At 42.3% G+C, this 144,179-nt stretch overlaps 2 protein-coding genes across 6 annotated transcripts in view; one reads left to right on the top strand and one right to left on the bottom strand.

Annotated features, from left to right (window-relative positions):
• The window catches only part of E2F3 (E2F transcription factor 3), a 42,833-nt gene extending 32,422 nt beyond the window's left edge, over window positions 1-10,411 (bottom strand). For 2 of the 5 annotated variants that reach the window (XM_042808995.1, XM_042808996.1), the window contains exon 1: window positions 10,094-10,411. In XM_042808995.1, coding sequence (XP_042664929.1) covers window positions 10,094-10,411 — 318 coding nt within the window. Of the gene's footprint in view, window positions 1-3,978; window positions 4,031-9,464; window positions 9,524-10,093 lie in introns of those variants that run through there. The other 3 variants (XM_042808997.1, XM_042808998.1, XM_042808999.1) reach the window with 2 other exon arrangements.
• A 26,897-nt stretch (window positions 10,412-37,308) lies between these two features.
• Window positions 37,309-95,845, top strand: MBOAT1 (membrane bound O-acyltransferase domain containing 1). The gene is made up of 13 exons (XM_042808731.1): window positions 37,309-37,449; window positions 59,237-59,382; window positions 59,909-59,986; window positions 63,500-63,595; window positions 73,096-73,151; window positions 76,278-76,332; window positions 78,989-79,172; window positions 80,280-80,472; window positions 85,545-85,648; window positions 88,582-88,646; window positions 91,186-91,318; window positions 92,502-92,653; window positions 94,131-95,845. Exons 1-13 carry the CDS (start codon window positions 37,360-37,362, stop codon window positions 94,261-94,263), a joined length of 1,485 nt encoding a protein of 494 aa, XP_042664665.1. The 5' UTR covers window positions 37,309-37,359; the 3' UTR covers window positions 94,264-95,845.
• The last annotated feature ends 48,334 nt before the right edge of the window (window positions 95,846-144,179 follow it).

Here is a 144,179-nt window from a genome sequence, read left to right as displayed (position 1 = left end):
GCAGGAATAAAAGGGTAGTGAGGATGCCGAAGAGCAATGGTCTGCCATTTTTCTTTTATAAGTAACGAATAAAACTTAAAAAGCAAGACAAACATGACTAGAATCTGAAATAAGAAAGAAAGTGGAAGCAATTTTACACCAAGCATGAACCCATGTCATACCAAAAGCCACTTGATTTTTTTCTATGATCTCCGTTCCTTTATGCAGTCTTTGAGGTGTCAATTTTCGAGAGAACAATTCTCAGCTCAGCACGACAGAGCAGTAATACTGATGGGCATGTAGAACATTAGCTGTTATAAATAAACTGCTAATTTGAAGTGGGAAAAAATCATCAAGGCAGAGTTTATGATTAAGAACCAGAGGAAGAAAATGAGCAACTTGCTTCTGCTTCCAGGATACTGCTTTTTTTACAAAAGGAACTTTTTCTGACCCTCAGCTCCTGAGGAAAAAAACAAACCGAATACCAGCACCAGCAAAGTACCCACCAGTCAAACAAAGCAGCAGCAAAAATGCTATTATAATTTTAAAGCCTTCCCTGCCCCCACTGCCAGTAGTAAGTTTCCTACTGGCTGAAGAGGTCTGTGCTTCAGGAGAGTACTACATTGGAGCTGTGAAGTTTCAGCTTCCTCTTCTCTGACTTGCAGTTTTACCTAACTTGTAAGAGACACTGACACTGCAGGCACCATGCATTCAAACTAATAATGAGCTGCAGAGCCATTATACTGCAGTGTGTATCGGGGTTACTTGCTGCTGCTTGATAAATGCCTTACTATGAAAAGTAAAACTTTATTCTGCAGAACTGACACCCAGCATTATTTGTGCCCATGATAGGCCTGATCTCCACTCTCCTTCTGCCTGAGCCAGGCTCCTTCCCACCCTCTTCTCCAGCTTGCTACTACAGATAACACCCTGCTGCTGTGGGGCTGCCATCGCTGCTATTATTTCCATATCACACAGGCATTGCTGCTCTTCACCAGAATGGCACTTACTAAGCAATATTATAAGAATTTCTGCAAATATCTATGCTGCCCATAAGTGAGGATAATGGCCTCATTGCAATAGTCTTGATAAAAGCAGCATGTTCCAACAAGACAGCTTTCAGATATCGCTAAACAAAAGCCTACTGTGAGAGCCGTAACCAACATCAATTCCCACTATGTGATGACATTAGACAAAGTGTGAACTAGCTTACTGTATGGGGACAAAAAACTGACTGTCAATGTGTGGGACCAACGCTGCCTAAAACACTACACTGGCAAGTCAAAATACAACAAGCATATATGCATGGTAATTGCCGTTTAATTCCAGAGTTAGCAGTAGACGCAAACAAGTAGCGAAGGCAATATTAGGTTACCAGCATCACTCAAGACATTGTAATTCCCTATCTTTCTACTTCTGGTGCATTTGGTTAGGAAAAATGGCCTAAAACCAGCAGACATTAAAAGTAGAATGACGTAAATCCCAGGTTACATTACAGAAGAATGCAGCAAAAGCTGAAGGCTTGCTCTTTAAAACCTTATTTTCCACTACAGAGTAGACAACCTCGTACACAGGAATCACCATTCCACACAGGGCACAAGAAAAGACCCTTTCTGCCCAGACATCATTTTGCATTTTCACATTCATGTATTTACACTGTGGTAGTGCCTGAAAAGCCAAGCCTACCACAAAATGTGATGCATCAATACAAACACCAGGCCGAGAGGTTATTATTATTAATATTATTTATACTTTCAGACCTGAAATTCTCCTGATGGCACCACTCAAATGAAAGCCTAGATAAGAGGGATATAGACAAGCCTGTATGCCAGTTTTTTGCTGAACTTGCAAGGCAAACTTGAAAGCTTTAAATTTCACATGGAGAGCAGTACATTTGCCCTACTGAGATGTATTTCACTCTAAGTGACATCCGCAGTTTAAGATGTGTAAAAATCACAAAATCATACAGTGTGGATTCAGTGATGTGCAGAAAAAGTAATATCTGTTACTGAGCTCCAATTTCAGTAAGATTATGTAACTAAGCAGTAGCAAGTTACATTTGGTAAGAACTAATAGAGTGCATCAATAAACTTGACATGTTATAATTCAACTTTGCACTGCACGGTGATGGCCATCATTGAGTTCTAAACCAGAGACTTTTTATTGTCACCTTAATTGACAAGGAAGGAAGTTTGCCAGTGAGTTTCTTTCCAGCCCCTTTCTAGCAGCACATTACACAACATGCAAGAACCTTTGAACCAACTGCTCCACAGCAACCAAAAAAACTCCAGCAGTACAGCACTGTAAAAAAGGAGAAAGTTTTTCAAGAAGTTTATTAATGAAAAGTACTTTAGGAATCTACTCATACATTAACCAACACACACACCAAAAATGAGGAGCAGCAGTGTTGAAGCTCCAGTAGCCAAGGCTGAGCAGACACCTCCTGTTACCATGTTTCCTAGTGCAATTGATTTTTACCAAAAATAGTTGTTCACATAGTTTCTACGAGTTTTCACAGATCTTTCCAAAACAACTAACGGCTCGCAATCTGTACATGATGTGACTACAAAATTCCAATGTTAAAGATATAAAAGGGAAAGCCAAAATAATAGCAGACTCTGCTTTCCATATTGGCTTGTTCATATAAAGCTCAAGGTACCAAGGGCCCAAAGTCTGCAGTGATCTTCCACCATCTTCCTAAAAATCACATTCCAGGCCTCTGTGCCCTAAGCAGGGCATCTGAACATGAGATTCTACAACAGAGGACATTTCCATGCTTGGATGCAGCCACATACAAGTAGGATGATGAAATCTTGAAAGCAAACTAAAGTGGCCAAATGAAGACCCCTACTTAAAATCTCCTACTTAAACAGAGTGAAGAAGCCAGCATTGGTTTTACTTCTAGAGGTGAGTTCTTGACACCTTCATAGAATAAACAAAAGCCACACTTGCCCACCTAACAGTGAAGGGAAAAAAAAAAAGCAAAAAAAAAGGTGCCTGATTGATTCTAAAAAGGCTGTCTTCAGTGTTGCATGTCTCTACCCAGCTCAGTCCTAAGCAAAAACCTTCAGCCCACCATGTGTCAAAGCCACAGGGCACAAACGTGCAGCACTGACACTGGGTTAGCAGTCCCACTGTAATAAGGACAACAACTGCTCATATTCCTAAGCAGGACAGGATACACAAAACATGCTATTAAGCAAGTTCTTTTGCAACACAATTCAGATTTATATACAAAAGTATAAAAAGAAGGCTGAGTGACGTAGTACACTCCTACCACATGGCACAGGCCATTTTCAGTATGTGCTTCAACACCTAGTCAAAGTCTATCCTCTCTCTTTACAGGAATGCAAACAGAAATATTTATCACAGCTCAGTGATGAGCCCAGAAGACATTAAGAACTCCATGCAAGCCATGAGATCCAGCAACTAATAGCAGCATCCAAATAGAAAGCATAGTACTTCAGCAGGCATCCATGCCAGGTATAGCACTTCCAAATGCGGTTTTGGACCAACTTACTTGAGGAAAACAGAAGTAAAATAGTGCTCTTTTAAAGATGTGATAAAATGGGCAGCTTTGCCAAGTCTGCCATCAAACAGAAGACAGAACTGAAATTAAAACAGAGTCCAAACAGTGCTTCAGCAGTACCTCACGCACTGGTACAGCCCAGTGCTGGAAGTACTGATGGTTCCCTCCTCTCACACCCCATAGCCCCTGAGACAGGAAAGGGGAGAGGGGTTATTCTCCCCATGGAGCAAACCCAGTTCTGCAGTTGAAAAATAATGCAGGAAGTGATTAACTCTGCCAGCCAAAACAAAGCCTGAAGTTAAACTTACTCATTCGTAAGTATGATAGTTGCCACCGCATATACACACTCAGTGCTGCCAGTTGTAAATGAGATTATTTGCAGAGACTGTAAAATCCAAAGACTTAGTTACAGAAAGAGAAGCTTTCCACACACTGAAGCCTCACTCCAGACAGGGCTGGATCTAACTTACCATCATCGCCACAAGAAGCCTGCTCAAACTGAAGTCATGGTCCACGATCCAGCCTTAGTGAGCAGTTTCTCAGAAATCCCTGGTCAAGGATTTAAGCCTGAGCTGCTCTCCTACCTCTCTTCACTGGCACTGAGACGGATGGACAGAAGAAAGCTGGCACTGCTCCTCCTCTGCAGGGCTCCCTGGCAGTTTGTGATAGTAAGCTCATCCACAAAGCCCACACATTTAGCCTACTACTCAGTTTTGCCAGTGCTCAGACTGCTGGATGACAGCCTTCCAGCATCTTCAACAGTAACTCAATGTGGGCAACCAGGCCAGCACAGTAAATTAACCCTACCACCAAAGCTACACCCATCAGCCCAGTGCACGTCTCCAGAAGTGAAATCAGAAGGTGTCATATCCAAAATCTGCTGCTACCAGAAAAAGCTCACATCTTCATTTCATACCCAATTCCTCTCTTTGTGCTCTGGATAGGAAAGTTGAATTCTTCTCCCACACACACATCAAGCCCCACAGGATTGGGGCTCCAAAGAGAAAAGGTGCTACTCAATTTTCTTTTTTCCCCCCCCATCCACCACACAGTGGTTGGTCTTTCAAATGAGCCAATTACTGTAACAACCAACCCCCTCTACTCCACACCTGCTGTGACTCCTCTAGGGAGAGGGTAAGGTAAGGCTCTGTGAGACAGCCTGACTCTGAAGGGGTCTCCAACTCCTGCTAAGCCTGCCAAGTTGCCCACCATGTCTTTGAAACTTCTGCCAAAGCCACCAGTCCTCAAGTACAAACTCATAACTAATAGACAGATTTGTTGATAGTCATGCAATTCTTTCATAAAAGGGCACCTCTATTTTTGCACATATGGCTTTCATTTCAGGAGAAATTACAATCTAGAACGCTTAGGGAGAATGTAACTACAGACAGAAACACTATAACTGTAGACAGCAACACCAAAGTACCAACGATGAGATGAAGGGAAATAAAATATCTTTAACTGTTCCATCAGTTGAAGCGGCCTCCTCAGAAAAATAAAGTGGCTCTAATGTGACCCATATCCGATCTCTGCCAAGCAGGTTGATGGCACAAGGAAGAGACCAGCCATTATGAGAACAGAAAATACCGATTTCTGAAAATTAAGGACCACTGAACTGATTTAACACCTTAACACCACCAAAAGGGAAAGCTCAGCTTCTTTCCTTCATCTCATTCAATCCATCTTGGGTCACACGTTCCTAATATCTACCTTAGGGCAGACTTAATGTCCATCAGAGCCAGCTATTTTACCCCAGTAAAACGGCAAAGCACCAACCCAAAGGAGCAACTGGATGCTCCCAAGAACAGAGAAGAGGAAAGGGCACTGCCAGGCCAGTGATAGAGCAAGGAAAGGCCACAGGGATGACAAGGAGGGAAAAGCAAGACTGCTTCTTCTGGAAAAACTAAAGCATTTAGAGAGGCTCAGCTGCTCATGGAACCTGCTAGAAGTCCTTATTACTGTGGGGAAATAAACCTACCGTACTTCAGTAGCTCTGGTGCAGACCAAGCCACACCGACACAGCCGAACCCTTCTAGAGGGTGAATCCACCATCAACAAGCACAACAAGCTACCAGCTATTCCTGTACAGTTTTGGTTGGATGTCTGCTTTCCTCTAGATGCTCGCAGGCACACCTAGGGCAACTAGGATTTATTCCTCTTTGAACACTCCTCACACAGCTGTGCCAAAGGACCATGTGGTACCTCCTTGGGCTCAGAGGCAGTTTGTCCCCGGAGAAGATTTATGGGAGTTTGTTTGATTTAAATGCATTTTATTCCAAAAGCAAAGGCCCCAAACTAGCATTCATTAATAGAAACTATCAACCAAAGTAATATGAGAATAGGTCTGAATACGAAAATGCCTACCCCTTCTTGACAGACAAAGCTTCTTATTCCCACAAAATAAAGACCAGCTACTAATTAATTAACTGCCCACTTCCTTTATGCCACGTCCAAGTTTTTCTCCCATGCCTCAAATCATTCTTCAGCATTTATGTCCTATTAAGCCCACTCCTATAACCAACATGTAGAAGATTAGGTATTACCCCCCTCATTCTCCCATTCCAGCTGTGACTTGCTGAGAAGGAGGCAGGAAGAGGTGCTTTCTAAACCACCAGAAAGGGAGAGAGGTGCTAAGTATTCAGTTTGGAAATGTAAATCCTCCCGCCCCCTTCTGAAGTATGCCGAACCAGCCTCTCCAGAGCTCATGTCATCTAAAGGCCACAGAAGTTCTCTAAAGATATTCTTGTTAAGAGGATTTAGCCCCTTTTAAAAAGGACTTAACATGTGGGTGGTGTCTCAATTTAAACATTTTCTCATGGCTAAGAAAATGGGCCTCTTCTTAAAGGCTTATCTTTATAACCCAAAGACAGTAAGAAATTCTCCACTATTTGAATTAGAAACATTTTGAGCAGCTTTCATTTAGGGTAGCTCCATTTTTAAACACCGTGATTTGCAAATGGTAGTGACTTTCTCACATCAAGAGATGAACCAACACCAGCAACAGCGTGGTGGGGACACCTCATCAAACATGAATTTCTCTCACACAGGCCACATTCTCATGAGGAGCTGCCATCAAAATCATAGAATGACAGAATGGTTTGTGTTGAAATGGACCTTAAAGACCATCTAGTTCCAAACCCCTTATTGTGGGCAGGGCTGCCACCCTTAGCTCAGGCTGCCCAAGGCCCCATCCAACCTGGCCTTGAACACCTCCAGAGATGGGGTATCCACAACCTCTCTGGGCAATCTGTACTCCACCACACTCTGAGCAAAAAAAATGTTTTTCTTACATTTAAAAACAGTATGGTGCCAATAATCCTGCTGCTCTCCCTCTACCCTAGTGCCCTCTTCTCAGCCACCTCCTTCCCTTGATGGTCCCTGACACTTACCACACCTTCCTCCCTTAGCTGGTTCAACCTGCTTGCCCAGCAGAAAACTTATTTATGTATTTTGGTTAGGGCTAGTTTTCCAGTGAGCTGGCAAGTCATGCTGCCCCAGGAAGCCTGAGGAGCCTTTGGGTTGGCAGAAGGGAGGGAAATGGAGCTGCTGGGCTCAGAGATCCTTGTGAGTCCTTTCTATGATTCTAGGCATACATGACCCTTGCCCATCACTGCAGCACAGACCTGTTGGATGGACTCACCCTGCCTCCACAGGCAGCAGCTTAGGCTTGCTCCAGAACCCAAGGAATGCAACTGACACCTTCGCAAGGCCTAGTTCTTCTTACTGCCTATGCTGGAGGCTCAGTTATGCCCAGTTACACCTTCTATTAGCTCTGCAGGAATCATGAAAAAGTCCCTGATGCTGAATGGGCCAGGTAGCCTGGGTCACAGCCTCAGCTCCCCTGGTACAAAGTCTGGTGAGCTCCTGGTCCCAAGAGCTGTCACAACAGGCAGCGACACAGCAAGGACCAGGAAGGGGACAGCACTGAGATGCCTTGCTTGGGAGATGGAGGATGACAGCCATCTCTATGAGGCTGAAGCTGCCTGTTATGGTTTAGGCTACCTTTCAAGGCTCTTCCAGCATGGTTATGCTTACAATCATAGATAAAGTAACCAACAAACTCCCAGAAGGAGAAACAGCTTACTTTGGCAAAATAAACTTTTTATTTTGCTAGTATAAACACCTCTGTGCAGCCTAAACTGTATCCTGCCATATTGGCTCCTTTTCACTTACACCATAGTTTATATTTGGAAGTGTTGGGTAGGTTTCTAGTCCAGTTACATCTGCAAAGCCAGAGCATTTTCATAACCCTAACCAGCACAGGTGTGCTGGACAAATTTTAGACTTATCCCTACAGTCTTTTGCATAGCAGGGCCTTAATTTCTGCTGAGGATCTCCATGCAGTACTTGTAGTTCAGTTAAATCAAGTGCTATATTTATACCAGCGCTGCTCATCTGAGTTTGCTGCCTCAACCACCCAGCAGCTTCTCACTCTTCTCAGTATATGACATCCCAAAACAGCTCAGCCAAGAACAACCAGGAAAACACCCTCGACTCCCAGTCCCAGAAAATCATCTGTGAAATTTGGTGAAAATGAGATGGGAGTCAAAGAACTGCTAAAAGGCTGCGTTGTCTCCCTGCCAGGAAGATGAAAGAGCTTTGGCCATTCTTTGCAGAGCAGAAGAATGCAGAGCACTGCGACGCTTCAGGACGACTTCCCCAAAGACAGGCATGTGGCAAAGCGGCACAGCTCCAAGAGTGGCACTCACAGGAGCACAGCTGTTGAGATGCAGAAGGATGCACAGCTTCCTGGCATGAGCTGCGGGCTGCTTATCGCCCTGGGAGGGTGCCAAGCTGAGGCTGGAGATACCACCAGCCAGACCACCCCTTTCCTCCTCCATCCCACTTCTCCCCCAAAGCAAACACAGGGGTCTGAGGAGATATACCTCACTTGCTCAGAGCTGGTGGGAACTTCTTGAGGACAGAGTCCAGAATCACCACCTTGTTTCCAAACCTTTATGTGAGGAATCAACCTGCCTAGGTACCACAACAGAGTTATCCCCACTGAAGAGGTGAAACTTATGCCAAAAACATACACTGAACTCACGCTCAAGGATCTCATAGCACTCGCTGAAGTGAAATTGCAAAAGTCCCCTACAACCTCAGCATCATTCCCAAAATGCCTGCACGTCTATTCTCCCAGAATCACTCTACTGCACTTGCTGCCCTTAGCACCACCATCTAGGAACCCAGCCATCACCCAGGAAAGACAAATATTTGCAAAACAGCTCGAAGAAGACTGCTTGACACCGGTCAGACTCCAGACAAACTGCGCACCAAAGGATCGCTCATCCTCTACAGTGGGGATGCTCCTCGTTAGCTTCAGGTGGGATGCGGTGAGCCTCAACCCCACCGCCATCCAACAACTGCACAAAGCTGCCTCGAAGGAAGCCCGAGAGCGCGGGACACCGCCGACTTCTCAACGAGCATCTGGGGACGAGGGCGGCAGCCGCGCCCCGCGATGCCCAGGCCGGCGCGGGGCAGAGGCGCTGACAGGTGAGCGCTGCCGCCACGCTCCGAGACCCGCCGCTCAACGCCGCCGCGCAGCGCGTTCGGTGACCTCGCCCGGCCCTAGCGGGCACCGGCCCGCATGGCAGCCGGCGGCCGGGCCGCGTGCGGCAGGTATCGCGGGCTCGGGCCGGCCAGGTGAGGCGAGCGCGGCCCCCGCCCGCCCCCGTGACAGCCCGGCCCGAACGGGGGAGTCCGATGCGCACCGCGAGAAGGGGGACCCCGGAGCTTCCCGCGCCCCCCCCGCTCCGCAACTTCGCGGAGCCCGGGAGGGCCGAGCGCGCACCCGAAAACGGCGAGGACAAAGGAAACCCCGCCGGGGGGAGCGAAGGGGACGGGGGAGGAGGGGGCGGCGGGGGGGGACGTCCGGGGGGGGGGCGCGGGGGGGGGGGGGGGGGGCCCCGGGGGGGGGCGGAGGCGCGCCGCCGCCGCCCCGCGAGTCACTGACCTGCTGAAGGGGCATTTCCGAGGGCGGCGGAGAAGACGGCGGGCCGGGGCCGGGGGTGGCCGGCCGGCTCTCGGGCTGTCCCAGGCCGGCGGCAGGAGGAGGAAGCGGCGTCCCCCTCCCCCGCTCGGATCGGCCCCCCCGCCCGCCCGGCTCCCAGTCACAGCCGCGGCCTCCGCGCACGTGTGCGAGACGTCACCGGCGGCTCCGGGGGTGAAGCGGAGACACCGGCGGGGCACGGCGCGGCCCGGCCCCCCGCCCCCCAGCCTGCCCGGCCCCGCGGGGAGGGGGCGCGGGCCCGGCCGAACGGAGCCCTCTCGGCGCTGGATTCGGGCTCTGTGCGCCGGGACGTGGCTGGGAGGGATTTTTTTTTTTTTTTTTTCTCCCTGATTTTCTCTTATCTCTATTTTCTTTTTTCTTTTTTTTTTTCTCCTCCTTTCAATCAGACCCGGCAGCAGCGCGACGGCCCGGAGCGGGGGGCGGGAAGGAGTCGGGAAAGTTTATTACAACAAAGCGCCTTCTCTGCCTTCCTCGCCCCCCGCCCCGGGCCCGGCCGGCGGCAGGAAGAGGGCCCGCCCGGCGCTGCTCCCCGCCGTCCCCTTCACCCTCCCGCGGGGACGGGGGAACGTTACCGGGGGGCGGCCTCCGCCTCCGCCGAGAGCGGGCTGCAGCAGCGCCGTCCTGCCGGCGGGTCCGTGAGGGGTGCAGTACAGCGAGCTGCCGGCGGGCGGGACGCCGTCCGCCGCCGGGGCAAAGGCACCGGGAGTCTGGGAAGCGGCGGCGGCGGCGGAGACAACACAGGGCGCCGCCGTCGCCGCGCCGGTGCTGCGGATCTGGATGAAGGTGCCGGCGGCAAAGCGGGCCGAGAAGGCGGCGGAGGCCGCTCTGGAGTCCGTGGACGGTGCGGGCGGCTGCGCTGCAGGGGCCGGCGGCTGGAGTCCCCTTCTCATCCTTTCCTCCGGGTCTGTCCCCGCGGCCGCGTCGCCTCCTCCCCCCGTCCCTCCCCCCCCCCCCCCCCCCCCCCCCCCCGGCCTTCCCGGCTCTTTTCCTGCTCGATGCCGGGGCCCCGCACAAAATACCGGGGGCGGCGGGTGCCGGGGGGGCCCCGGCTGCAGGATGCGGGGTGCCGGGGGGGGACGGAGGCGGCGGGGCGGGCAGATGCGGCGGATGGAGCGGGGCCGCTCCCGCTGTGTGGGGCCGGCTGGAAAATGGCTCCAGGAAGCGGCGGCTGCTGACAATGAATGAAGGGAAAGGAGACGGGTTACGCGCCAAGGGCCTCCCGCGAAACTCGGATTTCCCGCCCTCTTTTCAAACTAAATTTGCATGACTCCGCCCCCGGGGCGCGCCCCGCCCGCTCCGCCCCCCCATTGGCCACCGCGGCCTTCCCCGCCGTCCAACCGGACGCCTCCTGCCGTCCCTTCTCCCTTCCCACTGGCCCGCCGCCGCCCGGCGCGGCCGCGATTTGCATACCGCGCGCGGATTGGCTGCGGGGGCGAGTCTGGGGATTCCCCCTCCGAGGAGCCGGGATCCCGGTTCGCCGGCTCCTGACACTGACAGCTGCGGCAGCGCCCGCTGCAACGTGCTCTCTGGAGGGGCGGGGCCTAGGGAAGCCCCGCCCCCTCCGCGTCCCGCCCCGCTCCCTCCGGCAATGCCGGGCACGACGCGCCGGGCGCCGAGACGGGGAACCGGTGCTGGACTCAGCGGTGCGCTGGAAGCTCGCGCGCCTGCTGCTGAGCCGCACCAGCGGCATCGGGCCGAGGTTCCCGCGTGGCTGAGCCGGGGTCCCGGGCGGTATGCAGGAGCCCGCCTCGCTGCTCGCTATTGTTTGCTCAGAAATTCGCCGGCTTCTGGAGATGAGGTTTCTAGGGGAAGCTGTTAAATGCTTGCTGTCGGCAGGTCTTCAAGCTCTGGGAGGCGCGGAAGTATTGGAAGTTATTCCCTTCCTTTCTGCTCTGTGTTAACTCCAAGAAGTACAAGGGCTGTTGCCCCTTCCTGGCAGTCTTAGCTTACTCGCAGCTCCTTGGCTTCAGTGCTTCCTTAGCTTGCTAAATGCCCTCGCGCTGCCCTGCCCTGTTCTGCCCTGCATCTGCAGCACCCCCCAGCTGCACCCCACTGTGCCAGGTTTCATTCCCCTCTCTGCTACCCCACCACCAGTGCTCCTAACAGATGTGCTGCCGATCTGGGATGACTGCAGAACTGGGCAGAACGAGATCCTTTCCCTTAATCCCCCGTTTCCATCACTAGCAATTACATGAGCAAGGTGCTCCTGCCTATGGGTCCTGCTCTGACCCCTGCTCCAACGGTGTGATGCTGCCGCATGTAGGAAAAAGGCATGTCTCAGGAGGAGGAAAGGCTGTTTGCGAGGGTGGACAGTGATAGGACAACAGGAATGGTTTTAAACTGAGACAGGGGAGGTTTAGGTTAGATATTAGGAGGAGGTTTTTCACACAGAGGGTGGTGAGGCGCTGGAACAGGTTGCCCAAGGAGGCTGTGGATGCCCCATCCCTGCAGGCATTCAAGGCCAGGCTGGATGTGGCTCTGGGCAGCCTGGGCTGCTGGTTGGTGACCTGCACATAGCAGGGGGATGAGCACTGTGGTCCTTTTCAACCCAGGCCATTCTGTGATTCCATGATTCTATTATACGATTCATTCTGGGCAAGTTTAATGTCAAAGGAGGAAATTCTGCTCCATTTGGCTCTGGAGAGGCCTTGATTGAGCTGCTGCAAACGATTTCTGGCACTGCACATTAGGAAAGATGAATTCTGGAGAAAATCCAGAGCAAAAGAAGAATAATAAAACGTGTTCAGAAAAATCTGCTTTATCTCAGAAGGTAATAGACTTCTTTTAGTGACACTACTTGTAGTCTAGCTATCAGGGGACTAATAGATGTCAAAGTGAGGAGGCTACCCAGGAGTATTGGAGGTTTTCAGGTAGATAAGGAAGATTTCTTCTGGGGATAATACAAGTGTGATCTGTTCATCCAAGACTTTCTATGTCTGAAAGTCTTTCCAGGTCTTCACTGTGGTCATTCTAGCCCTGGCAGAAGCAGGCCTTGGCTGAAAAAATTCATGTCATTCTGCGGCACTGTAGCATTGCCTAAAATCTTAGATAAATCAGCAGTTCTGCAGTTGTGGAATGCCCTACAGGAGCCAGCCAGCAATGCCTAGCGTCATGCCCTTGCACAGTGAGTAGATGTGCTCAACATGCCTTGGCAGTGGCAGGCACAACGGCAGGTGTGTCCCTAAGCCTCGACAGAAGGGAGAGAAACACAAATCTCCCCATACTGCAGAATTCTTCCATTCCAGTCACACTGTTCAACTTCCTCCCCTTCATTCATTTACTCCAAAGCTATTAGACCCAAACCTATGAAATCATCAAAGTCCTTTGGAGCAGCAAGACAAAGCAGAAAAATGCCACTTCCTTCATGCTCTCTCCCCAGTTAGGTATACCATTTCCAGGATGAGAGGGTTACTTCTCACCCTTGGCACTCTACACCTGCAGTCCCTTTCGTAGTCTTGTTTTCCTCAGCACAGGTAGCACAAACTTCAACCACAAACCCCTCTTCAGTTTTCTTTCAGGTTGTCTTCCATGGTTTTCATCTGTCGTGCTGTCTGTCGTCATCAGGCAGAGGAACTGCATGCCAGGACCTGCTGAATGGGGGCACATCCAAGGATCAAAGCTGGGCAGATGTTGAGTCAGGACAGCAGGGAAGTGAGGATGGAAAAGTCCACATGTAGGAAAATATGCATGCATTTGCTTATAGCTAAAAGAAGAGATTATTTTCCATGTGCAGAAATGTAACGTTACGTTGCTTTTGCTTATCCTAGAGGAAAGAGAATGGCAGTATCAGGAAAGAACAGAAACCATGGGCAGCTGTGGGAGGACTAATGAGGACTCTTCAGGAAGGAGAAATGTAGGAAAACAGACATCTAGGAATCAACGTGGACAGAGAAAAAGGAAATAAAAGAAAAATAAAATAGAAAAAAAAAAAAGAAAAAGATAGGAAAATAAAAGGAGGTGAGGGGGAGAAAGTATTCAAGGATGCTGGCAAGATGAACAGAAGAAATATGGGCTTTGCCATTACATCAGAATGAAAGAGAACCACTAAGGAAGAAGGAAGCAGAGTACGAACACAACAAAATGACAACAGCAAAAAAATAAAAGAGTCCTTAAAAAAGACTTTCAAGGTGAAAGAACAGAGAAAGACTAAAAAATAAATAGAGCCGTATTGATATAATAGAAGTGAGTAGACTTCCCAAAACAGCAATTAAGAATAGTTAGCAGAGAGAGAAAAAGAGGCTGTGACCAGGCTGAGACACGGTACAGTTCAGAATTCAGTTTCATGCAACCTTTCTTTCGTGATCAAAGCTTCCCATAGCTTGTTACTCTGAAAGTAATAACTCCAGAGGCTGAAACAAAAGTAGAGCTAAACTATTAACCAGTAAGTTGTTTCTTCCATTGGAACTGTGAAGGAAAATGGTCTTTTTTGGTGCATCAGAAAGGTTAAAGGTTTTCAAGAAACAAGCAAAACCCTGCTATACTCAAAAGGGAAAATTAGGGCTCTTTAAGTGAGCTGTAATAAACCTACGAATGCATCCTCTATTTGTACATATGAAAAAATAGGAAATAAGTCCTTACCCTGTCAGGAGAAGAAACTCTGCCAGGTAGCAGTGCTGTGTAACCAGTCTTATTCCAGAAATACGAACCCACCTCGATGGCCAAGAGATGGGGACTGTCAGATGTGAATGGGAAGATAGTCTGTCCCTATCTTCTATACGAGTAGAGTTGTGCTGAAACTGTGATAGAACTGGTGGAGAAACTGGAAGAAAATTACAGGGCTCATCTCAAAGCCACTTTGCTGACCATGAGCTGGATTGTGCAGAAAGAGAATATGTGCATTTTAATTTCAATGTTATTTTTATTTTTATACACAATTGTGTGGCAAAAATTTCAGTTTTCAGGGGGACCTATTAAACATGTAATTAATTGACTTATGAGAACTAGTGGACAGAATCTAAGGAAGAGTGAATAGAATAAACGTAGGACTATACAGAGAGCTACATAAGACAAGCTTCTTGCAGAGCCAAAAACAAATTGCTGACTACTGGAATGTCATCATTCAGATACACTGTACAGAGAAAATGTCCTGCAGAACACAATGGATTTGGGGATAGTCTAATTACAACTGTGCAGCTGTTACATGCCTTACCTTGTGAATGTTTACATTGTTTTTACCTGTGAAATGCTATACAATTTTCTCTACACAGGATGATTTAGGTAAATGGCTGCATTCGTCCTAAAATGGATAGATGTGTGTCATACAGTTTGCTTTCTTTGGGATTCTAACTGTTGTTGCAGGTAATGTAAGCAACAACAGAGATTAAAATTTGCCTCCATGTTTAAGTGGTAAAAAGCTGCCCTGGGGACTTGGATTCAAACATGTCCTCTCCCATAAATAAGGTTCTGGACAGTGTAGAAATGAAGACTGAAAAAAAGTTCCTGACTTAAAATCTTTTTAAAATGTTTATATAAGAAGAAGAAGCAAATAAATGCACATGGCCTGCGCATGAGAGAATTATGAGGACACAAAATGTTGAATCGCTGCTTACCACAAGATCTGCCCACCCTGCAGACCTTAGTAAAGTAAGACAGACAAGTAAAGATTTGTGTAGCAATAATGTTCCTGTAATTAATGACTGCATAACTATTTATACATGCAAGCGGCAGAACTGTAATTGTATGATAAAACCATTGTGCTTTTCCTTAAACTCATGATCACAGCCAGGCAGGGAATAATTGAGAAAGAAGAGAAGAGAGAACATGCTCAAGATCACACATCTGGAGCATAATTTGCGTGACAGCAAACGGACATCCAGAAACAGCACTGAGAGTGGAGGGGTATGTGGTGTGATGCATGGATCCTGCTGTCACCGAAAGTAGTCCATCGTCCAGGCCATTAATCAGGTTGTTGAACTCTGGGCCCCAGAACCCTACCATTCACCACTAATGATTAGCCTCCAGATGGACTTTGTGCTGCTTATGACAACTCTCTGGCTCTGTCAGTTCATCCAGTTCTCAGCCTACCTTCACTTAGATAGCCCGTATTTAATCTGCTTTTCTGTGATGATGTTATGGAGCCTTAGTGAAGCCAAGATACACAACATTTCTCCTTCTCCCCTCATTCACCACAACAATCATCTCACTCTAGAAGACTAACAGGTTGATCAAGCCTGACTTCCTCCTCATAAATCCATGCTGACTACTCCTAAACATCTTTCTGTCCTTCCTTTTTGTCCGTACGCATATTCAGGATAATTTGATCCATTGACTTCTCAAGTGTTAGGATGAGGCTGAGAAGTCTGCAATTGGCTGATCTTCCTTTTTGCTCTCTTTGAAGACTGAACTGACACTCGCTTCCTTCCGATTGTCAGGAACATCTCCCAGTAGCCATGACTTTTCAAGGATTATCAAGTGGCCTCGCAGCAGTTTTGACCAGCTCCCTCAGCATGAACTCGTGTATATCTAGTTTGTTCAAATGCTCCATAACTTCATCTTTCTCTAATGTAGTGTAAATCCTCCTTGATCCAGTCTTGTGCTGGTCTCTTACGAGTTTGAGATTCCTGAAGGCAAATCTTACCATTGAAGTCTGAGGCAAGGAAGGTATCCAGTGCCTCAGCCTCTTCCATGTACTTTGTCACCAAATCTCTTGCCACACACAGCAGTGGGCACATTTTCCTTCATCTTCCTTCTGTTATTCATGTAGTTAAGGAAGCTCTTCTTGTTGCCCCTTACATCTCTCTCTAGATTCAACTCCAGGTGACCTCTGGCCTTTCTAACCCCATCCATGTGTGCTTGGACATCATCTCCATCTCATTGCTTTTCAGCCATCTGTCTCTGCTTCCATTCTGCATATGCTTTCTTCCTGTATGAATTCATCTGGAGCTACTCATACATCCATGCCAGGCTCTTGCTGTCTTTGTGTGCTTTCACACTGATTGGGGTGGATCAATCTTGATCTTTGAGGAGATCATCCCTGAAAAGCAGCAGGTTCTGTTGAACAGGATAGCTGTTCTCTTTGGGGCAATTTCCCATGGGATCCTTGCAAGCAGATCCCTGTACAGCCTAAGGTTTACTCTTTTCCAGCACTGGCTGTCATCCTACCCTCTGTTTTGCTCCCTCCACTCACGATTGCCATTTTAGGATGACGTCTTCTGAAGTTGTAGCTATCAAGTGCTAGTGAATCTCTAGTAAGCAAGCACAAGCTATGATGTTCAGAATATTTTACTGACATGTGGTTTCAGAAAAATTGTATTAAAGCTATCCCTGACCCAATTCCAAGGCTTTGTTCCAAAGGAAAGCCTGACAGAACATTTAAAGTTAGCTTGCATTTCCTTGTGTTCTTTCTCAGCTAGTTTAACATTTGAAAAACTGGCTCTCAGAATTGGAAATTCTGGACAATCTGAAGTATAGACATGCCTGCTCTCCCAGATAATAATATATATCCATTTCTTCTGAAGAGTAATTTGAGAATAAACATGATGTAGTTGCGATGAAGAAATGGCAGATTCTGATTTGTGCAGGGGACTATGAATTTGAGACATTGCTAGAAATAATCTAATACGATTCTTCGATTTTTGAACACGCATTATGTCATTAGACCCTTGTTTTCTCTTAGAGGAATTTCCATTTACTCAGTTAAACATCCAACCAATTAAATAAAAAGAACCCTTGCAAAGTAATTGCCTAAAAATTGGGCAAACTCCTTAACAATGTTTCCACTTGTAAAAATTGTAGGGTTTATAATGATGTTTGTTTGGACAGTGACCAAGTTGAAAAAAAAAAAGAAGACAAAACAAAACAGAGAAATGAAACTAAACAAAATAAGCTGCCTTTCTTACTCTATAATTTATACTAGGAAGGTGATCTGAGAATTCTGAGAATTTAGGAGTGAAATGAGCAATAAGCATTCTAGTTACTGAATGTATTTAATGCATGATTTCTGGAAACACTTTCAGGATCATTATCCCTTATTTTTCAAAAGGCATCCACTTTGATATGGAGCATTGCTGTAAAAAACAGAAATAAGCAGTCTTTTTATACCAGTGATCCTTCCCTCCTATTTCAGTGGTTTCAAGAGTACAAACAAAACACCTAACTATAGAGGGCATAGAGAGAAGCTTTATCATTTAAAGATTTCCTATTTCAGAGGTAAGAGAAGCATGGTTTTGAGTGTAGAAGTAAATATAATGGGAAAATTTCAGAGCTTTCTTTTGTAGCAACTTTACAGCTTAAGATAATCCCAGTTACCAAAAAAGCTATGTAATACATAAATGTTGTTTTGTTTTATGAGTTTTTAAGGGTTAATGTTTCTTTTATTTTTTATTGCTAGCAACCTCGTTAGAGTCTTCTGGTATTTGATAAGAAAGTCTCTTTTTTTACATGTACTCAAGCATTTATGTTAGAAAAGCCTGCCATGTACATCTACAGACTTCTAAAAACATCATTTTTATTTGCAGAACAGCAATTAAGAAGACATAACAGAATAATACATGCATTATAAAATTTGTATGTCAGCACAGTTTTGGAATGCACAGGATTCTAGTGAGGAATTTCAACTCTCAGTACTTGCTTGAGATGGAAGGAGGCTATGCCCATATCATGGAAAGAGAGAAACATTCTCTTGACTTTCTAGAGACTAGTGATCACAAGGTAAATTTATACAACTGGGTACTGCAGGATTGGAGGACAAATATCTTGCCAGACGTTTAAGCCCTCTATTGCAATTTTCTGTCTTTCATTTTGTGAGATAAGAGCAAATCTTGCAGATTTCACTCACTGAGAATGTGATGCAGAGCACAAGATTTCAAAAAATCATGGAATCCTTAGAGGTGCAAGGGCCTCTTTCTGTTTTGGAGGAGTGTGGAAATAGTTAGACACTGTAAGGCCGCTATCAGGTCACCTGGCAGCCTTCTCTTCTCCCGGCTGAAGAGCCCCAGCTCTCTCAGCCTGTCCTCCTCGTAGGAGAGGAGTTCCATCCCATGGATCACCTTGTGATCTGGACACACTCCAACAGGTCCATGTCTCTGCAGTACTGAGGACTCCACACGTGGACACAGCAGTCCAGGTGAGGCCTCAGAGCACAGCAGAGGGGCAGGATCACCTCCCTCGACCTGCTGGTCACGCATCTTTTGATGCAGCTTTTGGAGCTTTACCCTGCTCTCCATCTGCACATTGAGGCACTGACCACCTGTCCCTGGACTTGATCCTGCAGCCAGAGTGCTTCAATCCTTTTTGTGAATGCAATCTAATTTTACATATGCTGTTTATGTCCACTGTTGCCTCCTATAACTGTCTCCATATGAAACAATCATTTGATATCTTGTTCAGGAGGATCAAGTGCCATTGGAAACAAAAAAGCAACCCGGAACCTGATCTCAAGCCATCATATCCTTTTAAGTCTTCTGCTTTTATTTTCATTCTGAACATTTTTTTAATCTTTGAATAACTGATACAACTGTATTCCAAAAAGCTGTACAATATTCTTCTTACAATCTGGCCTAAACAACTGTACACGAAGAGACTTTGCACCAGAGGAGATTTCCTTGCCTCAGCTACTGGTCTTTGGAGAATTCTGTTGAACTGCTATCCTTGCAGTTCCTGAACTTCACATATTCTTATCTTCTGGAGAACTGAGTTCAAAAAACGTTTGAGATCACATCTATAATAAAGGCACTCTATGCTTTGTTCATTTTTGTCTATTTTAATGCTCAAGGTTTTCTACTCAAAGAGCAAATAACTTACAGCTTTCTAGGTGGAAGCCAGTAGAAGTTCTAGTGGCACTGGTGCTAGTGGATCAGTATGGTCAGAAGACACCTGAAAGTGCTACACCACACTTGGCCGTCCTAGGAAACAGGTCTTTTACAGAGAAGACACTGGCTGTTTCTATATGCAGAATTAGTTTAGAAAGAATTTTCCTGCTCTGTTTTAGTCATTTGCTTATTTGCTTTTTCACCTTAAAACACCTGGAACAAATCCAGATGCCTGAGCCTGCTTTGAGAACAAATCACTTAAAAGAAGGAAAAAGAAAAGGATGTTTCAGCCACCTTACATCCAGTGCTTAAAGCATGCACCTGGCACAATTTATTCAGGTTAACATTACTTTCCTGCTTTATGCATAACACCAATATGCATGCAGAATCATAGAATCATAAAATGCTTTGGATTAGAAGGTACCTTTGTGATCATTTAGTTCCACCCCCCTGCTATAAGCAGGGACACCTCTCATTAGACAAGGTTGCTCAAAGTCCCATCCAGCCTGGCCTTGAATGCTTGCAGGGGGGCATTCACAACCTCTCTGGGCAAAAGAATGCTACCCCCCTAGAATGCTACGATAGGGCATTCTGTTTGTAATCTGTGTCAGTTACATCTCGGAGAGTTTTCTCCAGTTTTCTTCAGTGAAGCAAAGTCTGAAATCCTAGTCTCTTGACCAGATCAGCCCCTAAGGCTGAAACATCCTTTTCCTTTTCCTTCTTTTAAGTGATTTGTTCTCAAAGCAGGCTCAGGCATCTGCGGAAGTTTAGAAGCTCTCTGGCAGTGAAGTTGTGCAGCTGGCAGAGTGTGAGGGAAAGAATCAATGGCTGGGGGAACTGGCTTCTTCCTTGGGTCAGAGACCACAGGTAGACACTTCAGTGATGATGTTACGTTCCCTTCGTGAATCCAGTTTGAAATTGCCTCCTATTACATGAGCAAGACTACCTTGTTAGAGCTCTGCCTTTTTTGTAACTTGAAGATTTGCATCTCTATGCACACAGGGTGTCCTTTATGTTTCTTTAACTTGTGGGCTTGATATAGAAAAGTTATACAAGCGGAATGTCTTAATTCAATCCAGGTTTGTTCCATTTCTTTTTCACGTTTATCCAGATCAGATAAACCTCGTGCTGTATTTACTTTTTTGAATGCTTGCCTAAAAGTCTATGCACTGAGGCTGTTTCTCATAATGATGTGCTGACTTTTGGAACTGACTATTCACAGGTTTTGGCAAAATACTTAGATTTATAATTTATTAACCAGAAAGTCAACAAACAGCCTTTTGTTTTACAACGGTACAGAGTTGTACAAAGTTATACTGCATACTGCCGTATTTTGTAATTGTAACATTTGCAATATTACAAATTTCCTTCCTAACTCCTATTATCTGCTGCATGATGGGTACAGCCTTTCCTATTTTTGGAAACAGAGATCCTTTTTTTTCCTTCTTATTAACTTTCAGACTTCCCTAATATTTCATGAACACTTGTTATACCAACAATTCTTTTAAGGTTTGTGTTCAGACTACAATTAGATTGTTCTGTGTTGGGTGAAGAGGCAATTCTTTACTCCACTTCCTTTTTTTTATTTAATAAATCCATGTTTGCAGACTTTCACTTCTCAACGTGCGAATACAGCATCAGTTAACTTTGTTTGTTTGTTCCAATTATTTTGACAGTACAGCCTGGTCTTCTCCAATACCTAGCAGCTTGTCCAAAAAACTGTACTTTGTCATCATGGGAGTGTTACTGTGAGATGTACGTGTTGGAAGCAGCAGAAGTATTTACAACAAATAATAATACTTTCAGATAATTCTTGAATGTTATTCCCACATTTAAAGGCTTCAGAATCCCATTTCTTTTAGATATAGTAGAAAAAAGTTTAGCAATAGTCTGTGGTTTCCACAGTGGGACAGAACTATCCCTGTGGGACTTATCTTCTGCCTATCCTATTGGATGCTGGTTCCTAATAGAGCATGATGCTAATGAAAACATGCAGGGAATTCATTTTTTCTGACTTCCAGCATTCTGTTTTGTCCAGTGCTGTCTAAGTTAGGTACCTCTTGGAGTTGCATGAACCTGGGTATGGGACAAGAGGTCTAAAATCCTAGAATCATAGAATATTCCAGATTGGAAAGGACCCACATAGTTAACTGAGTCCAACTTCTGTCTTCACATTTCTACATCATTCATAGTTGATTGAGCCTTTAGCACTGACCTTAAGAACTCCTACTCTCAGGCTGCAGTTACATACAGAAGCTAAGATGGCAAAGGCTGTCACTGCCATCAGAAGCAGCAGTCCTGTCTTTCACTTACCATTTGTTTCTGTCCATGTCCCACCCTTCCCTTTGATGGTGGCTGGGGAACTGATCTGAGTTAAAGCTAACTACTGTTTGGCCTGGGTCAGTCTTAACTTGGACCAGTTTCTTGATCTGTTTTTTTCTGGTTTTCCTGCCACACAGATTTTTTTAATTTTGTTCCAGTACAAAGAAGAAGATAGCTTGGAGATAGGGATGACCAGGCAAGTGCCTTGAGAAAAGGGAAATGAGATACCACCTGCTCCAAGAGCTCATGAAGCTCCAGCCTTTGTATTGATTGGAGAAGTTCTATTAACACTGTCACATCAATTTTCATTATGATTTGTCATGTTTTGATTGTATATCATCTATGTCAGCACGATAACACACTGCTTCCCCCTCATATCTGGGCTTTTCTTACCACCCCTGCTTTCCAAGGTGTGACCCTAGGAGCACAGTTCAGAGATGTGGCTGTCACAGTCACGGGCAGGACAGTGGAATCTGGTGGCCAAAGAGCAGATTGCAACCAACATGATCTCCCCTTCTGCCTTCAGCAGATCTGGCCATCCAGCTTCTGTTCTGTTCCAGTCTCTGCACTGTATTGACTGTAGAAGGAATCTTAACAGGATTCATGCTTTCCCTTGTTGCTGTGTCTCTGGGCTGTGCTTAGTTTGTCACCAGATGCAGAGCCAGGTCTATTCAGAGCTGTCAAAAAGACAAGGATCACAAACACCACAGTGGTTGTTTGTTGAGCTTATAGATGGTGGGCAGTGGGATTGGAGGGACTCAGAAATACTACAAAGAAGACAAAATCTTTCTCCCTTTTCTAGAGAAATCCCATATGTAAAAGCTGAGGTGCCTACGTTGTGGCTGCCAAAATCTTACAGATGACCAGGCTTTCAGAAGGGATAAGTGCAAAATAAGACAGTAGTGTAAATTGTTCTCTACTTCTACTAACGTATTATGTCTGTTACAATGCAATCTTTGCCTGCAAGGAACATTTCTTGTCAGGCTTTCTGGCCCTTCTGTGTTGCCAGAGCACAGTTTGATCATGCATAAAGATTTTATGATTTGATACTCTAGATAATCAATCTGGTTAGATAGCCTTTACAAAACTGGAGATTCAAGTCCGTGGAAATCCTCATTGGCCAGATATCAATATTTAAAGACTAATGAGAGTAGCTATTGAGAGAAGCATATACTCACAAAGCTTGCTATCATTTATCAAGGTTAACAGAAGGGAAAAGCTCCTCTGATTATAAATCTTTTCAAAAATATGTATTTATTTCATATAAATATCTTTTTCTATAGTCAGTAGGAAGACAACTCACATATTAGTTTTTGAACTCCAAACATAGCAGACTAGAAAACAGAGCCTTGTGCCATTTTTACCATAAAAAATTTAGCATTTAAATTTCAGAAAAATATGATGTAAATAGAATGAGCTGTGCTGGGGTATAAATGTGTTCTTGTTTTGGTCCTCAATTCATTATTAAGTCTGACTCATCTGGGAAGACTTTGTCTTTCTGGGAAAAAGATGGCAACAAATCAGTTGAGAAACAGCAGATTTTTTTTCTGATCTAACATTCAAATGATTTTGCTGTATGCCACTTCTAAGCTTTTCAGATAGATGGGAAACCAGAGAACCATCAAAACTTTGCAGACTGTTGTACCAAGACTAGTGGGATGTTCATGAACTAGTCAACAGCTTCACCAGTGTTGTATCAAATGTGATGTGTTACATTACAGGAAATATTGTGGGTAAGTATTCAATATATTCTGAGACACAAAAATCTCTTTTGAGCCAAAGGACACCGAAGACAGCCAGGATAATTGCATATTCCTGATTTATCCGATGGTGCAGCACTACTGAAAAAAAAGAAAAGCCCACTGAGAGGTATACAGTGAGCTGCCTGAAGATTGCTTTCTTGATCTAATAGATAAGGAGCCTCTGAAAGGGCACCATGCTGCAGAACAAAGAGCCAGGCATTGTGTGCATGTACTTGGCAGGCTTGCATATTGCTGATGGAAGGAGGATAGTGGAATTAACTCAGCAGCTGTAGAAGCAGAAAAAAGTTGACTGCCAGGACCTCTGGTGGATATGCACATCAAGGTCCGAGGTGAAGCAGAATGACTGACCAGATCACATCAGATGTGACTTTGGAATGAAAGTGTCGTGATGGTCTGCAAGAACAATCTTCTGATTATCTGACCTCTGATAACAAAGAGCAGATTTTCTGTTTTGTTTTGTTGTTGTTTTCTCCAAATGCACTAGTCTTAACCTTATCCACATATACCTCCTCAGTCAGTTGTCAACTCTCTGTTCACTACCAAGTTATAAAAGCACCAGTCACCCACTAAAAAAAAAGTGTGAAATAACAAAAAAAAACAAGCAAGAAGACACATACCCAATTCTTCTCAGCTGTTGCTCAGAATCCCTTTACACCCACTGTCAGTTAACAATCATTTTAAATTGCTGTGTACTTAAAGCAAGGATTGCTACTGGAAAAATAGAAATGGAATTATTAAAAGCAGTCAGGCTTTTTTAAATAGCTGTCTGTCCTTGATTTTGTAAGGATTTAAGGTTTAAAAATTGTTTGCTAGCACAAGTATGAGATCAATGAGTAATACAGTGAATACTGATTTTACAGGAATGCTGGCAGAGTATGTTAATAAAGAAGCAAAATCTTGCTTCTGCCTGCCATTGAGGCTCTTCGTCTAAAGCAGGGCTGACTGCTTCGAGAGCATTTTCTTGTGCTTATTGAAATGATAATGTAAAACTTGTATAGCCCCTGCTCACTCCTAGAATCTGAAGATTTTCTGCTATAATGTTAAAAAGAAGATATGCTTCACACAGAGTTAATGGGTTACATCAAGTCAATGTACAGGCATTCATGGTAAAAACCAGGACATAAACGAAAGGAATAATGGAGATAAGCCTGGTGTTAAAAGGCAGGGAGTGGGGTGCAGGCTATGAAACAAATATCTTCCTCTGTCTCTAAATTTTGATATTGTCTGATGTTTTGTTCCAACAAGACCCACTTAGAGGAATCATATCTGGATATCTTTTGGTTTGAGCAGGGCACAAATAGAAAGCAGGGTATGGAAGGTGTTGGAAAAGAAGGCTTGTTGTTTTTTTCCCTTTGACTTCATTTTCATACAGCATGAAATTCTGTAATGAAAGAGCTAAAGTGGTGAGAATTGTTAACAGTCTCTTTTGCAAACAGCACAAACTGCGCCCACAATACTTTTATTTCAAAACTGCCTCACCCACCTTGAGTATAATATTTCCTTTCAGAGCCTATCACATACAACACTGTAGTAGCAACCATCTCCAGAAAAAAGCAGGCATGAAGAAAAGATTGAGAGATGAATCTCATTTTTAACTTTCTGTATTTGGTTAGATTAAAAAAAAAAAAAAAAAAAAGATATCAAGAATATCAAGAACTTGCTAGACTATTTTAGCACTTGAAGTTAATTTCGGACTAATTTCAAGACTCCAAATAGGAAAAGCAGAAAACAACATACTTGGAAATGCTTATTGCTCCAAGCAAATATTTTAAATATTTCAAGGGCCTTTTTTGACAGCTGAAGTGTAAAGATGAAAGTATATTTTTAATAGTTGAAGTAAACGTTGCATGTTACACACAGTCAAGAGCAGAACAGTAGATATTTCTTGATGGTTAGCAGACATGCTGGGAAGAAAATAACTAACCATCTGGGCTGATAGTAGATAGAAATGGATTAGCTGTTTTTTGAAGAGCTGCACTGGTTGTTTATGTTGACTTTATAAACTATGTATATGCCTTTGGCCTAAGGAAACACAAGAACCTTGAACTTCAGGAAGAACTCTGCTGTTTGTTAAATAGAACAGAGCAGAGGAGGACAAGAGGCATGTTCCTACTTTTCTCCAAACTAGCGCTCGTATTCATCAGCTGCTCTTTCAGTTAAACTGTTTTGCTTCTCTCTCACAAACTGTTTTTTAGAATCAGACGGATACTTTATGGAACACTTTGGTGAGAATCAAGAATTGGCCAGGCAAAAGCTTCTGAATGATACTATCTGCATTTTCAAATACCATTTTCCTTGCCAAAAAGCTCCATCTTGACATTGCCCCCTTGTAGTTTACAGTGAAACTTTCTCAGGATATTATTAAGGCTCTTATTAAGGCTTTTTTCATCTTGAGAAAGCACCCCAAACTCAAAGAAACCTATGCTAGAGAACATGATCTTGAAACCTAAATGTTACCAGTAAGCACCTGATCTGTAGTAGCTCCTTAAATATGTCTGAAGAATGCTTATTTTAAGAAAAAAAATGCCGTATTAACTACAAAATGGAAAGTACTCAAAGAAAAGAAATGTTTAATAAATGAGAAACAGATAAAGAGTTAGCAACCCAATGTAGAATAAAAATTAAAAAAAAAAAAAAGTAAAATATCAGGAAAATAAGGTCATTATTTTGCTATTGACAAAATGGAAGACATTTTGCAGGCCTCTGTTAGTCAGATACTCCTGACATTTTAATTGTTTTAAGTTAGAAAGTAAGTGAAGGTATTATGATTGTTACAGGGCTGTAAATATAAAATCACTTCCTGTAACGTTTGTGGATAACATAGCTGCTTTCCATCATTTGAAAAATTGTGGCTGTCAGGCAAAGTCCCCAGTGACAGAAAAAAATGGAAATGTCACTCCCATGTTCAAGAAATGGAAAAAGGAAGACCTGGGGAACAGAGGTGAGCCTCACCTCTATGCCTGGGAAGATCACAGAGCAAATCCTCTGGGAAGGCATATCAAGGCACATGCAAAATGAGGAGGTGAAGCCAGACAGCACAGTTTCACCAAGAGCAGACTGTGCCTGACCAATGTTGTGGCCTTCTATGATGAAATGACGGCATTGGTGGATAAAAGAAGGGACTGATGTTGTCTGCCTGGATTCCTGCTAGGCCTTTGCCATGGTCCAGCACCACATCCTTATCTCAAAATTGCAGAGATATGGATTTGAAGACTGGGCTATTAGATGGCTAGAGAAATGGTTGGGTGATCGTAGCCAGAGGGTTGTTGTCCATGGCTCTATATCCGGGTGGAGGCTGGTCACAAATGGTCCCTCAGGGGTCCATCTTGGGGCTGATGTTCTTCAACATCTATACCAACAGTATAGGCCTGTGGGATCAAATGTAACCTCAGCAAGTTTGCTGATGACACCAAGCTGAGTGGTGCAGCTGACACAGTAGAAGGGAGGGATGCCATCCAGAAGGGTCCAGACACTCCTGAAAAGTGAGCACACAAGGATGGAATGAGGTTTAACAAGGCCAAGTGCAAGGTGCCCACAGCCATAGTGGGAAGAAAACACTCCCTGGTAGTAGACACAGTGGAGCAGCAGAGCTGGAACCACTCTTCATATTTTTCAAGACAAGCAACATTTGGATGCATCCTTCTTTTTATACATAGACTTAAACATCAGTCCTCTAAGGTATGGATTTAAACCGAAACCATCACACTGTTTGTTTTTGAGACAGCAGGGGGAATAATGTTTAATTCTCCCTAAAAATCTTTCAGGCTGGGCCCCCGAGAGCAGTAGCAGCATTGGAAAAAAACATACAGGTAGAATATATGTCACCCACAGCGGTACTCAGCCAGGAGCTAGAACAGTTATGTATAAAATATATCTGCAGCCTAGCTAGAGAAGGTGAATTCAGGTTATATCTGGAGCCTAAAGTCTTCCTTGCAGGGAGAACTCAGGCAAGCAGCAGACTTCAGTAGAAACTGCACTTCAAGAACTATGTGATGGTGATTACCAGTACTGTCAATCTTGGCTATGCATGATTCGTAAAAGGAAACCTTTCATTAACCGTACAGGAGGCTACTACTATGGCAGATATGTATCATACTCTGCCAAATATAATGCAATTTATCAAGTCTCGTGTTGCAAATTATGACATCTGCTTAACACCCTATTTGCAAGCAGCCAGCTGGCAAGTGAATTGCACACTGGCCCATCTTTTACCACAGTAACAGGATCATCCACAGAAGAAGCTGTTTTGACCCTGTAGTGAAAGAAGCAATGACCTCATATGAATAAAGCTTCTATCTGACCTGGAATTTTAAGAGTGGAATAGAGGAAAGAAAATATTCTCTGGAATCAACCAGAAATGATAGACCTCTGCTACTCCTGTGTCCAACTCAGACTCTGGAACAGGTCTGATTGCACCTCAGAAATGATGGTGAAAGAACACAAGGAAAGAGGTTCTGAAAGTTACTACTATGGAGAGGACTGCAATCTACCTAACAAGAGGATTGCTAGGACTAGCTGTCTTCTGGACCAGCTCTACAAATCACCAACTTCAGCATCTTTCTAGTAACACCAATTACTGTCCATCTGAAAAATGGTTTTCTTTTCTGAGACAATTACCATTACTATGTGTACAGAAGGAGTTCCTGGGAGTTCACATGTCCACAGTGTCTCGGCCATCTCTCGGCAGTACAAAATCAGGTAAGTGTTTTTCTGTAGTGAACCACAACAGTTCCTCATTTTCATATTATACACGGTTAATACACAAAACAGACTGAAAACTAACCAACACTTCCCCTCAAATGTGAGGGAACCACCTCACAGCTTAACTGGAAACTAAGCACCACAAATATATACATATTCTCTGAATTAAGTTCAAAACTGATTTAGTGGAAAGAAAGCTAAGGAAGGAAGGCAAAAATAAAGCTAAACACTTCAAAAATAAAACTTGATACCTCACACTCTCCCACTAATTCAAACACTGTGACCACCAAAGCTGTTTCTTGTCTTGCAACACTGCATCTCCAGTACCAGAAATGTGTGAAGGGAAATTTCAGCTACATCAGCCATTTCCATCACTTCTTCCTTCACACTGGACCTTTATGTTCCCTAAAGTGTTTAAAAGAACCACCACTTGAACAAGACAACAGATGCTAAAACTTATTGAAGCCTTACATAGTCCAGCAGACTGCATCACTGCTGAACACCCATTTCTCAGATATGTCTTTTAGATACACAATGTACAACATTCAGCAAAGAGAAATAACACACTTCAGCCAGCTTAGGCAAAGGAAAGGGCCTTTGTTGCTATTGGTGAGGGAGCTGACTTCTGAAAAAGTAACTATTGGGCAAGACCAAGGCAGATAGAGCAATATTTCAACATTTTTCAATATGTGGGTCATTATCTGTACAACACCAACCTCTTCAGTGCAATTTTTGTATACTTTTCTGTTGCACTGTCCTGATTACACTCTGGTTTTCTAGGCATCCACACTGTTTTACCCATGCAGGAAAGGCATGCTGTGCATTATGGAATTGTTCTAATTGGACCACTGATAAAACAAACCATACATACACCCACATTTATAGCAGGAGAGGTGGTGTAGCTTTTCTTTCTTTTTTTTTTTTTTTTTTATCCTGTACTGTTAGCAAACCTGGAATTTGCTTAGATACAGTCACTCATTACCATAGGCCTCTTACTCTCTCTGAGCAGCTGCTACAAAAGATGATACTTTCCTGACTCAGGTGTCTTTTATCCTACCCAAGTAACCTCATGCTCATGGGGCAGCCAAAAGTTGTGCCAACATCCACAGTGCCTGCTAAATAAATGCTGATGGATGTGACTGACAGCAGACTTTGAAGGTGAAGGTCTCAGTTCTTTGCTGTAGCACACGTAATCTTTCTTTGATGATCCTGGCTTGAGGCAGTGACTTGAATTGATCCACCCAGGAGGATCTGCACAGTGGGTCCCATTAAAACAAACATCATCAATGTTTTACAGATCAGCCAGCAGGGGTCCTGTCGTTGCCAATGATGGAAACGCACTTAAAGGTCTCACTGTTAATTGGGTTATGTTCTTTCTGGAGGACTTTTCCAGGCATTACATTCATTCCTCCCCCCATGCAAATACATATTATAATAATACAACAGTAATACATTTATTATGTTTCATTGGGCCTTGTGCCTTCACGTATGAAGGAAGACGTAGCTTTGGTGTTGCTGTACAGCACAGAATAAAGCAGGCATTCCTCATTGAAAGGCCTAATGACCTAAGTAGGAGGAGAATTCAAAGCTGGATATAGACCAGCTGGCATGGGAGACCAGGGAAACAGTAAGACAGCATTAATCAGTGAATATGCTGTGATCTCATCATAACAACTCTCTTTTGACAAGGCGTTTAGTAGAAAAGCTTTTCCCTTCTTAAAACAATAAGAAAAAATAAGTTTTAAGGATTAAATAAAAGTAAGACAGTATATTACTCTTGCATATCTGTCGGGGTCAACTTTTATTTATAAAGGGGCAAGTTCAGATGAAAACTCAAAAGTGCTTGCTTGAAAATCTAACACAAGAGCCAATGCTTATCATACAGGAGATGGAAAGACAATGAGGAACCTAAAAAAGGAAGAATGAAACAAGACAAAGTGAATATGTATGTATAGGAATGACATGTTCAAAGAGGAGAGATTGGGAAATACTTGTCACAGGAGTGTTTCTGATGAGAAGACAGTACATTTACCAAAGGTTCAGGAAAAAATAGTCAACAATCAATAAAAGGAGATAATGAGAACACATATGAGATTACAGCTGGACATGTGTTGATTTGGACCACTACAGCTATTCACTCAAATAGAATAACGAAGAAAATATAAAACAGAAACAGGCAATTTCTATGAAACAAACAGATTAAAAAATCTTTACCGTTCAGAAACTCCTGCAGTTTCATCGTTACTATATTGCTCATCAGCTTAAATCACACTGATCCATATTTCTTTCAATATTATTTGAAAAAGCTATTACTATCCACAACTAGAATAACAGTACAAACAATTGCACCTTGGAGGACTTTTCTGTAGGACAAAAGTTCACCTAGTGTTACCAGCTATCTTGTTCAGGCTATACTTGTAGTGGAGCAGTCAATCAAGCTAAAAGTGCTATTTAATAATACTGGAGAAAAACATTTGTTTGGCTCTCTAGACCAACATGCAACAGTACTGAATGATTTCTCCCATATTATTTAGTCTTTTCCACAAATTTTTTAATTATAATTGAAAGGACTTGTTTGCATTGTTTTATTTTTCTTTATATAAAACGATAGGATAAAACCTACAGCTTTAAAAACAACAGAATTGTTTTCTGCCAATTAAGCCCTGGGTGGTTCCAACATCTTTTTTTCCTACCGATTATTTTTGGTGCAAGAAAAACTTGTGGAAAACGGTATATATAAAAAACAAAACAAAACAAACAACAACATATATTGATTGAGACCAAAAATCGATTAACTCACATTGAAAAATATCAACAATGCTGGTGGGTTTTTTGTTGTTGTTGTTTGTTTGCTTGTTTTTGTTTTTTCCCCAAATAAAAATAATACAAGGAATTGGAACTATTTCTCTGTCTCACTTCCCAGCAAAGTTAAAATGATTTTTGTTCATGTTGTACAGTTTCCCCTCTAGATGGTAGAAGAGAACAAACTCCAAGGTACTCGTACTGCGAAGACGGGGAGGACAGTAGAGAAAAACACTGAAAGCGTAATGCAAAGAAGCTGAGGAGTCATACTGCCTTTAATTAACCTCTGATGTCCCAATGGTTCCTAATAAACTTACAACTTAACATTCCAGAATTTTGGAATTTCAATATCAAAACCTTTCCATGACTATGACTTGCTTTTACATGAGTGTATCCATGTCCTTTCTTAGAAATACAAACTTTATTTATTTGCTTGTTCCTTAATATAAAACATTATTTTGGTAGATCTGGACATCTTCTGTTTTCTTTATGATATTCTTCTCTTGATTTCCTTAAATGCAGTTTCAGTTGGACTGAAATCAACACTCATCCAATAATAACTGTGTAGGTCCTGAAGTATTTCCACAATCCCTTATGTTTCTCTTATTAATTATAAGTAATTGATTCTTACAAAACTTCAACTTCTGCAATTTCTTATTCTGTAAATCGCAAACCTTCTAAGTTTTTAGTTTCAAGCTGTATTACTTACAGACTCTGCTTTCAAAATATTCCTCACTGAACAGTAGCAAAGGTCACAAAAAGATCTGATATAAACCATCTCGTTTTCAAGTAACTAATAAATGGAAAAAAAGAATCCTTCCATATTTATGTGTCTCTGCTTTGTCAGCACTGGTTTTATTAAAGGCTGAGAGCCCCCTTTTAGCAGCAGGAAAAGAAAGGAGGCAGCAAAATTATCTCAAGACTAGACAGAAAGAGCCTTATGTTTTTAAAGACAGACACAAAATATAAGGCAAAGATAAGCTATTTTTCATTGTTTTCTTTAATTTTGTATCAATAGATCCTGACTTTAATTCACTGTTATTCAAAAAATAACCAAAATCATTATTCCATGATTTCTAAAGGAGGGTAAATGTGCAAGTAACGTTCTCTTTTGATAATGGCAAAGATCATCAATGCTACAACTGTGGTACCACTGGCATATACTGATGTTACTCAGAGAAAACAAAAAACAACCACTTCCTCTCTTAGTTGCTCAGCTTTCCCTATTCAATTGCTCTCTACAGCCTCTCTACATCCTTCATTGTCTTGAATTATCTTTTTCTGTCACAGGACAGAAACTTCCACTGAAAAGTAAAACTCACCATGTCAATCAGACAGGGTCAGAGAATTACTGAGCAGCACTCCTCACTCCTACATGCAAACTGTAGAACAGGAGACGAAATAAGTTGGCACTCGGGTAAATGTGCTGGGAAAAATATAGCCATTGTGAATAAGTCACACATCACAAAACTGTTAGTGTTTTCTGAAAAAGGTGTGGCTAATGCCAATCCTGTCAAGAAAGTATATTTGTATTTCCAGAGCTCCAGGGGAAGGTTTCTTACCCACAGTGATTGAATAAGCACAGAATAGTAGGAACTGTGCCTTCAAGGATTTCCAGCTGTTTAAAAAGTAATAAACAAAGGATGAGAACAAATGTCAAGATAGAACGTAATACAAAGGAATCTGTGCTGCTGAATGCACTAATAAGTTTTTGGAAAAGGAGATAAGATGACCAGCCTAGCAAGGATACAGAAAACTCAGGATAAGCAAAGTTTGATCACAGAGTTGAAGAAGATTTCACAATATCGTATTGTGGAGCATTTTAAGGACTGCCACAATTTAATATTGATAAACGTACACAGGAAAACAACAACTCTTGATCATGAAGATACATTAAGCTCTACCTATGACCTTTTGGAACATAGACCTTGAAGTCAATAGGGTTGACATAAAGAATTTTTGATAAAGGAATATAGAACAAAACATTGTTATCATGTAAATCTATAATCTCCATTAAAAAAAAGAAAAAAGAAAAAAAACAAGAAGGAAGATATCAATAACTTCCATATAGAGATTAAATTGATATAAAAAGTTATGAATAGCAGAAAGAAGTTAACTACGCAGTGATTATTATTCACTTATTTCTCACAGCACAAAAACAAGACAGCACCCAAAGAAATTACAAGGGAGCTGATTTAAAACAAACAAAAGGAAGTACTTGTTCACACAGCCCTTAATTAAGTAGCAGTGGGCCAAAAATACAAGTGAATTCAAAAAGATATTAGATATGTTGTAGGCCCACCAGTGGCTAATAAACGTGATATCACAGATGAAATTGTCATTGCTAGAAGCTGGAAGAGTACAAAGAGAGAAGGCCTTTCGTGTTTGGCATTTCTCTTGTATGTCTTCATTAAGCACCCATAGTTGTCATCACCAGAGAGAAGAGACCATTTGGTCTGACCAATCATAACAGCACTGTCTCTTACGACAACTTGTAGGTGGTTCTGACAGAGGAAAAGGAGGTGACAGGCAGTGACATAAAATTTCCAGTCAGTTTACAAAACAACTATGGCAGTAGAGCAGGGCTACCATAGGTAGGCCAGTCTGAGCTTGTGGGGTGTAGGTGCAACAAGGGCTGCATCACAGAGACAACAGACCACACTCTCTTGGTGGTGACAGCTTAGGATCTACATTCCCCTTCTTAGGTTTACCAGCCTTTCATGACTGTGAGCTGCAGAGCAACTTTAGCTTATGCTTTCCAAAGCTACTAGCTAAACAAGAAAAGGAACAATGAAATTCAGGACTAACAGTTTCAGTAGAAACCATTTTTCTAATAACTCCAGTTTTCTTTTCCCCTCTGTTATCATTCTCATCTTCTCCTGTGACTCTTCCCAGAGCTTCTAACCTAATAAAATCTAGCCTCTCCTGCCAAACTTCTGTTCCACCCTCATCTCATGGTAACCTTCAGTACTTACAAGGGGATTATAAAAAAGATGAAGAGCTACCTTTTATACAGGCAGACAGTGATAGGACAAGGGGGAATGGTTTTAAACTAAAAGAGTGGAGATTTAAGATAGAGGTTAGGAGGAAATTGTTGACTCAGAGAGTTGTCCAGAGAAGCTGTGAATACCCTATCCATAGAAGTGTTCAAGACCAGGTTGGATGAGGACCTGGACAGCCTGACCAAGCAACTAGCAACCCCACCAATGGGAGAGAGGTTAGAACTGAATGGACTGTAAAGTCTGTTTCAACCCAAACCATGCTGTGATTTTATGATCTTGCAAATCACAGAATGATAAGGTTTGGAAGGGACCTCTGGAGATGTAATTCAACCAGGTTCCCTACAGCAGGTTGCACAGGAAAGTGTCCAGGTGGGCTTGAAAATCTCTAGAGAAGGAGATTCCAAGTCTCACTGTTAACCATCTTAACTATATCTCCCTCTCCCGCTACCCTCTTAACCATATCTCCATGTATATTTCTTACCTCCATCTCTATTCCTTCACATCTGTAAACTTTGCTCTGCTTCCTCTCACCAAGCCTCTTGTGCTAATAAGCTCATCACATGGACGAATGGTGAGGGGCTGAAGAATGTGTAAGGCCTTCAGAGAAGTTATACACTGAGCTCCTGAGTCTCCAAGTGGGCTATGTGCGTTTGTTCCCCAAGATTCGTTCAGCTGGTCACCAAGTAGTGTCACAGGGATGGTGAAAGGCACTTCCTTGCTTTCAGGACAGCTATCCACCTAAATCTGTGGTCGTTCTCCTGGAGTAGTGTGTGCAATAAATCACATACATTCTCTCCCAAAAGCAGGTCAACAATTTTAGCTGAAGTTCATCAAGGAATCTAGCAATCTGGTTGTGGAAGTCATAGCCATGGAAAGTTCCACCAAATACATTCAGGCTGGCAAATATTAAACTGGAACAAGGAAATTCTAATGGAATATGCTAGGTGGCTTTATGCACGGCTAGCGACTTCTTCCACATGACTTAAACTCCTTGCCTTGAGCATGCTAACGAGATTAGGGAAGGAATTGACCCACTCTGCACTGCCTGGTACGGTATCACCTTGAGCATTTTGTGCAGGCTTGAGCACCACAAAATAAGAATGACAGGGGTGCCATAGTATAAGAAAGGGAGAAGTTGCCATCAAAGGAGGCTCACATTGGATGTCAGGAAAAATTTCTTCTCTGAAGAGTGGTGAGGTAGTGATGGGTTGGTGGTTGGACTAGAGTGGTCGTTTCCAACCTTGAAGAATCCAATGATTCTGTGATCATATGGTAGGACAGGTTGGAAGGGACCTAAGGAAATTATCAAGCCCAAACTCTCGATAAAGCACAATTGGCTATAAATCTGTGGGATTTCAAAAAACCCTCTTGCTTCTTTTAGCTTACGTCTTTAACACCATTTACAATTACAAAGCTTTTTAAAGTGATCCCATTTTTCTTTTCTCCTTTTCAGGTTCAGAGACTGAGGGGAAGGCATCATGGTGGACTAGAGCTCGCTGATGAGGGAAGCAAAGGGGCAGGTACTGATCTCTTCTTCTCTGGTGATGGCAAAAGGACCCAAGGGGAAGGCACAGAGATGCATCAGAGGAGGCTGAGGCTGGGTATTAGGGAAAGGCTCTTCAAGACTATGGCAGGCCTTGACAACCAGAAATGTCCATCGGGCAGGAGCAGGGGCATGGAGCAGCACCTGTGTCCAAGGGCAGCCTTTCCTTGTGAGTAGCAAAATGGTACAGGGGAGCCATCCCCAGGAATAAGTCCCCAGCTTCCCCTCGAATCTCCTTGTCTTCCACGTAAAGGCATCTCTCAGACCACAGAATGACGTGGTCTGTTTGTTACGTTCTCCTAAATTTTTGGAAAGTGAGATTCAATTTTCTGTAAGTAAAAGGGAAGAAAAAAGTAGCAAAGAAAAAGCAAAGTATTTTGGTGATCAGAACACAATAGAGGATGCTTCTTCCAGATACTTAGCTATAAGGAAAATATTAAAAGCCCTAAAATAATGGACTACATTCTTAAGCTTACTTATTTTCTCCTCCTGGAGTGTGATCTAGTAACCCTCAAATGTCTATGACCAGTTTGTTAAAGAGGGAGATTTGCAGATGCAGGGACTGTGAAATCCCATGACTGTGAAAGCAGATATCTGATAATAGCAGTTCACTGAGGTTTGCTAATTCTATGCAATCACTGTTATAGCAAAGGGCAAATACGATTGTCTTGTTGAATGATAATGATAATAAAAAGAACCATACACATCCTCTTGGAAAAAGACTAAAAAATGAACAAAAAGGCTGTCTATAAATATGTAGCTGCCAATAGATTCAGGATATGGAGTGGGAATGGTAGACTGTACAAGCAACTGCAAAACTTTCAGTTTTCATTTTTATGGAATGGAGGAGAGTTGCTAACTGCTATGTTTGCAAAGATAATTACCCAAATACAAATTGTGATTTCCCAGTCAAATAAATGGTTTTGACTAGAGATTATTACAAAACAGGTATCTCTCTGTATTTTCTCTTCCCTTGTGTCATGTTTCTTTTTCCTCTCTTGTGCGGGCTCATGAGTCTAATAGTGTGAGCTTTACCAAGACCAAGTGCTGGGTCCTGCACATTGGTCCTAGCAACCCCATGCATCACTACAGGCTTGGGGCAGAGTGGCTGGCAAGCTGTGCAGAGCAAAAGGATCTGGAGATGTTGGTTGACAGGCAGCTGAACATTAGCCAGCAGTGTGCTCAGGCGGTCAAGAAGACCAACAGTATCCTGGCTTGTATCAGTAATAGCACAGGCAGCAGGAATAGGGAAGTGATCATCGCTCTTGGCACTGGAGAGGTCACACCTCGAGTTCTGTGCTCACTGTTGGGCCCCTCAGTACCAGAAAGACACTGAGACCCTGGAGCACATCCAGAGAAGGGCAGTGAGGCTGGTGAAGTGCCTGGAACACAAATCTTATAAGGAGCTGCTGAGGGAAGTGCGATACTTGATTCTGGAGAAGTGGGATCTCAGAGGAGATATCATTGCTCTTTACAGCTACTGGACAGGAGGTTGTAGCATGGTGAGGGGGGTTGGCCTCTTCATCCAGCTAACTAGTGAGAGGACGAGAGGGAATGGCCTCAAGCTGTGCCGCATGAGTTCAGGTTGGATGTTTGGAAAAAGGCTTTCTAACAGCGGTGAGGCACTGGCACAGGCTGCCTGGAGAGGTGCGGAGTCACCATCCCTGGAGATATCCAGGAACAGGGCAGATGTGGCACTGAGGACCGCGCCCAGCTCGGGCGGGGCCCACCGAGGCGGCAGGTGAGCGGCGCGAACTCGGGGCGGGAACGGCCGTTTGCCGCCGGCGCCGCCGCGCGGCCTCCCCCGGCGGTCGGGCCATTAGGGCGGCCGTTCGGACGGCCCCGCCCTGCCGAGCGCCCCCCTGCGGCCCGGCGGGCGGCGCGGCGCGGGGCGGTGTCGGCGGGCGGACGGCGCGGTGCCTCCGGGCTGCTTGTCACCGCTGCTGGGGATGCGGCATGGCCGAGACGCCCGCAGCCCCGCATCGCACCACCGGCTCCACATTGTTACACCCGCTGAGCGCGCTTCTCGGCATCCCGTTGGATCAGGTGAGCGGCGCGGAGCTTAGGGAAGGGTTCGGCGTTCTTGGTCCCGGAGCGGCCGGGCGGCAGCGAGCTTCCTCTGTTATTGCGGCGGTATTTTTGCGGCGGTGTCTTTGCGGTGGTGTTTTTGTGGCGGTGCCCCGGCAGGCTGCTGGCTGCTGCTGGGGATGCTGCGGCGCGCGGCGCGAGCTGAGCCGCTGCCAGGAAGTTTGTAACGCGGAGCGAGAGGCTCAGGTGCTTCCCAATGTGTTCCTGCCAGGGGCCGGCCAGCTCGGAGCTGTGTTTGGGGTCGCTGCTGTACAGCGGTCTTTGCTGGCGGCGTGCGAGTGCGTGATGAAACGCAGAGCCTCTGTCCGGAGGTAGGTGAAACGCAGCAGCTCGGTGGTGCGGTAGGTTTGGACCAAACCCTTCGTGGCTCCTGGTTGCTTGTAGGCTGTGCTGACCTCCACACTTTGCGCCGTCCGTGTCCACGCGCACCTGCGCCGTTCCCGTGTGCTTTCAGGGACGAGGAAGTTGTGGCTGGGAGTTGGACGGGGCTTGGCCGAGCTGGAGCTGCCCAGTCTCGGCTCTGGCCGGCTGGGAACAGCAGGCAGAGATGGGAGCTCACCTGCCGTCCCCTGTGAGCAGAGGTGCTGAGAGCCGTTTCTTACTGTTGTTTGTTTGCAAAGTTATGCGAGAAATGCAGCATTTCAGAGGTTAAAACCCAAAACGTGCTGATTTTCCTTTTTTCAACAGAAAGCACTAAAGCCGCCAAATGATAAAAGCTTGTGCCTGTCAGTGAGTTCTGCATCACCGTGTGAGGGAATCACTTCGAACTGTTCTGTGCTGTGATCAGCAAACAGGAGCTGTGAATGGCACACATCTGTCCCTCTGGCATATCCACAGCCCCATGGCTGTGCAGGGTTAGGTTAGGCTGGCTGACTCACCAGATAATAAGGACTGGCTGACCTCTAAAGGTCCCTTCCAACACTCAGGATTCTATGATGTTGTAATGACACCGGGCCGACTGCAGGTTTTCCTTCGAGCTCTCAGCACCCTGGCGTCTTGCCAGCCAAGTGGCACAAAGGTGATGCTGTCTGTGGGGAAAATCCTCCACGTCTGGTTGTGTGCTGTGTTTGTCCCGGGGACAGCTTGTCCCTGTTGCAGACAGTGGGCACCGGTGCTTGTTTTCCTTGAGCACACACAGTGAGCAGAGGGACTCCCTGCCACTAAGGCGTATGGGGCCATACTGAGTGCCAGGGTTTCCGGAGTTCTGTCTTTGGGTTTCTCTGTGCTCTGAGAGAGGTTCTAATCTATGAGAAAGATCAGAAAAAGCATTGAGCTGAAGGTAGGAAAAACAAAAGTAGTGAGCGTTACCCTTTCAAAGCAAGGTTATGAAAGCTGAAGCCGTGGTAGATGGAAAATGTTTTGTCATCTGTTAAGCAGCTCTTGTGTCACACTGATCAGAGAAAACAGAGGTGAATCTGAAAAATGTCATTTTCCACATGGGTTGTATCCTTCATTTTACAAATGGTGATGTAGGTTTAAAAACCATGCTGAATTCCAGAGGGTGTAATTCATAGCCGCGTGGTCTACCAGGCAGGCTGTGCACGTTTTATTTACTAGGCAGCATATTGCATGAGAACATAGCAATGTTTACTGCTTGAGATGCTAATAGCATCCCGAAGTCTCAGAGTGCATTTGCTTGTGTCTTTAATGGATGATTTATCTTTGAATTTAGCATTGAAGTATTATTTTTAAGGCGAGCTATATTCAGTAACAAGATTAATGAGCTTGAAAGAGGATGAAAAGACTCTGTGTTCAATTCATCCTCATCTCCCAGGAAAGCAGACTTTGAAGTTTAGCTGACTTGTATGCTAAAAATATCTGGCTATGTCAATGGCACACCTTCATCAGCGTTTAGGAAAAGTGGGGTAGTGGGGTGGGATGGGGAGGAGAAGTGCTGTGAGGCATATTGGTTGTTTTGCTTGTCACATAAGCCACAAATCACTAATTGTGGAGCACCATCCCTCCAGCATGCTTATACAGTACTTTTTTCTTTTTTGTCACACGTACCCTGAATCACTGTGAGATACAGTAATTAGAGATCAAACTTCTGGCAGTGTAATGCCTCTAAACAAAGTGCATTTTGAATGAATACAATGAAGAAATAAATACTCTATTGCAAGTTATATTAGAAGTCTGTTTAGTGGCACCATTCATCCACGTTTTTACCATGCCTTCCTCAGCTCTAGACATCTCTAGATGTAATTGGGGTTCAAAGGGTGAGGACATTTGATCTCAAAGTTTCGGATCTCAGGGTTGTTTTGCAGTGCAGCCCCTTGATATCCTGGGTTACCTGTTGCCTTGGCAGTAACTGTGTGCTTTGTATCAGCTGCAATACAGCAAACCAGAGCTGCTAGCTGGCCTGGCCCTCACCTGCCTTGGACAGCGTGAAGGCTATTGATTTTCAAGGAGATACGTTAGGTGTTCAAGGAGCATCCCTCAAAAAAACCAGCATATGAACGTTGTCTCATTTTTATGTCAGAGGGTCCTCATTGATGGGGCCTGCCGCATTGCCCCGCAGGTGAAAAATGTGCATTCAGACGCAGCACTGGATGCTTTGGCTGCTAGTTGTATGCCATGGTTTGTCCTTTCACTGCTGCATATTTATGTTTTGGCAGCAGCTTAAATCAAACACTAACTCTTTGAGGGGCTGAAGGGTGCATATCTGAGACTTGAAATAGCTGAAGTATTAGAGAAGTCTTTCTGCCCATTCCTTGGGTTGGAATAACTCAAAGCGTGCTCATGAATTGTGTGGTGGTTTTTATTATTATTTTTACATGTGTGTGTATGTATGTACATTTCCTTTAACAAACATCAACAGAAATTCTGATCTCAAAATTGCGGGGTTGCTAAATCTAGCATTTTTTTCAACTTCAACGTTGCTTCTCCACTTCTTGTTTTTTTAGTTAGTCAGAAGGTTTATTAGTCCTGAGCCTCTTTGCATGGCTTTTCTTATTCAGCTTCTGGAGCCTAAAAAGACAAATTTAGCTTTCTAGGAACTCTGCAGACTTAGGCAAGGAACTTTGGGGTTTCTTTAATGATCTCCATGGAAACATTAGAAGATGCAGTGCAGAAGAAAAAACTAATTTGTTACAGATTGGGGCAAGATCTGAAGATGGAAGTTCATTGAAAACATAAGTGGGGTTAGTGTCTGATTTTTACTTGAAAAATGGGAATTGAGGGTAACAGCAGCAACTATTCATGTTTGGTATGAACTCTGCTGTATTTTAATTCCTTAATGTCAGTCATTCTGCATTTGAAAATTCATTGTTTTAAATTTGAATTGCAGGGTACTGTCAAATTCACTGCCTCCTTGCTTGACACACCCTCAACTGGAAAAAATAAAGCTGTATAAACCCTAGTTCTTTGAGAAAAATGATATTTGAAATCACTGAGATATCACACCTTTACAAAGAGGCAGTCCATAGGTTGCTGAAACCAGCTTTGATGTCGATGTAGTTCTGACTTTTCAGCACCCAGATTTTGTAAAACTACAGCTCTTAAGAGAAATGAAGGATGCACCACTCCATGGAGGAAGAGAAACACAGTCTTTCTGACACTGTTTTGGATCCCTCTGTGGGTTTGTAGTGCCCACGGGCTGCCCAGCCTTTTTGTGCTTCAGGAGCAAATCCGCCCTTCTGCTTGTACCTGCTTCTTCTGGCTCTGGGATGCTTGATATCACTGAGTCAGCCCCAGGGTGGAGGCATCAAGCTTTCCAAAGGGCAAGGCTACCTCCAGAGCATTGCTTTCTGTTCAGGTCAGTTATTATTAACAATTGCAACAATACACATTTTCCCCTGCCTTAGAAACATGCGCTGCCATTTTCATTGTGTTCTCACTTGGTTTGGCATCACGGTCTTGGACCGCATGGCCGATCTCTTGATACTATGTGTGTAAATATTTCCACATCCCTTCATTCCTTGAAACAAAGTCTGTCCTATTAAGTTTTTCATTTGGCAAGAGGCAAAAGTGCAACTGGAATCAGCTGCCTGCAATTTTCCTCTTTTTAAGCACTTTCCTTCTCATTTGTGTCAAATGATATCTGGAAAAATAAACATTAAGAGTGCTGTATAAAGTTTCCTGAAGCCTTCCCTGTGCATTAATCATGCTTGGAATGATTTAGCAGTGCCCCACAGCTATTTTGAGACAGCGTGAAGTAGTGATGGAGCATCCTAGGCATCGGCGTAGAGGTCTAGGCAGTGAGCACAGAGCTGGCTCTGTTCTGCAGGGGAGACCCTGGTGCTTGGGATTTGCTGTGTGTTGGCTGGTCTGGCGTGGTATTGAGTGTCCTGGCTGCTCCTTGGCTGCTATTGCAAAGTTAGTGAGTGCAGTTAGTGAGGATGGGCAGCTCTGGATGAAGGCTTGCCAAACTGCAGATATTGCTGGAGTTCCCTGGGCACTGGACTTAGCATCAGTGCAGAGGTGAATCTGAACTTTTGTACTTATCCAAAACCAAGTGGAGGGTTTGATGTCAGCAAGCTGAGTTTCTCTTGGTGTGAAACAATCCCGTATGTGAGCTGGCAGCAACAGGTGGCCTTCAGGGTACAGAAGCTCGTGTCTCCTGGGTGCTCAGGCAGTCAAATGAAAGTATTCAGAAGGTTTACAGGCAGTCAGGTTTGTTCTTAGAATTACAGTCTGATGCATAGATTTTTACTGTCCTCTGCTAACAAGAGTGTTTATGTTAATGTGCAATTAACAAATTGGGAATGAATCCCCCTGCTGTCCTCACTTGACTGTTTTGTACATAAAGTGTATGCTGAGCATCCAGAGAACTGGGTTGCTTTTAGACCAGATGAAGCGCCAGGACAGGCTCCAGGACCCTGCAGTGCTTCAGCTGCTAAAGGGCACATTATGGTTATCCAAAGCTGGGCTCTCCAGATCCTGAGTAATGTGAGTGTGAGGTCCTTGGCATTAGCTGTGTTGCTCTTCAGATCTACTTCTCTGGGCCTTGTTACTTGCTAACATCAGCACGGCCAACATGTCTGACATGAATTTGATGGTTTCTTCTGGGTACTGCACTGGTCAGGCTTGTTTGGTTACTTTTGGGTGGAATTGAGCCTGCTCCATATCAGGTCAGTCTGCTGTGGCTCTGCAAACAGGCAGTATTGCACTTGGAGAAAAATGAGTAAAGGAAAACCCTTCGGCTGATCCCTCCCCAGGGAAAGGTTGGATGTGATCATTATCCCTTTTTACGAGCTTAATTTGGAAAGTTGATTTTCACTGGTCTTTTATTTCCTGGCTTAAGGCGTTTGACACAGCTTTGCAGAGCTGCAAAAAGAAAAATACAAGCAACAAGCAAAGTGGTTTTTTTTTAAACTTCTTTTGGCTGCATACATTATGTTGGATGTGAAATAATCTTCACTGTTTCAAACTTGCCTCATCATAAGAAATTTTCAGGTAAGAAAACATTAATCTTAATGACGTGAGTAAACAAGAACTTGCAAGTGTATTACAGAAACAGAATTGTTTCAAAACTTGAAACATTAATAATTCCTCAGTAGTAGCGCTCCAGCATTCCTCTATAAATCATACTAAAACATGCAAATGGAAAATAATTTTTAAACCAAACCTCAAAACAATAACTATTAACTAGACAGATTTACCAGCTTGGGAAGTTTCTGGTTTTTTTTTTCTTCTTCTTTTTTTTCTTTTTAAACAGCAGAAATGGTACTGCAATGACTAGAAAGGGTTAATTGATCTGTTTATAGCATGACTTTCACAGTGCTGTCTGCTCCTAGACAAAACAAGTACAAAATATTAGAACAAATCTTCATTCTTGGTTTCCAGAACATCATCTGTGTGCTTCTGGATGTTTTTTGCAGGTGCTGTTTAAGGACTCTAAACACTTGCCTGGTGTTTCTGGGTGGAGGGCTTGTTGGATAATAGGGATTTTGCCAACGTCTGCTGGGTGTGTCCTCTTGTGAATGAACTCTGCACCATAGTGAGTGGGATGCTTCCTGGAAGCATTTAGGCTGTCTGTCTAGATGGCTTATTTGAAGGGCAGATATGCCTGAGTGCGTGCATCTGCCTGGCAGATCCTAGACCAAAATGTGACAATCTCAAAGACTTCCAACTTTAAAATTCATTATCAGATTATGTTCTGCAGCCTTCCAGTTCAGTGAGCAAGTCAGGCTGGACAACTGGGAGGGAAAAAGGGGAAAGGAAAATGTTCCTTTAGATCAGTTTTTTTGGATTACATGTGCAATAATAAATCAATAGCTATCTCAGGCCAAGAGAACAATTCAGCTGCTGGCTTTCATGCACATTTGCTCCTTCGACAGGCCCAGGGCTTCGGACAAAAGCTCTAGGTCAGCTTGAGCAATTTCTTCATTTGTGGTTTCTTGTTCAAGTGTCGTTTGACGCTGGTATGCAGATAGGGCAGGAATGGGGAAGGCAAGGAGGCAGGGGAAAGAAACCAGGACATTTGAGGACCCCCCGCTCCCAACATTTCTCAGATAATTTCCATTCTCGTTTTCATGTGCACACATACCGCTGTGTTTTTTTGCTTGTTTGTTTGTTTTTTTTCCCCAAGTACGGTTGAGCAGAAAAGATTTAATTATTAACTCTTGTGCCTAGCTTAAATGGCATTATAAACTACTGGAAGTAGGTTTTTCCTGTTATCAGTGCAAGGGAGTGTTAAAGAATAGTATAATATTGACTTTGTGTATCTCGTGTGTGCGCAGGGAGAGCAGCTTCAGACCACTGAAGGTTTGCAGGAAGTATCTGCACCATCAGGTTTCCAACTGGTAGACCAATGATTTATTTATTTGCAGGAGAGATGTTTTTAGAATTACTTTGTTCACTCAAAAATACTGCTGTTTCTTAGTTTAATTTATCTTACATTTATATCTCTTGCACTACAGGGTTTCTGGAAATGTTTTACAGTGTGTGCTGTAAGGAAGATGAGGAAAAACAAGTGTAGACAAATGATTTGGAGACAGCAACTGGGAACCTAAAGGACTTACTCTTTGATTTACATCCAGTTTCTGATGGCACGATGTTTTTACATCCACAGTGAGTTGTAGGCACTGTTAGCGCCCACAGCTGTTTATGCCTTTGTGTCTATGTCTGCGTTCATGCTAATTCCCTTGAGGCAAAAATTTGTGGTCTGTAGTTGCCACAGCAACAATAACACTACACTGTGTTTTCTTTTTTCTTTTTTTGTTTTTTTTTTGCCTGTTTTGTACCACTATGCTAAAAGTGTAAGCATATTGCTGTGGTATGTTGTGAAATATAGTGGACTTCTAAGAGGAAACGTTTGCTTCTCTTTTTATTTGTTGTATGTAACTTTGATGTAGCATTACCTTTCTTGCTGCTTCTCCACTAGGATACTCATTCCTGACTGCAACCCTGCAGTTGCAGAGAAGAAATTGGGCTCAGCAGTTTGGGAAAAGAAAGTGATAGAAAGATTCTGCTGGTGCTAAACAGCAAATAAAATCAGTTTTGGAACGAGAAATTTGTTCAGGGTAGAAGGGAAATCGTAATGCAATTATGTTTCTGTCTTATAGCTGTACAAGTCAGTTGAAGGATGATTGTAGGTATTCTTTGCCATGAAACAAAAATAAAAATGTGAACATAGTAAAAAGGGAAAAAAAATACAAGGTACATTTCTTTTCTTTAACATGCAAAAGCAAAGCAAAGGATCTGGACTGTCTGCGTTAGAAATATGACTGTTAAAAAGGATCATACTGAAAGTATATGTGTGCAGTATAAGGGAAATAGATCTAGGACTTCTTTCCTTCCATCCTCCAGTATTTCTATGCATGAGGAGAAAGTCGTGATAATGCTGAAGGCTGCAGATTCAACAGGGATTAAAATGATTTTTCATGCAGTCCAAAATTGGTCATTGAAACTAATTTCAACAGGATGCTGCTGAGGCCAAGAACTTGCCCAGAGCCAGTGAGGACTTGGATGTTTACACAAAAAAACACAAGTATCCAGAGTGAAATACTTAATAGCTTAAGAGGGAAATCTTTTATTTTGCAGGCTGCTTTTAGGGTTTGTCCCCTGTGTGGTGACTGCCTTCTGGCTGACGCCTCTGGATACTGAGCTGCAGCTGTCAGCCCAGAGCGTGGCTGCTGCCATTAGGGGCAGGTGGCTGCCAACTGGGTTGGGAAGTATTGGTGGTAGGTGGGTGATGGGAGCGGATGATCTTGGAGGTCTTTTCCAACTTTGGTCAACCTGTGATTCTGTGTCGAGCATTTCCTCTCAGCTTAGGTCACGCTGCACGTCTTTTACACTGTGTTTGTGTTTAATGGTCTGTCTGTTCTCTCTGATGTGGTGAGGCAGGTTTGTGGTGGAGTCTTCCTTCGTCTTTTGATGGGGCTTTGACATGCCAATCATTAGTCTGTCATCTAACTGCTTATCAATCACAAATTTGTCATGTGCTGTTACCTCGATTGCTCGACTGTCTCAGTTGGTTTTCATGTTTTTCTGACTTAGATGGGGGTGAGCCAGGCTTTAAATGAGACTTCAGTGCTTAAATAATTACGAAGAGAAAATTCGTTCCATATCTCCCTCCTCTTTTTTCTTTTTTCTTCTCAAACATTTATTTTTTTTTAGTGTGATTACTAATAAGGGCAATATATCAGACTGGTTTAGGAGACCCTAAGTGGCAGGTGTGCCTCTGTTTCCTATGTCTAGAATCAGCTCTCTGCAATTACTTTGACTGCTTCTGCATACAGACCTCATTTACTTGCTGTCTGTGTCCTAGCGAGGCTTCAAGCCATCAGTGGGGACTGATGTCCCTGTCATCCCCCTTCAAGGCTCCTTTCCCTTGTCCAGTATAAAGGATATGCTTTGGTGCTTCCCAGCATCAGGCAAACTGATAGAATCATAGAATCGTTCAGGTTGGAAAAGATCTTAAAGATCAAGTCCATACTGTGCTAACACTAACAACCCACTGCTAAATCATGGGAAAAATTTCATCTGTATTTTGAGAGAGCTTCAGTTTGCTTAAAAAAAAAAAAAGAAAATCAAACTTGAAATATTTTTTAGAGTGCTTTTGAGATGACCATGTATTAGTAATGCAGAACCTTTTGATAAATGGAAATAGGTTTTGCAAGCTAGCTGTGCTTATCATGCACTATACTGGTTCTGTCAAAGCATTTCTTTGGGCTTTACATGTAAAGGGCCTACTTGAAGGGTAACTTATTTATGTAATTTGCACGTCTGTTGAATTTCTTTCCCCCAGCTATGTTCAAGTTCACAGTATTGTTTGAGAAGAGCTGGTTTCAAGATTCTGGAGTCTAGTTGCTGTACTTTTTTTGTGGATGATAAGTTACTTGTTACTGCTTAATGAGAGCATCACTTGAATAACTCTAAGATGTAGGGGCATCACTTGAATAACTCTAAGATTTTTCCCCCAAAATTTTTCCCCAAAAAAATCCTAAGGGGGAAAAGGTGAGGCTGGCTCCTGTTGCCTAATGATTGCTCTCCTTTGCATTGGAAATCAAGTTACATTTCTTCTATTGCTTACTCATAAGCATAGCAAAAATATAATGCTGTGGGTAAGTAATATAAATGTGGGTGTGGTTGCTTTTTTTTTTTTTTTTTCTCCTGATATCACAGCTATCTTTGGAAAATTTCAGTCTTAGAAACTAAAGTTCTGCTGAATTATATATATAGAAGTATGGGCCCCTGGTGGGGATGTGTAAAAGGGACAGCATGTTTTTAGTGAGACAAGGATTTTTTTTTTTTTCTTAAATGTAGCATGGTGTAAAAGAAGTCAATGAAATATAATTTGTAGCAAAGTCCAAGTTTCTCTTTTTTATTGTTTACATTTCTTACTCATCAATTGACAGTTGCTTATGCTGCGTGTTTTCCTGTTAGTTTTTGTTGTGTTTTGGTTGCTAAGTTTGAAAACTAGAAACTTTTTTTTGGTGTGTGTGTGTGGAGGAGAGCCCCTGGAATTCATTCAGGGCACAATGTTTCAGCAAAGCACTAATGATTTCCAGACAGTTTAGTTTAGTGACAGTTGAGATGTTTGACTTGCAGGAAGTCCTGAATGCTTATTACTTTTCAGTTGCTTGTTTTCAATAGTGTTCAAAGTTGAGCACCTAAAATTAGACACGTTCCGAAGTCCAGCTTCCAGAGGGATTTGCTGCAGATGTAAGGTGCTTTATCATGGACATAACTGAACAGCTGGCTTTGTTCCTGTCTTGCATGGTACAAAACTGCAAATTGTGAACAGAAAAAAAGGAAGGGAAGAACAGCCATGACAGGATATTGTAGCTGCGCAAGCTTTGCTGGTGGCTTTTCTTCCTGCCACAATTCTGAAGTGATTAAAAGTAAGTCTGCAGCCCACATCAATGAAGGCCAGACAAACACATTTTATATTAAACACCACAGAGCAATACGTTTTCCTTTAAACTGTATTATAATTGGGAAGAACAGTATTTTATGACTGAAATCCCATGACTGTGAAAGCAGATATATAATATTATCAGTTCACTGAGGTTTGCTAATTCTATCCAATCACCATTACAGAAAAGGGCAAATAAGATTGTCTTCTTGAATGATAATGATAATAAAAAGGACCATACACAACCTCTTGGAAAAAGACTAAAAAATGAACACAATAGCTGTCTAAAAAAATCTAGCTGCCAGTTGAATCAGCATATGGAGTGGGAATGGTAGACTGTACAAGCAACTGCAAAACTTGCAGTTTTCATTGTTTATGGAATGAAGGAGAGTTGCTAACTGCTACGTTTGCAAAGATAATTATAATTTTTGTTATGTGTTTTGTTATTTTTGTTATATTTGATAATTATGTGATTTCCCAGTCAAATAAATGGTTTTGACTAGAGATTATTATAAAAAAGGTAGTTCTGTGTATTTTCCCTCCCCTTCTGCCAGGTTCCTTTTTCTTCTCTTGTGCAGAAACTTGCCAGTTCTGCAGTTGCACAGATTGACTAGACTAAAAATTTACTCTGTACAAGCGGTTTACTGTGGTTTAGTTCCATCTTGCCCATCCCAGGGCAACCAGGGAGCAGGTGAGTCCATAGATGGTGGCACTGGAGGAAGGTGGAAAACTCATTCTGCCTTGGGAGTCCAGAACTGAGCAGATTCACTGCAGATTTTGCTGGCTCTTACTGATAGCTTCCCCAAACCCTTGGGTATCCACTTTTGCTGTTGAGGGGATACATGCTGGAAGGTAGCTGGGAATATCTGCAGTACCTCTTTCAGGAAGCGCTGTGGTTCTGCAGGGTCAGAAAGGGTGCAGTGGAACACTGAGGTACACATGTAGCAGGGCTGGAGCATAGGCAGATGAACAAAGGTCTTCATCTTGGTGTGTGAGTGCCCGTGTTCTGAAGGGATATTTTTTCTTGAGCTCAACTTAAAATGTAGAATCCTTAGAACTGAAATCCTTCAAGATTGACCCTTAAAGGTCATCTCTTCCAACTCCCCTGCAATGCAGTGGGACATCCACAGCTAGATCAGGTGGCTCAGAGCTTGGTCCAACCTGGCCTTGAATGTCTCCAGGATGGGGCTTCACACATTTGTGAGCAACCTGTTCCAGTGCCCTGCCAACCTCATTATAAAAGACTTTTTTGTCTTTAAGTTTGAAACCATTTCCTCTTGTCCTATCACCACAGACTCTGCTCGAGAGTCTGTCCCCTTCTTCCTTGGAGCTCCTGGTTAGATACTGTAAGATCACTATCAGGTCACCTGAGAACTTTCTCTTCTCCTGGCTGAAGAGCCCCAGCTCTCTCAGCCTGTCCTCCTCGTAGGAGAGGAGTTCCATCCCATGGATCACCTCTGTGGCCCTTCTCTGGACACACTCCAACAGGTCCGTGTTGCTCCAGTACTGAGGACTCCACACGTGGACTTAGCAGCGCAGCAGAGGGGCAGGATTGCTTCCCTTGACCAGCTGGTCACTCATCTTTTGATGCAGCCCATGGTATTGGGTTGACTTTCTAGGCTGCTAGGGCACATTGCTGGTTCATGTCCTGCTTGCCATTCACCAGTACCCGCAGGTACTTTCTGCAGAGCAGTGCTCTGTTCTTCGATCCCCTGGCTTGTATGGATAATAAAGGTTGCCTGAATGCAGTTGCAAGGCCTTGCACTTGGCTTTGTTGGACCTCATGAGGTTCACCTGGGCTCACTGCTCAGGCCTTTCTAGGTCCCTCTGCATTCCATCAGGAGTTTTCTTTTGTGCTCATCATCAGAATTTTGCTTCATTTCTTCTGTTAAGTGCTCTTAGGAGTGTTTTGAAGATGCAAAAGACTTAGGGAGGAAAGCAGGAAGTGTTGAGGTTTGCAGCACCTGCCTGCTGAAGTAGGAAGCTGGCTGTGTGCAATAACAGCTGTCACAAAAGGGCCCTGCTCCCTTAGAACTCTTCCACACATAACTGGTAGTTGATATGCTGGTGCATTGTTTTCTTGAGTCTTTTTCAACTCTCTTTCAAGTAATTGAAAAGGGTCTATGAAAGACCTGCTTCTGAAATGTTAGACCATTTTAAGACATCTTTAAATGGTAAAGCAAAAAGTGAAGCTACAGAAACTGTGGGTCATTTTTGAAAATCTCACCTCTTCCGATAAAGTGGAAGTCCTGTTTCATACTATGGAGACTTCTTTCTCCTGTTAATGCATGGAGTATGCTTCATCTTCCCACATCTGCATTATGCATTTCTATGGCTAAGCTTATTCATCTAGATTATTTTTATGGGCAGTAGAAGGACCTGTGTCAGACTTGTATTTAAGGATTAGATGAGTTGCAACCTCGAACTGCCTTTATTTCCCGCTAATAATGAAGGAAATTGTGATGGGGCAACTCCAACAGCAACATCAGTGCTTGGAAACATAAATTCTACTCCTCCCTTGAGCAAAATCCTTTCATGCAGTTTTAGATCATATCTTATGTTTTACATTGCTTTTATGTTAAGTTATTAAGGGCATGGTTTAGATCATTTTAATGCATGGTGTTCCAGATCTTAGATGTGTAAGGGCCTAATGAATTCTTATGTAATACCATTGATAGGTCTAAAAGTCTTAGTCTTTGAGCAAGCCACTTTATTCCAAGGACAATGAGTTTAAATTTAACACAGTGCTGACAGTTTCTGTAGGGAGTGGAGGAATAAGACAGGACAACAGCTTTCTTTTTGTTTAGAATGTCTCATGAAATTGGCATTTTTTTCCTTTTACAGATGTTTGTTTCTTTCTGTTGCATGTATTCACTGAGATACCATTAAAATAATGTGAACACAACTGCTCAGTTTATTGGTGTGTTCTTCTAAAGACCACAGGCACATTTTTCTATAGAAAAGGAACTGAAAATAGAATTGCATAAACATTACAACAACATAGTGGGGCAAACTGCTTTAGATTTGCCAGTTCCCATTCTGGTGAAAGAGTGCACTGTTTTGGCAGTTCTCACTGAGAAAACAGTACTTACTGACTTGCAGGTAGTAGCAGAACATCACTGCACATAAATGATCACAACGTCAGCATCTGTTCAACATACAGAGTCGTTATAGTTCGGTGTAAGAGTTGTTGACAGCAAGCTCAAGCTGAATTTGGGTCAGGTCCAAGTATTAAATTCATCAGCCATCGAAACTAAGTGTGTGAATGTGTAACTTAGCATGATGATTTAGATTTTTTACTCAGATGCTTTTCTTTTTAGCTTTCTGATGACTCAGGTCTTAATCTGTTCTGAAGCTCTGTTTATGTATCCTACAAGTGATTATTCTGCTGGTGGCTTTGTAGAGGTAATCCAGAAAGAACATCTGTTTCAAGTTTACAGTCTAAATCATGGAAGGATATTTGACCCTGTCAGTAGGAAAAAGCAGAATCTACCCACGAAAACAGCACAACAGTCCAAAATGCAGTTCATTTGGCATATTCTACTTTACCAACTCCATTTTCAGCATACAACATCAGCAAAAAAGCCAGGGCTATAAGAATTTAGTGCTGCTGCTGAAGAGGCTAGTAGTCTGAAATTGATCATGCAAGTACTCTCTCCTCTCTCATGAGAGCTGTTTTCCTGAGTGCTGTTTGCTTTGCTTCTGCCCCTTCAGAACCTTCCACAGGGCCCACGTGGCACAAATTAGTTGTTTCACTGTAATAATGGAGATTTGAATTTTCAGTAGCTTTGTCAATATTGTTCCAGCGTAAATGAGTTTGTCTCCATGCTGTTTGCAGTTCACAGTGCCTGGATGAGTACAGAAAACATAAGATCTTGCACATGGTAGTCAATTCTGATTTCTTCCCCAACGCCTGTTTATGCTGACTCTTGGTGCCCTGAGTTCTGGGCAGAGGAGTGTCCCAGTGACCATCCATGGGAGCTAGATGTTAATTGAATCCCTTTTCTTCATGAAGCCTGAGACAAAATTGTAGCAGTGGGAAACCTGACTTGTTTTCTGTGATATTGCACTCCTTCCGGGGGACATTTGTCACTTCCCTGCGTAGAGTTAAGTGATCTCTGCAGAGAATATTTGTCCTTAGGATTCATAAAAATAGTCTCGAAGATCAAAATATTTTGGAAAAAAATTCAGTAAGTATCAGATATCTTTGAGATGATCTGATTAAAGGATATTCCATCTCTCATTCTTAACACACCCATTTCAAATATCACAATCTGGATGTTATGAAATGCTATCAGAACAGCAGGTCTATTATTCAACATCAAAGTAGAAATGTCTCCAACAAAGCGAACTTAAACATGTTTGCCAGGTGCCTTTGATTATATGTGCAAAACAATCTTTTGTACAGAGAAAAAGAAGTTATTGTACTTCTCTAGTGCTTGCTTTTTCTTTGCAAGCAAGATATGTTCCTGGAAGATGGGACTGATCTCTAGTGAAGAGGAATATTTTATTATGATACACCCTATTCAAAACATCGTTGTTGGACTTTACAGTCAATGGTTTGACTTGCGAGGGAGTTGCTGTTGCTGTCAGTAGTTTCTATTAATATGCTTCCTTATGCCTTTCCGAGCACTGCAAACAGCTGGTTGGTGATCTGTGCTAAGTTAGTGAGCTGATACTAATTTACAAGATAAAAACCTTGTAGCAGCTTCCTAAACTATTGCTTGCTAGTAAATAGCAGCAAATCCTGAGTATCTTGACTGTGGGCTGTGATGTCCTTTTTATAGTTTGCACACTTTTTGTGTAGCAAATGAGTTGTAGGTTTAAGGCCTCGTTGTCTAATATTGCTAGTAAGCACAAAGCCTAGAGTTAACACAAGAGTTATGTTCTTCACTGTCTATAAACTGATGGCAATCTGCATTCTCTGTTGTCTGTTGAAGCTGGCATGGACCTGAATGCCAGCTGGGAATATTCTGGCAGCCTGGCTGTGTTATAACTCCCTTGCACCTCTGTGAACATGTATGAGTGTGCAACATGCCTACATATGCCCAAAGGCTGTGTGTTGCAGGGGATGCATCAGCACCTTGTCGTCAAATGAATGACAGTTTAGTAGTGTTTTGTTTTTTGAATAGATTTCTACAGTGAATGAGATGCAATTCAAATTAATAGCATCAGTAAGATTTTCACATAGAGAAGACTGGCCATTTTGGGTAAAGAACTTAGTTGCCATTTGGAATTGGGAAAGAGTGATGTGGTCTGTTTGTTACATTCTCCTAGATTTTTGGAAAGTGAGATCAGATTTTCTGTAAGTATAAGGAAGGAAAAAAGTAGCAAAGAAAAAGCAAAGTATTTTGGTGGCAAGAATGGAATAGAGGATGTTTCTTCCAGATACTTAACTATAAGGAAAATGTTAAAAGCCCTGAAATAATGGACTACATGCTTAAGCTTACTTATTTTTTCTTCCCAGAGTGTTATCTAGTAACCCTCAAACATCTATTACCACTTTGTTAAAGAGGGAGATTTGCAGATGCAGGGATTGTGGGATGAGTGGAGTTAAACTTCCTGAGGAGAGTGACTACCCTGAACTGTGGTTAGCAGTAACCCAGACTATATTAGTCATGATTTACTACAAGGGTGTAAAGCCAGATTTGGCCTTCTGCCACATTTTCTGTTTCATTACCCAAGAATCTGTAGCTAAGAACTTGCTATTTTATTCTTGTAAGATTTCAGGTTGATTTTTCTGTTCGTTTGTTTTTGTTGTTTTGTTGTTTTGGGTTTTTTTTTGCTTTTTTTTAAATTCCACAATCAATTCCCAGCATGCCAAACTGTTCATCATCTACCTGTCTCCTTCAGGAGCAGAGGTATAGCAGGCTGTTATTTCCCATCCCCCTGAGCCTAGTTTACTCTCACAGCAAAAGCAACCATTTGACCATAACCCAAAGTTTGGTGGGTTATTCAGCTGACCAGCTAACAAACTTGTGGTTTCCTGGAGTATCTGATATCATAGAAGAGTAAAGAGCTGTGGGTCTTTTTGTAAAAATACAGCTATGTGGGACAAAGAGTCAGACAGTGAATTTCTGCTAAATTAGGTTTTAGTGATATTTCCTTAAGCAATATATCTAGAGTATCCATTGCCATCCTCCAGCACCAGTTCAATAGGAAATCTGCCCGTTTGAAGATCTTTGACAAATGTCTTGAGAATCGTGTGGTAACCAGGCATACTCACCATTCAGAAAATGACAGGGAACAAGGTTATGGCAAGAGGCCTTGTAATGCCCATGGTCTTGCAAAAAACAAGGAGGAGCCCATGGAGGTGGTTCCTCCACCAAGTGTTATGAGCTCCAGGCATGCTGGATGCCCACAGAACAGCCTGGAGACAAGGCATGCCAACCAGTCAGAGAAGGCTGAGAGGTACAGACACTGCCATCATTCAGGGAATGGCATAAGACACAGATATGGCCACTGTTGTTCACCCAGCATTAGGAAGCACAGTTATGGCCACCGTTCGGATAATGATGTGGGGCTCATGCATGGTTTTCAAGCAGAGGGTAGATGATGGCATGGGACAGTATCTGTGTCCAAATCTTTCTCTCTTTTGCATAGCAAAGTGGCACAGGGAAGCCATTTTCTACAAAGGGGCCTCTAGTTCCTCTCAATCCTTTTTGTCTTTCACGAGAAGTTATCTGTCACAGCACAGAACCCCCACGGCCAGCCAGGTTTGGTTACACCCATTGACTGCTGTCCCTCTGGCCTCTGGGCATCACGATGGATGCAGCTGCCTTTGTTTTGCCCTGCACTGAATGGGTGGTCAGGCACTGAAACAAGGTCCTCAGGGCAGTGGTTGTGGCAGCAAGCCTTTGCAGTTCAGGAGACGTGTGGGCAACACTCTTAGACATAGTTTTTGAGTATTTTGTCTTTCCACTTGTAGGAATGAGTTTAACTAAATGGTCCTTGTTTGTCTCTTTCCTCCTGTAGAAGTTCTGTGTTGTTGTGAATTTTTTTTAACAAACAACAGTTATCATCACTCCAGTTGAGCTGAAACTGTTCCACACTTTGTCTGTCCAAAACTGGACATGCCTACTTCTGTATTTCAAGGCTGCCTTTAGCTAGCTTAGACTGAGATTTAAGACTTTCGTCTGTTAGTGCTGGATACTGTGACGAGATAGGCTTTATGTCCTCTAAAGTTTTATTACAGGAAATGAATATATTATCCACTATGTCAATGTCATGTGTTCTGATTTCCAATTTTATTGCATCTTACTCACTAGATAATGAAAAAAAAGAATTGTGTAAAAGGCAAAGAAGTTGATGTGGCAAGTTGTTTTTTTTTTCTTGACAGTGTTGAGTATGTGTAATGAGATAAAACATGGGCTAGGTGATTTATCATGATGAGTTGTTGTGAGAAGTGTTAATTCCCATGTGGTTTATTTTCTGTTTCTATATTATTTTTGTTTGGACGCCATTCATTAAAGTTCAGAAGTCCTCAATTTACTGTTTACAAATTGTTTTTAGCAACAGTGAAAGTAACCAATAGTGAATAGTATAAAATCTTTCCTATTTGGAAAAGGGAGGAAAGTGTGACTCATAATTTGTTTGTGATCCATTGCAAGCTTTCTTAAACTCTCAGGAATATATTCACTTCAGCATCTTAAATGTGTATAGTGAAGAATAGGATGCATTGTGAATGGAGTGTGGTAAAGTCGCTGTCAAGTGAACCACCAGTGTTCATGTCTGCGTGTGAGTGCAAGTGTTACAGTGCCATGTATAAATAGCTGAATAGAGATGGCAGTCATCTGAAAAGCTATCACTGTTGTTCTGTGGGATCATAGATCAGATCTAGAGCTAGGTTCAGAGCTCAGTTTTAAACGAGGAATTATGCCTTCCAGACAGATTGAGTATTCACAGCACTTAGAGTAGAAAGTTAACTAAAAGTCAATCTTGCAGTGCTGTACCTTCCAGGGAGCTCTGTGCTGCTAAATTTGATCTTCAGACTGAACCTGGTGCAAATCAGAAGTCATGATGGTGCCTTTGTTTTCTGAGTGCACTGTCCAGGTGGAGATGTACAGAAACTATTCCTCCACGCTCACATTTATTTATAATTTATTTTCCCCAACAGATATCAAATAGCAGTTTTATCAGTAGTTGGTATATTTGCTCGGCTTTCATCTTGCTTTTTCCAGAAGCATTATGACTCCCTGGCATACCTTCAGTTTGATTCTGTGTTTCTGCTATACTGTGTTTGAAGATCTGGAGCTGGCCTATTTGTGTTAGGCATCCTATTACATGCTTTACAAGGAGATGGAGCTGCAAACCAAGTGTAGATGATAGTTATTTTGTGGGAGATAATCCAGAAGAGTATAATTAAAATAAATAAATAAATAAATCTGCAAGCCTTAATGGTAGACAAAGACAATCAAATGCAGCATGTTGTATTTTGGGGCATGGCTGCCTGCCAGAATAATGTGGACCTGGAGGGAAGAAAACTGCAGAAGCACTGTGGTTGCTGCAGCTCAGAAGGAAGGGTAAAAGCAAAGCATGCATATTCTAAGGCCATGAGTGAAAGTCTTTTCTTTCTGCATTTTGTATTGCTTTTTTATTTTTTTGTATCTTGGGTTTGATCTCCTGAGCAATGCATTGGGTGCAGCCTTCTCACTTCCCTTATGCTGTTGTGGTATGTCATGTAACGTTCAAATGGCATTCAGGAATTATGGTACATTTTTATGTCTCCGATAGTATCACAGTCACTTACGAATCCTGAAATGTTAAACTTTCTTTTTTCTTTTTTTTTTTCTTTTTTTTTTTTTTTAAATCAGATCTAGAAAGGCTTATCTTTATTTTTTTCTTTTTAAATTGGATCTGTAACTTTTAATGGTATGTTGTAACCATTCCTCTGTAAGCTACGTCCTGGCTAAATTCAGTTTAAAAATGTAACTGAGCACCAGTATTTTGAGATAGTTACTGGCTGAATATATTAGGCAATTGATGTTCAGCTGCTCTGCGAAGAAAACATTGTAAGCAGAATGAAATTTAAGGCAAGGGTTTACTTTTCCTTTTATCCTGGTACAGGGATTTAATTCAACTCCAGCTAAAGCAGTGCAGGAAAGAAATTTTCTTGGTGAATTTTCACACCAAAGTGAAGATACAGTGACATGGTTGGTGTACTCCTGGAATCCAAGTAGCCCAGGTAGCGCATGCTCTGAGGAAGCAGCAGTGCAGGGTAGCAGCAGGGTTTGTACACAAGGCTGCCATGCTGTAGGCACTTCATGTTAGCTTGTGATGAAATTGCTGTTGCTTGCTTTCTGCTGCTGCTGTGGTTACCTGTCATATAAACTATACAAATGCTGACACAAGTCTGTCTGCCATGGAATCTCACACTGAATTTAGCAGCATATATGAACCTCTGAATCCCAGCATCTTTAACATCTCAGACTGAACATGCAACAAGTAGATGAAAATAAAAAAAGAAAGTATTGCTTATCTTGATGCTTTTTTCATGATGTAAAGCTTACATGAACAATGTTGCACAGAAGGGAATATTGCCTTTTAAACAATTGGCCACAGCATGTTTCTGGAACTGTTTGGTCTTTCTTTCTTTCTTTCTCTATAGTGAATGAGAGGGGCTCTGCATGCCATGAAGTTGAGCTTCCCTGGATTACTAGTATAACTATAAGTGGGAGCAGACTGAGGCAAACTTAAGGTTCACTGAGTTTTCATTTGGATGCATCCATCAGTCTTGGAAACTTACATAGAAAGGATGCAGTCAGAATAACCCTGTAGAGGATGTTCTCGCTACAGCCATTTTTCTGTGGAAGGGGAAGTGGGAACATTTACTGTTTTGAATGCACGGTGTTGCAACAGATCAGATGAGAGTTTGGAATTTGTGCCACAGCATTTTGGTTTTGTGTCATTTTGTTTTCTTGTTTTCAGTGTAAGATTTAAAAAGTAAGAACTGTAGCATTCAAGGAAAGCTTAACGTACTGTTATGATAAGACATTCCCAATTCCTTCCTTCAGTTATAGTTCTGTGATATCTTCTGTTTGTAGATGCTGGTAATTTACGAGAACAATTAATAAACAGGTATTATTCCTGCTACAAAGTAAGAAAATTAAGTGAATCCAAGTATTTGAATAATTGCATTATTGTATTGCATTGCTGCATTTCCTCTGTTTCAATGATGCAGGCAGTAATGTAGCCAACAAACCTTTTAATGAAAGCATTTGATTTAACAGCACCATGTTGGATGTTGTTTACCAGAATAAAGCAATCTGAGGGCTGTAGTGTCTTATTAAGCACATTGTAAATGTTTTTGACAAGAAGTCTGGTTGAATCCAACAAGCTCTGGGCAGCCAGCATGTCAGAGCATTTCCAACTGTGATATATCATCCTGTCCTGGACTGAAATCTTTGGGTAATCATCTAATCCAAACAATTGCTAAAATGTTGCAGCTTATTTAGTTTTGCTCATTCTAGGATGACATGCTGATGGAGAGGTCAGAACTAATTTAAAATTAAAAGGACTGTAGCTGAATAAATGAATTTAACTCCATCTGTCTAAGGCCCAGGGTGGAGTTTTGGATGTGGTATCCAAGTCCTCTGCTGCTCTTTTAGAGGCTGCTCCTGAGCTCTATTCTTCCTTTGTCTCTTGTGACTTTTGCTGAAGCAGTCAGAGGGAAGGTGACTGGAAGAAAACAGCTCGGTGTCAGCATTACTCTGAGGACACTCCAGCTTTTGCTTGTCCTTGTGCCTGATAGGAACTGCTTGTCCTCTACGTGTCCCTGTCCTGTTGCTCCTGCTGCCATCATTAGCTCTTTACAACTGCTTCCTAGGTACATCAGAGACTTGCAGCAGCAGCAGAACAATTAAGAAGCATTTTACTTTAGCTATCTGCGTGGTGGTAGAGCAAAGTTGTTTTTTTTTTTGCATTCTTGAACTTTGGAAAAAAATGGCACATTGAAAAGCCTCCTTGGAGGATGCTGTGCTGTGGAGCTTTTCAGCTAGCCAACAAAGCTAACCAGATACTGCTTGCAGAAGTGTTTCACATCAAACCTGTTATACGGCCTTGTTTTGGGGTTTGTGGAGAAAGTCAGGCACAGAGGCAGTAATTCAGAGCACCAGTCTGCTTTCTGGCCTCTGCCTTGCACAAGGAGGACAGAGAGGAGTGGATGTCCTCTGCACCTGGACTGTGCTGGGGACCGAGCTGCAGCTTGCTCTTTCTTTGAGTTTTCAGATGGCTCTGCTTTTGTTTATTCTCTTCTTTTGTTGGCCAAGGAAGGTTACCACTTGGACTCACAAATGAGAATTCGGAGAAACAAACAAAAGATTCGTTTCTCTCACTTTTCCCCTTCCCAAGCTCTGTTCTTTGTTTCTCTGAGAATGGAGAGGCACCTCTTCCTTCACCTCCAAGAATTACAAGTTTTTCTGTTGTTGTTTTGTTTGTCTTTTACAGATAAATTTTGTAGCCTGTCAACTATTTGCCCTTTTGGCTGCCTTTTGGTTTCGTATTTACTTGGGTCCCAGTCATGCCAGCTCTGCTGTTCGCCATGCATTTGCCACCCTCTTTGGAATATACTTTGCTGTCTTCTGCTTTGGGTGGTGAGTATTTAATCACTAAGCAGGCAAGGCTTCGATAAAAAAAATATTTAAACTTCATATCAGCTTTTCTGGGTTGTCCTTTTAGTCTTAAGAGCCTCTTAATTTTCCAGTCCTTTAAAAAAATGACAAAATTTGTACCAGCATAACCGCCCCAAGCCTACAAAGTAAAATCAGCCACAAAAGCATTTGTAAGTGAGATATTTGATCTGTGATATGTTTGTTCTGGCAGTTAGTCACACCGGTTTATTGTGAAGACAGCTCTTTTGGAAAAGATGCATCCAGTTTGAATGAGCTCTTTGAGCTAGGCTGCTCTTTCTCTGAATGAAACACACTGACAACATCTTGTCAATAAGAGTTAATCCATACTGGGTATTCAGGCTATAAACATGTCATTGTGATAATCCATATTTTCTGATGCAGCATCACATTTGTGCCATTCTCATGAGAAGCTGTTCCTTCACTCCAAACTGTCAGGCCCTCCAGGTCACATAGAAGTTATCTAAATATTCACTTTGTTGTCTTCAAGGTATTCCATTCATCTTTTTGTCCTGGTGCTGATGAATTATGGCATTATGAATATGGCGAGTATTCCCAACATCCACAGGTGAGCACGTGTGGTGGCAATATTGGAACTGCCCTCTGGTCTCCTCTCCTTTCATTGAGAAATGTGTTTTTTTTTTCAGTTCTGCTTTTTCTCCTTCACTACCTTTCTTTCCGTGTTACTTGCACAAGCTTTGTTCTTTCAGTTACAGAAGCAGCTGTAATCTCAATTTGTGGTTTTTGCATTGGGACATAGCATTTGTCTATGAAATTTTTGGACCCAGAAGTAGGCTTTTGCGGGTTTAGTATTTTATGCCCAAGCTTCTGTTTTTTTAACTTAATGAAGTCATATTCTCCTTAGTAGTGTGTCCTTGAGGATTGCTTTCAATCATTCTTTTTAATGTGTTCTTCCCCTTGCTGCTTGGCCTTCAGCTATTTTCCAATTATTCTTGACTTAAGTAGTTCAGTTAAGGTCACTGTGGCAACTGAACTTAGTGATCTGTGAAATAAGTCTTGCATTCGGTACTGGACTTGGAGCTTGAAAAAGTAGGAAGTACCACATATGCTATTACTTTGGCATAGAAGCTTATAGCATCACCATGAGAAGTTCCCAACCATGGGATCTTGTTTTTTTCCCTATATAGGTGTCTTGGAGAAAGACACCCAAGACACACAGAGGGCTTTTCAAGTGAGTGCTTTCCTAGCTGAAAGACAAAAAGCACTCTCTTAGAAATGAAAACTACATGGAAGTTACATCTGCTTCTTGCACTGAGTAAGAGGAAGTTGGTGTGAAAGAACTTCTGTGATCAGTCAATGGCATTCTCATGGGGGGTCTCTGTTAAGAGTTCAGCAAGTAGAAGTTTTTAAAATTGTGTAGGTGGACTTATTTGTTTCCCATCAATCTGCATAATTGAAATTTTATTTTTGAAACTGCTACTTTACAGCAGGCTGGAGGGATCGGGTGGCAGTTCTTCCCACTTCTTTATTTCTGTGTTGGCATCCCTAAGAGCACATGGCTTGTAACATGATTTGGTTTGGGTGTTTACAGGTTATTTCTGTCTCTGCATAGTTCTTTCTGCAGCTACTAATGGATGCAGCATGGTGAACTCACATCAGTCTGAACCATGGATCTGAAACCCCTTCTTTGCTTGTCTTCAAGGCCAGGACTGTCTGAGCATCTAATGTTCTGATCCCCCTTTTTCTCTAGCGCTTCCTGAGGTAGCACCTCTCTGATATCCAAATGAAAACCATCCATTACAACTTGTCCAAGCTTGCTTAGAAGTGTGAACCATAGGCAACAAGCTTGTCTTACAGCAGCCAATAGCATTTTGCACCAGCATAATAATGTTAATGCAGAAGATTTTGTTACTGCCCCCACCAAATACAAAAGCAAAGCCTACAAGTCCAGAAATAATTAATTATTTTTAAAATGCAATTGGGCAATGTTTGTGAAAGAAATATCATCCAGAGGCCAAAAGGAAAAGGTGCTTAAAGTGTATGCTACTTGTTTCCCAGGTGTTGTATCTGCACATCCCTTGGAGAAACACAGAAGTAACTCATTTACATGAAACAAATGAACTGTAGGAACCACGTTACAGAAGTAATCATTCAATGTTTCTGTCTTCTTAGACAAGTTAGTCTGATTGTAGGGATATAGGCACGATTTCAACAGGAAACCTCCCTGCTCTTATTGTTTAGCTTGTTAGTCATTATGGGAGAAACACCTGTAAGTCGCAACACAGATTAAGCCAGCTGGTATGATATCACCCACTACTGCAAGATAGTCATGTGTGGACTAGAATTGATGTGAATTAGTAAGTCAGCATGCCAAAAAACCTCAGGAGGCTGGGTTAGGGGGTTAGGCTTCTACTGTATTTCACTGGATTTGAAGTAAATCTGTATTAATTTTATCAAAATTACTGTGTATTTAAGATGCGTGAGAATAAGCTTGAAAAATTCAAGTGTAGTGGCTGGATCTTTGCATACAGAGGTCCTTTAAGAACACTTGGACCTTTCTAGTGAGAGTCCAAGAACTGGCTCTTTTTGCTCCCCGAAATTCGGGTGAAAGTGAACAAAGGAAATAAAAGCAACAACATAGTTTAATGTGCATGCACCTATCCCTGGTTATTTTCAGCTAGTTTGCTCTCTGGTGAAGCTTGCAGCCTTCAAGACTTGTAGGCTGAAAAATTAATCCAGCATTGGAAATGTTCCAAGCTGCAACAGCAATTTGCTATTGTCTCTGCCTGGTCACTGCTCTCCTTTCAATCTTTTAACTTGAGCGTCAAGGCTTATTTTACATACTTAGTCCCATCTATCACAGTTACATGTCTCACCTGGCTGACCTGCCATTCTCAGATGATGAGAGGGAGCCTAAGGATCGGATGCCTGACTCTGAGATAAAGTAAGACAGATTCTGCTCAGAATCTCCTGAAGAAGCTGTCGTGTCCCCTCAATCTGCCTTTCAGCCAGCTGTTTGCCTCAGCCACGGGAACTGCAGATTGTCTTGTGATCCTTGTCTTCAAATCCACCGCTGTCACTCACACTGCAGTTTATTAGTCCCCAGAGAGGAAAAGCTTATTTCATTTATAGCCAGCCATGATCTGAGGAAGGCATGTCTAGTTTTCAGCCTGCAGACTGTTGCTCTTGTTTCATTTTGCCTTTAGTTCCCTTCTCTGATGCAACTTATTCTGGATGTTTTTTGCCATGTAGCTAGCTTCTGATGTAAGGCACACTAGTTGGCCTGGTCTTGGCCCATCTGAAGTTCATGGAATGTAAGCCTTCCAGCTCACCTTTGTACTGCCTAGTTTACTTCACTTGACAGTCTTGTTTCCAAGTGTCCGTTCACTTCTCATCTCCTCAATATCCTCTTTCTTGCTTGGGTATAGGCAGGGAGAAATTAATTATGGGAAAGGCTGCATCTGTCACAGCCGGATGCTGCAATGCTCAACTCTTGTAATGGAAAATGTCATGCTGTTCTCCTGCCTAACAGTTTTGTGGTCATCCTGAAAAATGGAGAGTGAATTTGTCAAGCTTAAGTAACCGCTTCTTCTGGAAAATGGCATAATTCAGCACTTGGAGCTGAAAACATTAGAACATGTGTCATTACCTAGCTTCGTACATAATCAGAAAAGAGAAAATATCTTAAATATTTTAATTTCCAGTGACTCAGGAAGAATTATATCTGTAAACAAAGGGCATTTACAGATAGAAAAAGGTAATGGATAACTTCAGCTACACACACTCAACATAACTGGATGTAAAATGGCTAAGTGAGATAAATTTCAAATAGTATGTGGGAGGGGGAACTTTGAAATTGAAATGCTTGGAATGATCTTTTTTTTTTTTAACAGTGTAAGGAGACATCTCTATAATGCTTGAGCTGCATTTAAATCCTCTTAAAAATCCTCCTAGAGCTTAGGTTTTTGCCAGATCTTGTAACATTGATTCAGACTTGTGAATAACCTTGTTTGCAAAGATGGAACCATGCTCCTAAACAAGCCCAAACCCAATCTGAGTGATTCCAGTTCTTGTTGGTACTTGTGTCAGTAACTATGTATTCTGTATCATTTGTTTTTAGGTACTCCTTTGTGGTAGCTATGGGATACCTCACCTTGTGCCACATAAGCCGAATATACATATTTCATTATGGTATTCTGACTACAGATTTTTCTGGGTAAGTCTGCAGGGTGTGCCCTGTATAAATTAATATTAGTTGAATTATGTTTTAAGAGTAATGTTGATATTATCTGGGAGGGCCTGCCATTTTTTTTTTTGCCTTAACCTTTTTCTAAGCTATTTTTAAAGAAGGAAGGAATAAACTCTGTGTGGTTTTAGTGAGTCACTGCTCCTGCTGTTTTCCTGTGAGATGCTACCTTGCCAGGAAGGTAGGTCTTGGTTCCACTTGGAGAAGCCTGCATAGCCCCTTGTGTTTGGAGGCTGGTCCTGAAGGGCAGGCTGGGCATCCCACCTTCCCAGGAACCTCCATCAGCTCCAAGTCTTCCCTTTCTCTTTCCTGTTTATCTTGGAGGGGACTTGGGGGGTCTGTATTCCTCTGTAGCCTGATGGGGAAAGAGTTTCTCTAGCAAGGGGCTGCAGCTGGTGGGAAGGGGCTTGGGGGCAAGTGTCTGGGGGAGCTTGTGAGTGAGCAGTGCAGATAGTCGTGCAGTCAGCTAGTGTTGTGGACTCTGTTGTCATGGCAGGTTGTGGCTGTTGTTGAATAGCACAGCTTCTTGTGGGCAGTGCATTTCTGTGGAATGGTGCTGTTCACAAGAACTTCAAGCTCTCTATATTTGATTTCACTGAAATAGTAGAGAATGGTTTGCAGAAAGACAACTAATGTTATATATTTTGTTTATGAGAGGAAGGCGTATTTTTTGCTTTATTTAAAAAATGTGCTTATTCATATTCCATTTGTTTAATCGGATGTCTAACTGAAAAAATTATGAACATGCCATGAAAAACCTCTGTAAACTGGTATGGTCAGTTATAGACTCCTATCCCAATCCTCTGTCTTCTTCTAGGCATAAAGTAGGAAACAGTGTGTGTCTGTCTCTCTGTGAGGTAATGGTGGGTTCAAGCATTTAATTGCATTTCTGAAAAGAAAAGAAAAAAAGGTGTTCTATCAGGACTTCAGAGGTTTTTATTGCAAAATGGTGCAGAAGAGAGAACTCACATTTAGAGAAATTTAGTTCTCTAATTTTTCTGTGATTCTCTTAATACACAAAGGCATGTCCCGAATGAGCATGGCATACCAAGAAGCCTATAAATGGGACTGGAATGTTATAGCTCTGTGTGTATTAGACAGAGAAAGAAATGTGAGAGAGCATGCTTTTCTGAATAGCGTTCAGAATGTACTGTGAGACATATTAGCTGTCTCTGTCTGAGAACATCCAGCTGAGATTGGGGGTGGAAGAAGAGGAATGGTGCTTGTTTTATAGGCTAGGTAGCCGTTTCTGCTCCCTTGGTGAAAAAGGAGCTGTGTATCTAATGATGAGCTTGAGAATAATAGTACTGAAAGATTAGTACTTGAACTTACTCTGTTATTTATTTTTGTCCTGATATTTAAGATATGGACCAAATCCTAAACTTCAGTCCAACATAAAACTGTCAAAGAGGAAACAACTGGATAATGTAATATGGATAGCAACTAATCTTGATGGTATTTTTAAAAACTAAGAATAAATAAAGCTATTGTAATATTATTAAGAAAAACTCGCCATCCAAAGTGCTCAAACTGTGCTCAGCCTCATAAATCTCTCTCAGCTGTGAATAATACATGCCCATTGAGGCTTTGTGAACATATCTAAAGAGATGTTGTGACTGGAAGAGACAAAATCAAAGTCACAGAATGTCTCGGGTTGGAACAGATCTTACAGACCATTCAGTTCCAAACCATCATGCTGTGGGTAGGATTGCCAGTCACTAGGTCAGGCTGCCCCCGGCCCCATTCAGCCTGGCCTTGAACACCTCCAGGGATGGGGCTTCCACAGCTTCTCTGGGAAACCTGTTCCAGGGCCTCACCGCCTTCTGAATAAAGAATTTCCTCCTAACATCTGATCTGCATCTCCCCTCTTTTAGTTACAAATTGTTCACTACCTGACCATGAAAAAAATCAGCTTTCCTCCTGTTTATAAGTGCCCTTTAAGTACAGAAAGGCCACAATGAGAGCTCTTGAAAGCCTCTTTTCCAAGCTGATTCTGGTAGACCTCGGTTTTGCCACGTGTAAGTAAAAACTGAACCTCCTCCTCATTCTCCCTTGTGTGATGGTTCCACATATGAAATGTAAAGGAAGCATTCAAATATGCTTCTGGCTAGAACAGAGTTCTTAAATCCTTTCTCAAGACTTCACAAACTACCAAAACAAAGTCCATGTAGTGATGTAAATCTCCCTTCAACCTCCCAGCCTTTTCAATGAACACAGCTGGGGAGACATTGCAGAAGCAAACCACAGGCTTTAGGGGAATCTTTAAAGTGAACAAAAAGCCTGTCATCTGCTGGTTTGTATTTGAGATCTCAGTATTTCGTAAGACTATGATAACACACCATTACAAGAAGGCAGTTTTATACATGTCACGTAGACATGTAACCTGTTCTGGTGTCATCAGCTCTTTCCAGTGTTGATTTCCTGAAGCAGAGACATATCAGACATTAAATGGGTGTTTTTCGTGGGTGTTGGAAGGGACCTCTGGAGATCATCTAGTCCAACCCACCTGCTAAAGCAAATTCCCTAGAGTAGATTACAAAGGAAAGTGTTTTCACACAGGTTTTGAATATCTCCAGAGAAGGAGACTCTGCAGTCTCTCTGGGCAGCTTTCCCCATTGCTCTGTAAACCTCAAAGTAAAGAAGTTTTTCCTCATGTTTTTATGGAACTTCTGTGTTCCTGTTTGTGCCTATTGCCCCTTGTTCTCTCGCTGGGCACTATTGAAAAGAGTCTGGCCACATCTGCTTCACTTCTACCCTTTAGGTATTTATATGCACTGATAAGATCCACCCCTCAGTCTTCTCCAGACTGAAGAGTCCCAGGTCACTAAGCCTTTCCTCATAGGGGAGGCACTTTATACCCTTAATTTTCTTTGTGGCATAGCTTATTTGCTTGTGACCTACTCTGTGCACTTAAACAGTGCACAAAAGTGCATGCATAACCCTTTCTATGTGTGTTAGTACATGTATTTTTTGGTTCCTTACTGATGACTGTACTATTTGTTTGGGATTCCATGTTTCTTTTTGAGAACACAGCTTTTAAAATATACGTAGAGGTGGACAGAGAGCAAGGTAACTTTTGAGTCATGTCTTAAGTAAACGAAAATGAAAGATCAAGATGTGACTCATCACTTCAAGTGTAAGAAGTAAGGAAACTTGTTCTGTGCTGGTGAATAGTTAATTCTTCTAAGTCCTGCCAGCAGTATGTTTGTTCACTGACTAACCATCAAAACTATGCTTAAGCCAATTGTAGCAACTTCTTGGTGTGAGTTTTCATGTGTTTCATTGTACTTAGATGAAAAGTTCATTTGTTTTAAACTATGTGACAGGTTATAATGATAACAAATTCCAGTTTGCTACGCTTAGATTTAGCTTATATAAAAATATATTTTTTATATTTAAATTTAATAATACATTTATGTTATCTCAGAAGACGTGGTGACAACTTTTTCTTCTATCAGCTTCCTCAGTGAAAGTTCCTTTTTTTTCCTTCATTTTTTTGAAACTAATTGTAAAATAACTGAACTCTCTGCTTCCCCCATCATTCAAATCAGTCTTTGAGAGAAACATGCACGTTTCATTTTGTTTTGTTTGCTTAGCATGAATGCATTGTACCTAGGAAAACTAAATCCTAACTCTTTTTCTCTATTTCTCTTATTTTTTCTTTGTGCTAAGAGGATTGTGCTGGTAAGTTGTCTGGTTTCTATACAATGTTATAAAAGCTGTAATACCAACATACATTTTTGTTCTTTGTGTCAAGGCTTTAGACCGAGTATAGTAATATTATGGTGTTAGGGAAAAATTAGTTTAAAATCAAGGGATTTTGGTCAAGATTTTTGACAACTACAAATGGATATGTTTTCAATCTAGTAAGCTTTTTGAACAAATACCACATGCATATGATCATCTGGACAGAATTCAGGGTAGCTCCTCATCCATGTGAAGTTCAATGTCTGCTTTAATCCTTTGCTTGATTAAGAACATAAAGCATTGTGGTCTCCTCTTTGCATTCGTGCATTATCTGAGCAAAATTTCATAATACTGCAGACAAAAGGCATAGATCTACTCTGTTTCCCAATGCCATGTTGAACCACAGTGCAGAAATGCTACTCGATCCTCTGAATTTAGTTTTTTTGTTGTGGGTTTTGGTTTTTTTTTGTTTTTTTCCTCCTTAAAATGTGTGCAGTGCAGTACATTGTTTGTGGTGTATGTTCCAGAAGCTCTGGATAACCTTGGTAAGGTCAGGTATCCAGTGGCAGTATAGCAGAGCAAATGCAGGGGGAGCAGTGAAGTTTGGGGCTGGTTTCTGCTATTATAACTACTGGCAAAGGCAGGGTTTTTTTTGTTGTTGTTGTTTTTTAAAGGGCTCTTCTGGTTTCTATTCTGGTTTCTGTGTTTGCTCGCTGCATGGCTGCTCTGCCAGGCTTTTTGTGCACTTGAAACTGCTCTGAGATGTCTGACTATTGATTACACAGAAGTCCTGTAAGAACCACACTTGGGAAGTACCAGTTAGCCAAGATTCAAGTAGTCAGTCAGTACCATAAACTCCATATATCAAGTGTGCCCTGGGATATGTCTCCAGAAACAGATAATCTTTGAAGTGAAACGTTTCTATCATGAAAGTATAAAAAACACTATTTGGGAGCTTTCACCAAAAAACACCTGCATGAAGCAAACTGGGAATGGAGGAGTAGGCATGAAAATATAAAGTCAAATGTTTGCCTTCTGCCTGTGCTTCAGTTGTTCATTTTTCTGTTGATAGGGGAAATACAACCTTGTTGCCAGTGAGGCTGTTGTGTGCCTGTCTCAGTGATCCCTTTGCCAGCCCAGTTAATATCACAGTGGAGTGTGCCTATGTGAGCTCCTCGTACTGCTTTCCAGGCTAAAGAGATAAACCTGAAAGAAATGTTTGCTGACTTTTTTGTTGCAATGAGCCCTTATTCTCCACCTACTCACTTAGTGAAATCAGGTCAGTGGAAACTATTTGTAGCTCTGGTGTGCCAGACTTCTCCGTGGGATTACCTAAGGTCAGGCAGACTCTGCTTGGTTCATGAGCCCTGAGGTTTGCCTAGCGCAGAATCCAGTTTCTGATACGGGAAAGATCCCCATAGCAGGCAACGAACTGATGCTGGCATCCTTAGTTCCATTGGCCTGTGTTGCTGAGCAAATTTATTCTGCTGGGACAAGTCATGTTTGAAATGGACATGATCTGGCATGTTTTCATTTTGAAGGTTTAATTAAGGGAGCGAAACCCTTCGTTCTTACTCAGCATTCTGTAAACTGTTGCTTCTTTGTCTTGTTTTTCAAGACATCTAAATTTAGGTAGAAGAGATTTTTTATTTCTTGAAGTTATTCCATACTAATAATGTATTTCATAAAATTCCCTAAAAATAATATTGCTATTTCATATTGAATTCCTGGGAATTCTTAATTAAAAGTTGGCCAATATGATTTGTATATGGGAGTGCAATACAAGCTACAATTTGTTATTGAACTCTTAGTCAATGTATAAAACAAAGAGGAAAAAAATCACAACAAATCTAATTCTATGTATCTGTGCTAGTTTGTGACTGTAGTGTTTAGTAGCACAGGTGGAAAAAGGAGAATGTGCATTTACACGACACAGGAAGTAGCTGCAGAGCAGGTGGAAGGTGTTCATGTATGATGGGGTTCAACTGTTTTGGGCTTCTTAGACACATATTTTATTTCAAATGCTCTGCCCCTGAGGGTAGGTCTTCACGCTTTATGTGTAAATGCAAGTAGGTCTGTTTATAAATGCAAGCAGGTAGACTGTCTTTTAAAATTTGTTTGAATTATTAAATAAGTTTTAAAATTTTGACCTAACAGTTTGTCCCACTCTCAGTAACTCACGCATTTCTCTCAAAAATCTGGGAGAAAGAAAAGGTCATTGGAAGTTCTATAGTTTTGTGAACTTCCTTTCTTCAGTGCTCTCATATTGCCAAGTTTTAACAATCAGAACTCATGCACATATTTAGGAAATGGTGTTATTTTGTTTGTCCATTTTTTTTCCCCTAAATTTATTTTCTGTGTCTGACTTCAGTATTGATTTAAGATTTGCGTTCTCATGCGTCGCTCTGTGAAGATGTAGAAAAGGGTATATCTTTTATTCTGAAGAAACAAAAGCAGTTTTAGACTTGCTCAGTGTGTGTGTAAGCGATGCGTGAGTTGCAGGGAGGAGTGGGACAAGCTATGGCTGTGCAGAAGGGGTGGCCCCACACCTCAGTAGTGTGCTAGGAGGATGGAGAGTCCCAGCACTGCTATTGCCTTGTGCCGTGCCCTCTCTTGCAGTGAAGACTCAGGTCCCCAGAGGGAGAATGATTGACGGGTGAAGGAGGAAGAAGATACTCCCTGCTCACCTGAAACCTTGCTCACTCATCGTGTGAAACGTCTGATGATACCTGATGCTGATCTTGTGAAAGATTTAGAGAGTATAATCCATTTCTCCTAACAGCAGGTTTCCACCTTCCCGAGCAGGATGTGGAATCGATGGGTGGATCTGTAACATGAGAGTGGCAGGAGGCAGAGCTAAATGTGCTTCAGATCCATTCTGAGGGTCTCCTTCCCAACCATGGGCCAGGATTGTCATGTTTGCTATCTTCTCTGGAGTTCAGGCTTGAGGGAGGGAGACGATGTGTCTTCTCCGATGAAAATGCACGTTTGCTCTACTGGGATACAGTGTGCCATGAATGAGACAATGAATTCCTAATATAGATAAAAATGACCTCTGTCTTCTCTGTGTTTACATGGTGTGCAGTTTTAATGCAGGCTGTGCTCTTGCTTCCATTGGTTAATCAGCGCATCAGAATTGTTTGCGTTTTGGATCTCTCAGGCTTACAGTGAGGGGCCTGATCTTCAAAGACAAGTGTCTAAATTTAGTCTGTAAAAGGCATAGAATTTTGGCTCTGAGCCCGAGGGTAAAATTTACACACTTCAACATCAGCATAAAGTGCTCGCTGTAAGACAGACACACTACAAATCGAAGCAATTTTAAACAAGTGTTAGCGTTCACCCACAGAGCTAAAAGGTCAAGTACTGACAAAATAAAAGTCTGTGTTTGTGTCACTAGAACTGCTGCTTCACCAAAGAGCAGTCTCTTTCTCTCCTAAGGATTAAAAAGCCTGCTTTTTTTGTATCCTCAAAGGGTTGGGATTTATCTATCTTCGAAAGCAAAGCTAGAATTTGAATGGGAAAACCTGAGAAATAAATTGTATAAAGTACTGGCAAAAACAACTTGCAATGAACTTTTCATAAAATGGGAGGATTAATTGGAATAAAACTGAGAATGACTTCTTCACATTATTGGAGCTGCCTGGACAATGAAGAAAAGTCGTTATTAAATTTGTCTATTCTTTAGCTATAATCTGTGATCTAGATGACACTTGAATTAATACTGCAGAGATATTTGAGTTGCAGTTGTATTCCAGATTTCTATATACAAAAGCTTGTTCTGGATTTTGAGTGCAAGTGCTTTACTGATATTTCAAGAGGATACTGCTGAAACCGTAAAAATAGTTTCTGATTAAAAACATTGGCTGATAATACATGTTCTCCTGGCTTTGGTTAGAAAGTGCAAATTACCCCACCTACACAGAATTATGTATAGACTCCTGAAACAGATCAGGTACGTTTTAGTATATAAAAAAAAGAGACCACTTTGAATGAAAAAATATCTTTTTCCAGTATCTTTTTTCCTGTGCTCAGCATATTAATTATCTTGAAAATTAATTTTGTTTATCACAGTGGGATAATGAGGATGATGAGAATGATGAGATTGCACACAGTTTATCTAGCCTTTGAGTGCCTTTGGTTTACATTTGATTGTAACTAGTGGGTTGGTTTAGGGTAAGGATGGTTCAGAATCTCGTACAAAGCCATGCAGGATATTAATATTTGACTGTTATTTTAGACAGAGGTATCATGGAATGTAATTCTTTTTTCCTTATCTTGGGAAGTGGATGGGGTAAAGACAGTGCTTGAGCTAAAAAAAAAAAAGCCTTCAACATTTTTTTCTTTCATTGGATCCCAGAAAATTTGTCACAGTGTTTAAAATGAATAGCCATACAATTTTTAGTGGTCATCTATTTGTCTTTAAAAAAAGCTCTCCATACCAGTCAAACTCTGTAAATAGAAGGTTTCCTCTTTCCTCTTCTAACTTGTTTTGAAGACATCATTAATGTTCAAGGTAAAACCTTCTTATGGCTTATGCTGTTAATTTGTGACCAAGTTAAGAAATAATCCATTATATTAGTCCTCAGAGAAATCAAATTTCTTGAGTGGAACTGGTGGTACATGTAATCGTTGTAAACAATGCTTTAAAAGTAATTGTGTCCTCATCACCCAGTGGATGTTAGAATTATGTAGGTCTGGAACTCAGGCACCCTGTGCTGGTGTCTGTGGTGGCAGAATAATATAGGGAGGCAAGTGCAGCACATTCTCTTCACTCTCTTTTCTTGGCAAGGACTCTTCCAGATTACAGGTGTTCAGTGGTGGGTTTGGTGTTTAGTGCTCTGCAGCACTTAAAAGCAGCACATGGGCAGCAATTATGGAGCCTCTCCTTGTGAGGGTCTGATTGATTTTTCTCACAGTTTGTTCCTCTTCTTTCTATCACAAAGCTGTATTTTTCCTTTTTTTCTTTCCCCTGATTGTCAGCTGTGGCAGCCCACAGTACTAAGAATCTCTGTAAAGCCAGATATTGGAAATATAAGCAGTGCTATTGAATGTAATGTCTGTATATTGCTTGTTTGGTTGGCCCTAAAGCTGCTGTCACTGCAGGCTATAAACCTGGCTTAGGTTCACCTAGCTCATGCGTTGGGAGTCTCCAGATCCCACGTGCCAAACACTCCCAGTTGGATGAGCAGGCTGTCCACACAGCAGTCACAAAGCCAAGAAGCAGGGGGGACGTTGTGTCATGCTGACTATTCTGAGCTATTCTGCTATTTGCACTTTGTCAATTGAACTATTCACATATGGAAATAAGTATGAGTATCAGCAGAGTGGGCATTAGTTTAAGGCAGTGAGGAAACAGACGACTGGAGAGTTAACAGCAAGGAAAAGCAGCGTTATGTTACAGCAATACTGCTGTATTCTGCTGTTGCATCCTATGGGGCTTGAATTTGGTCTTTGCGTGGAAGGAAGCGCACTGGGCTGCAGAATCTGGTAGTCCTTAACGGCATGACTTCTGAATTACAATTTGCACTGCTGTGGGGTGGGGAGGCATAAAATAAGGCTTTGTGTGTGCTTAGCAATTAAAAATTCCAGTGCAAGTTACTGTGGGATTGTTTTGAACTCAGGCAATTGTCTTATGCCTGAGTTGCTCCTTCAATTTTAATTGGATGTTTTCCACTTGTTGCTAATACAGTTATGCCTTTTAAAGGCATAAAGACATTCAGTAAGAAAGTTGAGAATAATTTGTATTACAAGATGTGTAACTGCTGTGTCTGTCTTTGTTACAGTCCACTGATGATAATTACACAGAAGATCACAACACTTGCATGCCAACTACATGACGGTAAGGGAATTTCTTCCCATGAAGACAACATTTTTATTCCCAGGACATTCTGTGGCTGAATAACAGAGAAGATGAATGTAGTTCAGTGAGATGCCCCAAATGAAGAAGAAAAATGCTTTGTAGAGAAAAACAAGAGATGTTAAGTTTTAATCAGCTTTCTAGAATCAAACTGTCCTATTAGTAATGAAGACAACTATTTTTCCTTGTGTAATCTCTGCTTCTTTGGCATGAAGTTTGGATTTTATTTTGTATCTGCATTTACTGTTTAAATGCCATAGCACATTTCTGAAGCAATTCTTGATTCTCACAAATCAAGAGCTGTATTTGATCTTTAGCTTCGTCCATTAAAATCAGTGTAGAAAGCTTATGCTGTTCAATAGAACTGACAGCATGATGATATCAATAGGGAAAATGGCTTTAAAGAGATTTAGGTTAGATTCTAGGAAGAAATTTTTTACTCAGAGAGTGGTGAGGTGCTGCAACAGGTTGCCCAGAGAGGTTATGGATGCCCCATTTCTGGAGACATTCAAGGCCAGGCTGGATGTGGCTCTGGGCAGCCTGGTCTGGTGGTTGGCAACCCTGCACATAGCAGGGGGGTTGAGACTGGATGATCATTGTGGTCCTTTTCAACCCAGGCCATACTATGATTCTATGAATGGAGCCCCAGGCAGCCTGATCTAGTGGTTGGCAACCCTGCTCGTGGCAGGAGGATTTGAATTAGATAATCTTTAAGATCTCCAATCTAAGCCATTCTGTGACGTATTTAATGAGTTGTGGGAGGTGGAATTCAATTGATTTTCCTGTGGGAAAAGCAGAGTTGCAGGTAAAATAGTGTTGTTTTCATGCTTACTCTGTGCTGCGATAGCAAAGACTAGAATACAATACTATTATTGCTTACATCTGTTGATGTTGCACTATGAACTTCCAATGGCTCGAGGCCCACTGTATTTTAAGCTATGGTTGCCTAAGCTCTAGAACTTTTAGGTGGTGGCCACTACAGACTGCAGGATCCAGCATTTGCAAGCCAAATTTATGTTGAATGGGTCTGCCTGTAGTTCTGTGATTTCACCCTGATAGGCAACTGAAATCCACCACACTGCTCCCTCACTCCCCATTCTCAGAGGAAGAGAGGGAGAAAATGCAATGAGGAAGGGCTCCAAGTTGAAATAAGGATGAGGAGATCACTCATCGGGTACCATCGCAAGCAGGACAGAATAGGAGACTAATTTTTTGCTTATTACTAACAGATTAGGGCAGTAAAACTAAAAGCAAACTAAAAACATTTTCCTTCCATTCCCTTTCTTATATTTCCTGTCCCCAAGCAGTGCAGGGGAACAGGGAACGGGGGCTGCGGTCAGTTCATAATGCTTCGTATCTGCTACTCCTTCATGGCTGCTCTCTGCCCCTGCTCCATGTGAGGTCCCTCCCTCAGGATGCCATCCTTCTCAAACTGCTTCTTCACAGGCTGCTCACAGGCTGCAGCTCTCCAAGCGCTGCTCCAACATGGCTCTGTACCACAGGGCCAACCCTTCAGGAATGCACTGCTGCAGCACAAGTCCCCACATGTGGCAGCTCTCCCAGTCCTCCTTTTTTCCACCACAGGCTCCTCTCTGTAGGTTGCAGCCCTGGTCCTAAGTCTGATCTTGCAGCTGACTGTGGAGCAGCTGAAGCTGGCTTTGATCTGACATGGGTAGCGCTGGGCTCTGCTCAAGGGGCCAACCTTACAGCCCCCAAAACTTTGCTGTGTAAAGCTAATACAATCTATTACTTCCAGCTGGTTATAGCAAGCACAGCTTGAAGGTCTGCATGGCCTAATTGACCTTGTTGTTAACTTTCATGTTAAGCTGGGGGCTTCTCTTCCCCTGTTATTTAAGCCAGTCAGCTCAGGTATCACTGCATACCATAGTGATGTGCAGCCTGTATCTACTGGAACCCTAAAGGTAAATTAAAATGGAGAAGGAAAGAGATAGCAGAAAGGGGTGGGAGCATCTTAAAGCAAAATTCCTACAGATTAATGATAATAGAAAAGGCTTAGTTTGCAGTTGAGACAAATCTAAATTTGTAAAAATTTGATGTGGCTGCCCTTACATGGAAGTGGACAAAATAACCAGCTCCTGAAGTAACTAAGCACTTAATTGTTGCCCTGGAGTTCGCCACCCTTTCAGTATTGAGGAAATGAATTAGCAAAGAGAGAAGGGATCTGAGCATCTTATCAGCAGTCTTTTTAGGTAATTGGTCTTATATGTGCACATCAATAATTATGGCCAGTACACTGAGGACTGTAATGATAAGTGATACAAAGCCCCTGATCTAGTGACGATGTATGTGTGTATGCTCAGCATCAAGTGCTGTGACTCATCCCATGGTGAGTTCTGCTGCAGCTGGCAGGATTTCTCACAGTAAGCACAGCTAAGGCTGCAGAGTGAAGGTTATTAAGATACTTGCTGCTGTAAGCAACATCTGTTTACATGCTGGCCATTATACAAGATTTTCCTATAGGTTTCTTGGGACAGTGAGTCTGTTCTCTGCCTCTGGCCCCAAAGGTCTAATGAATCCAATAGTAGTTCACTCTTCCAGTCTGGACCTTATACAATTCCAGGTTATTAACAATCTGTGAGTTTCAGCTTGCTCCAGCAGCAGGCAGCCAGGCTGCTAGTTCACACTAGTTCATGAAGCTTCTGTTTCTTGAGAGCCATTTTCTCTTCCACTGCCTGATCCTCCTGCTGTGAAATGCTCCATTTCTCACCAAGGAGACAGCAGGAGGCTGGAGCCTAAATGAGTAGGCAGCTTCTGGGAACAGAGGTTTTTCCTGCACAGGACTGTTAGCAGAAGCTGCTGGGGGTTGTTGCCAGTTGGTGGCATTGCGAGTTGCATTGTCTGTGTGGAAATACTATGACTACAATCCTGGAAGCAAATCTAGGGTGAGAAAGGGGGCATGAGATAAGGAACAGGATAAAGGAAATATGAATATACTTGACCTAAAAGTTGGGAATTGAGCTATATTACAACTGCTCGTGACAAAGAAATCTTGAAGCCTCTGGCTTTAGGAACTTCCTGTCTATGAGATACAAACATAAGGCTTTGGAGATGGCTTTCAAAAAGATCTAATGTGACTTTTCTTTCTAGGAATAGGTAGACAAGCTGAGGAACTTACCGCTGAGCAAAATCGACTTGCTGTGAAGTAAGAACTCAACTCCTGCTTTGATGTGTGTTTAATTTCATCTGAAGAAATTTAGGATTTGGGTTTTTTCTTTTTTCTTTTCAGTGCCAATAGTAATTGGTGGTCCAGCCATGCAAATGTCACCTGCTTCTTCCTAGTCCATAAAAGGATCAAAGAACTTCCTGCTTTTTCTATTTGCTTGAGCAATTGTGTTTTTGTAATAGTACTGTTGCTATCCTCCTAATATGAACATAGCTTCTCTGCTGTATTCCTTGTTTCTTCAGCCTAGAACTTGAATCTTTATCACCCTGTGCTTGTCTCTAAAGCACTTGTGTGTTTGGCATCATCTCATTGACTTAAATGTATCCTCCACTACAACAGAAGTGGCTTTTGTTGATTGAAGCCCATAACATTCAAGCTAAGGTTGTATTGTGTAGACTTTTTGCCTGTTTTCCTTGTTTTATCTCTGATACACTATTTTTCAACAACAGAATACTCCTCCTCTGTTGGCAAACTACGTACCAAAAATCCATTTTGACTTAACTCCGACACTCTTAAGTACTGCTTTTCTTCACTATGATTCTCAAACACTGAAATTTTGTTTTTTTCCTGTCTCCTTCCATAATGTTAATGCTCCTACTCCTTCAGGTTATGAGACTTGTCTTCTCATCTTTCATAGGGAGACAGCATGTTGATCATGTGCTCAAACAGCTTTTTTTTTCTTTCTTGTCCCTTAACACAGATGCAGGATACAGGTGAATATTTTCTGAGTGGAAATTAGCATCACTATATGCTACTACTTTTCACCTTGAAGTGTATGTTGAGGGAAAGGAAATTATTTCTATGACAAAAAATAGAGCTCTCAAAAAAATCTGCCTATGAGTTTCTGAAACTAAGAGTGTACTTTCCTGAGAAGCAAATGTCTTGTAGGGAGGTTTATGTAACTTTTGCTGTGGCCCATAGCTTTTTGCCTATTTTTAAAGCTCACAGCATATTGTTCAGCTGCACTGGGTCCTTGTGACCGTATGATTAATTCCAGTCAAATCCTCACCAAACAGGCTTTTTTTTTTTCCTTGTACAGTAGAGGAGCTCGTAATGTAGGAGAGGATGTCAATAACTCAAGTGTCAGTGGCAGAGAAACCATAATTGAGGAGTTTAAATCCCCTTTGGTAATACAGCCTTTTGTCTTCCCTCTGTTTTTGGTCTGTTCGTGTTTCACTCATCCTCTGTACATTCCTTTACGCATTGCTCATGTCTCCCCACCCACCTCCGTGCTCAACCTAAGCTGAAACTAATGACTTTATTTTTAATCTTTACTCTCAGAAACCCGAATCACCGCTCTTATTTTGCAGAACAGGAAAGATGAGCCTTACCCCAGATAGTTCTCTGCATCTTTCTGTGAAATTATTTCAGCAGGGAATGTATCATTCAGACACTAGCATCTACAATAACCCGCAGAATGAATGCAGAAAATCCTGGCTAAGCTAACTGTTTATTCAAACTAATTCCACTTCAGAATAAAAGTACGCAAGAGCAAATGCTTAACTGTTGCTTAGTTTTTCTGCTAGAAATTTATGTTTAAATCAGAAAGAATTTTAAGTAGGTTTTTGCTTATGCATGCTCATCCGTATCTTGGACAGGAGAGTCCTGAAACACTGTGCTCTGGATTCTCTTTTAATCTGGGAGCTATTAGCACATTAATGGAGAACGCTGTGTATCTCAGTACAGAATTAAAGGCTTCATGTTTCCTGCCACATAAAGGTAGCTCAGTAGTTTAGAAACTGCACTAGAGGCCTGCACATCTTTCTTTTCAATCCCACTGATCTGTTGCGGTGACAGTGAATCTTTTTCATTTTACATCTAATGCTAAAACCTCCAAAGGAACTTGTGAGTTATGCCCTGCAAAATGGAAATAGCAAACAAGATGAACCTTCTCTGACTTCTTTCTTCAGATGTCTTTTGATTTAAATGTTTTCACTCTACTTCCTTTTCCTGTTCGTGTTGCAATACAAGCAATTACTTCCTTTATTTGCACAGAAGGGCAGAGAGCCTCTTCGTTCTGTTCCTGTATGTCTCACATCATGCTTCCCGTTTTTTTGGAGGGTCAAACTGTGCAGGCAGCTGCTTTCAGAAGGGTGGTGGAGAGCTCCTGTCTGTTGTGTCTTAAAAGCTCCCTGCCCTACAGTTTGCATAACAACACAAAGTGTTGCATTGCACAGCTTGGTGGGATGGCATTACTTAGCTGGTGGTCTTCTAGCCCTTACTGACCCATGTCTTACTGGGCACATGTCCAAAACAGCGCCAGCTTCCCACTGTTCTTGCTGCTGGTCTGATCATAGCATACAAGTCAGTGTGTTGGAGTGAATGCTTAAGCTAAAGGTTTCTCATAATAAAACCACAGCTTTTCAGATTGGGAGCATTTGTTCACTGGGGGTTTGTGCACTTCCACATTACTCATTACCCTTGTTCTGACTGCCATTTTCCAAACAGCATTAGGATATAAGAAAAGCTGTGCTTCATCTTTAAAAAAAAAAAAAAAAAAAGTTTTTTTTTTTAAAGATAAAGTTAGTTTTGAGCTATGGGAGCGTGATAGGAGAGTACAACTCAAAATGTTCATTTAAACATTTGCTATGCTTTAATCTTTTTTTCTTTTGTTGTGCGTGGATGATTTTTACAGGACAAGACCTTCTTTACTGGAGTATTTAAGCTATCTCCTCAATTTTATGAGCATCATAGCTGGACCTTGCAGCAATTACAAGGATTATATAGCTTTCATTGAAGGGAGGCACGTGCACATGAAACTATTAGAAGTGAACTGGAAGCAGAAGGGTTATGACAGACTTCCTGATCCTTCTCCAACTGTAAGTTTTAAAATGACAAAGATTAATTGCAAGGGAGAAGAGAGGATTCTCATAATTAAAAACAAAGAGGAAAAAAGATTTTTGAGTTAACTTTCCAGTAAATGTTACAATGTGTTTTTGTTTTTCTTTTCTCCTGTAAAGTGGCTGATGTTTTCATCGTGGGGTCAGGGGTGAAGGGGCTGTATCTTCCTCTGAAATGCTTTGCAAGACTTCAATGATGTTACTTCAGATTTGCACTAGTCTTACTGATAGCAGAATAAGGCCCTCACTGCGTTACCTTCAAGTTTGCAGAAAATATTAAAATTTGCATTGTAACCATTTTATAATAAATACACATTAACTTACTAATGCACAGTAGGAAATTTTTATGTTTTCCAAAGTGCATTACTTTTACTCAGTTTTTACATGGCACCCAAGTGCCTCATTTCCCTTTTTTATTGTGCCCGTATCAGGCAGTGTTTGCTCTTGACGCCTAAATGAAGTTGAGCTTCTAACTACTGAAATGATGCAATTATTTTAGTGTATAAAAAGCTAGAGAGTAGTAATAGAAAGCAGTATGGTGTAGCAGATACCCTGTGTCATGGGAAAGTACGCTGCTGTGTGAGATGTATGCTTTTTTGACAAGTGATTTTAGCAAGACATCTGGATGGCAGCTGGACAGTAAGGCCAGCCATTGTACTGAATGCTAATGCTTTTGGCTGCTAGGAGGAATCCAGTCTTTCGTTCCAAAACATGACAGTGCATATAGTAAAGCTTTTTCCTTTTTCCTTTGGTTTCTTTTATTGTTAGTTTCTTTTCTCATTTTAGAACCTCCACTGACTGATGCCTCTGATGAAGTTCACAGCCAATTTTCACTTCTATTTCTTGTCTGTACCTGTCTCTAGTTAGTTCAGTAAACCCTGTTAGACATAAGCTTGGACTGTGGCTTTCTTTAGTCACGTCTTCTAAATTAATTATTGTCAGTGTTGTCACTGTTAATCTTGTTGGTTCTCGAATAATGTTATTTTTATATGTCATGAGCACTGCCTTCATTTGTCATGAGCTCTGCTTTTTTCTTCCCTCAAGAAAATGCTTCTAGTTAACATTTCACTGTTGTTTATTTTTTAGGGAGCAGTGATGTACAAGTTGTGTATCACACTGATATCTCTTGTTTTATTCTTGACACTTACCAAGAACTTTCCTATGGCATATATTATTGATGATGAATTTCTTGATAAAACACCCTTCTTAACAAGACTTGGTTACCTATATGTTGTGACACAGTCTGCAAAACCAAAGTATTACTTTGCATGGACGTTAGGTAAGTCTGGCTATATCACTTATTTTTATTAACAAATCATTTCATAAGTGGGAAGGAGGGTGAAAAGGTCTGATACGGTGAGAAAGCAATGAAATGAAATAGCCTGTAGACCTGTAGTTCACACAGGAGATGTACACATGTTCCTGTTGGCAGTGTTTCCCACTAAAGTGAGGAGATGTGCATAAAATCTCTTCCAATTTGTCTGACATCCTCTGCCTCTGGAAACTATTCTGTTTTTCAGCTTCTCACCAGTAAGGCCAATGTAACAATTTCCTCTTAAACTTTTGTAATTACACTAAAGTAATTTTTACACATATTCATAGGAAAAAAAAAAAAAAAAGATTGCCTCTTCTAAACCTCGATTTTGGCGCTTATGTCAGTGGGGTCAGGAGGTTAAAATTAGTCACACTCAGGCTTACAAATATGTGAACAGACCTCTCTTTTGTTATGGGACTTCTACATGTGCATCTGTATTAGAAAGCTGTGGTTCTTGGGGGAAACTGCAGTTAGGCTTTGCCTCCAAGGCACTGTGTAGTGCTAACCTTGAGCAATTGAGAAAGGAACAAAGAATCATGGGGCAGGTGGAGAATGATGAAGGCCACGGGAAGAACCCAAGAGCTTCTGCAAGGAAAAATGAAAAGAGAAGGAAGAGAGTTCATTATTGAGAGAAGCAAATCGCTTTGGCTTCAGTAATAGAATCCAGCTCGCTCAGTGCTCAAAATAATCTCTTTCTATTTTATCTTCTTCCTTTTAAGTCACCTTTCCTGTCTGTGTGTGAAAACTCGAATCCTTCTTGTCTAGGCTGAATATTGTGAGACTGAATTTTTTTGCTGATATTTCAAGCCTTTGTGTGTAGGTAGATTCTGCAGAGACACACGAGGTTGAATCTGAGAATATCATTGAGATAGCATGGAAAGAAACAGGGAAATTCACTGTGATACTGAAAATAAAATTGACAGATCCAGAAAAAACCACTGAGGATTGGCATCTCTGGGGCAGGAAATGCTATGAGATAAAGAATTGTTTGCCAAGTAACTCTTTTTTAGAGATACTCAGTATTAAATGGTCACCTAAAAGTTTTCCAACATGGTGGTTAACTATCAGGTCATTATCAAAGAGATCAACTGAGTTAGGACATGGGTGAGCTTTAGAGGCTGCAGAAATATCTTGCAGTGGAGGGAAAAGCATGCATTGCATTCTGATGGGTGAGGTCTCTGTTATTCACATTACAAATTCAGGCAACAAAATAGCAGACATTTTATCTTTTCACTGTTTAGCTTTCCATGGCATGGCATAAGGCATTCTAAAAGTGCTTGCTGAAACTGCTGATATGCACTTCCTACTTTTAGAAGGGGACAGTTGTACTATTGTGTGAAAACTGAAGTGATGAATTCCTCCAGATTGATGAAAAATCAGATGCAAGATAGAAAATTCAGTTTCTCCCTGCACTAGCAATAATCATGTGAATGTAGCTACAAACTTGAGTCAGAGCCGTTGCTGAAAGCAATTTGGAATTGAATGCCTACCTCCAAGGGTTTGTGTGGAGCAAAACCGATACACTAGAGCTGTTGAAATCAGCAGGGAAACCTCTGTTGAACTTCATGGAGATTGGGTTTTCACAAGTAACTGGAAGGCTGGACAGCTAAGATACTTCTTTGCTCAAACCACGCTTTTCTATAGGATGTTAGCATGTGAAGCAAGAGTCTTGGATAACTGTGGTGTGGCTGTGCCCCTGGATTTCTGATTTCTTGCATTTGACAAAAAAGCATTAAGTGTCCCTACTATCCCTTGAGGGAGGAGGAACAAACCTCCTGTGGCAGTGACAGCCTATTAGCAGGTGGAATCCTATAAGTCTTTTCACTGGTCTCATAGCAAGGCACTGGCAGGCCGTACAGTAAATATAATTTCTAACAAGCTTGTTTTGTGTTTGTTTTTATAACAGGGAGAGAGATAAAAGTTGGAAGACCTTTCTTTCCAACAATAAAATCTAGCTTGTTTAGTAAATTGGAAAGTAAATGGAAAGTGTCCGGTTAGACAATGTTGCTTATTTATTTTTCTATTTACTTATTTGTTTCCATTGTTGTTTTTAATTAAGTGCTCTCCCTGCTTTTTCACTTTGGAGTTTCTCCAAGAAGTTGTGCCTGTGTTCCTGGCACTTACATGGCAAAATCAGTTTTCACTCTCCAGAAATAAACACTGACCTTTTTAAAGCTTGACTTATTGCAAGCTTATATTTTGTAATTGATCTAAAAAGAAAAGCCTTACCTGTATTTTTGCTTATTTTTGCTTACTGTATTTTTATTCCTATGTCCTCAGTGGTGGCCGCATCTACACGATAATGAAAACCTCCTATTTTTTTGTTGCATTGATAATAGGTTTCTGGTAGGGGTATGTTACAAGCAGGATTTGAGCTCCAGTGATCAAGTGGCTCCCAGGCAAGGGCAAATAGTTACCCAGTGCCTTGGGAAACTACAAGAACTTCAGCCTGTGGAGCTGAGCTGTGCTTAACTGCAACAGCAAGAAGTGCAATAAATGAAAGCCCTACTGTTACCCAAGCTTTTATTTAGACTACTAGTTGTTAATTCTGTGATTTAAGTTACTCAATATTTCATTTGTAGAGATGGTTAGGTACTTTAATGAGACACTAAGCAATGAGTTTAGTAAAAGGCTTTGTTTGCCTAAGTGAGAATAAAATTCCTAATTAAAACAACAGTGTTGTAACTCAGAGAAATGGTGAACATGTCTGGTAGACAGTACAGTTTTTCTGAGTTCTGGGAAGTGCTGGGACTTCCAGACATTTTTTTAGGGAAAATACAAACTCATGGTGCAAGTGGAACTAAAACTGGGGGGGATGTGTAAAACAGCGAGGAATTCTACAGGTGCCTCTAGCTTAAAGAGGGTAAATTTAGGTTAAATATAAGGAGAAAATCTTTTATAGTGAAGCTGGTGAGGCACTGGAACAGATTGCATAGTGTTGTGGTTGATACCCTGTCCCTGGAGACTTTCAAGGTGAGGCTGGATAAGGCGCTGGGCAACCTGGTCTAGTTGTGGTGTCCCTGTTCATTGCAGGGGATTTGGACTAGATGACTTTCAGAGGTCCCTTCCAACTCTAAGAATTCTATAATTCTGTGATTCTACCTTGGTCAGAAGAGACAGTCAAAGGAGAGCGTAACCCCTCTGACATATAAGAAGGGAAGACTGGCTTCAACAGAAATGGAAGAGACTGAGGTACTTCACAAGCGCTTTGCTTCAGTCTTCACTGGGATTCAAGCTTCCCACACCTCTCATGTTCCTGAACTTCTATGTGGAGATCATGGGAGCAAAATCTCTCCCATTGTAAGAGAAGAGCAAGTCACCCCCTCATGAGGCTGAAGGGGCCTGTGGGGCCAGGTGACATTCTTCCTAGAATCCTGAAGGGACTGGCTGATGCAGTAGCCAAGCCATTCTCCATCATATTTGAAAATTTCTGTCTGTCAAGTGAACTCCCTTGTAACTGGAAAAAGGGAAACATCACTCCCATTTTTTAGAAAGTGAGAAAGGAAACCCAGGAAACCACAGGTTGATGAAACCTCTCTTCTGTGCCTGGGAAAATCATGTAACAGGTCCTCCTGGAAGCTGTGTTAAGCCACATGCAAGATGAAGAGGTGACACAAGACAGCCAGCACAGCTTCACCAAGGGTAGATAGTGCCTGACCAATCTGGTGGCCTTCTGCGATAAAGTGACAGCATTGGTGGACAAAGGAATGGCAACTGATTTTGTCTGTCTGGAGTTGTGCAAGGTCTCTGACATGGTCCCACACCACATCTTTATCTCTTAATAGGAGAAATACAGATCTGAAGGTTCGGCTATTCAAGGAAAAAGTGTTTGGATGGTTGCAGCCAGAGGGCTGTTGTCAATGGCTCGATGTTTGGAATTGTTTAGCTTGGAGAAGAAAACGCTCTGGGAAGACTTCATAGTGGCCTTCCAATACTTAAAGAAAGCTTATGAACAGGAGGGAAAACAACTTTTTACATGGGTAAATAGTGATAGAACAAGGAAGAAGAAATTATAGAATCACTAAGGTTGGAAAAGACCTCCAAGATCATCTAGTCCATTCATTCACCTATGAACAGTATTTTCCCACTAAACCATGTCTTGCACATCTTGAACACCTCCAGGGACAGTGACTCAATCATCTCCCTGAGCAGCCCCTTCCAGTGCCTGACCACTCTTTCTGAGAAGAAATTTTTCCTGATATCCTCCCTGAACCTCCCCTGGTGCTACTTGAGAGCATTTCCTCTAGTCCTTTCGCTACTTACATGGGAGAAGAGGTCAACTCCCAGCTCACCACAACAACCTCCTTTCAGGCAGCTGTCGGGCAATAAGGTCTCCCTTGAGTCTTCTCCAGACTAAATTCCAGTTCTGTCAGTCACTCCTTATAAGACTTGTGTTCTAGACCCCTCACCATCTTCGTTGCCCTTCTCTGGACACGCTCTAGAGCCTCAATGTTATTTTTGGAACGAGAGGCTCCAAACTGAGCAGTACTCAAGGTGCGATCTCACCAGCGTTGAATACAGAGAGATGCTCACCTCCCTGCTCCTGCTGGCAACAATATTACTGATACAAACCAGGATGCCATCAGCTTTCTTTGCCGCCTTGGCATGCTGCTGGCTAATGTTCAGCCAAGCTTTGACCAACATAATTCCTTCCACACAGTATTCCAACTGCTCTGCCCCAATCCTGTAGTGTTGCCTGCAGTTGTTGTGGCTGAAGTACAGGACCTGACACTTGGCCTTGCTGAACCTCATCCCGCTGGCCTCAGTCCAACTATCCAGCCTGTCCAGATCCCTGAGAAGGGCCTTCCTACCCTCAGGCAAATTGACAGTTCCTCCTGACTTAGTGTCATTTTCAAATTTACTGAGGGTGTACTCAATCCCCTTATCCAGGTCATCCCTCTGCCAAGACAAACTTGTTTTTGAAGGAGAAGGTACAAAGTCCTACAAAGATGGCTCTAATGTTTAGTGCCATATGCAGCTGCAAGAAAACACTTCTCCAGCAGTCTGATTTGACCCGTTTTGCTTTCGTATTGCAGCAGATGCAGTCAACAATGCAGCTGGGTATGGATTCAGTGGAGTTGACGAAAGAGGTGCTTTCCGTTGGGACCTGTTGTCCAACTTAAATATCTGGAACATTGAGGTGAGTTAAAGGAGTAGCCACATTGGCATGTCGACAGATAAATAAGTGTGATAGTGGGGAGATTGTTTGCTGGAATGAAAGAAAATCCATGCCACCAGGCTGCCTATCTTTAATTTGGAGAGGTTTTGTATTTTATCTGTTGGGCAGATAAATAGCATCTGTTACACAGCCTTTGTAATGCTCTATATCCAGGTTGCAATTGTAAATAGTTTATAGAGGGCTAATAAATGATTAATCAGATGTTTAATAAATGAGCAGTCAATTACTGTAGATTGTGGCTGAGTTCAGTGGGTCAATAAATTGCTTGGAGCTATGATTCTTCACCATCTGCGGTGTATTCCATCCATCTACTTCAAGCAGAATTCTCCTTTCATAACCCAGTTGAGATGACTGGTGGTAGTGAGAGAGAAGCTGTCATCAGCAGAAAATGCACATACACATGGAAGAGCTGAGTTCCTGCCCATGGCTGGAGTATCTCTTCTAAATAGGGACAAGCAGGGGTGGGAGCTGTAACAGATACAGGGAAACCTGTATGGAAACTGTCGAGGCCATGCTGAGCTTAGATGGCAGCCGATCTGGAGCTCTATTCTGCAAACCATGTGCTTTCTCAAACATATATCACATGTTTTTCTTGTTACTGCAGCATGTTTTTAATGTCTATGAGTCTTTTGTAAAATATTTGTATTTTTCCTTTGATTAGGAAATGGCCAGCATCATTATTTATTTGCTCCAAAGAATATTCTCTTAATGCCAGGGGGATGTGAAAATGTTCACGTCTGAAACTGTTTTTTTCTAAAAGCTGCTTTTCATTAGAAATGAGGGGGAACTTCTCTCTGTAATTCTGTAGTTATGCTTTTAAAAGGAAAAGCAGATAAAAACAATTTGATTGCTTCATGGCCGAGTGACCTGTGACTAAGCAAATGTGCTGTAATAGCTCTTCTCAAAAATGAAGCAGCTCTTGCGATTCTTAGTTGAAAAATGTTGAAAGGTGCCAAAGCTGTAACTATCTTTGTACATTCTCTCTTTCTCAAAATCATTTATCTGTTTCTTTCTCTCTTCACTTATTTTTTTATTATTATTATTTTTGCTGTAATCCTGTGTACACTTCTCTCACTGAGTGGTGCAGAATACACATCCCAGAAATGCTTTATGCTCCTTAATGTTGACAGCACCCTAAGTACCGCCCTGAGGTCTTGAATCAATATCTAATTTGGTTTAGGGGCAGGAGACAATTCCGAGCTGGATGGGCTAGGGCAATTCATGTTGAAAGGAGGACAGTGAAATGCAGGCAGTGCTCTTCATTTGAGTTAACAAAGTAAACAGGAACTTTTCTCTACCTGCTGAACGATGGGCCCCGTAGAAGCTTTCTCCTTTACACAAATAATAGGGAGAAATATAATAATAGGGAGAAATAGTGGAGAAATTATCTCCAGGATTGTAAAGCAGAGGAGTCACGCTAGCCTCAGAAGCCCTGCCAGGTGTGATGATCTACTGTGCCTTTGCAAATTTCCCAGTTTTATTTGAGAGAGCATCTGAGTCAGCAGGAAATAAAACATCCTCAGTTGGTTTGTTCATGTAACGAGAAGAGAGGCTACAGACAGTGTCACTTCACGTAAGCTTTTCTTTGTGCACCAATGGCAGTTCTGGGAGTTATAGTTCAAGTGTGACTGTACAGTACATTTTAAGCAGGAATCACCAAGTTTTTGTGTAAAACTATATGAGGATTGGGAACTTACGTGGTAAATATGACTACAAACTGAGCTGATTTGTAGTAGTCAGTTGAAGACAAGCATGTAACAGGAGTTGTGAGGGAATTAAAATGTGACAAGTGCTTAAACGTGTTGTGGGGAATTTGAAGAAAACCTTGGCAGCATACATATTCTGGCAGCCAGTGTTCCCTTTCTTTCTTGCTGGTGTGAGGGGAACTTAAAGGCAGACAAAAGACAGTGTCATTATTAGTTGGATGAGAAATTACTCTTTTCTGGGCTTCTTTTGCTGCAATTATGCAATTAAAATGTGGCAGTACTGCATTGGGAATTGCTAATCATTTTTAACTTTATCATCAGAGTGTGAAGAGCCGATCTTCAGGATTCTTGTGTGAAAGCACAAATATATCTGAATATTTCCCCTCAGAAACCTTTGTCTTTAGTCCTTCTTCTTAGCGTTCATTTGACTTCACCTGATAAGACAAAATGATGTGGTTTTACTGAGTCACTGGAGACTAGTTATTTATCCCTACTTGATGAGGAGATCCAGGGAGGTTGCTGTCGTAAAGCATGGAGCAAGGGGGAGTGGGGTCAGGGAACCACCAGAGATGGGATTGGCTAGGATTAGAGGAGCTGATGCTGGACAGGATCCAGCAGTTCCCTCAGATTAGGGGAACTGATGCTGCGAGGAGGTACAAATAGTTCCCCCAGGACCCTGGAGTCCACTCCAGTTTCTCAAGCTGGAGAGTAGATTGAAAGCTAGGTTCTAAATTTAGTCTTGTCATTACTCTGTCCACGTTTTTCCAATTTTCCTCCTTCTCCAAATAATAATGCATTTATTTTCGTTTTCATAACACTTTGTTTTAATGGCAGTCTAGGGAATTCCACACTGTGTAATGGGTAGCAAAATCTCTCTTCCAGAAATGAAGCTGCTTATAGGGAAAGCCAAACTTTAAAAAGCAGAAAGCTCTTCACATTTCCCGTCGTTTGAAAAATAATCAAACATATTTAAATTTACAAAACAAAGCAAATGCCAAGTGTTAGCAGCAATCAGCCTAGTTAATTCCATCTCAAAATATGTTAGTGTAATGATGGACTGTGGCACAATCCTCATGATAATCAGCCACTGAAAGGAATATTTTTCATGTCTATCATTTCTCTAATCTAAAATGCAAGTATTATTTTACAGGTTTCAATACTAACATTTCACGTGAACTTCTTTCTTAGACTGCAACAAGTTTTAAAATGTACATTGAAAACTGGAATATTCAGACAGCTGCCTGGCTAAAACGGTAAGTGCAGTGGAAGAGTAATTTGCTTGGGTTTACACATCCTGAAAAAAACTGACAGTGAATCTCCATACGTCTATAGTCTTTTGTTCTTTCTTTGTTCCCTCTGCCTATAACAGTTAGTGGAATGTAGTGCTATTTGGTGCTATAAAAGAAAGCTGTGAGGTGACCTCATTGTGGCCTTTCAGAATCTAAACGGGAACTACAGGAAAGAAGGAGACAGACTCTGGAGCAGGGTTTGTGGTGATGGAGCAAGGGCAATCATAGAAGGGCCTGGATTGAAAAGGACCACAACGATTTTAACCACAGTTCACCACAGTTCCAACCCCCTGCTCTGTGCAGGGTCACCAACCAACAGACCAGGCTGCCCAGAGCCACATCCAGCCTGGCCTTGAATGCCTCCAGGGATGGGGCATCCACAGCCTCCTTGGGCAACCTGTTCCAGTGCCACACCACCCTCTGGGTGAAAAATTTCCTCCTAATATCTAACCTAATCCTCCCCTTAGTTTAAAACCATTCCCCCTTGTCCTGTCACTATCCACCCATGTGAACAGTCATTCCCCCTCCTGTTCATATGCTCCTTTCAAATATTGGAAGGTCATAATGAGGTTTCCCCAAAGCTTTCTCTTCTCCAAGCTGAACAATCCCAGTTCCTTCAACCTTTCCTCACAGCAGAGCTGCTCCAGCCCTCTGCTCATCTCAGTGCCTCCTCTGGACCCGCTCCAAGAGCTCCACGTCCTTCCTGTGCTGGGGGCCCCAGGCCTGGATGCAGCACTGCAGGTGGGGCCTCACAAGAGCCGAGCAGAGGGGGACGGTCACCTCCCTCTCCCTGCTGGCCGTTCCCCCTTTAATGCAGCCCAGAACACAGTTGGCCTTCCAGGCTGCAAGCGCACACTGCTGGCTCATGGCCAGCTTCTCATCCACCAGGACCCCCAAGTCCTTCTCTGCAGGGCTGCTCTCAAGGGGTTCTTCTCCCAGTTTGTATAAATACCTGGGATTGCCGCTGCCCAAGTGCAGCACCTTGTACTTGGCCTTGTTGAACCTCATTAGGTTCTCAGAAGCTCAAGGAGGGTAGATTTAAGTTAGGAAATCAGATTAAGGTTATAAGGAAAAAATCTTTTACAGCAAGGGTGATGAGGCACTGGAACAGGTTATATGGTGTTGTGATTGATGCCCCATTCCTGGGCACTTTCAAGGCGAGGCTGGATAAGACCCTGGGCAACCTGGTCTAGCAGTGGTGTCCCTTTTCGTTGCAGGGGAGTTGGACCAGATGGCCTTCAGAGGTTCTTTCCAATTCTAAGGATTCTATGATTCTAAAAAGTTTTATTCCTGCAAATGTAAAATGTCCACTCTTTATATATGAACAGCAAAGCCACAAATGAACAGTTCAGATCTTCCAAAGCAAAAAGTAAAAGCATTTTGCTGGCATCTTTTAGGCTGCTCTTTGCCTTCAGTGTTCTTGCTATAGTAAATTATGTTTTCCATGCATGTTACTATCAGAATCAAGCTTCTTTGGGTCACTGGGATCCAATTCAATTAGAACTTGGAGAGAAGGCCAGATCTTCAGACTGTAGTCCAACTTGGAGTTATCACAAGACGCTTGCTACTGAGCCTCTGTTTAGGATATGGAGAAGAAGTTTCTTATTTTAAACCTTGTCTGTTGCTCATGTAAATACTAGCATAAGCCTAGATTTTGTAGCTAGATCTATCTCCTGTTGCTTATTACACTTCTTGGCATGGTTAAACCTCAGAGTACAGTCAGTTAGTGTAGCGCCTGAAATGATGGCACTACATCGTAGTTGTGATACGTTGTGATTATCATTACTGTTTTTGTTGTTAAATGTTATTTTACTATCTGCTAAGTTAATTTTACTATCTACAATTTTTCATAATTCAAATGATGTGGTAGGAAATGCATTATTTTGACTGTTTTCTTTGAAACACAACATTTCATTTAAAACTCAGGTAAATACACAGACTTGCCAGTGTATTCTTGAACTGGTATCATTCACTTGCATCTTTGAAGTAAGCTTTCGGGCTGCTAAAGTTAGCAGGAATTCCCTGCTTTACAATAGCCAAAGGTACTCCCTGTTGTTCCTAACTTCTCTCAGATGACAATGCCTAAAAATGCTTTTGTTTGCCAGGAAAGGGTGGGCTGATGATGTCTGTTTGTCCTTCTACATGTTCTTGATTCACCATCAGAGTTTTGTTTTTTGTAGAGAAGTGTGTAATTCCAGTACGGAGGTGTAACAGTGAATGAGAAATCTTGCCTGCTCTCTTCCATTTTAATTACTTGATTGGTATGAGTGCTGGAAGTATTTTTACAGGTGCTTTTTGGATATTGATTGCATAAAAGCTTGCTAGCTCTTTCTTGCTAACCTTCCAAATAAATGAAGAGAGAATGGCTCATGTCCTGGTCTGTAACTGAGACAAGATGAGACGTGTAAGAAAACAGTGAGATGTTAACAACTGAGAAGGATTTGAAGTGCAGTTTCCATTCTTCTGCTGGATTCAGCTACTTGTTTTGTTTTCTTCTTCACAGTGTTTGTTATGACAGAGCTCCTTGGTATCCTACGGCTTTAACATTTGTCCTGTCGGCCCTGTGGCATGGTATCTATCCTGGATATTATTTTACGTTTCTCACTGGAATCCTTATCACACTCGCAGCCAGAGCAGTATGTACCTTTTGTTGTTCTCTTCCAAGGCCCTCAGTAGATGCTCTCCAACTATCAACTGCAGGGACCACCCTGGCACATTCAAGCAGCTTATCCCTGCTGTGAGCTCTCTGTCATGCCTTTGCAGGGGTCGATGTTCAGTGCAACTTTGTTCTTTGTTAATGCTAATTACCAAGTATCCCAGTAGTTAGTCAGCACTAATTTTGTCTGTGCTGCGATGCTGCCCCTGGCTGTCAGAGAAAGCATTGCATGAGTGTACAGTTAGAAGTTTGGTAGTGCTACCGGCTAGGTGAATGCAGGCAAAGTATTTTGGCATTCAAGGTTAAGCTTGAGTCCATACTTCTGCTAGTTCATGCCCTGTGTGTGTGCTGACTTGCAATCAGCTCTAAGCACAATCTTTCAGAAGACTCTGTGATGGGCTGAGCATTAGCCTAATTTGGACTGCTGTCATGTTGATGCAGTAAGCTGGGCTCTGTTTATGGACCTTATCTTGAGTAGAGTCACCAAAGGCCACACAGATTTTGTGAGCCACTGATAATGCATTTATCACTGGTGATCCATCAGGCTGAACCAGCCTCTTGGGAGGGGCTGGGAAGCACCACTATTGACTTGGAGTTTGACTATGGATAGATAATCAGGTCAGTTTGAAAGCTGCATTAAACTAGCAGTCAGTATTAGCCCCTATGGCTAGAGCACCTTGCTGAGCATGCTATCTTAACATGTGCTTTGCCCCTCATTTATGAGGATCCATTCCAAAGCTAAACCAAAATCTGTGGAGAGCTGAGTACGCCTGCCAGTATAAACACACACTTGTTCATTTGAAGTGACTGTTTCACAGTTGATAAGCAGTACTAAAACAAAAACGGGAGAGAGGAAGATCAAATCATAACAACTTCCCTCCCCAAAGGTATTGTCCAGGATACATAACATGAGAGCCTTCTCTGGTGAGTATAACAGAAGAAAATGGGACACTTTTTTTTTTTTTTACCACAGATTGACTGCAGGATCTTAACATGCCAGTCAATGCAATTCTGCCTGCTTTTCTACTCTCAGTGCTTTCCATGCTAACGTTCACTGGAGAGTGCTTATTCACTGGAATGTGTTCTTATTGCAGTATGTTTTTGTGACTTTGCCTAAGAAATAATTTTTTGCTCTTTTCTGTTTATTTCTCCTGGACTTTCAGATAAGAAACAACTTCAGACATTACTTCCTCTCATCAGTGCCTCTCAAGATGACCTATGACGTTGCCACCTGGGTTGTCACGCAGCTCGCAGTGTGCTATACTGTTGCACCCTTTGTGATGCTGGCTGTTGAGCCCACAATTAAGTTTTACAAGTAAGTTCTCTCTTCCTGACTACAGCACTCCAGCCCAGCATGGGCAGGATATCTGATAAAGAAGTTATTTCTGCACTCCTCTGACTTAAAAAGATATGAAGGGCAAGGCAGAGCTCTTCTTGCTTACTTCTCAGTCTTTCTGTGTTCTCACTTCATCTGATTTTTCACATACTCAGCTTCCTTTTTCAAAGCAATCAGATCTCAACCACCTTCAGCAGTGGCCAAGGCTGGAGAGGCTAAGAATAATGTGAGTTGGCAGTAGGAAGGGCTCGGTGAGATGAGAACAGGTTTCCAGCCGCCAACTGCGTGGAGCAGAAGAGCAGACTGATAAGGAGGGTGCAACACTTTTCCATGCACCATATTAATGTCTACATTTTCTTCTTTCAGGACATTTATAAATTCTCCGTATGCATAAAGTTTGTTCCCTTTGTGCTACAAAAAGTCATTCCACGTAGTGAATATTAATGTGAAATTACATTGCTAGCCTTAAAACAACAGAAACAAATATATGTAACTAATTTAGTACTACTATGCCAGTATCCAAAAAAAGGTACTGGATACCCAGGTTTTGAATGAAGGAAATTATTTTCCACCTTTGTTCCCAGCTGGATCATCAGTTTAGTATTTTTTTGCCCCAGTGAATTTTAAAGTAATTAACACTTAAATGCAGAATCAAGGAAATTTTTGGCCATTGGACTAGGACATGAATTTTTGGGGCTTTGATACCCAACAGTGGTAGTAGGCACCTTGTGAGGATAGTGATAACTACAGCAAAAAGCATGAGACCATACAAAGATGCATCTCCACTGTTAAGAGCTGGACCATACTGTTCCCAAAATGGTACCTCTCCAAGCAGCCACAGCCTTGTGTGGTTAATCTAAGTAGTTTTGGTTTCTGTTCAGTCTTGTGCATATGAAGTTATTTGAAATAAAAATATTTGATATTTACTGAGATATCACAGAAAGGTGTCTCTGAGTAGTTGCCTTCAAAAACAAGACCCTCCTATAGCTGCCAATATCTTACCTTCCTCAGGTAAAAACTGAATGTTTTGGTTTATTTCAGATCTCAGCTTTTGAAATAATTTTTTTTCTTTCCCATTCAGTTGATTATTTTATTTTTCACTTGTACAATCTGATGTTCATGTAGGATTTATTTTCAGAACATAGCCCTGCGTGCTCTAATAATGAAAGAGAGACAGAGTGAATCTAGGGTTGAATTATGCAGGCATTCTGAGCTCTCAGACTTTGGATTCTGGAGTTAGCTGACTGATTCGTTGCCTCATTAACATCTATGGCAACACTTTCATTGATGCATAGGCTGGGTGAGACTCAGGGTTTTATTTTGGTGCTTACTAGGTCATGTTCATGAATTCTGCACTCATCCAGTAGCACTAAATTCTACATGGGCTTAATGAGGTCACTCAGTTTATGTTACTACCAACAAACATATAATATTCTCTTTCTGTTTTTATTCCCAGGTCTATGTACTTTCACATGCACATTCTGAGCATCTTGGTTTTGCTTTTATTACCAGTCAGACCTCAAACCCACTCTGTAGGAAGGCCTCAAAATCAGACCAACCAGAACTCTGTTGAGAGCAAAGACAAATGATATCTCCAAAGGAAATTGCCAACACAGGGAAACAATCTGTCATAATGGAAACAAAGAAGAAGACGGGAGTGACGGGTGTTGAAGTACAAGTGGCATTTATCTAGGTTATCTTAAAATCTTACTGGACAGGGCAGAAGAGAGCCTGAAAGACTGCTTTTCAAATGATTCCAGTTAACAGAGATTTACAGGCTATGTTTACAGGCTCACGGGGCATTCTGATTTTTTTATTAAGTATTTTTATGAAATGTTTTTATATATTTAAACTTTTTCACACAGGCATTTTTGCCCTTTTACAGAACTATACAAATTATTAATCAAGAATCTGGTGTTTAAAGGGACAGGAAGCAGCAATCACAGAGTTAAATCTGCTGCCTGATAGTCTGGTGCTGGGAATGGCCGACAGGAGGGCTTCTTATATACTGGCTGAGTAAAGAGATGGCATGAGCAAAAAACTACAGAAAGGAGGAGCTCAGTGTGCTGGTGCTGCTTCTGCCTGCTTTCTGGCAGGGCAAACCCCAGTGTGAGGGATGAAGCTTGAGCTCAGTGGCAAGGGTATTTCACATTCCTCCAAGTGGCACCTGCTAGCATGAGGGCATGACAAGTCCCTTGGGAATAGGTGTCTGGAAACACTGTCATCTGTCTAGACCAACATCGAAAATCGAAAGACTAGCAAAAGAAGGGATACACACCCTGTACAGTTGGGCTTCTCTAATGATACAGCTGGTAATCATTGCTACATCAACATTACTTTGCAGTTTTACAGTGATGCAGCACTTTCATTTCAGTACAAAAATAACTGAGAAGCAATGCAAGTTTTGAGTTCCGGAGCTCACGGTTATGAGTTAAATCTAAAAAGGGTTTATAATGGATCAGACCGTTCTACTCAAAAACCTCCTATCTTGTAGAGGGGTTACTTTCCAGCATGACTACACTAAAGCAAGATCTAAACAGTAATTTTCTTAGGAATCATAACTAATTCAGTACAAAATAAAGATTGTGATGGGTTATGAGTATCACAGGAGTCACAACCAGGTCCTTGTGCGATCTCAGAGAGTGACTGAGCCTTTCAGTGCTTGTGAAGTCCCTCTCTTACAGAGACATGAGGTTTCATTTATAAAGGTTTGTTGTGCTTTGGGATAACTTGCTGCAAAGAGCTTTTATTGTTTTTGTTTGTTTTTATCCTCTTACCCAGGAAAAACAGACTGACAGAACACATCAAAACAAGCATAAGCTAACAAAGAAAGAAGCAAACAAAACTTTTCCAGGAATATTTTTCTCAGGATTTTGTAGCAGCAATTCCCTTGTTAAAGTATTGGTACTTTTTGATCATGTAACCTGCATGATTGAGAGAAGAATCTGCTGTTTACTGCACTCTGATATTCATGCAAATGAAAATTTTACAGAGTTCCCATGTTTTGGGAGGAAACAAATCAATGAAACCAGAACAAGGTTAAAAAGTGTTTGATTTTCTTTTCTCTGGTGGGAAGATTTTGTCCTGTGATCACCTCATGATTTAGATATTTTATTCGCTAATTTATTTGGAAGGCGAGATGGCATTAAAAGATTGTTCTGAATAAACAAAGTGCTTTGTGTCACTGCCTGCCATTATCAACAGAAGTCAAATGTGAAAATGGGTGAATGAGTCTGCACCTTTTGAACTCTGCATGTCTGCTGGATTGAATGGGCAGATGTGTTTTAGGTCATGCTCCTGTTGAAACAGCGACAAGAAACTCCCCGTGTATTTCTATGGATGCTGAACCTGCCCCTAACTTGGCTGGTCCTCATTTGTCCTTGTAGTACCTCTCTGATGGGTATTGTATGAGAGGCCAGGCCTTGTCAGTGGGGCACCTTCTGCAGTGTTTCATGGGAGTGAAGTGTCTTAACTCTAATGCCATCCACTTCTGCTGTAGGTTTCAGCTTCTACAATGCTAGCGAGCAAACTCATATCCTTTCATCTCGTATTCTCAGTCTGCAGTTCTGCCTGAAAACATTCTGGGCTTGAATAAACACCATTCATGGGAGTTTGTATTATTTTGTGAAATAAATTTGAAATGTTTTTTTTTTTTTTTTTTTTTTCCAGGACATTGCATTGTAAGGAAACTAGCAAATTGAATTAGTCTCAAAGCTGGGGAAAAAAAAATAATCTAAAATCTTTACTTTGCTACTGTAGACTGGGCAGCTTACATGGCAGCCTTGCAAAGCTAGTGCTGGGCCTAAATAGCTGTAAAACATTCCTTTGAAAAAAGGCATTCACTTTGGAACTGCCTTTCTAAATCAGTTGCACTGAGTCTCCCTGTCTTTGTTATTTTCTCAGGGGGAAGAAACTCCTGCTTTATAGAAAGACTGCAAACAGTCACCACTAGCTGGGGGACTGCTAGCAGGAACTGACATAAAGAGCCAAAGCAGAAATGCAGGTTACAAGTGTTAGAAACTCAAGGTCCTGGCCTGGCATTGCTCATCTGCTCTATTAGAGGGTGTGCTTCAGGAGCTGAAATACAAGACGTGTTATCAACACGATGCTCGTTTCTAATCACTCTCTGGGCTCCTGGTGCTGCAGAGACAAAAACAGTCCAGATGGTTCATGAGAGGGAAGTATGGAACCATCTGATGGAATTGAAAAGCATTGATTGTTTTAGTTTAACAATGTTTCTATTTTATACAAGAATATAAAAATTACACACAACCTCCACACTCTCTGGACTGAAGGCAAATTCCAGCTACTATTTTTCAGCGTATTTGGCAGCATTAAAACTGAACCACAAACTGAGGTCCATTTGGGAGAGAGGCTTGAGTGAAGAGTGAAACTTCCTTTCAGCTTAGCTCTGGGTCTCATATTTGAAGAAGGAAAAACAGCAATTTCCTTGGTGGGCTGGAAGCACAGACTGCTTTCCTTTACTGTCCTGTGAGCCGTCCCCCTCCCTGACTACATTCCTGCATGTCCCCTTGGAGCATGCCAAGGAAAGGAGGCAGTGTAAATGTGGGCTATGAGGTAGGCAGAAATTTTTTCTCCCTTTCTGGCTGTTCTGCATTATGTAGCACATAGCTGGGATTTTTGCATTGCTTGAAATGAGGTAGGCGGGTAAGAAGGCCATAGATTTTTACTCTATTGGTAGGTGTTTCTGTGAAGCTGCACTTACCTGTCTGATTGTATATGTGAAAGGAGGAGGGAAGAAACCAACTGAAAACAAACAACAGCTCTTAAAAAAATGTATTACAAGGAGTCCCTGGGTTTCTTGTATTGTGAACAGAAGAAGAGCACGATTCCCTGCATTCTTGCCTAAGACAAGGTATCATTCTCAGTTACAAACTGAAAAATGGAATGTGATTTGTTTGAGGAGCTGTTCTCTTTCTTATGTCACTGAACTGAGGTACTTCAGTTCCTGGGGCCTAGCAACAAAGTGGGAAGCCTTGCCAAGTGCCTCAGCATAAGAACAAATGAACAGTGCGTGCTTCAAAAATACAATCTTGTGCACTTTCTCCTGCTCCCTTTCTTCTTAGACATGACAGCAATGATATGCATAAAATGTCTGGATATTCTGCTAGGTGGAAACTGCAGCCTTCAGACTGCGTGCTGCTGTGGGATGGACTGGATGCATACTGCATGGTTATGCTGACAGCTGGTGCCCTCTGCGGGCGAATGGGCTGAGAAAGAAGGTGCACTGGTTGCAGGCTCCACAGATGTGCTCTGCTTAAGGCTGGTGGGAAACGAAAGGCCTAATTAGATGGGAAAAAAATAATACTACACAAAGGAGTGCTGCTTTATTGGTAGCAAATAGGTTTATATGCCTTAAAAGCTTGGGTTACGCCCTCTTTCACATGACTTACATAGTCTGTGGAAGGGAAGCACAGGATGGGAGTAAAACATTCCTGAGACTGCCCTCAAACCTCATTTACTGTCTGCTCACAGACCAACAGCCTAGAGGCTTTTCTGCTGCAGCGTGGTTCCTTCCCTGCATATCAGGACCCAGAGCCATGCCTCTTGCCTGGGAGGAATGGCAGCAGCTCTAGGAGCACTTCTGGGTGCAGATAACATGGTTATTTCCTAGTAAACTACTACTCTTAACCATGTACAAGTCTCCTTGGTTCCCTCCTGGTCCAGAAGACCATCCCTCTACCTGCCCTTACTTCAGAAACTGACCGCTATGAGTTTATTTAAATGCAAGAAGTGGCTCATGGCTGCCCACATCCTCGTTATGCAGTGCCAGGGCCCTCAGGGCTGTGCAACGAGAGACAATCCTACATGAAACAGCAGGCAGAAATAATAGCACAGGTAGGACCAGAGGTTGTGACACAGGACGGGGAGCATCCCCTTCCTGCCCAGGGGATCTGCCCGGGGGATAGCATGCAGAACCATGTGGGGCTTGCCCAGCTGCCTTCTGGTTTTTTGGGGGGAGTGGTTTTGGTTGCAGACAGCCGTGTGCTCCCAGCGGCCTGCTGTCGGCCTGCTTCCATTAGACTCTTGACTGATGGTCAGCTTAATGAGCCTACGTACAGAGGGTCATTCAACGCGGCAGTTATACCTATAAATCCATTTGTGGCAGGGCTCAAATAACCTTTTGCACACAGCTCTTCGTGAAATGACTATCTGATTAATTAACATTAATTTATCCACTGTATGGAGCCAGATGCAGCCAGTATGAAACCTTCCATTCTGATGTGTGGGCACTGTGTGAATTGGGAGGATTTGGGGACGGGAATGGCTCTGATGTTGTTTCAAGCCTCTCTCAGATTTTTTTTCCACTCTTTCTTCCTCTCTCTCTTTGGTCCCAGTTGATTAACATTCCAGGGCAGCGTCATATAACAGGGGGCAAAATTCAATTAATTGAAAATGAAATATTTATAACCTTACTCTATGTGTCTATCAGAGAAGGGTACTTAATAGATCTTCTCATTAGCATGGACTGGTGACTCACTTCTCTGCTTTCACAGTCATTTGGAATTAAAATCCAATTAATCTAATGTCCCTGTGAATATTATTAAACTATTTGAAAAACTGCATAGAAGAGATATGAGGCAGGGGGTGAGGGGCTAAGAGAAGAAGAGGGAATATGTCTTGAGCTCATGAAGATTCATTTCTTCCCTGCTGAACATGTAGTCTGGAAAGACAAATTTCCTGTTTTCTGGAAAGTGGGGAGCTAATTCCTAATACCAAAAGCCTGAGAATGGAGAAATAGCTCACTTCCTACTGTCACTGTGCTTTGTCATCTCTCAACACACAAAGAAATGTGCTTACCTCCTTCGGCCTTCCAGGTTGCTCTCAGTCCTTGGCAACCAATGCTCCCCCAGCTCTCCCCTGACTCCACGGCCAGGACCTTACAAAAGGTATTTGGACACCAGACAACCCTGGGGCTCATTCCCAGCTATTCAGCAATATACAGCTGCCCCAGAGCTGCAGAGCTGGTCCCGTGGCCAAGGATCTCATTGTGCAGGAGCTGAGAGTGCTACTGGGCTCGTGGTGCAGACATAGCCTGGAGGACTATTTAATTGTTAAATATCTCCATCTCTTCAGTGGATGGGGCACTGACCCGATTCTCACTGAGGAGGGATCTGAACCATGAATTTCACAGGCAAACTTTGAGCAGGAGGGAAATTTCTAAATTGAATATGCTTCTAATGGGAATGACTTGAGGCCAAAATCCTTTAATGACTCTAAGGAATTCAGAGACACTGCTGCAAGAGAGTGTAAGTCAGGAGATAAATATTCTGAGCCGGAAGAATATTCTGGATATTCACATACAAAATGCTTCTCTTTTACTTAAAAAGAAGAAACTGAAAGATCTACCTATAAAACTTTGTTTTGCTTTTTTTTTGTTTGCTCTGTGCTTTAGGTGGAAGTTGCCTTTTCCTTTATAAGCTGCTCCTTTCTTTTTTCTTTCTGCAGGAAGCCTGGTCTGAGCCTCTTAGTTCACTCTGTGCCTTTTCAGGGATCATGAAGCAAAAGTTTGAAGCCATAATCCTCTTCACTCTGTAAAACCACAGCACCTGGAATGTGGCAGCACCTCACAGCCAAACCTGCAATGCCCCAATGGTGAGCAGAAATCTGCTGCCACCACACGCTGCTGCTGTTTGGGATCAGTAGTGTTTGATGCCTGCTTTTTTTCCTCTCTGTCTGTCTGTATTTATTTATTGCCACTGACTTGCCATGAAGGATTTAGGGAGGTGGCTGAAACTGAAGTGCAGGCTGAAAATTTTATTATCTAAGGCTCTAATTGAGTTTGCTTTTGACATTCAAAGGGATTGACTGATAGTAGCAAAATTCTCGACTCCAATCAAATTAAAGGAAGACATGAGTTTTGTTCTCTGTAAGTCTGCTGTCTGTGCAACTGGATGTTGCCTTCCATATGTTCTTATTCCAAGCCCACTCCCATCCTGGCACAAGATAGATGTGGTGGCCTCTCTTGGTGCTCTCCCTCTCCCCTGCTGTCTGTTGTTTGTGTTCTCTGACCAAGCCCCAGTGGTCAAGGACAAGCAGGCTTGACTGCCTCTTTCCCTGGCATCTCTGCAGGAGGAAAATAGTGAGAAAAGCAATGTAAAGTGTGCTTGTTCTGTGCTGAGAAGATTGTGCTCCCACTTTATTCTGCTACAAAATGACTGCTGCTGATGAAGGGCAATGGAAAATCAAGACCAGGGCCTTTTTTCAATCTCCTCCAGTTGCCTGCACACTTCAGGCACTGTATTAATCGTAATTTCTTCCACATTGCTGCTCTGTCTGCAAGCTTCCTTTGAGCCGTGCTTTTTGTTCTGTTCTTTCCTCCAGCAGGCTCCAGCCTTTCTGGAAGTGGCTGCTGGAGCTCTTTCCCAGGGCGTGGGCATGCCAGCCAGCGCATCAATCCACTTTTGTTTCCATTATGCTGGCTTCCTGCAAAGCTTCAAATTAATTTTAATGCCTCCCTCAATTTCAAGGCCTATAAAAAGATCTCAGCTCTGCCTACCTTGGTGAGCTGGGACCTGTTCAGGAATCCGGAGGATGCTGGCATGGTGGTGCTGGGGGTATCCATTTCCTCTTCTTGCCTCCAGCCAATTCCTGGCACCATCTAGTGGGAAACATCCAGACCCTTCCTGGCAGCTGTAATGGAGGATAGTGTCTATGCACCCTGCCCTCGCTGTGTTGAGTCGGGGAGTCCCAGCAGGGCAGTCCCAAGCCCTGTGCCCACTGCTGGCTCTCAATTAGCTGGCTCTGCAATTACCCACTGCAGCCTGACATCTTACCCAATGGAAACGGTAACCCCTTTTCCACTTTGTGGTATTGACACCACTAATAAGCTCTCTGTGAAGCATCTTCCACAATCTTCTGTTTCTGGTGAAAGAAGAAGCAGTCTAGAAAGTGTTTGCCTTGCTGGCGGCAGCTTGGTTGCCAGGTCTGTGGTTCCAGGGAATGCTGTCCCGCTTCCTAATAGATGCCCCACAGCTGTCCCTGTGTTCATACTAGCAGAGGGCCTGCCAGAGGGTATTACCAGAGCACTGAAAGTGGGGGAGAGACAGTAGGAGGGACTCTGTCTTTCCTCTGCTCCAAGGCACCTTCCTTTGTTCAGGCGTTTTCAATGAAAGGGGAGAAACTTTCAAAAACTTTCTATCCACAGCAATGAAAGGCAGCCAGATTCCCTGCTGAAGCCCCGTGGTTTGGCATAGGCACTGCCTGCTGCACCAGGAGGCTTTCCCCAGCCCATTGCTGAAGGCACTCCTCTGCTGCTGCCCACCTGCACACCTTCTGCTCTGGAGCCTCCACTCAAGTGGGACTGTGACTTTTCTGTTGTTGTTTCTCTTCCCAGCATCAGGGCTGCAACTGAAAATACCATTCCAGCCCCGCTATTATTACCCATAGGGACAGCACCTTTAGCACGTGCTATTCATTGCTATAATAGCTGCACCTGTGTACAAAACATGCTGGAACAGTGGCAGCTGTGGGCTGTAATTGCAAACCGTTATTTTCTGTATCTTCCTGAAATCTTTTTTTTCCCTCTTGTTTTGTCCATTTGTAAAGACTGCAGATCTCTTTCTTCCTGCAAGGCTCCATCCTCCTATTATACCTCGTTCTGAATGCCAGGTTCTTTGCAACGCACACGCTGGCTCACATGCATCCCACAACACCCAGGGATGGTGGGGTTGGGTAAAGGAGGTCAGTGAGGAGCTGAGATGTGCCTGGCATTGCTGCTGCCCCCAGCAGGGCTGGCACGGGTGCTCCGGTGGCTTTCATTCATTTATTCCTTGAATCTTCTGAACAGACCACCCAGAGAACCTGTGGATGTCCCATCCCTGGAGGCCAGGGGTGGATGATGTGGGCCTGGGCAGCCTGATCTGGTGGGTGGCAACCCTGCCCACAGGAGGGGTTTGGATGGGCTTTAAGATCCCTTGAACCCAAACCATTTTGTGATTCTATGAGTTTGGGGAACCCAGTTGGGGATACCCAGAACACGGTGGGCAACTCTTTAGAATACTGAAAGCACACAGAGTGCTTTACAAGGAAAAATAGTTCATTTGTTTTTCAGTCCTCTCTGCTAGAGCACTGCATTCAGCTCCCTGGAAGGCAAGCAGCTAGGAAGTGTCTCAGGTTGTACCTTATAAATCAAGGACGTAGCAAGGAATGTGAAATGTATATTGATGCTGGCTGCTCTCCCGCCTCCTGCTGTAATGATTTCCTCTCTGCCGTCGACAGACACAACGATCATGTAAATTACACACAAACACAGACAGGAGAACAGGTTTTCGCGGGGCTCTCGCTTTCCTGCTCCAGCACTCCATGGGGTGGCAGAGCGGGGCCTCCCCACGTCTGGAACAGCCTCTGTAGGACCACCCCAAACTGCAGTGCTGGCTGCGGGGCTGAGCAGCGGGGCAGCGGCGGGGTAGGAAATGTCCAGGAACCTGCGGTCGCTCCGAAAAAGGCCGCACCGGCGGGACAGAGCGGCTGGGACCGCGCAGATCCGCGGGGACGGGCGGGGAGGGGACGGCGCTGAGCTCGGCTCCGGCCCGGCCCGGTAGGTGGCACTGCTACCCCAAGAATTTGGGAGAGCGCCGCTTCTCTTGAAAAAGAAAACCAAACCAAACAAAAAAAACAGCCCTAGAAAACAGCAATTGTTTTTGCAGATGCTGTTGGAAAAGCAAACAAAAATGAGTGCAAAGCTCCGGAGCCTTTTTTTTTTTTTTTTTTTTGACAGGTAAGTAGAAATTTTTTATTTTTTTTTTATTTTATTTTATTTTATTTTATTTTGCCTTGCATCTAAAATGAATTTCCTTTTGGTGCCCAAAGGTAAAAATGAACAGAGCTGCGGCTCTCTGGCGGGTTACATGTAAAAGGGCACGGATGTGTTTCCAGCATCACCAGCAATAACACTGTGCTGTGATCAGTGCATGTTACAGAGGGTGGGGAGGGGGTGCTGATGGCTGAAGCACTGCAGCTTGCACACAGGATTTAGTTCTCACTGTTTCAAGGCCAAGGCATTGGTTTCTCCTCCAGCCCCGAAAACAGGTGATGTGGCTTTTTGTAAAACCTCACATTGTGGTTTTTTGTTGTTTTTTTTCCCCTTCCTTTTACATCACTGTTTTTTATCTTCTGTTTCCATAGGATGATGGCCTCCTCATGGCCTGTCCTTTATTAGTGCCCCAAAGGTTATAGAAGAAGGAGTATAGAGGAGGCACTTGAATGAGCCACAAAAAAAAAAAAAGCCACACAGGAAGAACTGTCCAGATAAGGACAATCTGAGCGCTGCATACAAACCCTGCCTGAATGCTACCACTGCCTGGGAGTCACTGTTCTGCAGCTGGAAAATGCTAGTGTATTGACGTTGCTTTTCAGGGGTAGTTTCTACAGAAATTTCTTGAATTCAAGCTGACTTCTGAGCTGCACGTGTACATGAAGGCTGTTCTGCGTGTGCAGGTGAGGTACTGATGATACAGGGTAGTGACACGGTGTGATGAGCGCTCCGTAACACTGCGTGTCTGTGATACCTGCATTTTGTGAGCAGCCCACTCTGGAAATTCTCTTGAATTTCCACAGGGCAAGCGGCCTCCCCTCCCCGTGCAGTGTGTACCAGGCTGGGGCTGGGATGTGAGGCACAGCAGTGACATTCCCACCTCATCCCGCTCCTCCCTGCTCCCCTCGGTCTGCCTGCCTTGTCTGCTTTGAAATCAGAGCTTTTTAAACCACTGGGACAATGCTGAGAAGCCTTTGTGGTGAGGAGCGGCTTCGTTTGGAATTCAAAAAACTTGTATGCCAAGTCTTTCAACTCTCTCCTATCTCTGCTCACCTTTTTCTTTATGCTGGGTTAGGTGGGAGCTAGAGCAGAGAACTCAGATTCCCTTCAACTTTTTGTAAAAAAGAAACAGATTTAATTGCTAGTTATGAGACAGAGCAAAGCATTGGGTACAAGCTTGTTCTATGGTGCCCGTTTTGCTCAGCAGCTTTTGTGCACAGAGAGCTGGGGATTGCTGTCAGGGAGCACAAGCCAGCAGCCACAACAACAGTTTGCTAAGTCAGAAGGATTTTGCTGGGTGACAGCACACTGGGACACTGTTTCCTTTGTCTGTTGCATGCCTCCGGATTTTTCTGCTGAGCCTGGGCTGAAGCCAGAGCGATATGCCCACCTCATACTGCAGGAAATCATTGCACTGACCTGTCCCCAATGCACCAGGGGACATGCCCACACCACCTGCTGTACACCCCTGCCTGTTTACGCCTTCTCCTCCAGTGAATGAGTTTTGTTGGATGGGGAAAGAAGCGACAAGATTTGCTTGGTTTATGTGCACTGCTCCAAAGTCCCAACTGTAGTGATGAAACATTATAGGGGCAACGTTTAGCATCCCCATCTGTAGGAAGATGAGGAATGAGAACTGCCCTCTGTCCTCGCCCTCAGGGAGGGATACTCTCCAAAGTGCTGTGCTCTGGCATCTCCCACGGAGATCCGGCCACAGCAATTTCAGAGAGGAAATCTTAAAAAGATGGATGAAACATACAGAGATCGATCACGAGGTGGGAGTTTTTACCTCCACGTTGTTGGCTAAAGCCAGCGGAGGGCTGCTTACACAGCCGTTACCATCTGCTGGTTGTGAAGCAATTTGGTGGTTTCCAGTTCTGTTTCTATGGGCCGAGTTTCCATATAACAAGAAAACACCAGTGAAACAGGCACTCTCGTTAATCGTTAGAGAGGCCAGGGACTGAACAGATGATGGAAACTGAATTTCTTTCTCATCTTGCTCTTGTCAGCACAACATGAAGAATAGAGCAGGCCTCCAATAGGGAAAACAGTTTCATCAAATTTTGTACTTTCAAAGTTGTTTTCATTGTGCACAGACCAGAATGGACTTCTTTATTTCTTGTGAAATAGGCCACAGCATACTTCGGTGCAATTTGTTAGCACAATTATTCTTGAAATGTTCAATACACTGAAGCTCACTTTTTTAGAGAGCAAAACCACTCATTAGTAACTTCAGTGCTAATTTTACTATGAAGTATGACTTTTTTTTTTTTTTTTTTGAGGGAAGGAAAATCTTGAAAAGCATATATTTTTTACAACCAAAATATATGTAATGCAAAAAAACCTCTATTAGTCTCTTTCTCCTGACTGAAAAATGTATCCCAGGCATTCTGTATAATGACTCAGTGCCAAGTTTGGATCTTCTGCTGCAAGATATGGTTTAGTAGCTTGTGGTAGCAATGGTAGTGAGAGGATGGTTGTACGAGCTGATCTTGTAGGTCCTTTCCAACCTTGTGATTCTATGATTCTATGATTCTAAACTCTGGTCATTTTTGTTGTTGTTGTTTGTTTGTTTGTTTGTTTGTTTTTCTTTGTTCTGTTTTAATGTAATAATTAATAGCGACACTGGAAATCAAATCTGCTGCTGACACTCATTTGAACATCCTGCAGTTGGCTGTCTTTGAACATATTCCAAGATTTTGAAGTGCTTGCACCTTTTTTTATTATTATTTGTGTGTGTGTGTTGCATCAACACCAGCAGCCTTGAGCCAATTTGAAGGTCCTGTTGTGAATTGTGTTGCACAAGCACTCTGCAATAGCCAGCTTCTGCTTTGAAGAGCTTCTAATCTCCATAACGAAGGCAAACAACATGTGGGAGTGGAAGCAGGTAAATGGAGACAGAGAAGTTTGTCCAAGGTCAAGGCTGGGATGAAATTAATGTTTCCAGCATCCCTGTCCAGGACCTGGCTCATGGATAGCTCAGATTTTCCTGCTCTGACCCCTCATGGTGTCCCTGTTCTGCACTTTGTGTGGACCCTTCCTTCATCCCTCTAGGCACTGCGTTACCTTTTGGAGAGCTCTGCCATCATACCTGAGCTGTCAGATAACAGCCCCAGAGACCCAGCTGCACTGTGCCGCACCCAGAGCTTATTGCAAAGAGTTTCTGGAGTCCAGTGCCGTGGGGGATAGGGAAGGAACCTACAGAAGGAAGTTATGGAATGGTTTACCCCTGGGAAACTTTCTTTTGAGCTGCTGTCAATTAAGGATGGCTCGTGGCCTTGAGAACTACATTTTTTTAATATTTTATATTTAAATTAGGAATGTTCTTGTTATCTAGACCCATTTGTGCTTGGTCTGCCTAATTTAAGCTAAAACAACTCCTCAGGGCAGAGCTCTGGTCTTATTTCATTCATAGATTGCTACGTTCCCTCTGGAGTTGTACAGACTACAATAAATAAAATAGTAGGGCTTCTGGGTTTAACTGACCATTTCCAGTCTTTCCTTCCCTTATTGGTGCTAACCAAGCACTCTGAATCATAGAATGATAGAATGGCCTGGGTTGAAAAGGACCACAATGATCATGTAGTTTCAACCCCCCTTCTATTTCAGGGTCACCAACCAGCAGACCAGGCTGCCCAGAGCCACATCCAGCCTGGCCTAGAATGCCTCCAGGGATGGGGCATCCACAGCCTCCTTGGGCAACCTGTTCTGGTGTGAATGGGTGAATGGGTGTTTAGATTGATAACACCTTCGTCCCAGATTTTAAAGCAAAAAAAAAAATAATCATATTCCTGTGAGGTAAGAATCTTCTTTGGGTTGTCCATATCTTGACCTTTGGTTTGAGTACTTGAAGCATCAAGAATTCCTTGCCAGTGAAATTCAGTATCATTTCTCTTCCTTACCAAGTTGATATTTTGAATGAAATTGTGCTGTGGAGAGCGTCTGACACCAGCTTCACTGAAACTTGCAGGGCTTTACCCTAAAGTATGTTAACTACTCCATAAAGTGCTGGTAAACATGATCTGTGCAAGCACTTACTGCAAACTCCCCAAGAAACCTGCTCCTTAATGCTTAGCTCAAGCACAAAGGAGGTGTGTGTGCTGAGAGCCAAAGAAAGCTGCTGCTGGGTGGCAATGCACCCAGGGCACTTGTGGTCCTGATGTACTCAGCACCAAGCTTTTTTCACCTTTATCACAGCCTCTTTGGATCTTACATCTCTACCATGACACTGAGGATAGTTTTTACTCTGACTGGAACAAGGAGAAGTTTTTTGGGGAAAAATCGTCCTACGTGACATAACTTGAATGAAAATTCACCTTTCTTATTTAAATCCAGCTAACCTAGCTGAGAAGCAATCTAGGAAACTGCATTATAGCTACACAAATGTTGTGTATTAAAGAAAAAAAAAAGAAATGAAGCCACACAGATCCATCCCTCTCTGATCTGACCTTCCTGAGAAAAGTGAACTTAAACAAAATCTTATGCAATCTCTGGCCTAACCCTTGTCCCCAGGTCCGGCTGAGACTGAAGACAAGTCATTTGCTGTGATGTGATGTGAGAAGGAGCATCTGGATTGATTTGATAGCACACAAAAAGCCACACTGCACACTGCAGTCCCCCATACTGAAGTGGGATGATGCACTGACTTTTAACAAGTGGATTGCTGGAACTCATATCCATCTTCCTGCATCCATTCCCCTCTCCTATGGGCACATGGACCGAAATGGAAAGGTCAGACAAAAGACTCACCACAAATGTCTGAAGCTCGAATTTTCAGTTCACTGGATGTGTATTTTTCTCCCCTATTTGAACCAGAAATATGTTTGTTTAAATATTGTCTTTGGGATTTCAAATTTTGGAAATTTGCCTTGTAGCTTTTCAGAACTAGTTCACTTGATGATTTATTTAATTTGGGAGCTAATTATTACAATTTTATGATATTCTTTCATGTCACTTATCAGAAGTACTCCGGCGTAATTGTTAAGTAGTACAAACACTACAAAAACTGAAAAGAACCACCTAAAAGCATGTGGACATTAAATTCTCAAATTTCATTTAAAAATTCCAAAATCTGACCTCAAAAATGCTAACATGTTCTGAGACTAAAATATCTAACTCTTTTTTAAGAGTTAACTCTTTTTTTTTTTTTTAAAAGAAGACCTTCTACTGAGATCAGTGAAAAAAAAAGCACAAAAAAAACCCATCGAACTGGGTAGAATCTTCAGTTTTATCTAGAAATTCACTCAGAATTTCTATTGTCACTAACCTGTACCTGCAGTGGAGCCACTTATGTGAGTTGTGTCTCCATCAAGTTTGGATGGGAAGTTTTTGCATGGATGTTGAAGATACATTTAAAAAAACCATCCTGTTGAGATTTTACTTAATCTAAAGTTACAGTGAGTTTATCTTCTACCTACTTGAGCCATAACAGGAGGGTCTTATGGTCATAGAATCATAGACTCATAGGATCATTAAGGTTGGAAAAGACCTCTAAGATCGTCACCCATGCCCACTAAACCGCATTGCTCAGTGCCATATCTATTGTTTTCTTGAATCCCCCGGGGGTGGTGACTCCCCCACCTCCCTGGGAAGCTTGTTCCAAGATCTCATTGCTCTTGTGAGAAGAAATTTTTCCCAACATCCAACTTGAACCTCTCCTGGCATAACTTGAGGCCATTATGTCTGATTCTATCACTAGTCAACTGGGTAAAGTGGCTGGCCTCCACCTCACTACAACCTTCTTTCAGGTTGTCAGTGTTGAATATGATGTGAAATATTAACATGTAGATAATGGTGTTGGAGTGAACCAAAAGAGGGCTTCTGCCACATTACCATATCCTTTTCATCACTCCTTCTGAGAGGTGCATGGAAAGAGCTGAAGAAGGGGACAGAAGAAGATAAAGTTAAGAGATAGGGTTGAAAAAGTCTGTGCTTAATTTTGAACACAGTGAATCTTGAGGTCACTTTCATTTCTTGTGGTGGTATGCTCCTTGCCACATAGATCTGTGATTATAGGTCTATAGAAATACAGCTGGTTGCTGCTTTGGGAAGGAGATAGGTAATGGTGGGGAGAGATGATCCCCAGGTGGGGCTGCGTGCAGGGGCAACAAACAGATGTTCTCTGCACCAGCTGCATGGCTTTGTTTTATTTATAACAGCAGAAAACATTACAGTGTGCCTACCTCACTTACCTAGGGGTGATGAATAACCCTTCTCGGGCAGATGAGAAGTACTCTGTGTGGCTTTTGGTGTTTCTTACTGGATTTGATCTCCAGGGTGACAATACCTGACTCCAAGAACTCAAACAGGCATTGCAATGAGAAGAAGATGGTTGAGGCCAAAGAAACCTCCCTGCTGAGAGAACAACCCAGAACTTCTTGAAACCCAACCCTCCAGAGACCTACCATTCCTTCCACAAACCCAGCACCCAGAAACGCTTCTCTGACCAGACCAAGAGCTAGGACAAACTCTGGGACAGATGGGACAAATCCTGGGACAAATCCTGAGCTTTGCAGATAGCCTGAGTGTCTCACAGAGTTGGCAGAGAGCACGGTCACTAGCCTTTAGCATGAGTCTCCTTGTTCCAGGGAAGCAGCAGGGAGACAGGGCTCTTCTTCACACCGTCACACCTTGAATTGTCTCCTCCTATCTCTGCACTCTGTGCCCTGTGCTGAGCAGAATAGCAGAATGAAGATAATGATCCTCATTTATATCAGTTACAATCTCAGCCCACTCTGGAATTTACTTCATTAGAACTGTAGGCTGAATTTATTTTCATTTCTCCTACAGCAGTGCCTCACTGCAGCATAACTGAAGCAACTCTTCTCAGTGTACTGAAGTACTGGAGTTGTCTCATCTTGTTTCTTTTAACCTTCTTCAGGTTTTCCTTTCTTCCCCTTCCCTCTCCCTCTCTCTCTTTGCAGGTTGTCCTCCTACAAGATGCACATCAGCCTGCCCAGACTGCGAAGTGCTGAAGGAGGGAAAGAGGTAGGAACACCCAGAGCAGAGGTCATGGCCCATTGCCTGTTGCTGGGAGAAGTGGAGCATATCATGATTCACTGTGGTTCTGTGTGTCCCTGGTATTGTCAAAAGTGATAGGTTTTGTCCAGTCCCATTCCCTCTCTGGTGAGAGGCTGGGTTGAGACTTTGAGAAGACTACCATTTGAGAAGATATCCTCTCCTTCCCCTTAAAGCATCTCAGGATGGTTGAAGTGTGAAGGGATCTCAGGACGATCTAACCCAACCTCTGCTCAAGTAGAGACACCCAGAGCAGGGTGCCCAGGGTGTTTGAGTGGCTTTTGGAAATCACCAAGGAAGAGACTCCACAGCCTCTGGGCAACCTGTTCCTGCACTCTGCCACTTATGCAGCAAAGAAGTGCCACCTGATGTTCAGGTGGAAATCTCACTCACATTTTTGCCTTTGAAGCAGGAAAAAGAAGAAAGGGGAATCCTATAAGAAGCCTACTGAAAAGCCCTGGCTTTCAGAGCCCAGGCTTCTTCACATGTATGTAAATGTGGATGTGAGGCTGTGCTCCTCCTGTCACCTTGCTGAAGTCCTCTGCCCAGTGCAGGCAACAGGAATGAGTGCCCCAGCTGCAAAACCTGTTTTCATAGGAGGGGACACACTGAGAACATTATCAATAAGCTGACCCTGTTGTTTTTACTCATTCCTTATCCCCTGTTCTTACTCTCAGCACAGATGCACCCACTGCTGGGAAAAACAGAGGTGAAAAACAACAAAAAACAGACGTAAATAGCCTGAAAAATTACTTATTTGACTTCACTTTCCACTCTCTAACACGCTTGTTTGGCAGTAGCTGCATCAAGTTCATGGCCACAACCTGCCTGGGGACAGATGCAGCTGGTGTTATAGGCTTTCCTCTGAGTCAATGCTTTGAAAGAGAGGTAAGGCCTTCCTTACTCAGAGCCTATCTTCTGCAGCACTGGCCAGTCCCTCTGTTTGCCCTAAATGCAGGGCAAAGCCTGCCCCTAAACTCTGAGCTCTGGGAACAAGTGGCTCAACACTCCCATCACTTCTTGCTTTTACACCTGATGTAAGATCCTTAGAAGTTCCATGGAGGCAAAGGGTTCCTTTGCTAGGAGTTATCCTGTAGTACAGATTGTCCTTTTCAGGTAGCTTTGCATTATAACTGCATTATGACACTGTAAATATATTCCTGAAAAAGGGAACTGGCAATGCTTTAAAAGTGTGTGTGTTTTTGTGTGGTGCAAAAGCATCTATCTGCAACCAGTAGATGTGGAAAAAGTGCCTGTCAAGCTCTTCATCCATTTTGGAGGTTGTGGCAATGTTTGCTTCTATAGAGAGGTTTATAGACTTGTTTCCTATCAATGGGCAGCCCTGACTGCATTAATTCATTCCATTGAAACAAATGAGTCTGTGGCTGGAACTGACTGCAAGGCTTTCAAGGGAATTCATTCTGTATCTTTCATGTTAGCGATATCTGTGAAAAACAGGAAACTGTTTTCCCATCTCATTCACATAATAGATAAGATGAGAAATTAGCTGCTGGATGAGCATCCTGGGGGCTGTTCATTTTGTCACAATAAATAAGGCTCTGCTGATGTCTCGTGTGTGCATGCACACACACCACAAACACACGTGAACACACGCACACACACTTTGTCTAGGGTCCATTTTCTCACCTCTTTGCCACAGATCCCCTGGTTTGGAAATGTTTTCCTCCTTTCACTTTCCTCTGCCTTGCCTCCTCCCACAGCCGCTGCCTGGGAAGTGTCTGGGCTGGCTGCATGCACCCCCAGATGAGGAAAGCCCTGGTAGGGCCTGGGGTTTCAAGCAGGACATCCCATGAGCTTTCCTACAGATGATGCCCCAATTGCTCCACAGGCTCGTGAGAAACCTCTCTGAGGCCCATGCCACTGTCAGTGGGCCAAGGTTGCCTGGCCATGGTGGTTGGCTGTGTCCATCTCAAGTGCATGCAGCACCTTCCTGTTCCTCAACCTGGACACAGCCTGAGTGCGACCCACTGGGATGCAACATGGTGAGTAACCCTTCCTGATCTCCACTCTTCCCACATCCTTATGCAAGCAGGAAATGAAGGCAGAGACCAGGCAGATGTCTACAGTGAGCCAACGGTGAATCTCAACTGCCACATCTTTAGACAGCCCATGGCTTGTATTTTCTCTAGGACAACGAGGCCTGTGCAATCTTCTTGCACTGCTCCCTCCAAAGGCCATGCTAAGTACCATGTAATGTAGTAACACTCAGACCATGCTCTGCTGCTGTACTAGCATGCAGACAATATGCAGTATAGAGTTTCTTTTGAACCTTTCCAACACCATGTTTTACCCATTTTTTGGACAGTAAAATGAAGCCAAGGCCAGGCTGAAATAATCATGCTCAAGAGCTGCAGCCACTGCTGAGGACGAAACAAAAGTATTCTCAGGAGGGTGCTGCAAAAGGAGTGGGTGCTTTTGCCCTCAGAGTTATCTTCCTGCAGACCCAGCTTGTGGGGAAGCTCATTGCCTTGGAGCAAATTTGAAAAAAGGAAAGTGTAGTCAAAGCAGAGGGTTTTTTTGGTTTTGTTTAATGTTTAGAAAACTAAAGAAAAGGAAATCAATTATGAGGCCTACCTGAATTTTATTTCCTCACCAAAAACCAAATTACTCAGCAAACTTATCGCTTGCTATTGCAGGCCTTGGTATTAAAGAAAACAATCAGGCCAGCAGGATTAATCTCTGACAGCTGCCTTATCTTTAACTTGCACCTTTGTTATTTTCTGATGAGCTTCTCTTTTTTTGCTGCCACGTTGTACCATACCTCACTGGTTCCTTTCATTTTATCATCAGGCAGGAGCGGAGGACCTTTCAGTTTATTAAAAAACCTTTATTTGTGAAGAACAAAGAGGGGGGAAAAAAGGCAAACAATGAGGTCAGACAATCTCCTTCTTGCCAGGAGTCACTCACCTGTTATTTAGAGTGTTATCAGTTAGAGGAGACTTGCATCATTGAAAATCGGTCCCTGACAGAATGCTCTGTTAATGCACACACACGCACACATACGTGCATGAACACAAAAGCCCCCTGTGATTGACTCATACCAACCTCCAGACAAGGTCCTCTCCTGCCAAGGCTATAATATTTTCACCGGGGGAAGTTCATTGTTGTTCTCACTGCAGTGTGGCAGTCAGGGTCTGTTGCACAGGAGCACAGCTTTGCCGAGTTCAGCGACACGAGGCTACTTGCACTGTAGGCAGCGTCCTCTGACTCCAGGAAGGCCTGTTCTGGCCAGCTTGGTGCTGTCTTGGCAGCTAGTGACACACACCGTGACTTTGAGATTTGCTCTTAAACAACAGCCTTTCACTTCTGCTGGGCTTGTTCACTTGCTGCTACAATTAAACTTTGCTAATGAGGTTGACTCAGGTAACATCCAAAATGACTCTGCCAGGTTAGGTATGTGCCACTTCTCGATTGCAGTCCTCACTGCTGTACAAACCCTGATTCCCTTGGTGCAGGAAATGCCTCCTGCCTTTTTCCTGATGCTGGGTTTTTCTGCAGAAGTCTTCACAGAAGCTCGTAGGCCCAAAATGAGTTCTGGTTGCAAAATACAGAACTGAATTCCCACTCTTGACAAAATAACTGTTGGTTCCTTCCCTTGTTCCTCATGCTCAGCACTCAACCTGATGTTCCCAGGATATTATGGCTCTTTTCCCCCCCCAGCCACATTCCTTGGGCAGAAATTTGCCCCCATCTTTGACTGAACTGACTCGATTGTGTTCTAGACTTGCAGGGCATCAGCTGTTTAATGTCAACTCAGTTCTGAGTGAATTTGAGTTAGTGGCATTAGATTAGTTCCTCAGATCTGAGAGTGTCTCCTATAAAAATAGTTTAAAAATGGACATTACTCTCTAGATCTTAAAGAGCAAACCAGCAACCGAAGCCATCTATAAGGAGTAACTTGTTGATGGCACTGAGGTGTTTGGTGTCTTTTTTATGACATTGGCAATAGATGAAGTGAACTGTAAGTTCATAGTACATAGCTCATCTTGTCACACACATACGTCAGTCAGGTTTGTGCAGTTCAGTGAGCTGGGCAGTATATGCTTTGCCCACAGCCCTATGTTCATGGCGGGGAAAGTCTCTCACGGATGAAAGAACAGATCTAGTCTAGGCTGAATAAACATAATAAACCATCAATAGGTAGAAGCAGTGGGAAGTCAGTTACATATGTGTGGTTGAAGGCTATCCAAAGCTCATGTACATGTTGCAAGAGCTGTGAAGATGAAGCCACTGATAAAATGTGCAATATTTTAAAAAAGGCTGATAAGGATTAAGAGAAAAGCTAACAGAGGAAACCAGGAAAGAAAACAAAAACAACCAAACTACTCCTGAATGTAAGTAATCATAGTAAAATAAAGTTTCTCAACTCCCACAGAAATTAAAAATGTCTGGAACACAAACAGAAGAACCTTTAGTTTCTGATCCCATACATAGTCATGTACATGATGATAGAAAACATGATGATCTAGCAGTATAAACGCTTTATTGGCAGGAGTTTAAATTGGTCTGCTGTAAATCATGCTGCCAAGAGTGGAGCACGGCATTCTTGTCCTTTGCCTCTCCTCTGAACCAGAGAGGGAAGCAGATGGTATAAAACTGTTTCTTCCAGCTCTATGCCAATGCCCATCCTGGTAAAAAAATATTCCTCTGCTGTCTGTTTGAGGTAGTTTTCAGTCCCTTCACACCACTGGAGAGCAAAAATCCCTCAACAAAGATTTTCTACAGGAATAGAAAGCACCATTTCAAATAATTTTGTCCTTTCCTGGTTTGATGTTTGGGAAACAAGATTTTTCTCCTTTATTGGGTCTTGGGGTGAGTTCTGTGGTGCATTTTGTTCACAGCTTTGTCCTGTGATCTCTAAGCAAGAAGTCTTGCCTAGTTCAGCTATGAAAGCTGAACATCTGAATTTGATGTTCCATACTCAAAACAAACAAACAAACAAACATGGACTGTAGCTGCTTTATTAAATGGAAATATGCACACCTCTAACTAGAAAAACCATAATTGTCCATCAAAGGAGTGTGTTTTCGAACCATGGATATACCCAAAGAAATGCTTTTTGCAAGAATTCTATATATTAATTTGTGTATGTATGTGACTTTAGAGAGAATCAGTTATACCATGTCAGACCCCTGGTTATTTTCATCCATCTGATTCTCTTCTTTCTAGGTGTGTTCATTTCTTCTTCAGAAGCATTATCCAGTTCGACATCTCAGTTCAAATCTGTAATGTACTAACCCAGCTGAAAAAGAACCTGAGAAAATGAGCAGAGGCAGAAATACAAAGTAATAGGGGGAGGGATTAAAAAAGAAAGGTAAGATGATTCTTTGACAAAGCAGACCTTGGGATCTGCTGTTGCGATTTGTTATTGCGCCCCATGCTTTGCTGGCTCTTGGGTTTTTCTTGGACAATGTACACTGGTCAGCATCTCTGTCTTTTTTTTATCTAGACCATGACAGTCATACTTCAGTGAAGTGTCAGTATGAGCTTGAAGGCATGTCAGGCCCCCAAATCTCCTTGCAAGGAACCAAGTCAGGCAACCTGTAGCATGAGCACGCCGGGGTAACCCAGCTTATTACCTTCATTTTGGCCATACCCACAAAATTATTTCCAGTGCAGCAACTCCCTACTTGTCTTTTCTTCCCAGACTCTCCAGTAAGTAACACTGGCCTCAAGCAATTGTAATTATTCATTTTATTTCACTTAAGCTGTGCATAACTGTATTGTATTTAATTGTAGCCTTAGCTACAGTTAAAATAAAAACAAATTAGAACTCATGTGCCCTACTGAATTGTACTTCCATGACAACATTGAAAGTAAAAGTATCCTCATCAAAACCTCCCTTCTAAGCCTGCTCCAATATATTAAACTAAAGCTTAACAAAAGAGACAAGCTTTGCAATGTGCCCTGGAGGCTCAACACACAAGGAAGCAAATTCGAGGGCTATGGGCTTTCTTTTGAGAAAAAAAGCCCTTCCCAAAGGTGCTGCTCCAGGAACTGTCAGTTCAGATGCTTCAGCTCATCCCAAGGGTGTATCTGACATTCACAAGCAGAGGTAGTCTCTCAGGGACAGCAGGTTCAAATCCCAAGGAGATTCAGAAACCAAGGCCTGAATTGCACCTGGAAATGAATGGAAAATTGGCGCAGCCTGTGTACCATCTGCACTCTATGGTTTGTGTCTGAAATGTGGATATGTAAGCAGGCAGCTGCATACTGCAATTAGCTGAAGTTTCTGAGTGGTCCTCAGACGTAGTGCTGAGCAGACCACATGGCAGCAATCCAGTCTGAAGATGAGAAAAGCACAGACAATGGTGATACAGTCCAACAGGACAAGAGGTTGAAATCTCCTCACCAAGCAGACAGGAGAAGGGGAAATAAACACTCGTAGCCCCTGCTGCTTGTGGAACATTCAAAAGCATCTGGAAATCCAGGAGGCCTTCTCCAGCCTGATAACAAAGAACGAGGCTTTCCTCCATCCAGACGGTAAGCATCACATTTGCCACCTCCTCAGTTATTTCCTGCCTCCATTATAATTTTGATTTCATGTTCAGTCAGCTCTTGTCTTCCAAGCCCTGGGTATGGGCTGAGTCCAAGAAAGCCAAATGTCTGCAAAACCCAAGATTCCATGAAATAGGAGTCACAAAGCTGAACTTCAAGATAATTTTGGCATTGTTTTCCAGCAATGCCAGAGGCACTATGATAGTTACTTTTTGGAATATCACAAGACCTCTTGAAAAATAGCCAATGAAATAACTCTCTAATAAATTAAAATACATGCAATTTTTAATTCATACGCCAGAAACACTTGACCATAATCTATGCAGTTGCAAAATATATGTATTCTGATGCCCAAAACTTTTTAAGGCAAACTCGCTCTATGTTTTGCCTCAAAGGCACTGATCTCCTTGCCACAGCAAAAAAAAACTATTCGTGGCCTGCAAGGGCAATGAGATCCAGGATTCAGAAGTGTGGTGAATTTGAGCTCTGCTTATAGAAAAGGAAAAGATTGTAGAGATGTAGAGATTTTTTGAAGAGATTTTTTGGAGGGAAAGTGACATACTGAGGTGGGAAGCTGAGGTTGAGGCCACACTGTTGGGCAAGAGTTGCAGAAGTCAGAAAAGCCAATAATGTAGTACTGTGTGTTTGTGTAAGGAAAGGAAGGAAGGGTCAAGCTGATAAAATGATATCTACAGCCAGTGGGCTGTGTATCACAAAGGTCTGATTTGCCCCTGTTATGCACTGGTTTCAGGCTGCTGTAACTCTTCTGCAGTTACTTCTCTCAGCTGAGGCATCCTGGAGCAATGTGCCATCCAAGGACTGAGTTGTTTCTTCAGAGCTGGTAGTGTGAGTAGAATGACTGCGCCTAAGAGTTCAGACAAAAGCAAAATCTAATGGCAGCTGTTCATTGGCTCCAGGGGAGCTTATCAATGAAAGAATAAGCACAGAGAAACTCAGAGAGACAAATTCACAGGGGAAGAAGATGTCAGGTTTTAGAGAATCATAGAAACAGAGTGAATCAGGAGTGGTGATGTAGAAATCCACCTTATTGTACCAGCCAGGTGTGAAAGGTTCTGTTTAGTATTGTGTCTTCTTGCTGTGCTGGCAGAAATGGAACTTGTACTTCTTTCTGTTTGGTAAGCCCTGAGCAACCAACCTAGCATGGGAGGCCCCACTTGATCTTGTTTAGACATACCCATCTTCCTGAGGTCTGACAGCTAATTTCAAATTGGATGGCTTTGCTTGTTAATGGTGTGGAAGACAGTGAGGCAGGGGCTGCTGATGACAGTAAAAATGACAGTCTTCTTACCACTGAACTGCATGCAGTGGATTCTGACTCACTGTGAGAAAAAAAGGATGGAGAGAGATCCAAGAGGTAAATGGCATAGTATCCTCTGTAGTACAATGGGGGAAACTCATACTTCAGATTTCAGCTCACTTGATATCAGCTTTAATTTTGTTCCTGATACAAGCTGCCCCTTGGTTCAGATATGCTAGCTCATACCTGTGCCTGATGGAAGCAATGCAACAGTGTCAGTGCAAATGTCTGCGCAATGAATTTGGTAATCTCGATGAAAAATATGCTGTTTTATTGCTACATGACCTGAAATTTTGTCTGTGCTGATCTGCCAGATTCTCTACCTATCCAGATGTTACAACCTATCAAATCACTGGATTATCGTGACCTGAGTTTTGTATACCTTGTTGCACTGATCATGTCCTTCTGTCCTGAGGGACTGTTTCAGATGCATATCTTCATTTTTGATGCCTGTTATAACTGCCTCCCCGGCAAGCATATCACTGGATCACCTCCATCTCTTGCATACTCATGAAATGTCTACTTCCTCTTCCAATTAGACACTTTTCTGGTCTCTATTGTGCATTTGTTAAATCTTCAAACAAATGCCTCTGTGTTTTCTTCCCCACTGCCTTCTTAAAGTTACAAACAAGTGTCTCTCTGTTTTCTTTCCTGCTCCCTCTTGTGCTCAAGATGCATCCCCTGCAGCCATATCCAAACTTGGCTTACTATTGCTATCCAACCTGCCTTGAAGCCATCCTTTATAATGCTATGTATTAAAAGATGGACAACTGCTTGTGGTTGTGCTGGAGAGAGTGTCCAGCTGACTGCTATTTTTCTACTTTTCATTATATTTCCTTCCTGTTCACATTTGCCTGAAGTATTCTGTCTCCCACTAAACTTGAAACGAGAGGAAAGGAGAGGAGAGGAGAGGAGAGGAGAGGAGAGGAGAGGAGAGGAGAGGAGAGGAGAGGAGAGGAGAGGAGAGGAGAGGAGAGGAGAGGGAAAAAAAAGACTGGAACTATTGGCCAAATTTATTTTTAAAATATAATTGCTTTTTTTCACCTCAGCAGAATACAGAAATTCTGTAAAAGTATTTTAAAGATAAGTACCGGTTAAGTAGCCCCCAAATAATCATATTTTTCTTTGAGCTTTATATTTCTCTTAAGTTAAATCCATTAGCAGATTAGATTTTGCCAGCTCTATTCATGGACATTTGATCCTTGAATCCTTTCAAGAAAATCAATGCATGTCTTTTCAGCTAATTAACATACCGCTAATGAAACGCGTGGTGCCGGCAGGATTAGCGCACCCTGCGCTCCTCCTCTTGCTGCTGGCTGGGAGGTCAGTGGGCACTCAGGCCACATGGGCGAGGGGAAGTCCTGAAGGTTGGGTGGAAAGGGGTGGCCTCTCTCGCTCCGCTCCCAGTGCCTCCCTTTCCCTATGTTGGTTTTTATTTTGTGTTGTTTTTTTTTCCTCCTCTTTCTTCTGCAAATCAAAGCAGCCATCTGCTGTGACAAGTGTTCCCATTCACCTTTTCCCTCTTATCTGCTCCCACACAGGGAAGCGCTCTGGAGGCTGACAGCCTCATCCTCTGAGGCTGAGGTGGTGTTTCTCTATCCTCCGGCCTCCTCTGGCTCTATTACTTCAAATTTTGGGATGGCTGCCAGGAGAAAAAGAGACCTTGCTTGCTTTCCCCTTCACCTTCTTTCCTGCCAACCTGTACAGCTTGCTGGAATTTCTCATTTGTTGAGAGGAAATCATCTGGGTGACTGAGAAGCTTAAGATAAAACACGTAACAGGCCCTGATAAATCACAGCAGCTATGGCAATGCAGCAGATTTTAGAAATGCTGGGGATAAATATTTTTTTCTTTTCCACCCAGTCAGCGTATGCTGACACATCTGTGGTTGCATAGGTGTCAACAGAGAGAGAATTATTTCCTTGACTGAAAGGAACCTAAGAGGGGAAAAAAATGACAGAGGAAGGGATAAGAATCTCCTGTGAGTGCTTTCTTCCTACAGTGAGGGCAAAAAGATCCCCTTTATTTTGTTCTTTTTTTCTGGACGTGACATTTCCCTTCCATTCTTCTGTACTCAGTGTTAAAGGGTCTGGCTGTCTCACACAGCAGTTCTGCAGCAGGCTGCTTGCTGCACCGAGAGCGGCCACTGTGGGCTGGCATCTGCCGCTCCGGCCTCAAGGCTTTGCCCATGCAGTGCTCTCAGGAAAATCGTGAGTGGCTCCTGCCTGATTCCCTGGAAGATAATGCTGGTTTCTTGAGAGTGAATACCACAGTGCAAGGAGGATGCATTACCTGGTCAGACAGTCTTTCTTTTTTTCTGTTGTTTTTTTTTGCTAGATAATTCATTAGGTGAGGGGAGCTGGGCCTGGGCCTAAGGATTCCTAGCGTCTCCCCACACAACAATAGGATAAGGCCTTTCAGGTCACTTAAATCACTGCAAGGGGAAAGAACTTTACAAATTCAGTACATGGGAACAGCAGAATAACTCCAATTGGAGGCAAAATTATTACAGATAGCTGATACAACAATATCACTGGCCTGGTTTGCAGGGCCTGTAGATGCTGGAAGACCATTGGAAGCACAGCTAAGCCTTCCTCTGCCACTGGTAAACTCGACTTGATACTGACTATAGGTTTTGCTGCCTTTCAGTTCTCGTAGTTTTTTCATCCCTGAGAATGAGAAACTCTGTGGAGGGAATCATAGGCTTAATGCTCTTTTTCTGAGAGTCATACTTAACATTTTCATCATTCACCTAAAAAAAAAAACTGAGTTGATGCAATGACGTTGAGGTTATTCAAAGCTCCTAAAAACTGGTGGAATTTAGAGCTACCTGATAAACTCAGGTCAGTAGATGGGCCAAAACCATGTTTGAAAATAAAAGATGATGAACATCCATGGAGATAATTTGAATGAACTATGGAAGCAAGTGGAGTCTCCAGGAAAAAAAAGAAAAAAAAAAAAAAAAAAAAGAAGGAAAATAATATCAACTGTGAGAGCTCATGCAATTAAAAAAATCACCCCTGTTTGTGTTACCATGGGGTTCTCCATCAGAAATCACCTTCCCTTGTGTTATCATGGTGTTGTAATGGATTTCAATACAGAGAGTGCCTTTAAATTAAAGAACCTTTCCCACAAAACAAAATGTGTCTAGAACACTGTCAAAGTGCTGAGCAGTACAGTTTCTGTACATGAAGCATATTGACAAAAATTTCCTGTCTTGCCAGATGGAATTATGATAAAATGCTGCGGCTTCATCACTGTTACTGCTGTTCCAGGTTTCTGTTTGCTGGTTTGCTTAGGTTAACGTTTGTAATATTACCAAGAAGCAGTTCTCTGTTTGTTCCTAATTCAGGTATTCTTGTTGCTTGCGTTGGAAAACACAAAACTAGAGGGAAGCAGGGCAGGAATTTGGTATACTCTGGCTAGTGCAGCTCAGCCAGAAGGTCCAGCAAAGAAACATCTTCATGTTGTACTGAGAAATACTGCCTGAGAGTCAATTACCAGTGACCAGAGCTTTGGCTCAATTCTTCCTTGTAACAGGCTTCTTGTTTGGGCTGCTGGTCACCAGCACATGCTGGTGGCGAGAAGGGTAGCTGTGAAAGGCATTTCCACCATCTTTCAGGAAGCTTCTCTACCTTGAACTGACTGACAAAGGTCAGACTTAACTTTGTCTTCTGATTAATAAAACCTCTGTGGACAGTGTTCAAGTCAAACCCATGAGCAATCTCTATCTCTGAATTTCAGTTTGTTGCAGCATTTACATTAACTTGTAGATAATGTGCCCACAAAGCATTAATTTAATACCCTGAATTATGAAGCAGTTGCAGTTGAATTAATGTCTTTTTATAATCAAGTCTTATTTTGATACCCCTTATGCTCAATTTCCTGAAAAAAATCTTTGTGCCTAAAATTTGCATATCTGTTTTCTAACAAACCTACTAGGACTGTTTGACAGAAAATATGAGGTAGATTAGCAAAGTTATTTCACAGGCTTAAGCACGCAAAATGAGCTGCAGTACATATTTTGAAATAGCTTTCTCTTTTTTTAACCCGTGTCTCAAAATTATTGTGTTTTGGGGGCGTGAACCTTAAGTAGGATGCACACTGCAGAATATACATCCAGTTGACTTTGAATTTCAGTTGGTTAGACACACAGTAGCTCACCTTGTGAGTTTAGCAAGAGGTCAGTTTCAAAGCTGGAAGATGAGTTTCACACATGGTGAAGCTGTAAGACCCATAGACAAAGTGGCTTTTTAGAAAGAATGGTTAAACTCTGTGAGGACCTGCTAAACTGTGGTGACACTGGAGCTGCCATCTTATTTGATCCCTGTGCTGAAGGTATTTGGAATCACTTCTGCCTTCTGACGTCTGCAAGGCAGAGCAGGGCCTTCATCCTACCCCATTCTAGTCCCTTTTCCTATGTGTTGGGAACACCTAGTATTTATTCAATTGCGTGAACTAAATCTCAGACAACTTGGGTTAAAGTCTTGGTAAATAGGGAATAGACCACCTGGCCATACTTGTAAATAAAGCAGACAAGGCAGGACATCCGGATAATTAGTGCATCACCTGGGTTTGAAAGGATCCAAGTAGTCCTGTTAATAAATAGAGCAAACCTATGGTAAGACGCTATTTGAGATGTCTGAGGAGTTGTATGGTCATGGGGCAGGTGTACTTCAAAAGAGTAAAGCACCTTTCATGAAAGAAAAAAGCAAACCGTATATGGTGCAAGGTTAATTTCTTATTGCACCAAAGGACTGAGGTGTTAATGAACTGTGGGTGCAGAGCTCCTGGCAAGTCAAGTATTTGTCAACAAATGGTTTTCTTGGCCTCTTTTTTTTTTACCAGCTGCTTGTTTGATTCAGATGGTCAGTAAGATGGCATTACGAGACATCAGATGAGGTGTGACTGTGATTTTTCACTGGTTTTTCAATGAGTCCCCTTCAGTCTTCAGTTTGCCTACCTCAAAATATTCAGAAATATTCAATAATGTTGTTGGTTTTGTTCACTCACTGGAGGAGAAAAGCCTACAACTTAGTGAGCTAGTTTTGTAATGTTTCATATTCTTAATATTCAGATAAACTTCTAACGCTACAAAGTTTTATTTTTATTTTTGCTTCAATCATATCTGCTGAAAGTTACTTCCACAAGTTACTTGTATGTTGTGTGCAAATCAAATAAATCCTTTTATCATTTTCAATTGAATGCCTTTCAATTTTTTTTTTCCAGTTATTTCTTGTTCTTCCATTGTAAGAAACAATAAATAGGACAACAGTAATTTTCTGTGTGTTGTGTAGGCTAGTAAGGGCATGGTTTTTGTTATTTCTTTAAACTGTAAGCCCTCTTCTCAATTTCTCTTCCTATGGAAACTTTTCCTCATACCTCTAATAATACAGCATTGAATTACACAATGATGAGCTGGAACAGGATGCTTCCTGTCATGCAGTTAGCTTCAATGTGTGTGTCTGCCAATACTATTGACTATCAATTGTCACTTTATATCAAATATATAGGGTTTGTGGATTCAGTAGACTGATACTCTTCCTGAGACAAGGCCAGGAGGGATTTACTTGTCTTATATTGGATCAGATTATAAGAGCCACTGTTGTAGGGATGAAGTGTCAACATTCTTCAAAGGAGTAATTGTTGGACACTTTCTCAATAAATCATCTCTTGTTTCTGATGAACTCACCAGTGTTTGTTCTGCCTCTTCTTTTCCTGGCAAGAGGGTTTGACTAAGCAGCACCAGCATTATCCGAGCCTTTAGCCTTCCTTAAGCCTAGTGAGTTTGTTGTGCACTGTGATAATGTTACTGGAATGGTGTGGGCCTGGCACTGTGATAATACTGCAGAAGGTCACTTACACGTTCTGCTGACTCCCCAGGGTCTGGGGATGCCAAGTTTGTCCAATGCAGAAGCGCACAGACTTGTCAAGAGTCATTTCCAAACACTTGGGACTCCTGGTGACACATTGCTTCTCCACTGAGTCCTGGAAAAATTCTTTATATATCCTGTGACAGGAGCGTTCATGTATGCGGAACTAGAGCAGAGAAAATATTTGGGGAGGTGCTTCTCTAGAATATGTGGATGTTGTCTGGGGTTCTCTGTAAGACCAATAGCTCTGTTACTCTTCCTGCTCAAAATCTTCCTTTGTGCAGCCCCGTATCCAAATTATGAATAACCCCCATAGCACATCCTACTCACAAAATTGGCGAAGAGATCACTCCTCTTGCTCTTCTACTGCTCAGACAAATGTCATAAGTAGGCTTGACTAGAAATTAACAGAACCAGACTTGTGGCAGCATTGTATTAATAAGATGAGATTTCAGCTGGTGTAACTTCCAAAGTCTCAGTTTTCATGCACAACCTGAAATCTGGATATGTTTAACTTGTATGGAACCGGATGCTTGGGAGATAGAAAGTTTGCTTTGTGTTAAAGTGATGTTAAGCCTAATATGGTTGCTGATTCTTATAAAAAATTACCAGATCAAATTTCTCAAACTTTCGATGTGACATAAGTAAAATCGTTGTACAGGGTTGCCCACTGATGTGATGGATGCCCAGTCCCTGGAGACCTTGAAGGTGTGGTTGGATCAGGCCCTGGGCAACCTGATTGAGCTGTGGTGTCCCTGTTCATTGCAGGGGAGCTGGGCTAGACAGCCTTAGAGGTCCCTTCCAACTCTTAGGGTTCTGTGGTTCTGTGGTTCTATGGTTCTACGGTTGTACTTAATTCATTTAAAGCCATGGCTTCTGGCTCCTACATTGTATGTGTGAAGGAAATAGTTTTTTTCCTATGGACTTAAACAGATTTGTGTTTTCTAGATTTCCATCTAAGTGTGTGGCCATAAATATAGCACACAGAAGAACAAAATGTTCAGAAAATAAACATAAAAATGTCACTATCAACACCTGTATGATCCTGGTAGAGGGAGCTGCAGGAGTGGCCTTCAAAATATGGTTGCAGGTTTTCCAGCTGTGAGAGTACATTCTTCTAATTACCACTGGGAAGTTGTAGTACAGAAAATAAGCTTGTGAGACAAGGAGAGAAAGAGGCAGGCAGACAGGGAGAATTTTTTTTAAATTAGGTTTTAAGTCTTCTATAATTTGCAGCAAATCAAAACACATTATCTTATGAATAATACGTAAAGAGATAATAATATAAACGTGTGCTACATTTCCCAATCTGCACACTCAAAGTAAGAAAATTTGATTCACTCTTGCAGTTTTCTCAAACAATTGCTTTAAAAATCTCTCTTCTCTCACATCTGACATTATGGTATCTAGAATACAAATATGTATGAAGACAGTAAAGTCAGGGTAGACATCAGAGAGGTTCCAGCTCTTCTCTGGCCTATAGGAAAAATAACTTTTTAACAAAATTGGAAAAAAATCACCACTGCTTTGGCTTTCAAAATCTGCTATTTTTATTTCACGGAGAACTACCCTGATAATTCTGTTTTTGATTATTGCTTCTTTTTTTCACCTTAACTTGTTTTTCCAGTAAGGAATGAAGAAAAGCTAAAGAAAGCATGGAAAAATGCAGGCTTACAAGCCTCTAATTTTTACATAAATCTTCAGAGAAAACAGCAAATGAATACAAATGTTTGTTGCAGAGCTGTCAAAGGAAAACATTACTGGAAGTTGTTACCAATTTTTAAGGAATTTTAATTGTCACTGCTGGTATGGGAGCAACAAGCTGTGATCACTTATCAATACAGTGAATCAAGATTCTTTTTCCTGACTGTCAATTTTTAAATATCGTCTTCAGTTCAATTACTTTCTGAAGTGCTCCTTTCCTCAGGCACTGCATTTTGTGGGATGCTAAATGTAGCTGCGATTTCTGTAGATTAGATTTATTTTGCATCCCCTGGTGAGGCTCAGCGGGTTGGTGCAGAGGTCTCATCCCATGGCTGGTTTCTGTATGCACATTCCACAGCTCAGAAAGCCATTGTTTTGCCTCGAACTAGTGAGGACGTGGATTAAACTATCCAAAATGAAGCACTAAAAAGGGAGTACCACTCAAAGCGCGTTTTCACTTCTGAAGGTGCCTGTATTTTGTGCGATCCAAATCATTATTTCATAAAATAATAACAATAATGAATAATAACAAAATAATGATTTGGGTTGCAAAGAAAAGGGTGAGAATTACTGTTTCTGAAAAGAGATGGTGAGAGGATCTGTGATACTGTATTATTCCCATTGCACCACAGGGTGCATTGCTGCTTTTAAACATCATTCAGAAGTACTTGACCTAGGTATTTCATTGCCCATGGTGTCACCAGCATACAGATGTGCAAGTGGTTTTTTATAATGTTGGGTTGTATCTGTTGAAGTGCATGTGATTTTTAGATAGCATACATACAGAAAAGTCTTGCATATTTTTGCTTGCTGAAAAAAAATGTCAGAGTTTTAAGTGTTCATAGGAAGACACAATGGGGAACATTAAAATGAAGTCTGAAAGTTGTTATTATCAAATACAGTTACTTGATTCCAGATGATAATTTTTTCTTTTGCCTCTTCTAGTTTTGTGATGTTTATGATGTTCTGTTTGCAGCCATCCTTGCCTTCCTTAATTCTGGACTATTTGACATCAAATACTCCCATCTTCAGGTGTATCCTTGACAGTATCTAATAAGATAAAATGATTTGGCTTTCCTACCATGCAGTTCAAATCTTTTCTGCCACGCTTAAGAAAACTGAATGTGGAGCATGGCTCCCACACAGTCCTCAATGGCCACGAGCAAAACATTGCCATTTCCAGTCTAAGCCTCAGCTTCACTGCACTGCATTGTCATCATAATTTGACGTGATAGATTTTCACTCTGCTCTGCTAAAATTTTGTTTGTGATTGAATGAATGTGCCACTAGCAGTTGAGAATATATGCTGTTAAAAAAATCAGCCCGGAGCAACAGCAACATGAGCATTTTTAAAAGTGTTTTGTATGTATATACCTATCTCTATCTGTATCTATATTCACACATACATATATATGTAAAATAGTCACAATGTATGAGTGAGTCAAGTGCCCAGCTAAGAATGGAAGAAAATGCCCTTACTGCTAAATGGTGCTCCATTTTATAGAAGTGTGCACAACATCCTCTGGTCAGAGAGGGAGGAAAGCATAAAAGCAGTACTGCAGACTGCAGTGGGGGAGGGCTCCCTCTTTAACAATTTCTACTTCTGTCAAACCACCTGAGAAGTTGATATGAGAAGGGCATTTTAGAATAAAGACATTGCTCTGACAGCAAATTCAAATGAAATAAAATTGGCCTAAGGCTTTGGTGCCAGAACCTGAGCAGAGAGCTGAGAGTTGGCAACATGCTAGTTTAATACACCAGAGAAATAGAACTAGAACGATTAGCAGTGCAGTATGATGAAAGAAGGAAATACAGCAAACCCAGAGAAACATACTTAAAACAGACTTTCCAGGCTGTATATATTCTCTTTTGTAGCACTAAATTTGACCCACAAACATGTCAAGAGAAGTAAACTTTGGTTCTTCCCTTTTTTTGGAGGAAAACCACCAAACATGGTGATAGCACACCAGGAGCCTGACCCTGGGACTCCACAGGGAAGGAACTGAGGATGAAGTCATCTTCACGGGCTTCTCCTGACTCTGAAAACAGCAACCATGAGGCATGGTTAGCCATCGCTCTGGTCACTAAGCAGAAAAATTGGCTTTGTGCTGGAGGACAAGGAGTAAAAAGAAGGAAGGTACTATTACAATGTGCTGTGCACTCCACTGATCTTATTTTTTTCCTGTGCATCATTCTCAACTTCCTCCAGCTCCAATTACTTTATTTACTGTAAAAGCACTTGAAAGGTTCCGTGCTTGTATAGCATTTATAACCAGCAGTGTCCAGCTCCATAAGAGGAAATCCAGTGAGTTACCACAATGCAAAAAGGGAAGAAAAAAATGACGGATGAGTTAAAGACTAAGATGGTTTGCGTGAAAATGCTGGTCTGTTTATTTTCATATTCTCCAGAAGACATCATTTATTGGTCTCTAATGTTTTTCAGGTTTGAATGATCCAAATACAAATTGTTTGACTTTTTTTTTTTTTTTTTTTTTTTTTTTTGCAATAGGCATTTTGGCAAGTACTGAATTCATTTTACAGTTTTAGTTTGCTGTAGAGAAAAATAAATAAACTGTTGAAGTATCAGAGCCAATTGTGGGCACTGGTTCATATACTGGATTCTGCATTTCTTCTTTAGATATTTAAATGATTCCAGTGCACGGACCCAGCCATTCCAAGTCTTTGGGTGTATTTGAAACAGTTGAAAATCCCCTTTCAATGCAAATATCGAATGCAGTTGCAGTCCATTCAACAAATATTAACAGTCACCTTAAGATTGAGGTAGGATATAAGCTTTACTATGAAATTCCACTTGCTGATAAGGGAGTATTCCAGCTACATAGGAAATGATCTCCCAGCTCTGTTGTATGGACTGTCCTTAGGAAGGAAACCAGCAATTCAAATACACCAGTTACTAGATTCTATCTGAATTTTAAGATTGGTTCCTCCATATTGTTAGTTTACAGTGGGAAGAACAGGAGCATAGCTATTGCCCAATTCTGTCTGTAAAGAGAAAGAGGACAGTGGTGCTCTTTAATTCTGAGGGAAATTATGTGCTAGAAAAGCTATAACTTTGTCAGAAGGATACAAACTATTGCAAATGAAAAACCTTTACAGCCATGGCAGACAAAGCTCAGCAACAGTCATCTATTTGTGTATTATTACAAACAGCTTAACATGTTTTTGCACAGATTGGCTGATTTTCTGCTTTCCTCCCATGTGCAAAGTTCCTAGGTTAGGGTGTAAAGGAAGGCGAAGCTCATAAGCAAAAGCTGGCCAGCTGGTGATAGAAGTTATTAACAAAGGGCAAAGCATACATTAACAACAGCAGGGCAGAAAAGAGAACAAAATAGAGATCTTTAGTTATATGGGAATCTGGAGAGGGACTTTTTGTAAGGGTGTGTAGTGACATAGGAAATGGTTTAAACTGGAAGAGGGCAGATTTAGATTAAATATTAAGAAAAAAATCCTTACTGTGAGGATGGTTAGACACTGGAACAGACTGCCCAGTGAGGCTGTGGATGCCCCCATTCCTGGAAGCATTCAAGGCCAAGCTGGATGGGGCTTTGAGCAACCTGCTCTAGTGGGAGGTGTCCCTGCCTATAGCAGGGGGTTGGAAATAGATTATCTTAAAGGTCCCTTCCAACCCAAACCATTCTATGATTTTTCTCCTTCAGAAATATCACTTTGTTTATGGCATTCAAACACTAGGCGGGGAAAAAAAAAAAAGAAAAAAGTAATAACGTGAATCTTTAGGCCTCCCTTAGGCATTTTCCATGCTCTAGATATCCCCAGAATGCAACAGCACATCCAAGATCACCACTGAATAATGTCTTGAATATGCCCTTCCCCTCTCTAGCTGGAGGGACTAATACACAAAGACAGATTATAAGAATTAAATATAGATAGCGTAGCTAAGTAGGAACTGCAGTGGGACAAAAGAGTGGCCTACAAATACACTGAAGGGGTAAATGCCTGACAGAGGTAAATTATTTAGGACAGTGGGAGTGGGTTTAAATAAGAGAAATGAGATGAAATTAAGAATAAGAAAAATTAGGCTGAATAAATAAAAGAAATATTCCTTACAGTGGGATCTATTTGGTCATGGAGAACTGTCCCTTGGGAAGTGATGGAGACCATCACTCGGAGATGAAGATATTAGTTAATGAACTGTGGGAAACAACTTCTAGGGAAACACTCAAAAGGAGCTGATAGGCATTCTCTATCTGCTCCATCTTTCTGTAGCTTATCCCATCAAATCAGTCCCCCCAGCTCAGCCTTTGTCATTATCAAACTTGAGCCATGTGGTTCCCGTGGCTGCTGTGCGAGTGCTGCACCATCATGTTCTCTCTTGGTTTGGTTTGGTTTGGCTGGTTGGGTGGCTGCCTCCAGCACAGGGCTCCTTCCTTATTTTCAGGTGCTGAATGATCTTTTCCCTCTCACTTTGTTTTACACCACCCTGTGGAGGTGATATAGCGATTTCTTCATCTTTAAAATCCTCCAGCACAGCTTCAGGCAGTGAGCTTCCTGAACTGGTAAATGCCTGAAATGCCTCCCTTTCTTTCAAATGTGCACTGGGAAGATAGCTGCTGCTATCACCAGCCACAGCAGCAAGTGCTGCAGCTTAAGAATCTCTGTATTTGAAATTTGTTGTTTGTCATAACAAGGTGGTGAAGGCTTCATCTTCATTTAAGCAATGGCAGAAGCTTGGTTTCTGCAGCTGGCCATGGGACTCTGCCCTGTCCTATGCTTGTGAATAAGAAAGACCTGCAGTACAATTGTCTTTGTACACATGTTTAGTATGATTAAAATTGCATGAAGTAAAGTGATGTGAAGTCCATTGCTTTTAAAGAAGAGACACACAGAACTACACTCGATATGGTTTTACAGATCATTCAGACCCTCAAAACAGGAACAATGTGTTGTGACAAAAAGGGGTGACTTTCTAGTCGCATTGAGTCCCATGACAAGGAGAGCTCCATTTTAACACTTGGGACGTTTCTGCACATCTCTTATCCTGGGTCTTAATGTGACCCCGACCATTTCCAAGGACTGTGCCACTACTCCAAGGGACAAATGCCTGACGGAGAGAGAAGGGGGCTTTGAGGAACACCAGCATTGCACAAAATAGATTCAGTAGCTCCAGTTTGTCGTTTTGCCCCTCTTTTGCTGGGAAAAAAAAAAATCACACACCACCAACACTAAAAAAACCAAACCATGCTAGTAATTTCTTTTGACTTAAACTGGGCATTCAAAAAGCTGTTTTTATTAATGAATCATATTAAGCCATCAGTGAAAGGCTCCCTGACTCTGTTTAAATAACAGGCTATGATTCCTCCCTCCCGCACCCCCCTTCCCTTTGGCTTCACTGCTATTAATTGAGGAGTTTCTTTGTTTCTTTTCTAATGAAGCTAACAGAACACATCTGTCAGGTGCCTGTATTCTTCACCCGTCTATAGTATGTAATAGCCCAGCTGGAGGCTATAATGCTACACAATACCCCTGGCCGTTACAGCAACTATTTATTCCTGGGCTTTTCCTCAGATAGGGATTTGAAAAAAGTCTGAAATTTGGGCCTAATTGCTATTTACACAGCGATAGACACCTGTTCTAGCTGAGACACTGGCTCATGAATCCCACACCTGAGACCTTAGGGAAAGCGGTGGGGAAAATTTCAAGCAGCTGCCAGTCCGGTTCAGAAAGGGAGAGCTTTTCTGTGTGATATATACGTACAGTACATAAATTCATGTCTGAGTATTGCCATAGCTACTGTTTCGTGGCCAAATGTTCATTTACAGGCTTAACGTATGCTGGTTGTGCGGACACATGCGCACGGCCGCGAGGAGGGAGCTTTCTGCATCAAAGCCTGCACTTTTATCAGGCTCCTCTACAGCCCGCATGCCAAGATTTCCTTCTCCAAGACCGGTGGCTGCGGGCTGCTGCCAGCCACTGAACTCACCCCTCGTCGTGTGGCATAGCTGCTCCATTTTCACCACGTTTGTGCATAAGATCCTACCCATCCTCTCTGATGCTGTTCTGCTGAGCTCCTCGGGAGCTGCAGCCCTCGGTGATGGGAGCAGCAGAAGATTTGTTCTAATAAAGCTGATAATGGTGGGGACTCGGAGTAAAACCGTGCATGAATCTAATATAAGTTAGCGGCCTCTCCAATGCAGTTAAGAGCTCAAATTGATTAAAATGCAATTAGCTCATAAAACTCCCTGTTTATTACCTCAGATGTTTGTCAAAGACACGGAACTGAAGAAAATGTTTCCTTCCCTTTCTCTCCTCTCTCCATCCCCCAGCCCTATTTATTTCTGCTTGGTGCCAAACAACCCCATTACTTGGCTACAGGACAGAAATAAAATCTTATTGCCCTGCAGTGCTCTCAGATGACAGCATTCTCCACTGCTGCTAGGGGAGGAGGGCAGCTGTCTACTCTTCAGAAAACTTTTCCTTGCAGCTGGTGAGGCCTCAGAGTTTTTTGGTTGAACCTCTCTCTTCTGTGGGAAAAGATTTAACTTGATCTGTTTCTTTAATCCCACGATGCTCTGCCGTCCTGAACCCATCTTTGTGACACACTTGTTTTGGGGGAGGAGGGCAACGTGAGAAGAGGTTGAATAATTAACTGGGAAAATTAGTTCTTGTGTTGTGCAAAAGGCATTTGAGCACTACTGAACATCAAATGCAGGAAGGAAAGGTGAGGAATAGGATGGTTAATAGATTTTTATTTTTTTTTTTTAATAAAGGTGAGAAAAACTCACACAAAAGATGAAACAAAACTACTGAGCCATGCTGAATATTCCTGAAGTTTTGGAAAATGTGTATAGCAGAAAGAGGAGTGGAGGCGCCAGCAGAGCTTTTAAGACAGTGTGGGGCACCTAGATTAGTGAGAGACAAAGGGGACACTGCTAATATTAATTACTTGCTGCAGGGCTCACAGAAGCAGCTCAGTAGCTGAGGACAGAAACAGAAATTCATTTCCCAGAGGAAAAGGAAAGAAGTAGTGAGTGATCTCACGGTCACTCTAGGACAGGTGATAATGAAATTAGAGTTAATGAAGATTAGGAAGACACCAGCCCCAGATGAGCCTCCATCCAGATTATGAAGATGATGCCAGTAATAAATGCTCCCTGCACATGAAGAGAAGCCTTTAAGGTGAAGGGAAACCATTACTGCATCTGATTTAACAGAAGCTCTAGGATAATCATAGACCTTACCCTTATTCTTCTTCAGATTGCAGTTTTAATAGCTGCTGAATACCTAGGATCACAGGCTCACTCTGTTTGCTGGTAATGCACCTTTTCCATCTCTGGAACAGCCTGCAGATTAAAGGGAACTGATAACAAACCAAATGGATTTGATGTCATTTCCATGCTAGCTGGCCCAGTATGGCACAGGAACAACTTTCTGGTGAAACAAAATCTTGATTTCTAATAGAAAACAAGTTATCTCTTCCCCTATACACCCCTTTCGCTGCGGAAGCTGGACTTTACATGTTTCTAAATGTTTAAGACAGGAAACAAGCTGAAAACAAACACAACTCAAAGAGCAGTCCTCCTTGCAGAGAGGAGAAAGTTTCTTGGTGGCTGCTCTGCCAACAGCTGGCTCATGCCAGGGTGATTTAGAAGAATGCTATCTCAGCTATTGCTTAGCCAATGGAGAAGGGCTCAGTGACAAAGTATCTGCTACAGTGACACTGGCTTTTGCTGCCCCTGATACAATTTGATGTTAAATAAGGGTTAGCCTTAGGTTCATGCTGGCTGTTCTGCCACTTGTGTAGTTCCCCTGGAAATGGGTCTATACACGCCTAAAGCCCACGAAAGAAGAAGTGGAATCTGCAGTCTTTGCAGAACAAAACTCCTACTGTTTCATAGAATTACAGAATCGTAGAACCTTAGAAAGGCTTGGATTGGAAGTGACCTCAGTGATCATCTAGTTCCAATCTAGTTCCAATCCCCTTGCAGTAGGAAGTATTTTCAGCCACTAAATTGGGCACCAGATCAAGCTGCCCAGGGCCCAGCCAACCTGGCCTTGGACACCTCCAGCTATGAAGTTTTCCACCTTTGTGGTCCTATGTTTCTACGATTCTATGACTGTATGAATACTGCATTACTACTTCTTTGTGAAGCTGATGTCTTCTCTACTATGGAAATTAAACATAGAGCTGTGAACTTAGTTGAGTTTCTAATGCTCACTTTGCTTTCCTTTGTTATCTCTGTGGCCCAAACAATTATCTTAGGACAACTTAGCTGTCAGAATGCCATTGCCAGCTCTATTTTCTTCATCACAGGCTAAGCACTTCTTTGTCACATGTTCAAAGGGTCAAGCAGCATTGGCCTCAGCAAATGTCAAGAACTTTTGAAAGGTATTAGGCAAGCAGTAAAATTTCAGGTTGACAAGAAGGTCTATGCAAGAATGTAATAACAATTTTAGCTCATTATGAATGGGCATATTTCTAGGTACATGGAAAAGATGTACTTCATAGCTTCCTAACAATTAGCTTTATATTGAGGGCCTCTAATTTCTTTTTGTTGGTGCTCAGAAAAATCAGCAGTGGAGTTATATTTCCAGCTTCATCTGGTTTTCAGCTTTCTGCATATATTTTTAAATCTGAGTCCACAGATTACTTCCAACACTTTCACCATGTTCTCTTTATAAAAAATATTTTAAAAGTGATTTTTTCATTTGGAAGATTTGAAGTTAAATCAAGCAGTTTGCAAGTCTTAATCTCAGTTTCGAAATCAGCCCATTTGGGTCATTCTTGCAATATTTTCCTGCTACCTTTGTTCACACTGACAAACGCAACCTTTGAGAAGTCCTGCTTATTTTCAGCTGTACAGCACACAAGATAAAGCACAGTTAATTTTGGACAGAAAGACTTTGATACTGTTTGCTCTCATCTTCTTCTGGAAAATGCTCTCTAGTCTAGAGCAATATATTTACGTCTGTGTTTAATTTTAAATACAGAATATACACATACACCCAAATGCGTGCCTGAAAGAAGAATATAAATCTAAAAACCTGGCCTAAATCTATAAATTTATAAACTAAAAATAAAAGAAAGAGAAGCAAAAAATCTTTATTCAATGTATGCAAAGGTAGAAAGCTGGATATCAGTTGAATGCTTTAAATACAGATGGGAAGACAGCAGCATGGACTCCCTGGGCTTCAAACTCTTTGGAGCAATGGCCTCACATGAATGTTAGCACAATGCTTTGTGCAAGAGGGCTTCATTTTTGGCTGACTCTTAGTTACAGTAGTAATGAAAACGATGAAGAGAGTCAACACAGTTTAGTGAGGCTCCTGGAGTTGATCTGGCCACACAGATCAGCTCCTTCTTATCAGGAACTTGAAAACATCCTTGTGACCAGCACAGTAATTGCTTAGAAAGAAATTCAATATTCAGAGAATAGTTCATGTATTTTAAGCTGCCTTTTAATGCAATTTAGCAGGTGGAAACAAGGAAGAGATTTACCAGCGTGTGAGCAGCTATTTCTCAGTGGACTACAAAAGGCTGGTGCAGCAGAGTTGGGTATCAGGGACGCACAGAGATGTCCAATAGCATCCCTTTGAGATGTTCTGCTGAGTAATAGTAGAGTCCAGGTGTGATAAAGCCACATCTGAGTTCTCAGGGGAGGAAAAATGCCTGTCCATGATATAGATATTATATGGCTGTTTGGCATAGTCCAGGAGTTTATTTTACATCCAGCATTTAACCTCCTTCCCCCAAAATACAAATGTCAATATTGGATTTTCTCTGGTTGAATGAATGTGTTGCAGTGGAGATTAACCACTGGCAGCGATAAAGGACTTTCACTTGCCAAAATTCAATTTCTCACAAATGAATCAAAACAGGCTGAAGTACAGCAAGGAAGCAAGACAGGAAATTGTGCCAAAATTTAGTCCAGGTGGTCCACTGCAACAGTCTTAAGACCTTGGTGTAGAAACTTTGTCCAGGAGTTTTCAAGTGGTGAGAAGGATGAGCACCTAGCACAGGAAGTTCATATATGAAATGTTTCTCATGTATTCTTAAATGTTTCTTCTGCACGTTGAGGATCTAGTCACCTTCTCATTTCTATTGTTGCAGATACCTTCGCCTGAGCTATTCTAAACTGGTCTCAGCAGAAATCCCCAGGGCAATCCCTTGAAATGCCTTTCTACTGGGAATGTTTTGCAGGAGAACCACTTACCACAGGGAAGGTCTGACTCCCACCTCTCATCCTTGGGGTGACATGGCTGCTAATCCACCAGTTATCTGTTACAGAGTGGCTGCAGGGAGCATCAGCCCATCAGCACTCTGGATTATCTGAGCTTCTCCAAAAATACAGTCCTGGCCTCCACTCCATAAACCTGAGCAGCATAGGTTATTCTTGTGTAAGGAACCTCTCTGTTCATTTACATCACTGCATAGATTGTTTAATTTAGCTCAGCTCACCTCTGATTTAGATCTTGCTAGAAAGCTGACCTGCTCTTGTTATTTATTATCCTTTCGATTGTTGTGCTCTCTGCAAAGCTCAACAGCAATAACTTTATATGTTCTTCTGGTTCACTGACTCTTTTTCTTTTCTTGGTATCATTTCAGAGGCCTTTATCAGTTTCCCACTTCTGTGATTTTTAAGTTTTACGTGCTTATTGCCTTGTTAATTATACTGGAAAGGGGTGGGGAGAAAAGAAGGGGAGAAAAAATAGAATACACATGCATCTGTTATTAATATATAATGGATACAGTGATGTCCCAATTGTTCACCAAATGCTATCATTCACAACAGTAACTTACAAGTCAATGTGTTACTGAAGTGTGGTGAGTGCAAGATTCAAAGCACAGATCTGCTTTCTGTTGCCTTTGACTTTACATGACTCTGTTCACTCAGAGATAATTGCAAACACATACATTCAGTGAGTGGAAAAGGATGTACCAGAGAGATGTGCATCTGATTTTTCTGGGCTGTTAGGGTATAAATGTAATTTCAGAAGTAGTGTTGATGGATGTTGAAGACATACGCAAAAAATGATAAAATATTTTAAAATTAGGGGTTTTATATCACTTGAACTGAAGAATTTTTGCAGAATTGCCTGGGCCTATGTGCATGAACAGTGGGGAGGTTCCAATAAAATGAAAGCAGACGGTAGTAAGGGGTTACCCACCTCATCTGAGTAACTGAAATTACCATTAGATTGGAGAAGATCCTGGGTTAATAATGTAAATACTGAGTAAAACAACTATCAGTGAAATATATCATGGCTGATTATTTAAGAATGGCGAGGAACTGGAACAGGTTGTCCAGAGATGAAGTGGATGCTCCATTCCTGGAGACATTCAAGGTCACACTGGACAGGGCTCTGAGCACCTGATCTAGCTGCTCGTTGCAGGGGAGTTGGACTAGATGACCTTTAAAGGTCCCTTCCAACTCAAACGATTCTATGATTCTATGATTATTAACTTTTAAACAAACTTGCTACCTTTCAGTGGTGAGACTTTAGAGTGATGAACAAAAGCACTGGAAAAGCACTGTTCACACTGGAACAGATTTCCAAAGAGGCTGTGGATGCCCCATCCCTGCAGGCATTCAAGGCCAGGCTGGATGTGGCTCTGGGCAGCCTGGTCTGCAGGTTGGTGACCCTGCACATAGCAGGGGGTTGGAACTGGACGAGCGTTGTGGTCCTTTGCAACCCAGGCCATTCTAGGATTCTATGAAAAGTAATACCTGCAGCAATATGGTAGGCACATAGAGCAAGCTCAGTGCTGGGTGCTGAGGAGCACAGGAAGACATGGGCAACCCCACACACTGTCAGGTTGCTTTTTTCCTGCTGTGTTTACAGATTACATTCCCTGTCTATGTCAGGCTGACAGCAAGCAGACAGATGCAGTGTTAATGCATTATTTGAGTAGTATCCCTTCCTTAAGACTTGTGATTTATGAAGTTTTACCAAAGTCCTGAAAATAGCATAAGCAGGAAATACCTCCCTGAAAGGTTGGAGCAGCATATTTATTAGGGAATGCAAATGCAGACGTAAATAGAAAGGAGAGGGAGATAGGGCCAGCAACCAGGAGCTCTGAGCTGCCCCAGGAGAACAAGAGAGCCCTTCCTCTGAAGAGCTGTGCCCATCTGGCGAGGTTTGCTCTGGCTGTTGTGCCTGGTCTGCGGAGAGCCCTTCTTCTCCTTGAAACATAGGCTGAGCCCTTCCACCAGCTCTAAGCTTGCGTACAAAAAATGCAAACTGGTAACTTAAAAAGACAACATCAAGGATTGGAGCCACAGCAATAAAAGTGAAGTGCATGACTGCTGCCAGGCTTCTTTCTCGCTCCTTGGTGTTCTGGCTGCAGCATTCAAGCAATAGATTTAAATATAAAACAGATCATTAACGGCTGGCTCAACATCTGCTAATATTATTTTCCTTGCATTGTCTGCGTGTCTTTGTTTATCTCAGTGTGCTACTTTGTTTTTCCCCTTTTATAATAAGGATCATTCCTTTATTTTAAAGCTCTGCATCAATTTTCAATTGCTTGGGCTCTTGGAGCCTCCCACACTTTGCCCACATACTTGCACCGCACGAAGAGGTGGAGAAACAAAGCGAATGCAGAGCGTGGGATGATTGTTGCTTCAAAAAACAGTAATTAAGAATCTGTTAGAAAAATAACAACTGAGTTTAATAAGAGCTTAACTTAGCTGCGTGAGCTGGACAGAGAGAGACTCCTGGGCTGTTTCATGGAAACCAAACAGCTCAGCTCTTCAGGAGACTTTCAAATGACATTGAAGTGGATTCATAAAACTCCAGAAAGAGGCATTGTTCTTGTTTCTACTGGAGTGTTGATTTGCTTTTATTTATTTATTTATTTATTTATTTATTGAGAGAGAAATTATAATAATCAGCACCGTAATGAAAATCCAAATGCAAAAAGTCAAAATTTCAGTATAAAATCCTCCCTTGCGCTAAGATGGCTGATCTATAGCAACGAAATCCTGGGCAATTCTCAGTTAAGCCCCAGAGTCTGTTGATATTATACATATCCCTCTATCTTCATACCGTGATGCAGATGATACAATATGCAAAATCACCAGCTGTTCAGATATTCATAGAGTACTTAAGCTAAGTGAATTGAGGATGGAGTGTACTTTTTTACCTTGAAATTCATCTACATTTCTTTTGTCTACACTCTCACAACTTCATACTTCTAGAGTTCATCACATTTATCCTAATGAAAAACAACTAAAGCAAGAAATTAGATTTGTAAATACCTACTGAACATAACATTCTACGAAGCAGATGGACTTATAATATGTTATTGTATGACTAGGATTCTCTGCTTAAGGTTTCTTGAGAGGATCGCATTCCTTACTTGCCAGAGATGAACAAAAAGTCCCTTTTACACAGTCTTTCCTTCTCACAAGCACAGTCAAAAATTCCATTTCCTCTTACTAGACCTCAAGAGATCTCTAGCTGAACAAGAGGGTTTCTGGATGCCCATTGTCCACGGGCATCCTCATTCCTAAAAGAACAGAGACAGATCTTGCAGCGATAACAAGACTTATCCCCCACATCTTGGAAATAAATGCCAGAAGACAACTTTAAAGCATGGCTAAATTCCCTTGTGGAACTCTCTTTTTCTTCAAAGATTTTCATCTCCTTTCCCTGTTTTTGTCTCTGGTGCTTGCAAGGATTTCATTAGGACTGTTAGTAACTGTACATCTACCTAGAGGAAGGTGCTGTAGGCTTGGGCTATTTATGGTCACCCAGAGAGATCTGCTTCTCTACCATAACTTCTTGAAATGTTACAATGAATTTGCAGTATAGGTGAAAGGTGACAGCAGTATGTTATTGGTAACTCTGTGAGTAAAAACCTCTGGCAGAGTTATTTTTCTCTGTAAACTCTGTCTGCTGAGACTTTGCTTGGGAATGTCACATTTCCAAGAAGTTTGAGCAGTGAAATGTTGCCCCACGTTTTATGACATCTGGTAGGCAGATTCTGTCAGAGAGAAGTGCAAGTTGTATCAGCCGGTATCTCGGGACATCTGGGCCTGAGCAGAAATGGACCCTTTGCAAAGTTCATTCCCAGAGTGACAAAATTTGGTACCATCTTTGGTGTTCACCCACCCTTTAGCTTAAGGATGTATTGCAAGACCCTTCTTGGTGGTAACTTAAACATTACTCCATTAGAGTCAAATGCTAAGACAGGTCTAATGATACTAGTTGCAGTAGTTCAGCACTGATAACTCAGTAGTCTGAAAATTTCCTTTGGATGTCTTACATGCAACACTTTAAAAGCTGAGGCACGTCATTCTCAGTATGAAGCAAGAATTTGAAATACTGCAGATCCAGATGCTGACTTCCCATTGAATTCATTGTAAATCACATGCATTTGTACTGTCTAAGACTGGGCAAGCAGCTTTCACCCGAGGAAACAAGTTGTGCTCTAATCTGCATAAACAAACCCACACACCAAGCTTGTTCCTCTACAGAGATGTCCACTCCTGAATGCAGGTGGGGAGATTCAGTTGCTGGCTTCCCAACACAGGGGCTACAAAAGCCGTGCTGCATCTCTTTGGAAAGCCAGGATGCGGTCCTTTAGCTTGATGTTTCACAATTTACATTCACACAGAGAGTGTTTTTCTGTCACGTACCCTGGTTTCCTGCAAGCAACTTACAAAGCACCCACCATGCATCTGGGCAGTGAATGGAGGTGGAGGATGAGATTCATTCCCTCGTGAAGGGAGTCCTGGAGAAGGGCTGTTGGAGATCAGCTGGTTCTCAGTCTGTTGGAGTCCATTACCAACTGGAGCACAGCCCATGAAATCGCATCAGAAGCTGGATTTTGCCACACTCTACTGTCTGCTCCAGGGCTGGAAAATACTTCAGCACACAATAAAACCAAGGACAAGGCACCAGTTTACTTCTGGGCTTCTTCAATACTTCTCTCGTGTTTTAAATAAGCTTTTGACTTCTGTCCAAATGCTGGGAGAAAAAGGAAAACTTGTATTGCTTTACAAACACAGTTTGCCTTACGTTATATAGTATCTGAGCTTGAAGAAATCATACATTTTCAATCTTTCATTAAACTAATGGGATTGAATTTAGAGATAAACAAGTTTTTAAGAAGTTTAATGGTAGTTTATCTATGGTGAAGATCAGATGATCCACACCAAATTTGTTCTGGCTCATCACAGCCCAACTTCTCATGTGCCAGCTGTTGATGATTTTTCAGTAACCAACGTGGAATACTACCTGAACTTCAAAAAAACAATCTGTTTCAAAAATGTGTAAGGCTTCAGCATGAAAATAATTGAGAGCTACTGGAAGAAGAGATTCAAAGGCCCTAATTCTTTCTACTGCTTTGAACTGAGGTTATATGTTCCAGACTGATGTGATCTGTGGGTCTTCATGAACGAGCTCACATAAAGCAGGTGCCTGTCTGTCAAGCTTTTGTGTTTTTTTGTAAATGTGCTTTTTGCCATTGTAGTGAAGGACTTCAGAGAAAGATATTGTTGTATGGAAATAAACTGCAGTACTTTTGACACATGCTGAAAGTTTAAGCCTAAATTCCACAGAGGTTTCCTGAAAATCTGAGCCTGGTATGTCTACAGGCCATTTCTGCTGGGAGGCACAGACTTGCTCTGAGGCATCACTGTTCTCATAGACATTCTTTTTCATCTGGGTTGATTCTCTGGGGTTGGTGCATACTAGCATGGCCACATGATTCCTGACTGGCTTGGAGTGTGGTCAGATCGAGCTCCAGTTTGCCTGCAAAATGCTGTGTAGGCATAGACTTTAAAGTGCTCCCGATCCAGATGTAGCACTTGCCAACATAAGGAAGGTAGAATAACAAGTTCTAAGACATCTGACATTGCAAACATTACCCCACATTGAACACTAGCTCCTATCCAACGTGACAATTTCTCTCTTTGTGTGCTGCACATATTTAGGCTCTATATCCCAAATGCCTTAATGTTTTCTTCACAGCTTGCATTTGCCCATGATGGTGCCTTGCATGTATACGCATGCAACAGTTAGGTCTGCAGGTGGAGACAACCTTTTTTAAGGGCTATAAATAATGCAAAAAATGAAGAACCACAGAGAAGCTGATCTTCTCATGTTAAAGGTCTTATAAATTAAACAAAGGAAAGAAGTGGCAGCATATGTAGTATGGCTGTTTATTGTCCCCAAGTTAAGGAACGTTTTCTTGGCTGAGCAATGTTTCTGCCAAATGTCTCATGAAGGACTTTGTTGTGGTGTAAATTAAAGTCAAGGAAAATCTGTATTGTTGCAGGCATTTTGATCTGTCATGGACTGTTTCTGCAGAGTGACTGGACTGTGTGGTCTACAGTGAAGTCCTTGTCAGCGCTCACTAGTTAGTGCTGGCTATAGAAATAGAAAAATAGTAGCAGAGCTGCGAAAAAATTGGAGAAGGAAACTGAGAGAGGAGAATCTGTACGTGATGTCTATGGGACTCGTGGGTGCTCAGCAGCTCCAAAAAACAAACAGCGATGGTGGCACTTCTGTACTGACTCAGCTGCTGAGCTGCAGGCACAAAAACAGAAGTTTTAGAGAGATCTGGCAGCCTGTGCTCATTTGTCCTCCTTGAATGTGCAGCAGGAGACATCTGAACATGTGCTCATTGCATGGAGCGCAAGGCAGAAGGTGAAGCTGAGGCATGCAGTGGTTAGTAATATCTCCAATGTAACTTTTTTATTCTCAGACATTTGTGCATGAGCTCAACAATTTTCAATAGGAAAGTGGTGTGGGATGTTGTAGAGCTGACATGACAGAAGCAATGCCAAAAACAAAATCAGTCAGGAAATGCTATTCTTGTCATCATGGATCTTCCCAGAAAGCTGTGATCGTCTTGGTGTAGAAATGTCAGTGTAGACAGCACTGGGATAAGTATCCTGGAAAATATGGGATCAGATCAGATGTAGTATCTTGTCCTGGAAGTGCTGTGTCATGTGAGCACTGATGCCTCTCATCTTGCTGATTAAGTGTGCAGGCACAAAGGGTGCCCCGCTGCCCCTCCCAAACTCAACAGCTGCTACTTGGAAGAGGCTTTTTTCCCCCATAATTGGTATTAGATGATGATGATGCCACAGGCTTTGAAATATTGGAAGCCAGCACTGATCACGCTTACAGATAGCTGAACAATGCAGTGCAATGTAAACTAGGCAAACAAATCCATCTGGGTTGCCAGAGAAGGCAGAGAAAAGCTCTAATCTTCTAGAAGCAGCTGTTGGCCAAGCTGACATTGAAAGGCATTATTTTTAAAATGAAAGCTTCAATGCCTGTGATGAAAGCTGCTGGATTTCTTGCTTTGGACTGGAAGCATTTGTCAGTAGCCCAGATAGAGATCAAAATCATTGAATGCTGCAGAGTAAGAGTGATAAGCAGGACCCTCCCCAGTGAGTAATGGATTCCTGTCCATGCTGGGACACGGTAGTACCTGCCAGGAGTAGCTGCTCTCTGATGGCAGCAGGGTTCCCCACATAGGTGAGCATCTGCTGTTGGCTTTCCATAGTACAAATTTTGTTGAGGAAAAGGAGCCAGAAGATCCCAGCGGGTCAGAGGTGGTGGCTGAATGGCACCGAGGGCCAGCCAGGGCATGTAGAGCATCTCAGAGCCAGGACAGGACAGCTAGCAGTCTCATGGTGAGCTCTGGTGTAGATGTTGTTGGGATGCTTAGGTGAGCCAAGCCTTCTTCCAGAGGTCTGTGTCAGCAAACGAATAGAGGTGCTGCAGGAGGTGCATGGGCTGCTCACACGAACCTAGCAACACCAGTCAAGGCAGCTTTGTCCCAGGACAAGTGAGTCAAACCTAGGGCTTCTGTCAGCATTAATACAATAAAGTAACAAGAAAAAGCCCATAACCTTAAATTACATGATCAAGTTAGCAAGCGTTTTTAGAGTCCTAAACTTAGTGCCTGTAAAGTTCAATTTAAAAAATAAAATAAAAAAAAAAAATTAAAAAAAAAAGGAGAATGATTTAATTTATGAAGATGGCATTATTAACATTAGTAACCATGTGGATTTTCATCCAGGATGAAGTGATACAGGGATACAGTTCGGAGTTGAAACAGTGAAGTGGAGATTTTCTGTGCATGATGCTCTCAGGAGGTCGGTGGTAGGTTACCAAATGGCAGCAGCAGCAGGTAAACTAGTTGTGATTTGTATTGGCTTTAACAGCCTGTGATGCCTCAGGGATGTTACAAAGATCTCTATTTTTCTTTTGTGCGCTGTGACTGCCAGAAAAATAAAAGCCACCCCTGCTAGGATAAGTAGCATTATTATCCACTCTACAGACGGGGACTCTGAG

This window comes from Centrocercus urophasianus, unplaced genomic scaffold, assembly GCF_019232065.1.
Source record: "Centrocercus urophasianus isolate 14NV4802_14NV808 unplaced genomic scaffold, USGS_Curo_1.0 seq_11, whole genome shotgun sequence".
Taxonomy (NCBI): Eukaryota; Metazoa; Chordata; class Aves; order Galliformes; family Phasianidae; genus Centrocercus; species Centrocercus urophasianus.
Note: the sequence above shows the minus strand (reverse complement) of the source record. Positions and strands in the feature narration are given on the sequence as shown.

What these genes read in the sequence shown, in the direction of transcription:
- MBOAT1 (XM_042808731.1), top strand. Translation starts at nt 37,360, where the DNA reads ATGGCCGAGACGCCCGCAGCCCCGCATCGCACCACCGGCTCCACATTG. An exon ending in TGCATGCCAACTACATGACG is followed by an intron (nt 73,152 to 76,277) that starts GTAAGGGAATTT and finishes TTTTCTTTCTAG; the next exon opens with GAATAGGTAGACAAGCTGAG. An exon ending in TAAATATCTGGAACATTGAG is followed by an intron (nt 85,649 to 88,581) that starts GTGAGTTAAAGG and finishes CTTCTTTCTTAG; the next exon opens with ACTGCAACAAGTTTTAAAAT.